Source organism: Phyllobates terribilis, unplaced genomic scaffold (assembly GCF_046119375.1).
Source record: "Phyllobates terribilis strain yellow unplaced genomic scaffold, ASM4611937v1 Scaffold_1__5_contigs__length_1240528914, whole genome shotgun sequence".
Lineage (NCBI taxonomy): Eukaryota > Metazoa > Chordata > Amphibia > Anura > Dendrobatidae > Phyllobates > Phyllobates terribilis.
The window spans coordinates 1,111,817,825-1,111,962,003 of NW_027362761.1; positions in this window are offsets into that span (position 1 = coordinate 1,111,817,825).

Below are 144,179 nucleotides of genomic sequence, written 5' to 3' on the forward strand. Positions count from 1 at the left end.
GGCGAACCGCACACAAATATATGGACTGTGCTACAGTTTATCTTTTGTTTTGTTGTTTTGCCAACTAAGGCTGTGTTTATTTTGCTGGAGTACAGAGCTTTATGCTGTTTAATAAAGCCTGCAAAGAAAACCCAGGTTCTTGAGTCTACTTTCGGAAGTGGCCGAGCGAGTCGTCCTACCACAGTTGGTGTGAGAGTGCCTGCAAAATTCCAGGAACACGTGTACCTGCCACAGAGACAGGTGGATGTCCTGAGTAACGGCCGCCCGCCAGACCGAGAAATCCGATAGCATGGAGGACCTGCTTAAACATCTGTTGCAGGCACAGCAGCTGCAACAAACGCAGGCACAGCAGGCGCAGTACCAGCAGCAGCACCTGCAGAGGCAGCAGATCATGCAACAGATGACCAAATTGTTGCTGCAACAGATTCAGTTGCATCAAAAGGTGCAGGAGCAGCATCAGCAGATTCAGTTTCTGTCAGATGCCATCCAGGGCAAGGCAGCCACCCCACCCCCATGGCTGGCTGATGACTTTCACGTCAGGAAGGCGGTAAGGTGGGCCTAAAAGAAGATGACCCCCGGGGATGATGTAGAAGCCATTCTGACAGTCTTTGAGAGGGTAGCCATGGGAAGTCGGGAGAGACTTCCACCTGAACAGTGGGCAGAGGTTCTGGCCCCATATTTGTCAGGTGAACCCGAAAAGGCATATTACAACTTGTCACTGCAGGATGCCAAGGAATATGCCAAGCTAAAGACAGAGATCTTAGCACATCTGAGAATGAATATGGCGGTGAAAGCCCAACAAGTCCACCACTGGGCGTATGCCAGAAACAAACCCCCTCGCTCGCAGATGTTTGACCTACTGCATCTCGTTCAGAAGTGGTTTCAAACAGAGTCCTTCACTCCAGCACAGGTGGTCAAGCGGGTGGTGATTGATAGATTTGTGCACTTCTTTCCCAAGTCGGTACAGACTTGGGTTGCCCAGGGCGATCTCCAGAATGCAGATTACTTCATCGGCCTGGTACAGAGGTATCAGGTGGTTGAGAAATCTCTCGGGAAACTGAATATACTCACTTCTCCGTACTGGGATACCCAAAAGGGGGCGTTTTCACCATTAAAGGGGTCTAGAGCCACCACTGGGGGCGTACCACTCCCACTGAAGGTGCCACAAGGACTGTTGTTAAAGATATAGTCTGTTGGCAGTGTCACAACCCTGGACACGTAGCTGCCCAGTGTCATATGTCCCTTGAGCCCATGGACTGCAGCCTAGGAAGACGGGGATCCTATTATGCTTATCCAGCCTGCTGTGCGGACTGTAGACCTGGCGAGGTGCCACCAGGCATGTGCCGTATCCATTAATGGAGTAAAGGTGCTTGGACTGTTGGACTCTGGGAGTCTGGTGACCTTAATTAGCGCTACTCTTCCCCACCAGTTGATCCCTTCCAAAACTGTGGGCGTTCGTGGCATCCATGGTGACGAAAAGGACTATACCGTGGCCACAGTGACAGTGGGAGCAGACTGTGGTGCCTAGTTCCATGAGATCGGGGTGGTTAAGGACCTGATAGATCCCGTCATACTGGGCCGTGATTTTTCTTTACTTTGGGACTTGTGGCTGGAAGGGAACAGGACTAAGTAGAATGGGAAAAAGCCAGGTCCCTGAAGAAGAACCCCAGACAAAGTCTCAAGTAGATTCTTACCAGCTATGAGGGCATGATGGTGACCGAGGAGGCCAACCTCTCTGAGTTAGATGTGTTTGTAGAGAACTTTGGGACTGCTCAAGTTCTGGACCTGACCTTAAAGGGGGCGTTTGACCAGGTTACTGTATGTAATGGGGTTGCCCAAGAGCCGGGGGCCGATACCAGGTTCACCCACTTTGCAGTTCAGGGGGAGTTGCTATATTGGGTGGCTAAACTAAGGAGCGGTGAGACAGTGGAACGGCTGTTAGTGCAGGGACCATACCAATGCAGGATACTGGATGTGGCCCACTTACATATTCTGGGGGGACAAGTAGGGGGGGATTTCATGAGAGAATAGTGAGGAGGTTTAATTGGCCAGGATGTTACCGGGAGATCTTAAACTATTGTAGGTCCTGCCCAACCTGCCAGATAACCGCAATCACCTCCCACTTCCATAGCAACTTAGTTCCACTACCTGTGATAGGAGTTCCCTTTGAGAGAATTGCCATGGATCTCATGGGCCCCTTAGTTAAATCGGCCAGGGGCCACCAATACATCTTGGTCATCATGGATAAAGATGAGCGGTGTTCGACTGGAACTGTTCGCCAATCTCAAATTCGAACTGTTTTGGGCGGTGTTTAAGCCGTTCGGCGAACACGAACAATTTGAAAAAAATTCAGCTGTTCGAGGTTATGTTCAATAACTGTTCGTGCACCAAAATCATAACTGGATTTTTTCTCAGTAATGCTGAAAATTAATGTTAATACGCAGTTTGAGTGTACAGCGGGGCGGGGGGAGGGGCAGGTGATGGATCTCTGCAGAAATAATGAAGATCTTCATTTTTTTTTCTCTTTCCCGCATTTACAGTGGGAAGGTGCAATATGTCAGCCTATCAGCAGTACACACACGGAGCAAACTGCTTTTTTTCACACAAGCAAGGGTATGTGTCATTGGCAGTGTATGTCACATGTCCTTGTCCTATAAGACCCAGCCATTTTACCCGTCGCCACCATTTTCTCACTGCTGAGCTGAGTGTTAGACGGCACCGCTGTTGCTGTGTGCGCTATATTGAGTGTTAATTTCAAGCCAATTTTCGCACAAATCTACAGATAGCTTGGGAGTAGGGAATAGTTGTGATTGCAGTCTTTTTGAGGACTAGGTTACATCATTTCCTATGACTTTTATCAGGCAGGTCTGTGCTCTTAAATAGATAGGTTGGGAGCAAAGACTAATTGTAATTGCAGTCCTTTTGAGGGCTAGGTTACATCAGTTCCTATCACTTTTATCAGGCAGATCTGTGCTCTTAAATAGATAGGTTGGGAGTAAAGACTAATTGTAATTGCAGTCTTTTTGAGGGCTAGGTTTCATCAGTTCCTATCACTTTTTGCCAGGCAAGTCTGTGCCAGTGCTGTGCAAGTTTTTTTTTACAGCATTTGGCTAAATCTAGCAAAGTAAATCCTTTTTGGCCTCTTGCAGTGTGTGTTAGTCAGTGTTGCAAGCTACACCACCTGTGTATAGAATACTATTTTTTTACTGCACCTAGTGAAGTAAAACCTTTTGGGCATAGCATCATTCTATTAGTCCATCTATACTAACCTCCACCAGGTTGCAAATTCAAAATAATTTTTATCTGCATGTAGTTCTGAAAAAATATTTTGGCTTCGGCTTGTAGCAGTGTGTGGGACTTGGTCTATTAGTCCATCTATACTAACCTCCACCAGGTTGCAAATTCAATATAATTTTTATCTGCATCTAGCTCTGAAAAAATATTTTGGCTTGTAGCAGTGTGTGGGACTTGTTCTATTAGTCCATCTATACTAACCTCCACCAGGTTGCAAATTCACAATAATTTTTATCTGCATCTAGCTCTGAAAAAATATTTTGGCTTGTAGCAGTGTGTGGGACTTGTTCTATTAGTCCACCTATACTAACCTTCACCAGGTTGCAAATTCAATCTAATTTTTATCTGCATCTAGCTCTGAAAAAATATTTCGGCTTCTAGTAGTGTGTGGGACTTGTTCTATTCGTCCATCTATACTAACCTCCACCAGGTTGCAAATTTAATATAATTTTTATCTGCATCTAGCTCTGAAAAAATATTTCGGCTTGTAGCAGTGTATGGGACTTGTTCTATTAGTCCGTCTATACTAACCTTCACCAGGTTGCAAATTCAATCTAATTTTTATCTGCATCTAGCTCTGAAAAAATATTTTGGCTTGTAGCAGTGTGGGACTTGTTCTATTAGTCCATATATACTAACCTCCACCAGGTTGCAAATTCAATTTCATTTTTATCTTCATCTAGCTCTGAAAAAATATTTTGGCTTGTAGCAGTGTGTGAGACTTGTTCTGTTAGTCCATCTATACTAACCTCCACCAGGTTGCAAATTCAATATAATTTTTATCTGCATCTAACCCAGCCAATACTTTTGGGCTAATACCACAATTTGGCCACACAGCTCTGCTCGGTTCCCATCCATTGTTTTTTGTGCAAACAACTCCAGAGTTGTCAATTAGTTAACCACCAAAATGAGTGGAAAAAGGCCTGCTGCTGGTGGAAAGGGGAATAGGCGTGTTGGGAAGGGGAAAAAGGTTGTGTCCGTGGGGTAGGTGTTAAAGCAACAGTAACATCTGCAGAAGAAAGACCATCTTCCAGCCAAACTAAGAAGTCCACTTCTTTTAGCGGACAATGTGATAAGGTTCCTTTCTTACGGCCACGCCAATCGCTACAAATTACAGATGAGGCACAAAAACAGCTGGTGCTTCAACGGATATCAAGTACTCCTTTAAGTGGGCTCTCCTCCACCTCAACTTCAACATCACAAATACTCCAGTCCTCAGAGGTGTCACCCCAATCTCACTTGCTTCCTCACAGCTCCCAAGTCTCCAGCTGCCTGTCTGAGTATGGGGTAGAACAGATGGTTGAGTCTGCAGAGCTGTTTATTCATACTATAGCCTGGGAATCAGAGGTCGGCTCCAGAGCTTCTGTGAATCCAGACGAGGAAATGATCTGCACTGATGCCCAAATCTTTATGAGTCGGATCCAGGACCAGACGCAGAAGGTTCTCACCATAATGTAGACCCTCGTTCCCAAACTGTAACTCCTGTTGGTGGAGACAATGAGGAAGACAATGATGAGACTCAAATACCTGATTGAAGAGAAAACTTTAGTTTTTTGTCAGGGCAGGAAGAGGTTGGCTCTAAGGACGACGGGTGTGATAACACACAGGGTGATGATGGCGAGGTTGGAGATCCCACTTTCTGTCAACCCACAGGCAGCCAGTCGATGAGGTCAGCAGAAGAGTTGGAGGAGGATGCTAATGACGACGAGGTCAGGTTGCGCCTTCCTGGACAGAGACGTAGTACTGGAAGCACGTCAACAACTGCATCCTCAACACAACTCTGCCTCTGACCACATGTCGTGGTGGCTCTTCAGGTCGCATGGGTGCTAAGCCTTGCATAGCCTGTGCATTTTTTCAGATCGATAAGGATGACCCAACTCGTGTTATCTGTAACATTTGTCAGCAAAAGCTAAGTAGAGGCAAAAAAATACATAGTTTGAGTACTTCATGCATGTACCGGCACATGGATATGAAGCATAAGTTGCAGTGGGAAGCTAACTGTTCTACAATGTGGCCTAGCCGGTCGGGCCAACCACCGTCTGCCACATCTTGTGCATCCACAGCCTCTTCATCCTCTGTGACTGGGGGGACAGCAGTCACACCTGTTTTGGGATGCAGACCTGCCTCCTATATACCCGCAACAGCCAGTGTGATTGGCAGGTCATCATTTTCTTTGGAGGTGGAAACACCAGCTGGTGTTCAGCACTGTCCGACATCGATAGCACCACCTTTGGATCAAGGCAACCTAACATGTCTGCCTGCATCTTCCTCACAGACTGGCAGTTTGCCGGGGACACCCTTCTCAACCCCGTCTAAGCACAACAGGCAGCCCTCGGTCCCTCAGATGTGGACAAGTAAAAGACTATTTCCTCCTAGCCATGAGAAAGCTAAGAAGTTGAATTTCACCATCTGCAAGTAGTGTTGAGCCACCCCTGTAGTGTTCGAGTTCGGTTCGGTTCGTCGAACACCCTTGTGTTCGCTGAACTGTTCGTCGAACTGTTCGTCGAACACCTTAGAACTCCGTTAAAACCAATGGCAGGCAAACAAAAACACATAGAAACACATAGAAAACACCTTCAAAGGTGCCCAAAAGCTGACAAACTGCTCAGAAGACATAACTAACACATGGAAAAGTGACAAGTACATATAGTCATGCGAAAAGAAAAGCGGTGGAGGAGTAAAAGGAGGGGGAGACACAGATATAGGCATGTCATGCCCTTCTAAAATCCAAAAAGTGAGAAGCCGACACGGCCAGTCCGTTCCTGCCCGTGCCACCTCCGTGTCGCCGGGTTTGTGCCAGAGCCGTGGTGGACCCTGACGGCCAGCCCCCCTCTCCCAATACTGGTGTCTATCCGTTGGTGGGTTGAGCCCCCCCGCGGTGGGGGGGGAGTGACATCTGCAGAAGAGAGACCATCTTCCAGCCAAACTAACATGTCGACTTCTTTTCGTGGACAATGTGATACGATCCCTTTGTTACGGACACGCCCATCGCTACAAATTCCAGATGAGGCACAAAAACAGCAGGTGCTTCAGCGGATATCAAATGCTCCTTCAAGTGGGCTCTCCTCCACCTCAATTTCAACATCACAAATACTCCAGTCCTCAGAGGTGTCACCCCAATCGCACTTGCTTCCTCACAGCTCCCAAGTCTCCAGCTGCCCGTCTGAGTATGGGGTAACACAGATGGTTGAGTCTGCAGAGCTGTTTACTCATACTATAGCCTGGGAAACGGAGGTCTGCTCCAGATCTTCTGTTAATCCAGATGAGGAAATGATCTGCACTGATGCCCAGAATCTTTATAAGTCGGATCCAGGACCAGATGAAGAAGGTTCTGAGCATAATGTAGACCCTCGTTCCAAAACTGTTGGTGGAGACAATGATGAAGACGATGATGAGACTCAAATACCTGATTGGAGCGACCACTTGACTTTTCGGTCAGGGCAGGAAGAGGTTGGCTTTGAGGATGACGGGTGTGATAACACACAGGGTGATGATGACAAGGTTGGAGATCCCACTTACTGTCAACCCACAGTCAGCCAGTCGATGAGGTCACCCGGGCCTTTGCCTGGCCTTGGGGATGTCGCGGTGGTCGGCTCCCTGGCCCGTACCCTGGGGTGACTCTTTAAAAGGAGGGGATAATTGTTAATTTTATAAGAGTTCGTGACGCCACCTGTGGTATCTGGTGAGAAGCACCAGCGCTGCAGCTGTCCACTGAGGCCCGTGATAAGGCAGCTCGATGGTATAGCTCCCCACAGGTGGAGCTAGGTCTCAGGGCAGCGTATGCAGGGGGAATGCAGGACAGGCGAGACCCAGCTGGGTCAGAGCAAGAACGGGAACGGACACGGTAGTCACTTCAGTACCTTTTACTGGAGGAAATTCAGGCACATCCTGGAGTACTGTAGGGTGAAGGGTGCATATCAGGATCCTCCCCAATGAGCGGGTGTAGGGCCTCCTGTTTCTTGCCTCTGCGTAGTAAGTTTCTGACCTGCCTGGAGCTAGGCTTAACTTTGACTCTGTCCTGCGCTGGCTGACCTTGTGGTAGGGCCTTCTCTTGGAGTTCACGCTCCCAGTATGCGGGCCCTAAGCGTCTCCGGGCTCTGTTACGTATCAGCACCTTAGCGATCCTGGGACTTGTAGTTCTCCAGGGATTCCGGTTATGCCTTACTGGGTCATAGAGATCCCGGTAAGCTTGGATCCGGTGTCCGGTAAATGCTTCGGGGTGAGCTGGTTAAGCTCCTCTGCCCCTTATGTACTAACTCGCCACTCGCCTTCGGCCTACTCGGGCCCTCACTAGGCTATACACACTAACGGCAGCTTGCCGCGCTTCACCGATCTTATGGTGCCGGCACACCTTAAGCTCTATCTGGGCTCCCTGAATCTAGCTAGCAGGAGCCTTGTGCTCCACTGCTGAACTATTAACTTAGTTCTCTAGACTAGACTGAGCTCCACTGCAGACTGACCTCTCTTAGGCTTCTCTACGGCAGGAACTCTTTAGAGGAACTTAACTGCCTAGCTCCACCTTCCCTATTTATATCCCTAACGGGCTCCCTCTGCTGGTCTGAGGTGGAAGGTGGAGATGTGTGAATGTTTATGGGGGCCTCTTGTGGAGGATTCCATCAATACTCTCTTCTAGGATCTGTGATACCAAGCGCAGTGGGGCGTCACAGATGCTATTGACGACGAGGTTAGGTTGCGCCTTCCTGGACAGAGACAGAGTTCTGGAAGCACGTCAACAACTGCATCCTCAAACACAACTCTGCCTCTGACCACAAGTCGTAGTGGCTCTTCAGGTCGCATGGGCTCTAAGCCTTGCATAGCCTGGGCATTTATTCAGATCGATAAGGATGACCCAACTCGTGTTATCTGTAATATTTGTCACCAAAAGCTAAGTAGAGGCAAAAACATCCATAGATTGAGTACTTCATGCATGTACCGTCACATGGATATGAAGCATAAGTTGCAGTGGGAAGCTCACTGTGCTACAATGCGGCCTAGCAGGCTGGGCCAACCACCGTCTGCCCCATCTTGTGCATCCACGGCCTTTTCATCCTCTGTGACTGGGGGGACAGCAGTCACACATGTTTTTGGACACAGACCTGCCACCTCTTTACCTCCAACAGCCAGTGTGATTGGCAGGTCGTCAGTTCATTGGGAAGTGGAAACACCTGCTGGTGTTGAGCGCTCTCTGACATCGAGAGCACCAACTTTGTATCAAGGCAACCTAACATGTCCGCCTGCATCTTCCTCACAGACCGGCAGTTTGCCGGGGACACCCTACTCAACCCCGTCAAAGCACAACAGGCAGCCCTCGGTCCCTCAGATGTGGAAAAGTAAAAGACCATTTCCTCCTAGCCATGAGAAAGCTAAGAGGTTGAATTTCACCATCTGCAAGCTGTTGGCTACAGAAATGCTGCCTTTCCGCCTGGAGGACACAGTGGATTTTCGAGACCTTATGTCCGTTGCAGTGCCCCAGTACCAGATGCCCAGTCGGCACTACTTCTCAAAGAAAGGTGTGCCTGCGCTCCAACAGCATGTCGCACACAACATCACCGCTTCTTTAAGAAACTCTGTGTGTGACAGGGTGCATTTCACCACAGACACTTGGACGAGTAGGCATGGACAGGGGCGTTACATGTCGCTGACTGGGCACTGGGTAACTATGGTGACAGCAGGACAAGGGGCTGCTGTCCAAGTCTTACCGTCCCCACAAGTTTTGCGTCAATCCTCTTTATCTCGAAGTTCCTCCACTGCTTCTGCCTCCTCAACCTCCTCTCCGTCCTCCACCTGCACCCAAAGCCTGTCTGGTAATGCCACCTGCTTTCTAACAGCGCAGAAGGAATCCTGCACACCTCCTTACTATGCTGGCAGCAGGGCTCAACGGCATCAGTGTTTACTTTGAAATGTCTGGGAAATGTGAGTCACACAGCTGAGGACTTGTGGTCAGCTCTGGAGACCCAGTTTCATGAATGGTTGTCTCCACTGGACCTGCAACCAGGGAAGGCCATGTGCGACAATGCTGCAAACCTAGGTGCGGCCCTTTGCCGGGGCAATGTCACACACGTGCCTTGTATGGCTCACGTGTTGAACCTGGTTGTCCATAAATTTTTAGCCCACTATCCCGGACTAGATGGCCTTCTGCAGAGGGCACGGTCACTGTGTGCTCACTTCCGTCGTTCGCATCCCGCAGCTCAACGACTTACATCTCTACAGAAGTAGTTGGGCCTGCCAGTTCACTTGCTGAAATGTGATGTGCCGACACGGTGGAATTCAACTCTGCACATTTTGCAGCGACTGTGGCAGCACTGACAAGCCCTGGTGCAATACGTTCTGACGTATAGCCTGGGCCAACGAGATCCAGAGGTGGGGCAAATCATGCTGCAGGAGTGGTCTCAGATCAGGGACCTATAAAGTTGACACGCCCCCTGGGCCGTGGGGTACCCTAAGCCGGGCCAGTAGACGCTGGGGTTTGTAGTCACTGTGGCGGTGACCCGGTCCATGACCCAGGGCGGTCAATCCAACGGTAATTTGTATATATGCATTTTATAATGTCCGACTACGCCACCTGTGGAGTGCGGCCAAAGGGGCCGTCGCTGCGGAACAGTCCTCTGAAGCTGGTGGTTTTGCAGCAATGGTATTATTACTCACCACAGGAAGAGTGTAGCTTCAGGGCAGTGTGGGTGGATGATGGTGGTTGTAGTGCAGGGAGTCAGTAATGAACACAGAGTCAGTGTGATGCAGTCCCAAGATCTTTACTCACAGTTGTTGCAGTCCAGATTACAGGTACCAGAGCAATCTCACCCGTCGTGCTGTGCGTACTCAGTGAGGGGCTCAGTCCACCCCCAGATAGCTCCAGAGTACTTAGCAGGTCCCCCTTCTGTGTGTCCTTTCTCTGGCCTTCTCCCTGCACCTCACACCCAGTGACACTTCTATCCGGTATCCTCGGGCCTTGGCGGGCGACTTGTGTTCCATCCCCTGGGTCCTATGTGGCTACCTTCTTAGTGAGACTGGTGTGGACTTTTGCCTGCAGTACATGAAATGCTGCAGCCTCCGGTTTCTAGTTGAGCCTTGCTGTTTCTCCTCTAGTTGAGGGACCACTTCACCTTATCTGGCCTGGCCCCTCTACCTCCTGGTAGCAGCGGGAGTACGGGTGGCCTTCTGCACGGCCAGTAGCCCTAGGGTCCCTTCGGTTCCTGGAGCCTTCCTGCTCCCACTCCTCTCTTCTCTCCTTCAGTCCTGGGCCTCCCAGGCTAGGCCCGCCTCCGGAGCAGAGCTCATGCCGAGCCTCTGCTCCTGTCACTTTTCCTCCTCTGACTGGCTTGCTCTTTCTAAGATGGCTTCCTATTTATACTCTCCCTGTCATGTGCTCCCCTAAGCTGCTCCCCTAAGCACCCACTACATAGGACCCTCCCACCAGCTAGGGACCTGGGACTGTGCTCTCCCTTAGGAGCAATCTCGCCCTACCCCCACTACGGGTATGTGTTGGATGCAGGTGTTAGGGTCCCGAGCCATACGCCTTCCTTACCTGAGGGTGAGATACCACACCTCTGGGTGAGATGCAGTAACTCTGTGGCGACTGAATCCTCAGGGGTGCCACACACCCTTCTGCACAGTTTTGAAATGGCGATGAAGATGTTTAGTGCTGACGACGATGCCATTATCAGCATGACTATTCCGGTGATTTACATGCTGGAGCACACATTAAACAGAATTCAGAGTCAGGTGGTGGGACAAGAGGAGGTGGAGGAAGTAGAGGAGGAGTCGTATGCGGAAGGGATAACATCTCCAAGGTCCAGAGGGTTGGCAGCACCAAGGCGGCAGGCATGGGAGGGTGGGGGAGAGGGATTAACCAGGTCGCATGGTAGCAGCCAAACTGTTGAGGAAGGTGCAGAGGCCGTGGAAGAAGTGGAGGATGAACTGGCGATGGGCATGGAAGACTCATCAGATGAGGGAGACCTTGATCACATTTCTGTTGTGCGAGGTTGGGGGGAGAGGGCAGAGGAAGGAAGCATGATTCTTACCTCGCTACCAACACAACAAGGACTTGGTCCTCCTGGATGCGCAAGACACATGAGTGCCTTCTTGCTGCACTACCTGCAACATGACCCTCAGATTGCAGAATTCGAAGTAATCCCGACTACTGGGTTGCCACACTCTTAGATCCCCGGTGCAAAAGTAAATTTGCCAAAATAATTCCTGCCATAAAAAGGGATTGACGCATGCAGGAGTAACTGCAGACGCTGTTGCAGAATCTTACATGTGCTTTTCCACAAAACAGCAGTGGTGCACGAAGTGAATCTCACAGTTCTAACTTGCCAACCGTGGGACTGTCGAGTTTTCATCACTCAAACCCGTAACAGTAACACAGTATCTGCTGGTAACAGCAATTTTGTGGAATCATTTCACCACTTTTTAGACCATCCTTTGCAAGGCCACAGGAGACAAGAAGTCTGACACATAGTCAATGCCTAGAGAGGATGGTGCAGGAGTATCTCCAAGTGAACATCGAAGCCATGACTGTGTCACTGGACCCTTGCTCATTTTGGTTTTCCAATCTGGAAAAATAGCCGGAGATCGCAACTTACGCCTTGGAGATCTTGTCATGCCCTGCAGCCAGTGTTCTCTCTGAACATGTGTTCAGCGCTGCTGATGGTGTGCTGACAGATAAGCGCACGCGGCTGTCCACTGAGAATGTAGACAGACTCACGTTCATAAAGATGAACAAATCATGGATTCGCAAGGACTTTTCTAACCCTGTGTTATCCTTGGGAGACTAAAAGCTTGAGGATTTGGTAATATCACCTCACCAACCGTTTTAAGCAACTGTGGGGCAATTGATGCCACTTAACCCTAGAACGCATGACCATAAAAATCTACACTTTCATATACCTGGGGCCTTTTAGGCCCGTGTGCAAGTAACATGGAATAGCTCAAACTCAAATGACAAACAACTATATACATGAAGAATACCTAGAGTTTCAAAATTCTAACTAAAGTAATCTTGCAGAAAATAGAAAACAATTAACAGGGCGGGACTGCGAGGCCCCAGGTATGCGTTCTAGGGTTAAGTGGTGTCTGTGGCACAATTTTGGGAAAAAATGGAGACTCTTTTTGGAGTCCCCTTGCTGTGTCTTACGTGACGTTGGCATCGTCAATTCCAGGTGGGTTGGGTCGCTCCCCCCGCCCTTTTAACTGTAAGAAACTACATACACTATGGCTTGGGGTAACACAGATGGTTGAGTCTGAAGAGCTGTTTACTCAGAGGTCTGCTCCAAATCTTCAGTGTCTGCTAGTCAGCATAGAATATTTAACTGCATCTAGCCTAGGCATTACTTTGGGCGTAGTAGCCCAGCTGCGAAGCAAGCTGCACCGCCTGTGTATCTAATAAGAATTTTTAAATGCATCTAGCCTAGGCAGACTGTGGGGACCCCCAACCAAACCCAGACGCTCAGCCCCCCAACCGCCCCCCTTTCCTTGACAATACAATAATGTAACTCTTACAACTGGATGGGTGAGTATCGGTCACAGCTTTATTAACTCTTTATACTCATTCCATTAGAAAGGCATTTTATTTCTAAAATAATTCAGCTTGTTGCAGCATGCCCTGGGTCTCCACTCCGGCAACTTGGTCAACAAGTGTAACTCTCCAAAATGTCCTTTCTATTTCCAGGCCACGGAGGATCCTGCGTACTCGTATGCAGGACTCTGACCCCCACCCATCACTCTTAACGCTTGTTCCACTCCGTCCTGGAGTCCTGACAGGAATATGTCCGGTCCAACATCCATTAAGTGAACACCGTCGGGCCGTATGAGGCCTGCTTTATCTCCTTCCAGTTGACGGTGTCGTACCACTACACCGCCTCTGTCTCTTCTAAATTTTGCCATCCGAATATTTATTACCCGTCTTGTCCGTTCGATGGCCGTGATGTCTCGCGCAATTTGCCATACCGCTATCGGCACAATCTCTGACCATACTATAGCTAGTTTTGTGAAAAATTCTCTGAAGCGCTCAGTGTCTAGTTTCATTATTGCCATTAGTTATGCACTCTTGTGATGACCTAGGTTGTTTCCCCCGGCCTGTATAACTAAGATGACCGGACATCTTGCCTCTCTCCCTACCTTGATTACCTCCATTAGTACCTGTGGCCATAGCAGGCCTCTAATGCCTCTCCAGTTGAAATATGTGTTATGAAACTCTAATTTCCTCCCGCCTGGGTGGACTTTCGCCCTTTTTTCTGCCCAATATATATACGAGAGGCCTATCACCCACACTGTTGGCTTAGCGTCACCTGTAAAAGAAAAAAACCACGTTAGGATAACAAATCCGGTCTTATGTATCTTGCCAAACACATGGATCGCCATCTCCCTATCCTCTGAACTTCCGTTTCTGACAGTCCTGCTCTTGCTGCTTCCGTGGCCGCGCCTATGTGGAACGAGTGTGTCCCGTAATCTTTGGGGTGGTTCCCTGCCGATGTTATGCATTTATAAAATATAGCTTGGAACTGGTATCTTGATAATGGCGTTCCATCAATGTGTGATAGGAAGAAATTACTTTGTGATCTGATGGTTAGATATGTTTTTACTATTGTTACCCGACTCAGTGTACCGTTTGTGGGTTTTAGAAGTACCCAAGTGCCCCTGCCCACTGGAACCGTTTTCGATTTGTGTATGCGTAGACGTATTGCCTTATTGGCTATGACTATGTCCTGGTATAATAAGCCTCCACTGGTGGTAATTTTGGATTGAGGGACTAATTCACTTATGCATAGCGCCCCGAAGAAGGCGATCACAAATGCAGTAGACAGTAGTGTTGCTTCAAATTGTGAGTGTCATGTTAATGGTGTTAGGGATATGATGTGAGAAATCAGTTTTAGTGACACGGGACGGGACGTCTACACTCCTGACTTGGCGGACCCCTTTTCCACCCTTTTATGGATTGTCTGATGATTAGTGTTGAGCCACCCCCGTAGTGTTCGAGTTCGGTTCGGTTCGTCGAACACCCGTGTGTTCGCCGAACTGTTCGTCGAACTGTTCGTCGAACACCTTCGAACACCGTTAAAACCAATGGCAGGCAAACAAAAACACATAGAAACACATAGAAAACACCTTCAAAGGTGTCCAAAAGCTGACAGACTGCTCAGAAGACACAACTAACACATGGAAAAGTGACAAGTACATATAGTCATGCGAAAAGAAAAGAGGTGGAGGAGTAAAAGGAGGGGGAGACACAGATATAGGCATGTCATGCCCTTCTAAAATCCAAAAAGTGAGAAGCCGAGACGGCCAGTCCGCTCCTGCCCGTGCCACCTCCGTGTCGCCGGGTTTGTGCTAGAGCCGCGGTGAACCCTGACGGCCAGCCCCCCTCTCCCAATACTGGTGCCTGTCCGCTGGTGGGTCGAGAGAGCCCCCCTGTGGTGGAGGCAGCTCTAAGCTTTTTAATTTAAATTGTCCCTCTAATTTGAATGAATACACTTTAAATCCATTTACAAGGATCTATTGGAGGGCAAGTCTCATGCCAGCAGCCGCGTAATTCCAGCTCCAGTAGCGTCCACTAAAGCTGCTGCAGTTAAAAAGCTTTTATAAGGATCGAGCTCGGCTGTCCACCGCAAGGCATCCTAGTGCCAGTCCCAGCCCCTATGCCTTGGGGTGCCTCCTGATGCCCTTCACTGAGTATCCCGTGGTCCCGAAGCATTTCCTTTGAAAAAATTAAGTGTCCAAACTACAGGTGGTGTAGCTTGCTTAACAGCCGGGATAATCCGCTGACTAGCAGACACTGCTACTAGGCACAAAGTATTTCCTGGGCTAGATGCAGTTAAAAATTTGTAAGTAGATACTCTCGTTGGATGCTGAGAAAGCATTCCATAGAGTCTCCTGGCACGCCATATATGATTCTCTTAAAAAGCTTGGGGTAGGGGTCTAGGGGACCCTTTTATAGCCAAAATCACGGCCCTGTATCACAATACGTCACCTAGGCTGAAGATAAATGGAACTGTAGCACCGAGGGCTCGGTTGCTACAGACGTATTGCACCTCACCCAGAGGTGTGATATCTCACTCTCAGATAAGGATGGAGTGTGGATCAGGACCCGACACCTGCATGCATTACACCACATTGCCGTGGGGCAGGGCGACCAATATGCCCCTGAGATGGGCACGACAGTCCCTGTCCCTGGCTGGAGTGGGGGGAGGGAACACTGAGGAAGGGGAACCCTGCAGTGCAGGAGCAGGGAGGAAGCAGTTCCTGGGTGCATTGAGAAGGGAGTATAAAAGGTGGGCACCATCTTAGTTCAGTGCAGAGAAGTCTGAGCAGAAGTGGCAGGCAGCAGGGGCTCTGCATGAGCTCTGCTCCGGAGGCGGGCCTAGTAACAGAGGCCCAGGCCTGCAAGAGGGAGAAGGAAGGAAGAGGAGCGGAGAAGGCTCCAGGAACGAGGAATGAAGGGATCCCAGGGGTGCGGACGGGCGAGTCGCCACCGCACGCCCGAATCCACCTGCGTGGAGGGGTCAGGCCAAAGGGGGAGACCGGTCCCCAAACTAGTGGAGGCAGGAAACGACCCTCAGCTAGAAACCGGAGGCTCTGACATTTTATGTGGCGCAGCCCCTTGCTCCACCCGCTAGGAAGGCACCTCATAGGGTCAGGGAAACTGGCGCCAAGTTTACCAAGAGGAGGCCCGAGGCAGCCGGACAGAAGTGTTGGTAAGAAAGGCCAGACAAAGGACACACAAAGGGGGTCCTGTAAAGCGCTCCAAAGTTATCTGGGAGTTGTCTGAGCCCCTCACCTGGAGAGCACAGTACGACGTGGGCAGCCGTTACATGCAGACGTGGTCTGGATAATAAGAACTGTGAGTAAAGGCCCTGAACTGCATCACTGACTCCGTGTCGTTACTGCTGCTGCCCTGCACCATCACCCCCATCCTCCGCATACACTGCCCTGAGGCTATACTCCTCCCGTGGGGAGTTATGCTACGCTCTGCTGCACCCACAACACCAGCCTTAGCGGTCTGCCCTGTAGCGGCGGTTCACTCTGACCGCAATCCACGGGTGGCGTAGTCGGACATTTAAACATCAAAACCACATAAATAGTTCCGCCACTGGTTTGACCGACCTGAGCCACGGAACCGGATCGCCGCCACGAAGACTACAACCACCAGCATCCACCAAAAAGGGTCCGGCTCCGGGTGTCCCAAGGCCCAGGGGGTGCGTCAGAACATTTTCATCACCTTTCACAATCACCAATGGGACAAGGCAGGGATGTCCTCTGTCCCCTCTCTTATACATCCTAGTGACGGAGCACCTGCTCTCATCAATTCGCCATAACCCCAATATTAGGTGGATTGAGGTGGGAGGCACCGAGTACAAGTGCTCTCTATTTGCTGATGATGTCCTAGTATATATCACTCAATCACATATATCCATCCCTGCTGTTATGGCTGAAATAGATCACTTTGTTACATGGTAAAATTTTAAAATCAATGCAGCGAAGTCTGAGGCCCTCGATGTCTCCCTCCCTAAATCCATATAGGATTCCATCCAGTCCAACTTTCCCTTTGCCTGGCCCTCACAGGGTATCAAATACTTAGGAATTCCTATTCATAGAGACCTCTCCCATCTATGTTATCTTAATTTTGGGCCCTTTATTGAACAATTCCATACAGACCACGGTTGGCAAGTTAGAACTGTAAGATTCACTATGTGAACCACTGGTGTTTTGTGGAAAAGCACATGTACACAGCGTTCCAAATTATTATGCAAAAAGTGTTTAGGAGTGATAAGGGAAGAATTTGTTTGTTTGTCAGTTAAACTCATTGATGGTGATGTGTGTCAGGGCTCTTTATATCACTGTAAGCAATTGCAGACACCTGTGCTAATTAGTTTGGCAGGTGTGTCCAATGAAAGGCAAGACTACTTAAGAAGGCTCTCTCACATTATTAAGCAGCCTACATTTTCTGCCAAAATGGGAAAGAAAAAGGATGTGTCGGCTGCTGAGAAGTAACAAATTGTGGAGTGTTTAGGTCAAGGCATGACTACAATTAACATTGTGCGATGATCAGGATGAAGTGTCTTGGCAATCAAGAAGTATGTAGCTGATTCACAGTACACACGTGTGCGTGCTGATAAGGGCAAATTGAGGACTCTTTCCTACAGGCAATTACGTCAGGTTGAAAGAGCAGCGGCAAAAAAGCCTTGTCATAGCAGCAGACAAGTTTTTGAAGCTGCTTGTGCCTCCAACGTCCCCCGAACAACAAGATGCAGGGTCCTTCAGAGGTTTGCAGCTGTGCATACGCCATCCTGTCGACCTCCTCTATCCACTTCACACAAGCAGAAACGGCTCCAGTGGGCCAAACATTACATGAAGACTGATTTCAAAACTGTTTTGTTCACGGATGAGTGCCGTGCAGCGCTCGATGGTCCAGATGAATGGAGTGGAGGATGGCTGGTTGATGGACACCCCACGCAAACACAGCTACAGCGCCAACAAGGAGGAGGTGGAGTAATGTTTTGGGCTGGAATCATGGGGAGAGAGATTGTCGGCCCCTTTAGGATCCCTGAAGGCGCTAAAGATGAACTCCATAATGTATGTGGATTTTCTCAAACAGCACTTCCTGCCATGGTTCAAGAAGAAGAACCGTGTATTTCACAGCAAGATCATTTTTCTGCATGATAATGCACCATCTCATGCTGCACATAAAACATCTGCATCTCTGGCTGATATGGGCATAAAAGGGGACAAACTTATGGTGTGACCCCCATGCTCCCCTGACCTCTACCCCATTCAGAACCTTTGGAGCATCATTAAAAGGAGTGTCTATGATGGCGGGAGGCAGTTCACATCTAAGCAACAGCTCTGGGAGGGTATTCTGTCCTCATGCAAAACAATTGAAGCAGAAACCATCCAAAACCTGACAAATTCAATGGACGAGAGAGTTCAGAAGCTCCTTTTGAACAAGGGGTCCTATGTGAAAATGTAACATCACCTAGAATAAAGTTTTGAGTTGAAAACTGTTTGATTTCAGTTTCTAACAACCTGCTAATGCTTATAATTTCAAAAATGACCATTTTTTTGGTCTTTATTAAAATGAAAAGGTTGATCGAAAAGTTTGGGGGATCTAAGAGTGTGGCAACCCAGTAGTCATGATTACTTCGAATTCTGACAATATGAGGGTCATGCTGCAGGTAGTGCAGCAAGAAGGCACTTATGTGTCTTGCGCATCTCGGAGCCCCAAAATTATTTTCCGGGCTAGATGCAGCTAAAAATTATTTTTAATTTTAAATCTGGTGAAGCTTATTATAGATGGCCTAATAGGATCAGTGCTGCACACTGCTACAAAGCCCAAATTATTTTCCAGTCAAGATACAGATAAACATGATAAGTAATTTGAAAGCTTAAAACGGTTGGTAGGGTGATTTTAACCAATCATCAAGCTTTTACTCTCCCCAGGATGACACAGGGGTAGAAAAGTCGTTTCGGATCCATGATTTGTTCATCTTTATGAACGTGAGTCTGTCTACATTATCAGTGGAGAGCCGCGTGCGCTTATCTGTCAGCACACCACCAGCAGCGCTGAACACACGTTCAGACAGAACGCTGGCTGCAGGGCATGACAAGATCTCCAAGGCGTAAGTGGCTAGCTCCGGCCATTTATCCAGATTGGAAGCCCAAAAAGAGCAAGGGTCCAGTGACACAGTCGTGGCTTCAATGTTTACTTGGAGATACTCCTGTACCATCGTCTCTAGGCGTTGACTATGTGTCAGACTTCTTGTCTCCTGTGGCCTTGCAAAGGATGGGCTAAAAAAGTGGTGAAATGATTCCGCAAAATTGATGTTACCAGGAGATACTGTGGTTCTGTTACGGTTTGAGTGCTGAACACTTGACGGTCCCACGGTTGGCAAGTTGGAACTGTGAGATTCACTACGTGCACCACTGGTATTTTGTGGAAAAGCACATGTAAGATTCTGCAACAGTCTCTGCTGATACTCCTGCATGCGTGCATCCCTTTCTTTGGCAGGAATAATTTCTGCAAATTTACTTTTGTACCGGGGATCTAACAGTGTGGCAACCCAGTAGTCAGGATTATTTCTAATTCTCACAATTCGAGGGTCATGTTGCAGGTAGTGCAGCAAGAAGGCACTCATGTGTGTTGCGCATCCAGGAGCACCAAGTCCCTGTTGTGTTGGTGGCGAGGTAACAATCATGCTTCCTTCCTCTGTCCTCTCCCCCCAACCTCGCACAACAGAAATGTGATCAAGGTCTCCCTCATCTGATGAGTCTTCCATCAGTTCGTCCTCCACTTCTTCCTGGGCTCCTGCACCTTCCTCACTAGTTTGGCTGCTACCATGCGCCCTGGTAAAATCATCTCCCCCACCCTCACATGCCTGCCGCCTTGGTGCTGCCGACCGTCTGGACCTTGCAGATGTTAGCCCTTCCGCATACAACTCCTCCTCCTCTACTTCCTCCACCTCCTCTTGTGCCACCACCTGACTCCGAATTCTGTTTAACATGTGCTCCAGCATGTAAATCACCGGAATAGTCATGCTGATAATGGCATCGTCAGCACTAAACATCTTCGTCGCCATTTCAAAACTGTGCAGAAGGGTGCATAGGTCCCTGATCTGAGACCACTCCTCCAGCGTGATTTGCCCCACCTCTGAATCTCGTTGGCCCAGGCTATACGTCAGAACGTATTGCACCAGGGCTTGTCGGTGCTGCCACAGTCGCTGCAACATGTGCAGAGTTGAATTCCACCGGGTAGGCACATCGCATTTTAGCCGGTGAAGTGGCAGGCCCAACGACTTCTGTAGAGATGTAAGTCGCTGAGCTGCGGGATGCGAACGGCGGAAGTGAGGACACAGCGACCGTGCCCTCTGCAGAAGGCCATCTAGTCTGGGATAGTGGGCTAAAAATTGCTGGACAACCAGGTTCAACACGTGAGCCATACAAGGCACGTGTGTGACATTGCCCCGGCGAAGGGCCACACCCAGGTTTGCAGCATTGTCGCACACGGCCTTCCCTGGTTTCAGGTCCAGTGGAGACAACCATTCATGAAATTGGTTCTCCAGAGCTGACCACAACTCCTCAGCTGTGTGACTCACATTTCCCAGACATTTCAATGTAAAAACCGCCTGATGACGTTGAGCCCTACTGCCAGCATAGTAAGGAGGTGTGCAGGATCCCTTCTGCGCATTTAGAAAGCTTGTGGCATGACCAGACAGGCTTTGGGTGCAGGTGGAAGACCGAGAGGAGGTTGAGGAGGCAGAAGCAGTGGAGGAACTTTGACATAAAGAGGATTGACGCACAACTCGTGGGGACGGCAAGACTTGGACAGCAGCCCCTTGTCCTGCTGTCACCATAGTTACCCAGTGCCCAGTCAGCGACATGTAACGCCCCTGTCCATGCCTACTCGTCCAAGTGTCTGTGGTGAAATGCACCCTGTCACACACAGAGTTTCTCAAAGAAGCGGTGATGTTGTGTGCGACATGCTGGTGGAGCGCAGGCACACCTTTCTTTGAGAAGTAGTGCCGACTGGGCATCTGGTACTGGGGCACTGCGACGGACATAAGGTCTCGAAAATCCTCTGTGTCCACCAGGCGGAAAGGCAGCATTTCTGTAGCCAAGAGCTTGCAGATGGTGAAATTCAACCTCTTAGCTTTCTCATGGCTAGGAGGAAATGGTCTTTTACTTGTCCACATCTGAGGGACCGAGGGCTGGCTATTGTGCTTAGACGGGGTTGATAAGGGTGTCCCCGGCAAACTGCCGGTCTGTGAGGAAGATGCAGGCGGACATGTTAGGTTGCCTTGATCCAAAGGTGGTGCTATCGATGTCGGACAGCGCTCAAGACCAGCTGGTGTTACCACCTCCAAAGAAAATGATGACCTGCCAATCACGCTGGCTGTTGCGGGTAAAGAGGTGGCAGGTCTGCGCCCCAAAACAGGTGTGACTGCTGTCCCCCCAGTCACAGAGGATGAAGAGGCCGCGGATGCACAAGATATGGCAGACGGTGGTTGGCCCGGCCGGCTAGGCCGCATTGTAGCACACTGAGCTTCCCACTGCAACTTATGCTTCATGTCCATGTGCCGGTTCATGCATGAAGTACTCAAACTATGTATTTTTTGGCCTCTACTTAGCTTTTGCTGACAAATGTTACAGATAACACGAGTTGGGTCATCTTTATCGATCTGAAAAAATGCCCAGGCTATGCAAGGCTTAGCACCCATGCGACCTGAAGAGCCACCACGACTTGTGGTGAGAGGCAGAGTTGTGTTTGAGGATGCAGTTGTTGACGTGCTTCCAGTACTACGTCTCTGTCCAGGAAGGCGCAACCTGACCTCGTCGTCACTAGCATCTTCCTCCACCTCCTCTGCTGACCTCATCTCTTGGCTGACTGTGGGTTGACAGTAAGTGGGATCTCCAACCTCATCATCATCACCCTGTGCGTTATCACACCCGTCGTCCTCAGAGCCAACCTGTTCCTGCCCTGACAAAAAACTAAAGTTGTCGCTCCAATCAGGTATTTGAGTCTTATCATCGTCTTCCTCATTGTCTCCACCAACAGGAGTTACAGTTTGGGAATGAGGGTCTACATTATGGTCAGAACCTTCTGCGTCTGGTCCTGGATCCGACTCATAAAGATTCTGGGCATCAGTGCACATCATTTCCTCGTCTGGATTCACAGAAGCGCTGGAGTCGACCTCTGATTCCCAGGCTATAGTATGAGTAAACAGCTCTGCAGACTCAACCATCTGTTCTACCTCATACTCAGACGGGCAGCTGGAGATTTGGGAGCTGTGAGGAAGCAAGTGCGATTTGGGTGACACCTTTGAGGACTGGAGTATTTGTGATGTTGAAGTTGATGTGGAGGAGAGCCCACTTAAAGGAGCACTTGATATCCGTTGAAGCACCTGCTGTTTTTGTGCCTCATCTGGAATTTGTAGCGATTGGCGTGGCCGTAAGAAAGGGATCTTATCACATTGTCCGCTAAAAGAAGTAGACATTTTAGTTTGGCTGGAAGATGGTCTTTCTTCTTCACCTACCCCACGGACACAACCTTTTTTCCCCTTCCCAACACGCCTATTCCCCTTTCCACCAGCAGCAGGCCTTTTCCCACTCATTTTGGTGGTTAACTAATTCACAACTCTGGAGTTGTTTGCACAAAAAAACAATGGATGGTAACCGAGCAGAGCTGAGTGGCCAAACTGTGGTATTAGGCCAAAACTATTGGCTGGGTTAGATGCAGAAAAAAATTATTTTTAATTTGCAACCTGATGGAGGTCAGTATAGATGGACTAATAGACCAAGTCCCACACACCGCTAGAAGCCCAAATATTTTTTCAGAGCTAGATGCAGAAAATTTTTTTATTCAATTTGCAACCTGATGGAGGTCAGTATAGATGGACTAATAGACCAAGTCCCACACACTGCTAGAAGCCCAAATATTTTTTCAGAGCTAGATGCAGAAAAAAATTATTATTAATTTGCAACCTGATGGAGGTCAGTATAGATGGACTAATAGACCAAGTCCCACACACCGCTAGAAGCCCAAATATTTTTTCAGAGCTAGATGCAGAAAAAAATTATATTCAATTTGCAACCTGCTGGAGGTCAGTATAGAAGGACTAATAGAACAAGTCCCACACACTGCTAGAAGCCCAAATATTTTTTCAGAGCTAAATAAAGAAAAAAATTATTTTTAATTTGCAACCTGATGGAGGTCAGTATAGATGGACTAATAGACCAAGTCCCACACACTGCTAGAAGCCCAAATATTTTTTCAGAGCTAGATGCAGAAAAAAATTATTTTTAATTTGCAACCTGATGGAGGTCAGTATAGATGGACTAATAGAACAAGTCCCACACGCTACTAGAAGCTCAAATATTTTTTCAGAGATAAATGAAGAAAAAAATTATTTTTAATTTGCAACCTGATGGAGGTCAGTATAGATGGACTAATAGACCAAGTCCCACACACTGCTAGAAGCCCAAATATTTTTTCAGAGCTAGATGCAGAAAAAAATTATTTTTAATTTGCAACCTGATGGAGGTCAGTATAGATGGACTAATAGAATGATGCTATGCCCAAAAGATTTTACTTCACTAGGTGCAGTAAAAAAATTGGTATTCTATACACAGGTGGTATATCTTGCAACACAGATAGGCTACTCCACTGACTAACACACTCTGCAATAGGCCAAAAAGGATTAGCTTTGCTAGATTCAGCCAAATGCTGTGAAAAAAACTTGCACAGCACTGGCACAGACCTGCCTGGCAAAAACTGATAGGAACTGATGTAACCTAGTCCTGAAAAGGACTCCAATTACAATTAGTCTTTACTCCCACAATCTATCTATTTAAGAGCACAGACCTGCTTGATAAAAGTCGTAGGAAATGCTGTAACCTAGTCCTTAAAAGGACTGCAATCACAACTATTCCCTACTCCCAAGCTATCTGTATATTTGTGCGAAAATTGGCTTGAAATTAACAAGGTATAGCGCACACAGCAACAGCGGTGCCGTCTAACACGCAGCTGCAGCAGTGAGAAAATGGTGGCGACGGGGAAAATGGCTTGGTCTTATAGGGCAAGGACATGTGACATACACTGCCAATCACACATGCCCTTGCTTGTGTGAAAAAAAGCACTTCGCTCCGTGTGTGCGCTGCTGATAGGCTGACAGATTGCACCTCCCCACTGCAAATGCGGGAAAGAGATAAAAAAATGGAGATCTTCTTTGTTCCTGCAGAGATCCATCCCCTGCCCCTCCCCCCGCCCCGCTGTACACTCAAACTGCGTATTAACATTAATTTTCATCATTACTGAGAAAAAATCCAGTTATGATTTTGGTGCACGAACAGTTATCGAACATAACCTCGAACAGCCGAATTTTTCTCAAATTGTTCGTGTTCGCCGACCGGCTCGAACACCGCCCAAAACAGCTCGAATTTGAGATTGGCGAACAGTTCGAGTAGAACAACGCTCATCTCTACTGATGATGAATCTTTGTCACATCTCCCAAATTCAGTAGTTGGAAGTGAAATGCTACTCCGGTCAGACACCGCTGCGCTGACGCCTCTGATATGCCCCTCATCATTAGCTGGTGGAGAAATTCTATGGTGACTTGTGATCTGGCTTGTTCACATTGGGCAACCCGTCTGCCTGCTACTAGTCGTGTCCACTCTTCCCATGCCTTACCGTATGCTTGCCATGTCGACGGGGCAACTGACGCTCTGATTAATGGCATCAACTATTCGCCACTAGATCCCATAGGGAAGGTGGGCAACTGTTGCCCAATGGGTGGGCGTTGTGGAAGATCTCTGTGAAAATCTGCCAATTAAATTGTTATAAAGCGTTAGCAGCAGCTTTAGACCCCTCAGCATAGTGGCTAGCGCGGACCCATACATTGTGTTTTAGGCACAGGAATGCTAGCCTGTGTAGTAGGCCTAGCACTGGGACAGACGATGATGCCATCTTATTAATGCAGTGCGCTAGGCTGGTGTTTTTTGTTATGAAGCGTATATTTTTGAAAGTCAGGAGCGCGCCCCATATTTCTATTGCTACCTCTATTGGGAAGAAAAATTATTTTCAGGGCTAGATGCAGCTAAAAATTATTATTAATTTAAAAGCTAGAGGAGCTTGGTATAGATGGCCTAATAAAATGAGTCCCACACACTGCTAGAAGGCCAAATATTTTTTCAGAAGTAGATGCAGAAAACAATTATATTCAGTTTGCAACCTGATGGAGGTCAGTATAGATGGACTAATAGAACAAGTCCCACACACTGCTAGAAGGCCAAATATTTTTTCAGAGCTAGATGCAGACAAAAAATTATTTTGAATTTGCAACCTGATGGAGGTCAGTATAGATGGAATAATAGAACAAGTCCCACACACTGCTAGAAGGCCAAATATTTTTTCAGAGCTAGATGCAGAAAAAAATTATATTCAATTTGCAACCTGATGGAGGTCAGTATAGATGGACTAATAGAACAAGTCCCAACACAGCTAGAAGCCCAAATATTTTTTCAGAGCTAGATGCAGAAAAATATTATATTCAATTTGCAACCTGATGGAGGTCAGTATAGATGGACTAATAGAACAAGTCCCACACACTGCTAGAAGGCCAAATATTTTTTCAGAGCAAGATGCAGAAAAAAATTATATTCAATTTGCAACCTGATGGAGGTCAGTATAGATGGACTAATAGAACAAGTCCCACACACAGCTAGAAGCCCAAATATTTTTTCAGAGGTAGATGCAGAAAAAAATTATATTCAGTTTGCAACCTGATGGAGGTCAGTATAGATGGACTAATAGAACAAGTGCCACACACTGCTAGAAGGCCAAATATTTTTTCAGAGCTAGATGCAGATAAAACTTATTATTAATTTGCAACCTGATGGAGGTCAGTATAGATATACTAATAGAACAAGTCCCACACACAGCTAGAAGCCCAAATATTTTTTCAGAGGTAGATGCAGAAAAAAATTATATTCAGCTTGCAACCTGATGGAGGTCAGTATAGATGGATTAATAGAACAAGTCCCACACACTGCTAGAAGGCCAAATATTTTTTCAGAGCTAGATGCAGAAAAATATTATATTCAATTTGCAAGCTGATGGAGGTCAGTATAGATGGACTAATAGAACAAGTCCCACACACAGCTAGAAGCCCAAATATTTTTTCAGAGGTAGATGCAGAAAAAAATTATATTCAGTTTGCAACCTGATGAAGGTCAGTATAGATGGACTAATAGAACAAGTCCCACACACTGCTAGAAGGCCAAATATTTTTTCAGAGCTAGATGCAAATTAAAATTATTTTTAATTTGCAGCCTGATGGAGGTCAGTATAGATGGACTAATAGAACAAGTCCCACACACAGCTAGAAGCCCAAATATTTTTTCAGAGGTAGATGCAGAAAAAAATTATATTCAGTTTGCAACCTGATGGAGGTCAGTATAGATGGACTAATAGAACAAGTTCCACACACTGCTAGAAGGCCAAATATTTTTTCAGAGCTAGATGCAGATAAAAATTATTTTTAATTTGCAACCTGATGGAGGTCAGCATAGATGGACTAATAGAACAAGTCCCACACACTGCTAGAAGGCCAACTATTTTTTCAGAGCTAGATGCAGATAAAAATTATTTTGAATTTGCAACCTGATGGAGGTCAGTATAGAAGGACTAATAGAAAAAGTCCAACACACAGCAAGAAGGCCAAATATTTTTTCAGAGCTAGATGCAGAAAAATATTATATTCAATTTGCAACCTGATGGAGGTCAGTATAGAAGGACTAATAGAAAAAGTCCCACACACAGCTAGAAGCCCAAATATTTTTTCAGAGGTAGATGCAGAAAAAAATTATATTCAGTTTGCAACCTGATGGAGGTCAGTATAGATGGACTAATAGAGCAAGTCCCACACACAGCTAGAAGGCCAAATATTTTTTCAGAGCTAGATGCAGACAAAAAATTATTTTGAATTTGCAACCTGATGAAGGTCAGTATAGATGGAATAATAGAAAAAGTCCCACACACTGCTAGAAGGCCAAATATTTTTTCAGAGCTAGATGCAGAAAAAAATTATATTCAATTTGCAAACTGATGGAGGTCAGTATAGATGGACTAATAGAACAAGTCCCACACACAGCTAGAAGCCCAAATATTTTTTCAGAGCTAGATGCAGAAAAATATTATATTCAATTTGCAACCTGATGGAGGTCAGTATAGATGGACTAATAGAACAAGTCCCACACACTGCTAGAAGGCCAAATATTTTTTCAGAGCAAGATGCAGAAAAAATTATATTCAATTTGCAACCTGATGGAGGTCAGTATAGATGGACTAATAGAACAAGTCCCACACACAGCTAGAAGCCCAAATATTTTTTCAGAGGTAGATGCAGAAAAAAATTATATTCAGTTTGCAACCTGATGGAGGTCAGTATAGATGGACTAATAGAACAAGTGCCACACACTGCTAGAAGGCCAAATATTTTTTCAGAGCTAGATGCAGATAAAACTTATTATTAATTTGCAACCTGATGGAGGTCAGTATAGATGGACTAATAGAACAAGTCCCACACACAGCTAGAAGCCCAAATATTTTTTCAGAGGTAGATGCAGAAAAAAATTATATTCAGCTTGCAACCTGATGGAGGTCAGTATAGATGGATTAATAGAACAAGTCCCACACACTGCTAGAAGGCCAAATATTTTTTCAGAGCTAGATGCAGATTTAAATTATTTTTAATATGCAGCCTGATGGAGGTCAGTATAGATGGACTAATAGAACAAGTCCCACACACAGCTAGAAGCCCAAATATTTTTTCAGAGGTAGATGCAGAAAAAAATTATATTCAGTTTGCAACCTGATGGAGGTCAGTATAGATGGACTAATAGAACAAGTTCCACACACTGCTAGAAGGCCAAATATTTTTTCAGAGCTAGATGCAGATAAAAATTATTTTTAATTTGCAACCTGATGGAGGTCAGCATAGATGGACTAATAGAACAAGTCCCACACACTGCTAGAAGGCCAACTATTTTTTCAGAGCTAGATGCAGATAAAAATTATTTTGAATTTGCAACCTGATGGAGGTCAGTATAGATGGACTAATAGAAAAAGTCCAACACACAGCAAGAAGGCCAAATATTTTTTCAGAGCTAGATGCAGAAAAATATTATATTCAATTTGCAACCTGATGGAGGTCAGTATAGAAGGACTAATAGAACAAGTCCCACACACAGCTAGAGGCCCAAATATTTTTTCAGAGGTAGATGCAGAAAAAAATTATATTCAGTTTGCAACCTGATGGAGGTCAGTATAGATGGACTAATAGAACAAGTCCCACACACTGTTAGAAGGCCAAATATTTTTTCAGAGCTAGATGTAGATAAAAAATATTTTTAATTTGCAACCTGATGGAGGTCAGTATAGATGGACTAATAGAAAAAGTCCCACACACAGTTAGAAGCAAAAATATTTTTTCAGAGGTAGATGCAGAAAAAAATTATATTCAGTTTGCAACCTGATGGAGGTCAATATAGATGGACTAATAGAACAAGTTCCACACACTGCTAGAAGGCCAAATATTTTTTCAGAGCTAGATGCAGATAAAAATTATTTTTAATTTGCAACCTGATGGAGGTCAGCATAGATGGACTAATAGAACAAGTCCCACACACTGCTAGAAGGCCCACTATTTTTTCAGAGCTAGATGCAGATAAAAATTATTTTGAATTTGCAACCTGATGGAGGTCAGTATAGATGGACTAATAGAAAAAGTCCAACACAGAGCAAGAAGGCGAAATATTTTTTCAGAGCTAGATGCAGAAAAATATTATATTCAATTTGCAACCTGATGGAGGTCAGTATAGAAGGACTAATAGAACAAGTCCCACACACAGCTAGAGGCCCAAATATTTTTTCAGAGGTAGATGCAGAAAAAAATTATATTCAGTTTGCAACATGATGGAGGTCAGTATAGATGAACTAATAGAACAAGTCCCACACACTGTTAGAAGGCCAAATATTTTTACAGAGCTAGATGTAGATAAAAAATATTTTTAATTTGCAACCTGATGGAGGTCAGTATAGATGGACTAATAGAACAAGTCCCACACACAGCTAGAAACCCAAATATTTCTTCAGAGGTAGATGCAGAAAAAAATTATATTCAGTTTGCAACCTGATGGAGGTCAGTATAGATGGGCTAATAGAACAAGTCCCACACACTGCTAGAAGGCCAAATATTTTTTCAGAGCTAGATGCAGATAAAAATTATTTTGAATTTGCAACCTGATGGAGGTCAGTATAGATGGACTAATAGAACAAGTCCCACACACAGCTAGAAGGCCAAGTATTTATTCAGAGGTAGATGCAGAAAAAAATTATATTCAGTTTGCAACCTGATGAAGGTCAGTATAGATGGACTAATAGAACAAGTTCCACACACAGTTGAAGGCCAAATATTTTTTCAGAGCTAGATGCAGACAAAAAATTATTTTGAATTTGCAACCTGATGGAGGTCAGTATATATGGACTAATAGAACAAGTCCCACACACTGCTAGAAGGCCAAATATTTTTTCAGAGCTAGATGCAGATAAAAATTATTTTTAATTTGCAACGTGATGGAGGTCAGTAAAGATGGACTAATAGAACAAGTCCCACACACTGCTAGAAGACCAAATATTTTTTCAGAGCTAGATGCAGACAAAAATTTAATTTGAATTTGCAACCTAATGGAGGTCAGTATAGATGGACTAATAGAACAAGTCCCACACACTGCTAGAAGGCCAAATATTTTTTCAGCGCTAGATGCAGAAAAAAATTATATTCAATTTGCAATCTGATGGAGGTCAGTATAGATGGATTAATAGAACAAGTCCCACACACTGCTAGAAGGCCAAATATTTTTTCAGCGCTAGATGCAGAAAAAAATTATATTCAATTTGCAATCTGATGGAGGTCAGTATAGATGGATTAATAGAACAAGTCCCACACACAGCTAGAAACCCAAATATTTTTTCAGAGGTAGATGCAGAAAAAAATTATATTCAGTTTGCAACCTGATGGAGGTCAGTATAGATGGACTAATAGAACAAGTCCCACACACTGCTTGAAGGCCAAATATTTTTTCAGAGCTAGATGCAGATAAAAATTATTTTTAATTTGCAACCTGATGGAGGTCAGTATAGATGGACTAATAGAACAAGTCCCACACACAGCTAGAAGCCCAAACATTTTTTCAGAGGTAGATGCAGAAAAAAATTATATTCAGTTTGCAACCTGATGGAGGTCAGTATAGATGGATTAATAGAACAAGTCCCACACACTGCTAGAAGGCCAAATATTTTTTCAGAGCTAGATGCAGAAAAATATTATATTCAATTTGCAACCTGATGGAGGTCAGTATAGATGGACTAATAGAACAAGTCCCACACACAGCTAGAAGCCCAAATATTTTTTCAGAGGTAGATGCAGAAAAAAATTATATTCAGTTTGCAACCTGATGGAGGTCAGTATAGATGGACTAATAGAACAAGTCCCGTACACTGCTAGAAGGCCAAATATTTTTTGCAGAGCTAGATGCAGATAAAAATTATTTTGAATTTGCAACCTGATGGAGGTCAGTATAGATGGACTAATAGAACAAGTCCCACACACAGCTAGAAGCCCAAATATTTTTTCAGAGGTAGATGCAGAAAAAAATTATATTCAGTTTGCAACCTGATGGAGGTCAGTATAGATGGACTAATAGAACAAGTCCCACACACTGCTAAAAGGCCAAATATTTTTTCAGAGCTAGATGCAGATAAAAATTATTTTTAATTTGCAACCTGATGGAGGCCAGTATAGATGGACTAATAGAACAAGTTCCACACACTGCTAGAAGCCCAAATATTTTTTCAGAGCTAGATGCAGATAAAAATTATTTTGAATTTGCAACCTGATGGAGGTCAGTATAGATGGAATAATAGAACAAGTCCCACACACAGCTAGAAGCCCAAATATTTTTTCAGAGGTAGATGCAGAAAAAAATTATATTCAGTTGGCAACCTGATGGAGGTCAGTATAGATGGACTAATAGAACAAGTCCCACACACTGCTAGAAGCCCAAATATTTTTTCAGAGCTAGATGCAGAAAAAAATTATATTCAATTTGCAACCTTATGGAGGTCAGTATAGATGGACTAATAGAATGATGCTATGCCCAAAAGGTTTTACTTCACTAGGTGCAGTAAAAAAATTGGTATTCTATACACAGGTGGTGTAGCTTGCAACACAGATAGGCTACTCCACTGACTAACACACTTTGCATTAGGCCAAAAAGGATTAGCTTTGCTAGATTTAGCCAAATGCTGTGAAAAAAACTTGCACAGCACTGGCACAGACCTACCAAAAACTGATAGGAACTGATGTAACTTAGTCCTGAAAAGGACTGCAATTACAATTAGTCTTTACTCCCACAACCTATCTATTTAAGAGCACAGACCTGCCTGATAAAAGTCGTAGGAAATGCTGTAACCTAGTCCTTAAAAGGACTGCAATCACAACTATTCCAAACTCCAAAGCTATCTGTAGATTTGTGCGAAAATTGGCTTGAAATTAACAAGGTATAGCGCACACAGCAACAGCGGTGCCGTCTAACATGCAGCTGCACCAGTGAGAAAATGGTGGCGACGGGGAAAATGGCTGGGTCTGATAGGGCAAGGACATGTGACATACACTGCCAATGACACATGCCCTTGCTTGTGTTAAAAAAAGCAGTTTGCTGCGTGTGTGCGCTGCTGATAGGCTGACAGATTGCACCTCCCCACTGTAAATGCGGGAAAGAGAAAAAAAAAATGGAGATCTTCTTTATTCCTGCAGAGATCCACCCCTGCCCCTCCCCCCGCCCCGCTGTACACTCAAACTGCGTATTAACATTAATTTTCATCATTACTGAGAAAAAATCCAGTTATGATTTTGGTGCTCGAACAGTTATCGAACATAACCTCGAACAGCCGAAATTTTTTCAAATCGTTCGTGTTCGCCGAACGGCTCGAACACCGCCCAAAACAGCTCGAATTTGAGATTGGCGAACAGTTCGAGTCGAACAACGCTCATCTCTATCTGCAAGCTCTTGGCTACAGAAATGCTGCATTTCCACCTGGTGAACACAGGGGATATTCGAGACCTTGTGTCCGTCGCAGTGCCCCAGTTCCAGATTCCCAGTCGGCACTACTTCTCAAAGAAAGGTGTGCCTGCGCTCCACCAGCATGTCGCAAACAACATCACCGCTTCATTGAGAAACTCTGTGTGTGACATGGTGCATTTCACACAGACACTTGGACGAGTAGGCATGGACAGGGGCATTACGTGTCGCTGACTGGGCACTGGGTAACTATGGTGACAGCAGGACAAGGGGCTGAAAACCTGTGAAGGCCGTGTGCGACAATGCTGCAAACCTGGGTGCGGCCCTTCGCCGGGGCAATGTCACACATGTGCCTTGCATGGCTCACGTGTTGAACCTGGTTGTCCAGCAATTTTTAGCCCACTATCCTGGACTAGATGGCCTTCTGCAGAGGGCACGGTCGCTGTGTGCTCACTTCCGCCGTTCGCATCCCGCAGCTCAGCGAATTACATCTCTACAGAAGTCGTTGGGCCTGCCACTTCACCGGCTAAAATGCGACGTGCCTACCCGGTGGAATTCAACTCTGCACATGTTTCAGCGACTGTGGCTGCACCGACAAGCCCTGGTTCAATACGTTCTGACGTATAGCCTGGGCCAACGAGATCCAGAGGTGGGGAAAATCACGCTGGAGGAGTGGTCTCAGATCAGGGACCTATGCACCCTTCTGCACAGTTTTGAAATGGCGACGAAGAAGTTTAATGCTGACGATGCCATTATCAGCATGACTATTCCGGTGATTTACATGCTGGAGCACATGTTAAACGGAATTTGGAGTCAGGTGGTGGCACAAGAGGAGGTGGAGGAAGTAGAGGAGGAGGAGTTGTATGCGGAAGGGCTAACATCTGCAAGGTCCAGACGGTCAGCAGCACCAAGGCGGCAGGCATGCGAGGGTGGGGGAGATGGTTTTACCAGGGAGCATGGTAGCAGCCAAACTAGTGAGGAAGGTGCAGGAGCCCAGGAAGAAGTGGAGGATGAACTGATGGAAGACTCATCAGATGAAGGAGATCTTGATCACATTTCTGTTGTGCGAGGTTGGGGGGAGAGGGCAGAGGAAGGAAGCATGATAGTTACCTCGCCACCAACACAACAGGGACTTGTTGCTCCTGGATGCGCAAGACACATGAGTGGCTTCTTGCTGCACTACCTGCAACATGACCCTCGAATTGTGAGAATTAGAAATAATCCTAACTACTGTGTTGCCACACTGTTAGATCCCCGGTACAAAAGTAAATTTGCAGAAATTATTCCTGCCATAGAAAGAGATGCATGCATGCAGGAGTATCAGCAGAGACTGTTGCAGAATCTTACATGTGCTTTTCCACAAAACACTAGTGGTGCACCTAGTGAATCTCACAGTTCCAACTTGCCAACCTTGGGACCGTCGAGTGTTCAGCACTCAAAACGTAACAGAAACACAGTACCTGCTGGTAACATCAATTTTGCGGAATCATGTCACCACTTTTTTAGCCCATCCTTTGCAAGGCCACAGGAGACAAGAAGTCTGACACATAGTCAACGCCTAGAGACGATGGTACAGGAGTATCTCCAAGTGAACATTGAAGCCATGACTGTGTCACTGGACCCTTGCTCTTTTTGGGTTTCTAATCTGGATAAATGGCCGGAGCTTGCCACTTACGCCTTGGAGATCTTGTCATGCTCCGCAGCCAGCGTTCTGTCTGAACATGTGTTCAGCGCTGCTGGTGGTGTGCTGACAGATATGCACAAGCGGCTCTCCACTGATAATGTAGACAGACTCACGTTCATAAAGATGAACAAATCATGGATCCGTAACGACTTTTCTACCCCTGTGTCATCCTGGGGAGAGTAAAAGCTTGATGATTTGTGAAAATCACCTCACCAACCATTTTAAGCTTTCAAATTACTAATCATGTTTATCTGTATCTTGGCTGGAATATAATTTGGGCCTTGTAGCAGTGTGAAGTACTGATTCTATTAGGCCATCTATACTAAACTCCACCAGATTTAAAATTACTAATCATGTTTATCTGTATCTTGGGTGGAAAATAATTTGGGCCTTGTAGCAGTTTGCAGTACTGATTCTATTAGGCCATCTATACTAAACTCCACCAGATTTAAAATTACTAATCATGTTTATCTGTATCTTGGCTGGAAAATAATTTGGGCCTTGTAGCAGTTTGCAGTACTGATTCTATTTGGCCATTTATACTAAACTCCACCAGATTTAAAATTACTAATCATGTTTATCTGTATCTTGGCTGGAAAATAATTTGGGCCTTGTAACAGTTTGCAGTACTGATTATATTAGGCCATCTATACTAAACTCCACCAGATTTAAAATTACTAATCATGCTTATCTGTATCTTGGCTGGAAAATAATTTGTGCCTTGTAGCAGTTTGCAGTACTGATTCTATTAGGCCATCTATACTAAGCTCCACCAGCTTTCAAATTAATAATAATTTTTAGCTGCATCTAGCCCGGAAAATAATTTTAGGGCTCCTAGATGCGCTAGACACATGAGTGCCTTCTTGCTGCACTACCTGCAACATGACTCTCAGATTGTCAGAATTCAAAATAATCCTGACTACTGGGTTGCCACACTCTTAGATCCCCCACACTCTTCGATCAACCTTTTCATTTTAATAAAGAACAAAAAAATGGTCATTTTTGAAATTATAAGCATTAGCAGGTTATTAGAAACTGAAATCAAACAGTTTTCAACTTAAAACTTTATTCTAGGTGATGTTACATTTGCACATAGGACCCCAAGTTCGAAAGGAGCTTCTGAACTCTCTCGTCCATTGAATTTGTCAGGTTTTGGATGGTTTCTGCTTCAATTGTTTTGCATGAGGACAGAATACCCTCCCAGAGCTGTTGCTTAGATGTGAACTGCCTCCCGCCATCATAGACACTCCTTTAGATGATGCTCCAGAGGTTCTCAATGGGGTTGAGGTCAGGGGAGCAATGGGGGTTACACCATAAGTTTGTCCCCTTTTATGCCCATATCAGCCAGAGATGCAGATGTGTTATGTGCAGCATGAGACGGTGCATTATCATGCATGAAAATGATCTTGCTGCAGAATACACGGTTCTTCTTCTTGAACCATGGCAGGAAGTGCTGTTTGAGAAACTCCACATACATTATGGAGTTCATCTTTACCCCTTCAGGGATCCTAAAGGGGCCGACAATCTCTCTCCCCATGATTCCAGCCCAAAACATTACTCCACCTCCTCCTTGTTGGCGCCGTAGCCGTGTTTGCGTGGGGTGTCCATCAACCAGCCATCCTCCGCTCCATCCATCTGGACCATCGAGCGTTGTACAGCACTCATCGGTGACCAAAACAGTTTTGATGTAAGTCTTCATGTATTGTTTGGCCCACTGGAGCCGTTTCTGCTTGTGTACAGTGGATAGAGGAGGTCGACAGGATGGCTTACGCACAGCTGCAAACCTCTGAAGGACCCTGCATCTTGTTGTTCGGGGGACGTTGGAGGCACCAGCAGCTTCAAAACCTTGTCTGCTGCTATGACAAGGCTTTTTTGCCACTGCTCCTTTAACCTGACGTAATTGCCTGTAGGAAATAGTCCTCAATTTTCCCTTATCAGCATGCACACGTGTGTACTGTGAATCAGCTACATACTTATTGATTGTGCGATGATCAGGATGAAGTGTCTTGGCAATGCTGATTGTAGTCATGCCTTGACCTAAACACTCCACAATTTCTTGCTTCTCAGCAGCCAATGTAGCACCCCGAGGGCTCGGCTGCTACAGGGGTATTGCACCTCGAACCAGAGGTGTGGTATTCCACTCCCGGGTAAGGATGGAGAATGGAACAGAGCTCAGTTAGCTGCATGCACTACACGCACCCCATTTCCGGGGGACAGAACAACGGTACTCCCACCAGATAGTTGTGCAGGTACGACAGCGTCTGTCCCTGGCTGGAGTGGGGGGGGGAAGGAACATCCCAGTGGTGTAGGAGCAGACAGGGGAGGGACTCTGGGCATAGGTAGGAGCCCATTGGTTGCATTGTCACCAGGGCTCGGGTGTCAGAGGGAGTATAAAGGTGGGCACCATCTAGGAACAAGAGAGTTCAGTCTGAGGAGAAGCTGAGAGAGAGTTCAGCCAGAGAGGGCTGACAGGGAGCTGTGGCTCCGTCTGGGCCCAGCTCCAGAGCCAGGCCTGAAGCAGAGAGACGCAGAGAAAGGCCCAGAGACGAAAGCATAGAGGGAACCCTGAGATCCCACGAGAGAACCAAAACGGGTGAAGGGTTGGCAGAGAAGGGTACCGGATCCCAAACTGGTGGAGGTCAATCATCCTTAGCCAGGAACCGGAGGTCGTGGTCAAGCTTTGGCACGACCCCTCGCCACATCCACCAGGAAGGCACGCCACATAGGGTCAGGAAAGCCGGAGAGAGGTTTTACCCCATAAGGCCCGAGGAAGCCGGACATAGGTGGGTCCCTGGTGAGGACGGCCAGTAGGAAGGAAGAGAGGGGAGCTCTGGACCACGCTCTGGAATCGCCTGGGAGTTGGCCGAGTCCCTGACCTGGTGGACGCAGTACGGCTCGGGTGGTCCTACTGTGCACAAGGATCTGATAAAGAACTGTGAGTAAAGCTTTTGAAACTGCACTTCCCGCCTCTGTGTTCCTGTCGTCACACCTGCACCCTCAGTACTGGGACACCCGCACCATCACTCCCATCATCATCTCTAACAGATCTGCCCTGAGGCCATACTCCTCCCGTGGGGAGTCATCTCATTCTCAGCTGCACAAACAACACCGGCCTCAGCGGACTGCCGTGCAGCGGCGGTCCCGTGACCGCAATCCACGGGTGGCGTAGTCGAACATTCTAACATCTACTGCTAAAGACTGCCGCTCAGTTTGACTCCCTGGGCACGGACCGGGTCACCGCCACGAGACTACTACCCCCATCTAATCCGGCTCCGGGTAAGCCCCCGTGCGCGCGATGCCGCGCGACACAGCAGGCCCAGGGGCGCGTCAACTTTGGCGTAGTCGGCAGGATTACGTGCCCGCAACCGACGGGTACTTCGTGCCTGAAGAAAAGTTGACATGTACCGTAAGAAGAAGTCTCCTGCCAATTCCAGAGGGTCCCCGCCATCGGAAGCCATTTCGGGTCGTTTCCCGCCGTTTGCCCGCCATCTGCAGCCTTTTCCCGCCATCCACGGAGTTTCCCGCCATAAGGAGACAATTCCCGCCATCTGAGACGATTTCCCGCCCTGGCAGAGCGGACGCCATTATGGGCGTGCCAGAGGATGGCAAGAGGCCACCTCCCATCGTGGGCCAGGTCCAAGAATGGCGCCAAAAGCGGAAACCGCCCCCACCAGCAGAGACTGCAATGATAGAAATGTCCATCAGCGTGAGGGGGCTGCCCCTGGAACTGACAGTCACCAAGTTGCCCCGGGACCACCCTCAATGGGGGCGGATAGGGAACAAAACAGAGAGGATGGGTGCGGCCTGGAGGAGTCTGGACAGATCGCACCCGGAGATGGAGGGAGAGTCGAGCAGCACCGACCCTGTGGTCCGGAACCTGTTGCAGGCCGCCACCCCAGAAGGCCTGGTGGAGATCCTGGCACAACTCCCCAGAGATCGGGAGCGTGCACAGACCGCGCTGGAGTCCTTGGCCCGGAAGATGGCCCGAGTACAGCAAGAAGCACTGGCCGAATGGAGAAGGGAGATGGCCCAGCAGGCTGGAACCCGCCAGCAGAGGACGCCACCCGCAACGTGGAGCATGTCTGCCCCTGAGGATGGTGCAGGAGGGACGAAGGCCGGAGACGACGCCGCGGAGGGAGCCGCAGGGATGGAAGCAGGTAATGGGGACGTCATCACCCCGAGCCCAGTAGCCGAAAGCCTGCCCCAGCTCCCCGTCGCAGAGCCCGAAGTCCCACTCACCGCGCTCGTTGCCGCACCGCCACCACTCCTAACTAGGCCTCAAGCGGCAGGAGCCGCGGTCACGCCCTCTGTTATGCCATGCCCCTTGACCCTGAGCGCGGCAAAGCAGGAAGTACCACCGGCCTGGTCTCAGGGCCGAGTACCCCCGGGCGCCGCCGTCTCCACAGCGCCCTCTACCTCCACAGCGCCACCGGCCTGGTCGCAAGGCCTGGTGAATCCGGGCGCCGCTGCCCCTCCAGCGCCCTCTTCCCCAAAGGTGCCATACCTGGATCCACAGAGGATGCCTCCGGCCTGGACGCAAGGCCGAGTACCTCCGGGCGCCGCTGCCCCCACAACACCATTAACCTCCACAGTGCTGCCCCTGGGCGAAGATCTCTTCGCGCAGCATACTAGCCCGGACGGGCTGCCCTTCGTGTGGCCACCGGAGTACATCAACCCCCGACTCCGGAGGGAACGGCCCCTGTGTGAGCCTCTAATCCCGGCTCCGGCGCCCGCCAAAATTGTCCCGCTCCCATTGGAGGAGGCCCAATTTGCATGAGACCCCACCGGTGAAAACCTCATGGGGTTCACCCAAGAGACCCGGGCGGCCGCAGCCCAGCGTGAGGAGTGCTGCCGTCAACAGCTGGAGGTCTTTGGGAGAGAACGGCGAGAGAGGCGGATCCGCGAGGAACGGCTGCAGGTCCAAAGCGTGGAGCAGAAACGCCGGGCCCGACGAAACCCCCGTACGGCCCATGGTCCCCGCGCCACCGGGACCGTAATAAAGTTCCAGCTGAAGCATGGCTGGGGCTTTATCCGGGATCACCGAACCCCCGGCGACGTCTATGTCACCCGCAGGGATGTCGAGAGCCACCTGCCGGAGGGACACCGCGGACGTGACCTCCACCCGGGTGATGTGGTCACCTTCACCCGGCATCAGTGTGCTAAAGGACCATACGCCCTTCACGTGCACCGGTTGACGGAGGAGGAGATGCAGGATGAGGAAGACCAAGAGGACCCGGACGGGTCTGAAGACTACCCTCAGGAGGAAACGAGGAGAGGACACCGCTACTGAAGGGAAGTAGCATAAACAAAGTACTGTATATAGTTACCCGTAAGGGTACTTGACATGCTGCTAATTGAAGTGTGGTCCCCGTTGGGACTAGTGTGGAACTGTTTAAAGGAACTGTTTCCTGTGTGCCCCTATCCCTAACCAGGCTGAGGACTGTGAGCAGCCACTCCCTTATCCCCACTGGCCGAGGACTGAGAGCGGCCACCCTGTAAATAGTTGCGCTTCCTAAGGCGCCCCCTACTGGTTTTATAGAAGAACTGCGTTTCTACTTTAGAACTAGAGACTGTTGCACTTTACCTGGTCACAAGTTGCACGGTGACCAGAGATCAAGAATGTGTTGATCAAGAATGTTTTATATGAAAAAGTTTTTGCTAAAAAAAAAAGTTGATGGTATTTTATAAGTGTGTGCAGAAAGTCTAATAATGTTTCCGTAATGTTTCATACCTGTAACGTTAAAAGAAGAAAAGTACCTCCCATAAAGGGATGATTGAAAGTTAATATATCTTACATGCAAGTGTACACTTTAAAATTTTTGTATGTCTAAATTGTTTTACTCTTTTCCAGCCCGAGGACGTGCTGTGATTTACCAGGGGGGAATGTAGCACCCCGAGGGCTCGGCTGCTACAGGGGTATTGCACCTCGAACCAGAGGTGTGGTATTCCACTCCCGGGTAAGGATGGAGAATGGAACAGAGCTGAGTTAGCTGCATGCACTACAGGCACCCCATTTCCGGGGGACAGAACAACGGTACTCCCACCAGATAGTTGTGCAGGTACGACAGCGTCTGTCCCTGGCTGGAGTGGGGGGGGGGAGGAACATCCCAGTGGTGTAGGAGCAGACAGGGGAGGGACTCTGGGCATAGGTAGGAGCCCATTGGTTGCATTGTCACCAGGGCTCGGGTGTCAGAGGGAGTATAAAGGTGGGCACCATCTAGGAACAAGAGAGTTCAGTCTGAGGAGAAGCTGAGAGAGAGTTCAGCCAGAGAGGGCTGACAGGGAGCTGTGGCTCCGTCTGGGCCCAGCTCCAGAGCCAGGCCTGAAGCAGAGAGACGCAGAGAAAGGCCCAGAGACGAAAGCATAGAGGGAACCCTGAGATCCCACGAGAGAACCAAAACGGGTGAAGGGTTGGCAGAGAAGGGTACCGGATCCCAAACTGGTGGAGGTCAATCATCCTTAGCCAGGAACCGGAGGTCGTGGTCAAGCTTTGGCACGACCCCTCGCCACATCCACCAGGAAGGCACGCCACATAGGGTCAGGAAAGCCGGAGAGAGGTTTTGCCCCATAAGGCCCGAGGAAGCCGGACATAGGTGGGTCCCTGGTGAGGACGGCCAGTAGGAAGGAAGAGAGGGGAGCTCTGGACCACGCTCTGGAATCGCCTGGGAGTTGGCCGAGTCCCTGACCTGGTGGACGCAGCACGGCTCGGGTGGTCCTACTGTGCACAAGGATCTGATAAAGAACTGTGAGTAAAGCTTTTGAAACTGCACTTCCCGCCTCTGTGTTCCTGCCGTCACACCTGCACCCTCAGTACTGGGACACCCGCACCATCACTCCCATCATCATCTCTAACAGATCTGCCCTGAGGCCATACTCCTCCCGTGGGGAGTCATCTCATTCTCAGCTGCACAAACAACACCGGCCTCAGCGGACTGCCGTGCAGCGGCGGTCCCGTGACCGCAATCCACGGGTGGCGTAGTCGAACATTCTAACATCTACTGCTAAAGACTGCCGCTCAGTTTGACTCCCTGGGCACGAACCGGGTCACCGCCACGAGACTACTACCCCCATCTGATCCGGCTCCGGGTAAGCCCCCGTGCGCGCGATGCCGCGCGACACAGCAGGCCCAGGGGCGCGTCACCGACGCATCCTTTTTCTTTCCCATTTTGGCAGAAAATATAGGCTGCTTAATAATGTGGGACAGCCTTCTTAAGTAGTCTTGCCTTTGATTGGACACACCTGCCAAACTAATTAGCATAGGTGTCTGCAATTGCTTACAGTGATATAAAGAGCCCTGACGCACATCACCATCAATGAGTTTAACTGACAAACAAAAAAATTCTTACCTTATCACTCCTAAACACTCTTTGCATAATAATTTGGAACACAGTGTACATGTGCTTGTCCACAAAACACCAGTGGTTCACGTAGTGAATCTTACAGCTCTAACTTGCCAACCGTGGTCTGTATGGAGTTGTTCAATAAAGGGCCTAAAATTAAGATAACATAGTCGGGAGAGGTCTCTATGAATAGGAATTCCTAAGTATTTGATACCCTGTGAGGGCCAGGCAAAGGGAAAGTTGGACTGGATGGAATCCTGTATGGATTTGGGGAGGGAGACATCGAGGGCCTCAGACTTCGCTGCATTGATTTTAAAATTTGACCATGTAACAAAGTGATCTATTTCAGCCATAACAGCAGGGATGGATATATGTGATTGAGTGATATATACTAGGACATCATCAGCAAATGCAGAGCACTTGTACTCGGAGCCTCCCACCTCAATCCACCTAATATTGGGGTTATGGCGAATTGATGAGAGCAGGTGCTCCATCACTAGGATGTATAAGAGAGGGGACAGAGGACATCCCTGCCTTGTCCCGTTGGTGATTATGAAAGGTGATGAAAATGTTCCATTTATCTTCAGCCTAGGTGACGTATTGCGATACAGGGCCGTGATTTTGGCTATAAAAGGGTCCTCTAGACCCCTACCCCAAGCTTTTTAAGAGAATAATATATGGCGTGCCAGGAGACTCTATGGAATGCTTTCTCAGCATCCAACGAGAGTATCTAATACAAATTTTTAACTGCATCTAGCCCAGGAAATACTTTGTGCCTAGTAGCAGTGTCTGCTAGTCAGCGGATTATCCCTGCTGTTAAGCAAGCTACACCACCTGTAGTTTGGACACTTAATTTTTTCAAAGGAAATGCTTCGGGCCCCCGGGACACTCAGTGAAGAGCATCGGGGAGGCACCCCAAGGCAGAGGGGCTGGGACAGGCGGTAGAACGCCTCGCTCGACCCACCAGCGGACAGGCACCAGTATTGGGAGAGGGGGGCTGGCCGTCATGGTCCACCGCGGCTCTGGCACAAACCCGGCGACACGAGGTCGCACAGGCAGGAAAGGACTGGCCATGTCGGCTTCGCACTTTTTTGGTTTTAGAAGGGCATGACATGCCTATATCTGTGTCTCCCCCTCCTTTTACTCCTCCACCTCTTTTCTTTTCGCATGACTATATGTACTTGTCACTTTTCCATGTGTTAGTTGTGTCTTCTGAGCAGTTTTTCAGCTTTTGGACACCTTTGAAGGTGTTTTCTATGTGTTTCTATGTGTTTTTGTTTGCCTGCCATTGGTTTTAACGGTGTTCGAAGGTGTTCGACGAACAGTTCGACGAACAGTTTGTCGAACATACGGGTGTTCGACGAACCGAACCGAACTCGAACACTACGGGGGTGGCTCAACACTAATCATGGACTATGCGACCCGATAACCTGAAGCGGTACTCTTAAGCAATTCATCCAGTAGGATCATAGCTCGGGAACTTGTCCACATCTTTGCCAGGACCGGCCTGCTGAAGGAAACCATGATGGACCAAGAAACCCCATTCATGAGCAAGGTGATGACAGAGCTGTGTAAAGTGCTTTGAATTACCCAGCTGCAAACCTCAATTTAGCATCCACAGACCAATGCCCTGGTGGAGCTCTTTAATTAGACTCTGAAAGCAATGCTCAAAAAGCTCATCAAGAATGATGGTCAAGATTAGGACTACCTGCTTCCATTTCTACTGTTTTCTGTCAGGGAAGTTCCCCAAGCCTCCACTGGCTTCTCTCAGTTTGAGCTTCTATATGACCGTCATCCAAGGGGTCTCCTAGATATTGCCAAGGAAACCTGGGAGGCCGAGGTCACACCCCACGGAGCATCATCGAACATGTTGCCCAGTTACAGCAGAGAATGGCGAAAGTCATGCCCATCATGAAGGAACATCTCCTCCGGGCGCAGACTGAGACTGTTCCTGCCTGGGGATCGCATTTTGGTTATCATTCCCACTGTTAAAAGTAAATTCCTGGCCAAGTGGCAAGGCCCGTTTGAGGTGGTTGAGAAACTCAGTGAAGTGAACTACCGAGTCCACCAGCCTGGCCAACGAAAGCCACACCTTGTATACCATGTGAACTTGCTCAAGCTGTGGTGGGACCGGGAATCTGTGGAAACTCCTTGCCTGTGAGCTGCTCCTGAAGGCAAGGTGGAAGAGGTCACTATAGCAGAAACGTTATCGCCGGCCCAGAGCCAATAGTTTCGAGAACTATTACAGCAAAATCGGTTGTTGTTCTCAGAGTTGCCGGGGCATACTCAAGTGGTAGAGCATGACGTACTGACAGAGCCACATGTAAGAGTGAATCCAAAGCCATACCAGATTCCGGAAACACGTCGGAAAATGATCTCCTATGAGGTAAAGAGAATGTTAGACCTCGGGGTGATAGAGGAGTCAAAGAGTAGGTGGTCGAGCCCAATCATCCTGGTGCCAAAACCCAACAGAGAGTGGGGGTTTTGTAATGACTACCGCCGGCTGAATGAGGTGTGATGTGTACCCGATGCCCCACGTCGACGAACTGATCGAGAGGCTTGGGCCAGTGAGGTACATCACCTCTCTTGACCTGACGAAGGGCTACTGGCAGATCCCTATGTCCCAGACGGCCAAGGAAAAGACGGCTTTCTCGACACCTGATGGGTGCTTTAAGTATACATGGATGCCTTTCGGACTACAGGGGGCCCCATCCACCTTCCAGAGGGCTATGGATCGGATCCTAGCCCCACATAAGAAGTATGCCGCAGACTATCCTGACGACATTGTAGTTTTTAGTCCAGACTGGGCTAGTCATCTGCCTAAGCTACTGGCCATTCTGGATGCTCTAAGGAAGACGAGATTTATTATAAATCTGAAAAAATGTGTTGTCGGAAAAGAGGAGGCCAAGAACTTGGGCTATGTCATCGAAAGAGGTGAAATAAAGCCGCAAGTAAATAAAGTGCAGGCAATCCAGACCTGTCCAAAACCTCTCTCCAAGAAGCAAGTGAGAGCGTTCCAGGCAATAGTGGGTTATTGCCGGCGGTGTATCCCAAATTTTGCCATGATGGCCGTGCCACTGACGGATCTCCTAAAAGGCACCAGATCAACCATGGTGAAGTGGACTGAGGAAACGGAGACCGAGTTTCAACTGTTGAAGTCTGCACTGTATAAACAGCCGGTCCTGATTGCACCAGATTTCAAGAAAGAGTTTGTGGTCCAGACAGATGCTTCAGATGTTGGTCTAGAAGCCGTACTCTCTCAAGAGATAAAAGGGGAAGAGCATTCCTTTCTCTATCTGAGCCGGAAGCTTTCGTTCTGTGAGAAAAACTGCGCAATAGTAGAAAAAGAGTGTTTAACCATAAATTGGGCAGTAGATACACTAAGATACTACCTACTAGCCTGGAAGTTTAAGTTGGTGTCAGACCATGCCCCGTTGAGAAAGTTGAGGGAAAAGAGAGGTAAAAATGCAAGGGTAATTAGATGGTTCTTAGCTGTTCAGGACTTCAACTTTCACATAGACCATAGGCCCGGGAAGTTACCCGGGAATGCTGATGCCCTTTCTAGAGTTCCCTGTCTGGTATCGGAAGGTGCCCAAACCCCCAGCTTTGGGCAGAGGGGGGGAATATGTGACAGAGTCACTGGTATGATTTATGAGGGGAGATATGTGTCACACAGGTTGCTAGCCTGTTTGAACTGAAACCAATAAACTTTCTGCCAGCACTCACTTAAAGGGTGTATTTTTATGGGAATGAAGTAGAGATGGGAGGGAAGTCATTCCCATACCTCCACTTCAGGGTGTGGCTGAGCAAGATTTAAATGCTCAGTCACAATTTTTTTTCTGTTGTGTTTGTAGAGGCAAGGTCTCCTGACTGGACAGCTCAGGAGGGAGCTGAAGGCTGGACATAACCTGTATGGGCGAACCGCACACAAATATATGGACTGTGCTACAGTTTATCTTTTGTTTTGTTATTTTGCCAAGTAAGGCTGTGTTTATTTTGCTGGAGTGCAGAGCTTTATGCTGTTTAATAAAGCCTGCAAAGAAAACCCGGGTTCCTGAATCTACTTCCAGAAGTGGCCGAGCGAGTCGTCGTACCACAGGTGCTTTTGCAATGCTTTTTAAAGCAGCTTCTAAGAGAAAACAATCTGAAAAAAGAAGCTGTGTGTACATAAACTTTGGGTTGTCAACTTACTGAAAAATTCACAGTTAATTCATTCTTCAGTCTGCTATCTACACAAGAACATCAAAGATGTAGAGTTAAAATTGTAAAGAATTTTTTTAATGAAATTTAATTGCAAAAAAATTATTTTAGTCTAAAATAATCATTTAGGTAAAAATGTATCTTCTAAGTAGTATAGAACTAGGAATAACTGAGTAAAAGATAGAAGACTAATATGGTGGTTACTAGTAAACTACAGAAGATGTACTCCACACTGAGCAACAGAACTAAGCACAAGAAAGTAATCGCACCATCTTTATACACCATAAAAATTCTGCTCTGAACTTTTGTATACCATAATGGCTGGCATTCTTCCATTCAAATCCCTCTAGTTTCTAATTGCCAACTATCTCTGGAATAAGTGTATAAATAACATGCTATTTTGTGCAATTCACTGTTATTTTTTTGAAAATGATTTTCTTTGCTGGTTCAATTTGACATTTCATTATAGAGAAGTATCATAACTTTGTGTGACCTCTAAAAAGTTGTGTCCTAAAGCAGCATCAAAAAGCTTTTTTTGTGATGCTGTTGACTGGAATAGCATTTTCTCAGAAGACATTGTGCTCTGTAGTGTTTTTGTTATATATATTTATTTATTTCAGCAGCCTTACTTCAAAAAAGCAGTCTCCTAGTTTCTGAGGGTAAAATATTCACATTATTTTATAAATTATACTTTCTAGTATTTTTTGCGTTATTTTCTAAATTATTTTTTTCTTTAATAACAACAACATATTATAAATTATCACCCATAACAAAAGTACAAACTATTGAGGTAGACAAAGATTAGGTTGACAATATAAAAGGTACATTTGAAAATAATCCCAGAACCTAAGCTAAATGGGGTCACCATTTTTAATTTCATCTTCTTTACAGAGGACCTTTCATTTTCACAAAAAAATTATGTTAAATACCTTTTAGTTTCTGCCACTTGTTTCACTATAAGATCACTTTATTCAGTACGAGCATAGATGTAATTTTGGTATTCTAGTATTGCATTTTTTTAACAACACTTTGGAATCATTGATCAGTTATACTGTGGTGGTGTTATTTAGTCACTGTATGATGGTGTTATTGAGTCACTCTATGGTGCTGTTATTTGTCACTGTACGGTAATTTTGTTTAGTCACTTTAGGGTGGTGTTATTTAGTCACTGTATGGTGGTGTTATTTAGTCACTGTATATTTGTGTTATTTAGATACTCTAGGGTCCTGTTATTTAGTCACCATATGGTGGTGTTATTAAGTCACTGTGGTTCTGTTATTTAGTTACAGTACCGTTCTATTATTTAGTCACTGTATAATGGTGTTATTTAGTCACTGTGGTGGTGTTATATAGTCACTATATGGTGGTGTTTTTCAGTCACTATAGGGTCGCGTTATTTGTTCTCTGTATGATGGTATTATCTAGCTACTGTACAGTGGTTTTATTTAGTCACTGTACAGTGGTATTATTTAGTCACAGTATGGTGGTATAATTAAGTGACTGTATGGTGATGTTATTTTGTCACTGTAAGGTCATGTTATTTAGTCGTTGTGTGGTGGTGTTATTTAGTCTTGTATGGCCATGTTATTTAGTCCCTGTATTGTGGTATGTAATCATTGTATGGCGGTGTTATGCAGTCATGCTATAGTGGTTATAATGCAGTCACTGTATGACGGTGTTATTTAGCTATGATATGGTGATATTTTATTACATAATTGAGATGTTATCCAATCACAGTATGATGATGTTATCTAGTCAGTCATTCTATGGCAGATTTTATTTGTTCTTGTTTTTTTCTATTATTTGGAAGTAGGGCTAGTCTGTGTATAATAGATATGAGCAAATTTATTTAGGTGGAATTTAATTCATTCCAAATTTTTCAAAAAATCATATTCTCTGCACAAATTGTTTCACTATAAGATCACTTTATTCAGTACGAGCATAGATGTAATTTTGGTATTCTAGTATTGTATTTTCAAAAAAACAGCCAGGTGCATACGTCATTTTGCAAAACTGTAGAGAGAAAACCAATTGCTTAAAAATAATAATAATAATACTCCCCTATCCACTCCCCTGTCATGAAGTCCCCTTAGCCCATCATCTGGTCCTCGATGTTGCTTCTTTTCCCTTTTTCCCTGTTGCACGTATTCTTTTTTTGTTTTTTCACTCCAGGCCAGATGTCCTGGCTCAAATAAATCTTGGATGTTTCAGGGGAAAGAAGAAACACTAAGGACAAGATGGCAAGAAGGGGGGCAGCTGAGTGATGAGGTATTTATTTTCTCATTTTTATATTCTACGGTTATTATGCTCTGAGATTTGAAGAGACCCAATAGCAAAATAAGGAGCATTCAGTTCGGTGAGAATAACTTTTTTGTAAATTTTATTTTCTGCAAAATCCATTTGATTTTGCGAATTTGAATCTTGCCATCATTTCTAGTGATTATATATTCTAGGTAATCGTATAGCATAATTTGTGTTTTCCAAAGCAAGACTTGAGGTTTGGAGAGACCATTCCATACCACTGATCAGGACATGGCTGTGTGTAGTGCAGCATCACTGATGACATTGATTTTTACAGCATCACAATTAATCAATAATTAGCAATAAAGATGCGGCAAGTCATTAGTCATGGAAACTCTTATTTATCGTAATTGGTAGGAATAAATTGGGCTTTAATGGGGGTGTATTCAGTTTTTGTGCTTCTGACAATATGAGCTGTAATTACAGCTGTGAGCTGGAGCACATGCTCAATCACTATTCAAACTGTTGTATCATGAGAAGTAATATGACTTACTTTAGTGGTGGGGTGCCAAGGTATCATATATTTATCTTGCATTTCTGTTAATAGCTAATAAATGTATTTTGAGCAGAAATAATTTTCACAAATTATTGTCTATCTAGTTAAAAAAACTGCAAGCTCCCAAATTGGATGTTACTCCTAGATCAGATTTTTCTCATGAGGTTACTATTTTCCTCTTATTGTGATTTTCTCCTAACCAATAGGCTGTTTTCTCTTCCCTCTCTGGAAATGGAAATGCTCTCCTAACTCTCCAAAATCTGATCTACTTCTTGCACAACCCCTTCCTTTTTCTGTGTCTATATCAAATCAAATGGGCTTTATTGGCAGGATTAAGTACATGTTAGCATTGCCAAAGCAAGTGGTAAAATAATGGGGGAATGGGTATAGGGATTACAGTGTCCATTTTAGGACATGATCAGATATCAAAGTCAAACATCAGAACAATGTCAGTTTGAGGCTAAATACCCTGTCTGAGAACTGATTTTGACAAGTGACTTTGACGAGTGACTTTTACAACTGTAATAATAAAAAAATCAGTGTTCACTGATGATATATGAACCCCAAACTCTATATATATATATATATAGAAGGCAGTGCACAAACCACTGAACTATGAACTCAGTTGAAGAAATCTAGGCGTTCTATTTGGTTAGGTGATTTTCAGTGCAAACCTGTCTGTAACTCATTGGGACTTTTACAAATACCTCCTCTAAGCCAAATTCAAATGATTTGTGATTTTGATGTGAGTCTGATGTGTGATTTTCTTCAAACATCAGAATCACAATTACTTTTAGTCACCCTGAGTATTTTCTTTATTGATCTCATAAGACAAGATAAGCTACCAGTCACTATTGCTTGACCTGATGGCTGAATGGTAAAGCATCAGCCTCTGTAGCTACAGTTTCTGGGTTTAAATCCTAATAGAAGTAGAAATATATATATATATTTTTTCATTTTGCTTAGTTAGCGCACAAACTACAAGGATGTTTTACTTCTAATATATGACATTTTGATTGTCATCCTGCCATGTTAAGACTGAGTTTCAGACATGCTGTCTATTTGCACATAGCCAAAGTAAATTAGGAGGTACTAATTTACTACATATTTATTTCCAAGTGACTGTACATTTCCATAATTTCTTAAAGGGGTCTAATGATAAAATGTCTTTATTGTAAATTTTTCTTTCCATCCACCCAGTGTCTGAAAACTCACAATTTACTTTGGCTATGTGATTTACCATGCAAATAGACAGCATGCCTGAAACTCTTAACACATCAGGATGATGATAAGAATGTCAGATATTAAAAGTAAAACACCCCTGAAATTTGTGTGCTAGCTAGGCATAATTAAAAAATATATATATATATATTTCTACTTCTATTGTGCTTTGAACCCATCACTGTAGGCTCAAAGGCTGATGCTTTACCATTTAGCCATCAGGCCAAGTAATAGCAACTGGTAGCTTTTCTTTTCTTATGAAATCAACCATGAAAATACTCAGGATGACTAAAAGTCATTGTGATTCTGATGTTTGAAGAAAGTCACACATCAGACTCACATATCAAAATCACACATCATTTGAATTTGGCTTGGAGGAGGTATTTGTGAAACTCCTAATGAGTTTCAGACAGGTTTGCACTGAAAATCACATAACCAAATAGAACGCCTAGATTTCTTCCACTGAGTTTATAGCTTAATGGTTAGTTATCTGGCTTCCAGACATAAAATGTAGGGTTCAAGTCCCATCAGCGAGCAGTGACTCTTTTATTATTTTTATTACAGTTGTAAAAGTCACTTATTAAAGTCACTTATCAAAGTCAGTTCTCAGACAGGGAAGCCTTAAACTGACATCATTCTGATGTTTGACTTTGATATCTGATCGTGTCCTAAAATGGTCATTGTAAGGGATAGGGACAATTCAGATTGGGGTATCGGGTCCATGACATATTAGGCTTCTCGTAGTCTGTGGCAGGCACTGACATATTGCGCTGATATGGCTACTGCACTTTCTTCTTCCTCCAGTAGTATAGGCAGTTTGTCTTCCTCCTCCATGAAAGTGAAGTCTGGGAGGAGATCAGACAGTCTCATGAAGTGAGTGTCCCTCATTATGGAGTATTTGGAGCACCTCAGCAAGAAAATGGCCTCATCCTCCACGGCCTCCTGGGGACACTGCTGGCAGAGTCTGCGCTCTCGGGGCATGTAGTTCTCTTTGTGCCGCTCGCATTCGATGAGTAGGATGTGAGCGCTTAGTCTGTACTGGCTCAGGGTTTATCACTCTTTGGGGTTTGCGAGTTTCTCTAGATATGGGGCCAGTTTGTATTCCCTCTGTAGGTTCTGGTATATCGTCAGTTTCTGTGATTTGTTAATGTTGTTCCTTCAGATGCTGAGATATTCCTCTCTGCCTTTGTGTGTCATCTTCTGGATCTCGTCTTTTGTAAGGCCATGCAGGTTGGTGGCTTGGTCAGGCTTGTTTGGGGTGATTTGTGTTGGGGGGGCTTAATTCTCGTAGGGCAAGCATAGCAAGGTTTTGTGATGGTAGGAGCTGGGACTACTACTTTGTAGATGATCCTTGAATGATAGCGCCTTCTTCTGGATTGCAAGGTGTAGTAGTAATCTGCCCAGCTCTGCTTGGCAGGCGCTATTTGATGTGCTCCGATGAACTTGGAGGAGGTGTTTACAGAACTCTTGGTGGAATATTTCTGTTGGTCCAGCATCCCACTTTGACCAGTTTGGGTATGAGACTGGACTCCAGACTTCGCTGCCGTACAGAAGGATTGGAGCAATGATGGTATCAATGATTTCTAGCCAAACTGTTACAGGTGATTTGAGATGTACAGACGTCTTCTGATGGCATGCATGCCTTGTCTACAAAACACTAGCAGAAAATCTAACAGCAGAGCTTTAATGCATTTGTGACACAATTTGCAGAGCAGCCATTTACACAAACTCTGAAGCAGCATAATTGTACAATAATTTTCAATGTAGACTATTTGGAAAAATGTTTAATTTTGAATTTAGGAAAGCAAAGGGACATTAAATAAATTGGATGATGCCCTTAGGAACCCGTCAACTTTCTAATGTGTAGGGAGGCTCCAGTCTTTCCTGCATGATAGCTAATGACATGGAAAATAAGAATTGGACAGTTGGATTTTAACATGACCCATCCATTTGCTTTTGACCTGGAGAAACCAGTGCTAGTTGAGATTGGTGGCAATATACTCCCCTCTTTGCATATAGAATATACATACATATTTGTACAGTTGCATGTAAAAGTTTGGGCACCCCTGGTAAAAATTACTGCTATTGTGAACAGTTAAGCAAGTTGAAGATGAAATGATCTCTAGAAGGGCTAAAGTTAAAGAAGACACATTTCCTTTGTATTCTAGGCAAAAAAATGATATTGCTATTTTTTACATTTTAAAAATTACAAAAAGGAAATTAAGACAATGCAAAAGTTAGTTTGAGAACCCTTTGAGATTTGTGTGCTCAGATAACTTTGACCAAGGTTTCAGATCTTAATTAGCCCGTTAGGGTTATGGCTTGTTCACTATCATCATTAGGAAAGGTCAGATGATGCAAATTTCCAAGCTTTAAAAAAACTCAGCTTTACCTAACCTTGTGCCTAAAAACAGCAGCCATGAGTTCTTCTAAACAGATGCTTAGCACTCTGAAAATTTAAAATGGTGGAGGCCCACAAAGAAGGAGAAGGCTATAAGAAAATAGCAAAGCGTTTTCAAGTTCCCCTTTCCTCTGTTTGAAATGTAATTAAGAAATGGCAGTTAACAGGATCAGAGGAGGTCAAGATAAGGTCTGAAGACTAAGTAAAATTTCAGTGAGAGCTGCTTGAAGAATTGCTAGAGACGCAAATCAGAAATCCCCCCCCCCCCCACTTGACTGCAAAAGACCTTCAGAAAGATTTAGCAGCTTCTGGAGTTGTGGTACATTGCTCTACTGTTCAGAGACACCTGCACAAATATGGCCTTCATGGAAGATTCCATGACATTTTAACAAATTCTTGATGCAAACATAACACCATCTGTAAGAAAGGCTGAAGTTGAAAAGAGGATTGCTTTTACTAATAAATAATGATCTTACACACATGTCGAAATCCACAATAGACCACCTTAAAAGGCCCAAGCTAAAGGTTTGAAAATGGCCCTCACAGTCCCCTGATCTGAATATCATTGAAAAGCTGTGGCTAGACCTCAAAAGAGCAGTGTATGCAAGATGATCCAGGAATCTCTCAGAACTGGAAGAATTTTGCAAGGAAGAATGGATGAAAATCCCTCAAATAAAAATTGAAAGACACTTGGCTGGCTACAAAAAGCGTTAACAAGCTGTGATGCTTGTAAAAGGGGGTGCTACTAGGTACTAACCATGCAGGGTCCTTAAAATTTTGCATCATCTCATTTTCCTTTTTGTAATTTTTAAAATGTAAGAGATGAAAATATATTTCAGAGGCCTGTTGAAGAGATAACGAAACTCGCGTCGGGGCAGCGGTGACACTTCAGAAAGCAGTAATCTTACCTGTAAGGGTACTTTAAAATCTGTGCCCTCCTTATGGTTACTATTTGGGAAGTTTTACCCATACATATTTCATTATATTAGGGCTAGATCCTCATTCTTTTTTTTTCTAAATATCTAATAAAACATGTATGTGCTATCACTGCTTGTATAAATGTAAGTCCCTACATTGGTGCTTAGCAGCTTCTGTATTTGTCTAATTGTGTAATGTTACTATTTTAAGTGCTTAAATAAATTTTGCTTTATGGGTTCATATACTCTATGGATTTTTCGTGCTTTTTGCTGTGGTATTATACTTAAATTTATGTATTGAGTTGCTTTCAAATATCAAAAAACTTTGTTAACAGCATTCCAGCCCTTTTGGCGTAGTTTCTCCACATATATGCAGAGAATTCCATTTGTAAACTGTGTTATCTTTGTTCCTGAAAAAACATATATTCACTGTTGAATGGCTGTACAGTACAGAGATTAATCAGCTGCCAACAGTTACTTGTATCCATTAATACCTTTTGAATTCTGGTATGAACTTTATTTGCCTAGATATCGATATCAATCATTCCATTTTGAACAGGGATGTATACCAGGAATAGTATAGTGGTGATTATTTTTTTTGTAAAAAATGGTTTCATAATTTACATTTCAAAGAGCTTTTCCACGTTTTGTCTTTTGGGACTCATTTTCATATAATATTTCTATGGTTTTGATCTTTCTTTAATTCAGTGCCAGAAGAAATGAAAAAGTCAAAGGTCATTTTGAAAAAAAAAATATTTAGCATAAAAAGTTTATATACTGTCCATTTCTAAGAGCATATTTCCTTTAAAACTGAAAATGTGGCCCTTGTCAAAAAAAATAGTAGGAGACTTTGTTCTGGAATATGAGAGAAAAAACTATTTATTATACATCTTCTCTACTGTATTTACAGAGCAAAATGAAATGTCAGATAAAATACTCAGAAATAAAGTAAACTCGACATTAAATGTCACCTGCCTGACCCAGAAAGAAGTGCAGAGCTGCATTAAGCACAGTGAAAAAGAGACTAAGTGGCATACTCCTCATATTATGTGCGAATTACATAACTTAATTGATCATTTCTTACTTCTAATATATATGGATTCTATGTTGACAGAGATGATACCACGGAGCTGACAAATGGCAATTGTGGAAACAAAATTTAAGCAGATCTCAAAGGCTGAGTCAGCAAGCTATAGGTCAGGGTAAACTATTTAACATTTTGCTATGAAATGCTCTCCTGGAGTACCTCAGTGGAAAAAAAACTCAAAACACAGTATTAACATGGGTATTTAAGTGACTAGACCTGTAAAATTGATTTGATACGTTTTTTTGTATCTCTTGAATTTGCCTGGAATATACTATAAAACATTGATGTACAGCTATGTCCATTGTGTTGCAATGGCCTCTACTGTGTATAGTCATTGCTATTGCAATGAGGGAGACATTACTGTTAGAAATGAGCAGTGTTGAACTCGAACTGTTCGCCAGTCTCAAATTCGAGCTGTTTTGGACGGTGTTTGAGACGTTCGGCGAACACGAACAATTTGAAAAAAATTCGGCTGTTCGAGGTTATGTTCGATAACTGTTCGTGCACCAAAATCATAACTGGATTTTTTCTCAGTAATGCTGAAAATTAATGTTAATACGCAGTTTGAGTGTACAGCGGGGCGGGGGAAGGGGCAGGGGTTGGATCTCTGCAGAAATAATTAAGATCTCCATTTTTTTTTCTCTTTCCCGCATTTACAGTGGGGAGGTGCAATCTGTCAGCCTATCAGCAGCGCACACACGGAGGAAACTGCTTTTTTTCACACAAGCAAGGGCATGTGTCATTGGGTGTGTATGTCACATGTCCTTGCCCTATAAGACCCAGCCATTTTTCCCATCGCCACTATTTTCTCACTGCTGCAGCTGCGTGTTAGACGGCACCTCTGTTGCTGTGTGCGCTATACTTTGTTAATTTCAATCCAATTTTCGCACAAATCTACAGATAGCTTGGGAGGAGGGAATAGTTGTGATTGCAGTCCTTTTAAGGACTAGGTTACATCATTTCCTATGACTTTTATCAGGCAGGTCTGTGCTCTTAAATAGATAGCTTGGGAGTAAAGACTAATTGTAATTGCAGTCCTTTTGAGGGCTAGGTTACATCAGTTCCTATCACTTTTTGACAGGCAGGTCTGTTTTAGTGCTGTGCAAGTTTTTTTCACAGCATTTGGCTAAATCCAGCAAAGCAAATCCTTTTTGGCCTCTTGGAGTGTGTGTAAGTCAGTGGAGTAGCCTATCTGTGTTGCAAGCTACATCACCTGTGTATAGAATACAAATTTTTTTACTACACCTAGTGAAGTAAAACCTTTTGGGCATAGCATCATTCTATTAGTCCATCTATACTAACCTCCACCAGGTTGCAAATTCAAAATAATTTTTATCTGCATCTAGCTCTGAAAAAATATTTCGGCTTGTAGCAGTGTGTGGGACTTGTTCTTTTAGTCCATCTATACTAACCTCAACCAGGTTGCAAATGCAATATAATTTTTTTCTGCATCTAGCTCTGAAAAAATATTTTGGCTTGTAGCAGTGTGTGGGACTTGTTCTATTAGTCCATCTACACTAACCTCCACCAGGTTGCAAATTCAATATAATTTTTATCTGCATCTAGCTCTGAAAAAATATTTCGGCTTGTAGCAGTGTGTGGGACTTGTTCTATTAGTCCATCTATACTAACCTCCACCAGGTTGCAAATTCAATATAATTTTTATCTGCATCTAGCTCTGAAAAAATATTTCGGCTTGTAGCAGTGTATGGGACTTGTTCTATTAGTCCATCTATACTAACCTCCACCAGTTTGCAAATTCAATATAATATTTATCTGCATCTAGCTCTGAAAAAATATTTCAGCTTGTAGCAGTGTGTGGGACTTGTTCTATTAGTCCATCTATACTAACCTCCACCAGAATGCAAATTCAATATCATTTTTTTCTGCATCTTGCTTTGAGAAAATATTTCGGCTTGAAGCAGTGTGTGGGACTTGTTCTATTAGTCCATCTATACTAACCTCTACCAGGTTGCAAATTCAAAATAATTTTTATCTGCATCTAAACCAGCCAATACTTTTGGGCTAATACCACAGTTTGGCCACTCAGCTCTGCTTGGTTCCCATCCATTGTTTTTGTGCAAACAACTCCAGAGTTGTCAATTAGTTAACCACCAAAATGAGTGGAAAAAGGCCTGCTGCTGGTGGAAAGGGGAATAGGCGTGTTGGGAAGGGAAAAAAAGGTTGTGTCCGTGGGGTAGGTGTTAAAGCAACAGTAACATCTGCAGAAGAAAGACCATCTTCCAGCCAAGCTAAGATGTCTACTTCTTTTAGCGGACAATGTGATAAGATCCCTTTCTTACGGCCACGCAATCGCTACAAATTCCAGATGAGGCACAAAAACAGCAGGTGCTTCAACGGATATCAAGTGCCCCTTTAAGTGGGCTCTCCTCCACCTCAACTTCAACATCACAAATACTCCAGTCCTCAGAGGTGTCACCCCAATCACACTTGCTTCCTCACAGCTCCCAAATCTCCAGCTGCCCTGTCTGAGTATGGTGTAGAACAGATGGTTGAGTCTGCAGATCTGTTTACTCATACTATAGCCTGGGAATCAGAGGTCGGCTCCAGAGCTTCTGTGAATCCAGATGAGGAAATAATCTGCACTGATGCCCAGAATCTTTATGAGTTGGATCCAGGACCAGACGCAGAAGGTTCTGACCATAATGTAGACCCTCGTTCCCAAACTGTAACTCCTGTTGGTGGAGACAATGAGGAAGACGATGATGAGACTCAAATACCTGATTGGAGCGACAACTTGAGTTTTTTGTCAGGGCAGGAAGAGGTTGGCTCTGAGGACGACGGGTGTGATAACACACAGGGTGATGATGACGAGGTTGGAGATCCCACTTACTGTCAACCCACAGTCAGCCAGTCGATGAGGTCAGAAGAGGAGGTGGAGGAGGATGCTAGTGACGATGAGGTGAGGTTGCGCCTTCCTGGACAGAGACGTAGTACTGGAAGCACGTCAACAACTGCAATCTCAAACACAACTCTGCCTCTGACCACAAGTCGTGGTGGCTCTTCAGGTCGCATGGGTGCTAAGCCTTGCATAGCCTGGGCAATTTTTCAGATCAATAAAGATGACCCAACTCGTGTTATCTGTAACATTTGTCAGAAAAAGCTAAGTAGAGGCCAAAAAATTCATAGTTTGAGTACTTCATGGATGAACCGGCACATGGATATGAAGCATAAGTTGAAGTGGGAAGCTCACTGTGCTACAATGCGGCCTAGCCAGGTGGGCCAACCACCGTCTGGCACATCTTGTGCATCCGCAGCCTCTTCATCCTCTGTGACTGGGGGGACAGCAGTCACACCTGTTTTGGGACGCAGACCTGCCACCTCTTTACCCGCAACAGCCAGCGAGATTGGCAGGTCACCATTTTCTTTGGAGGTGGAAACACCAGCTGGTGTTCAGCGCTGTCCGACATTGATACCACCACCTTTGGATCAAGGCAACCTAACATGTCCGCCTGCATCTTCCTCGCAGACCGGAAGTTTGCCGGGGACACCCTTCTCAACCCCATCTAAGCACAACAGCCAGCCCTCGGTCCCTCAGATGTGGACAAGTAAAAGACCATTTCCTTCTAGCCATGAGAAAGCTAAGAGGTTGAATTTCACCATCTGCAAGCTCTTGGCTACAGAAATGCTGCCATTCCGCCTGGTGGACACAGAGGATTTTCAAGACCTTATGTCCGTCGCAGTGCCCCAGTACCAGATGCCCAGTCGGCACTACTTCTCAAAGAAAGGTGTGCCTGCGCTCCACCAGCATGTCGCACACAACATCACCGCTTCTTAGAGAAACTCTGTGTGTGACAGGGTGCATTTCACCACAAACAGTTGGATGAGTAGGCATGGACAGGGGCGTTACATGTCGCTGACTGTGCACTGGGTAACTATGGTGACAGCAGGACAAGGGGCTGCTGTCCAAGTCTTGCCGTCCCCACGAGTTGTGAGTCAATCCTCTTTATCTCGAAGTTCCTCCACTGCTTCTGCCTTCTTATCCTTCTCTCGGTCCTCCACCTGCACCCAAAGCCTGTCTGGTCATGCCACAAGCTTTCTAACTGCGCTGAAGGGATCCTGCGCACCTCCTTACTATGCTGGCAGCAGGGCTCAAGGTCATCAGGTGGTTTTTACTTTGAAATGTCTGGGAAATGTGAGTCACACAGCTGAGGAGTTGTGGTCAGCTCTGGAGAACCAGTTTCATGAATTGTTGTCTCCACTGGACCTGATACCAGGGAAGGCCGTGTGCGATAATGCTGCAAACCTGGGTGCGGCCCTTCGCCGGGGCAATGTCACACACGTGCCTTGTATGGCTCACGTGTTGAACCTGGTTTTCCAGCAATTTTTAGCCAACTATTCCGGAGGAGATGGCCTTCTGCAGAGGGCACGGTCGCTGTGTGCTCACTTCCGCCGTTCGCATCCCGCAGCTCAGCGACTTATATCTCTACAGAAGTCGTTGTCCCTGCCACTTCACCGGCTAAAATGCGATGTGCCTACCCGGTGGAATTCAACTCTGCACATGTTGCAGTGACTGTGGCAGCACCGACAAGCCCTGTTGCAATACCTTCTGACGTATAGCCTGGGCCAACGAGATCCAGAGGTGGGGCAAATCACGCTGGAGGAGTGGTCTCAGATCAGGGACCTATGCACCCTTCTGCACAGTTTTGAAATGGCAACGAAGATGTTTAGTGCTGACGATGCCTTTATCAGCATGACTATTCCGGTGATTTACATGCTGGAGCAAATGTTAAACAGAATTCGGAGTCAGGTGGTGGCACAAGAGGAGGTGGAGGAAGTAGAGGAGGAGGAGTTGTATGCAGAAGGGCTAACATCTGCAAGGTCCAGACGGTCGGCAGCACCAAGGCGGCAGGCATTTGAGGGTGGGGGAGATGGTTTTACCAGGGCGCATAGTAGCAGCCAAACTAGTGAGGAAGGTGCAGGAGCCCAGGAAGAAGTGGAGGACGAACTGATGGAAGACTCATCAGATGAGGGAGACCTTGATCACATTTCTGTTGTGCGAGGTTGGGGGGAGAGGGCAGAGGAAGGAAGCATGATTGTTACCTCGCCACCAACACAACAGTAACTTGGTGCTCCTGGATGCGCAATACACATGAGTGCCTTCTTGCTGCACTACCTGCAACATGACCCTCGAATTGTGAGAATTAGAAATAATCCTGACTACTGGGTTGCCACACTGTTAGATCCCCGGTACAAAAGTAAATATGCAGAAATTATTCCTGCCATAGAAAGAGATACATGCATGCAGGAGTATCAGCAGAGACTATTGCAGAATCTTACATGTGCTTTTCTCCAATACACTAGTGGTGCACGTAGTGAATCTCACAGTTCCAACTTCCAACCGTGGGACCGTCGAGTGTTCAGCACTCAAAACGTAACAGAAACACAGTATCTGCTGGTAACATCAATTTGGCGGAATCATTTCACCACTTTTTTAGCCCATTCTTTGCAAGGCCACAGGAGACAAGAAGTCTGAGACATAGTCAACGCCTAGAGACGATGGTACAGGAGTATCTCCAAGTAAACATTGAAGCCATGACTGTGTCACTGGACCCTTTCTCTTTTTGGGCTTCCAATCAGGATAAATGGCCAGAGCTCGCCACTTACGCCTTGGAGATCTTGTCATGCCCCGCAGCCAGCGTTCTGTCTGAACATGTGTTCAGCGCTGCTGGTTGTGTGCTGACAGATAAGCGCACGCGGCTCTCCACTGATAATGTAGACCGACTCACGTTCATAAAGATGAACAAATCATGGATCCGAAACGACTTTTCTACCCCTGTGTCATCCTGGGGAGAGTAAAAGCTTGATGATTTGTAAGAATCACATCACCAACCGTTTTAAGCTTTCAAATTACTAATCATGTTCATCTGTATCTTGGCTGGAAAATAATTTGAGCCTTGGAGCAGTGTGCAGTACTGATTCTATTAGGCCATCTATACTAAACTCCACCAGATTTAAAATTACTAATCATGTTTATCTGTATCTTGGCTGGAAAATAATTTGGGCCTTGTAGCAGTGTGCAGTACTGATTTTATTAGGCCATCTATACTAAACTCCACCAGATTTAAAATTACTAATCATGTTTATCTGTATCTTGGCTGGAAAATAATTTGGCCTTGTAGCAGTGTGCAGTACTGATTCTATTAGGTCATCTATACTAAACTGCACCAGATTTAAAATTACTAATCATGTTTATCTGTATCTTGGCTGGAAAATAATTTGGGCCTTGTATCAGTGTGCAGTACTGATTCTATTAGGCCATCTATACTAAACTCCTCCAGATTTAAAATTACTAATCATGTTTATCTGTATCTTGGCTGGAAAATAATTTTGGCCTTGTAGCAGTGTGCAGTACTGATTCTATTAGGCCATCTATACTAAACTCAACCAGATTTGAAATTACTAATCATGTTTATCTGTATCTTGGCTGGAAAATAACTTGGGACTTGTAGCAGTTTGCAGTACTGATTCTATTAGGCCATCTATAATAAGCTCCACCAGCTTTCAAATTAATAATAATTTTTAGCTGCATCTAGCCCGGAAAATAATTTTGGGGCTTCTAGATGCGCATGACACATGAGTGCCTTCTTGCTGCACAATCTGCACCATGACCCTCAGATTGTCAGAATTCAAAATAATCCTGACTACTGGGTTGCCACACTCTTAGATCCCCCACACTCTTCGATCAACCTTTTCATTTTAATAAAGAACAAAAAAATGGTCATTTTTTAAATTATAAGCATTAGCAGGTTATTAGAAACTGAAATCAAACAGTTTTCAAATCAAAACTTTATTCTAGGTGATGTTACATTTGCACATAGGACCCCTTGTTCGAAAGGAGCTTCTGAACTCTCTCGTCCATTGAATTTGTCAGGTTTTGGATGGTTTCTGCTTTAATTGCTTTGCATGAGGACAGAATACCCTCCCAAAGCTGTTGCTTAGATGTGAACTGCCTCCTGCCATCATAGACACTCCTTTTGATGATGCTCCAGAGGTTCTGAATGGGGTTGAGGTCAGGGGAGCATGGGGGTCACACCAAACATAAGTTTGTCCCCTTTTATGCCCATATCAGCCAGAAATGCAGATGTGTTATGTGCAGCATGAGACGGTGCATTATCATGCATGAAAATGATCTTGCTGCGGAATACACGGTTCTTCTTCTTGAACCATGGCAGGAAGTGCTGTTTGAGAAACTCCACATACATTATGGAGTTCATCTTTACCCCTTCAGGGATCCTATAGGGGCCGACAATCTCTCTCCCCATGATTCCAGCCCAAAACATTACTCCACCTCCTCCTTATTGGCGCCGTATCCGTGTTTGCATGGGGTGTCCATCAACCAGCCATCATCCACTCCATCCATGGAATCCTGTATGGATTTGGGGAGGGAGACATCGAGGGCCTCAGAATTCGCTGCATTGATTTTAAAATTTGACCATGTAACAAAGTGATCTATTTCAGCCATAACAGCAGGGATGGATATATGTGATTGAGTGATATATACTAGGACATCATCAGCAAATGCAGAGCACTTGTACTCAGTGCCTCCCACCTCAATCCAACTAATATTGGGGTTATGGCGAATAAATGAGAGCAGGTGCTCCATCACTAGGATGTATAAGAGAGGGGACAGAGGACATCCCTGCCTTGTCCCACAGGTGAATATGAAAGGTAATGAAAATGTTCAATTTATCTTCAGCCTAGGTGACGTATTGCGATACGGGGCCGTGATTTTGCCTATAAAAGGGTCCCCTAGGCCCCTACCCCAAGCTTTTTAAGTGAATATTATATAGCGTGCCTGGAGACTCTATGGAATGCTTTCTCAGCATCCAATGAGAGTATCTAATTCCAAATTTTTAACTGCATCTAGCCCAGGAAATACTTTGTGCCTAGTAGCAGTGCCTGCTAGTCAGCTGATTATCCCAGCTGTTAAGCAAGCTACACCACCTGTAGTTTGGACACTTAATTTTTTCAAAGGAAATGGTTCGGGCCCCCGGGACACTCAGTGAAGAGCATCGGGGAGGCACCCCAAGGCACAGGGGCTGGGACTGGCGGTATGACGCCTTGCGGTGGGCCGCCAAGCTCGATCCTTATAAAAGCTTTTTAACTGCAGCAGCTTTAGTGGACGCTACTGGAGCTGGAATTACCGCGGCTGCTGGCATGAGACTTGCCCTTCAATAGATCCTTGTAAAAGGATTTAAAGTGTACTCATTCAAATTAGAGAGACAATTTAAATTAAAAAGATTAGACCTGCCTCCACCGCAGGGGGGCTCACTCGTCCCACCAGCGGACAGGCACCTGTAATGGGAGAGGGGGGCTGGCCATCAGGGTCCACCGCGGCTCTGGCACAAACCCGGCGACACGGAGGTCGCACGGTCAGGAACGGACTGGCCGTGTCGGTTTTGCACTTTTTTGGTTTTAGAAGGGCATGACATGCCTATATCTGTGTCTCCCCCTCCTTTTACTCCTCCAACTCTTTTCTTTTCGCATGACTATATGTACTTGTCACTTTTCCATGTGTTAGTTGTGTCTTCTGAGCAGTTTGTGAGCTTTTGGACACCTTTGAAGGTGTTTTCTATGTGTTTCTATGTGTTTTTGTTTGCCTGCCATTCGTTTTAACGGTGTTCGACGGTGTTCGACGAACAGTTCGACGAAAAGTTCGGCGAACATATGGGTGTTCGACGAACTGAACCGAACTCGAACACTACGGGGGTGGCTCAACACTAGTTACTGTAGAAACTGTGTGATTTGTACTTTATATTAATTATCTACATATTAAATACTCAAATATGACTTGTTGCAAAACTGCAAACTACAGCGCAGGCATCAAACGAGTATGACAGATTCACATAGATGTATTAGTCCTAAATAATACATTGAATCACTGTACATAAGAAATGATGTGAAAAATGTCAGCACACTCTTAAATATAAAGATAATGGGCCCAGTGCATCAAGATTGGTATTGCTCATGTTGGTCTTGATGAGGGTTCCTGCTAGAATCAGACACTCCTGATTCATGAAGAGGTGTTCAACTCTTCATGAATTAGGAGCGTCAGATGAGTGGCGTGCACCTCTGTGTGTGCCCTGCAACTAATCCCACTTCAGACCCTGCTGGAGTAAGGCTTGTAATGTACCGAACGCTGCCACTAATCATGAACTTGATGAGCGGCAGTCACATTACATTTACTCCACCCAAGTTTCGCCTATTTGGTGGAGCTGGGAGAAACTGGTGTGAAGACTCCAGATTAGAGATGAGCGGTGTTCAACTCGAACTGTTCGCCAATCTCAAATTCGAACTGTTTTGGGCGGTGTTCGAGCCGTTCGGCGAACACGAACAATTTGAAAAAAATTCGGCTGTTCGAGGTTATGTTCGATAACTGTTCGTGCACCAAAATCATAACTGGATTTTTTCTCAGTAATGCTGAAAATTAATGTTAATACGCAGTTTGAGTGAACAGCGGGGCGGGGGGAGGGGCAGGGGATGGATCTCTGCAGTAATAATGAAGATCTCTTTTTTTTTTCTCTTTCCCGCGTTTACAGTGGGGAGGTGCAATCTGTCAGCCTATCAGCAGCGCACACACGGAGCAAACTGCTTTTTTTCACACAAGCAAGGGCATGTGTCATTTGCAGTGTATGTCACATATCCTTGCCCTATAAGACCCAGCCATTTTCCCCGTCGCCACCATTTTCTCACTGCTGCAGCTGCGTGTTAGACGGCACCGCTGTTGCTGTGTGTGCTATACTTTCTTAATTTCAAGCCAATTTTTGCACAAATCTACAGATAGCTGGGGAGTAGGGAATAGTTGTGATTGCAGTCCTTTTGAGGACTAAGTTACATCGTTTCCTACGACTTTTATCAGGCAGGTCTGTTCTCTTAAATAGATAGGTTGGGAGTAAAGACTAATTGTAATTGTATTTCATTTGAGGGCTAGGTTACATCAGTTCCTATCACTTTTATCAGGCAGGTCTGTGTTCTTAAATAGATAGGTTGGGAGTAGAGATGAGCGTTGTTCAACTCGAACTGTTCGCCAATCTCAAATTCGAGCTGTTTTGGGCGGTGTTCGAGCCGTTCGGCGAACACGAACGATTTGAGAAAAATTCGGCTGTTCGAGGTTATGTTCGATAACTGTTCGTGCACCAAAATCATAAGTGGATTTTTTCTCAGTAATGATGAAAATTAATGTTAATACGCAGTTTGAGTGTACAGCGGGGCGGGGGGAGGGGCAGGGGATGGATCTCTGCAGGAATAATGAAGATCTCCATTTTTTTTTCTCTTTCCCGCATTTACAGTGGGGAGGTGCAATCTGTCAGCCTATCAGCAGCGCACACACGGAGCGAAGTGCTTTTTTTCACACAAGCAAGGGCCTGTGTCATTGGCAGTGTATGTCACATGTCCTTGCCCTATAAGACCAAGCCATTTTCCCCGTCGCCACCATTTTCTCACTGCTGCAGCTGCGTGTTAGACGGCACCGCTGTTGCTGTGTGCGCTATACCTTGTTAATTTCAAGCCAATTTTCGCACAAATCTACAGATAGCTTGGGAGTAGGGAATAGTTGTGATTGCAGTCCTTTTAAGGACTAGGTTACAGCATTTCCTACGACTTTTATCAGGCAGGTCTGTGCTCTTAAATAGATAGATTGTGGGAGTAAAGACTAATTGTAATTGCAGTCCTTTTCAGAACTAGGTTGCATCAGTTCCTATCAGTTTTTGCCAGGCAGGTCTGTGCCAGTGCTGTGCAAGTTTTTTTCACAGCATTTGGCTGAATCTAGCAAAGCTAATCCTTTTTGGCCTATTGCAGAGTGTGTTAGTCAGTGGAGTAGCCTATCTGTGTTGCAAGATATACCACCTGTGTATAGAATACCAATTTTTTTACTGCACCTAGTGAAGTAAAATCTTTTGGGCATAGCATCATTCTATTAGTCCATCTATACTGACCTCCATCAGGTTGCAAATTGAATATAATTTTTTTCTGCATCTAGCTCTGAAAAAATATTTGGGCTTCTAGCAGTGTGTGGGACTTTTTCTATTAGTCCATCTATACTGACCTCAATCAGGTTGCAAACTGAATATAATTTTTTTCTGCATCTAGCTCTGAAAAAATATTTGGCCTTCTAGCAGTGTGTGGGACTTTCTCTATTAGTCCATCTATACTGACCTCCATCAGGTTGCAAATTAAAAATAATTTATATCTGCATCTAGCTCTGAAAAAATATTTGGCCTTCTAGCAGTGTGTGGGACTTTCTCTATTAGTCCATCTATACTGACCTCCATCAGGTTGCAAATTAAAAATAATTTTTTGTCTGCATCTAGCTCTGAAAAAATATTTGGCCTTCTAGCAGTATGTGGGACTTGTTCTATTAGTCCATCTATACTGACCTCCATCAGGTTGCAAATTAAAAATAATTTTTATCTGCATCTACCTCTGAAAAAATATTTGGGCTTCTAGCTGTGTGTGGGACTTGTTCTATTATTCCATCTATACTGACCTCCATCAGGTTGCAAACTGAATATAATTTTTTTCTGCATCTAGCTCTGAAAACATATTTGGCCTTCTAGCAGTGTGTGGGACTTTCTCTATTAGTCCATCTATACTGACCTCCATCAGGTTGCAAATTAAAAATAATTTTTATCTGCATCTAGCTCTGAAAAAAATATTTGGCCTTCTAGCAGTGTGTGGGACTTTCTCTATTAGTCCATCTATACTGACCTCCATCAGGTTGCAAATTCAAAATAATTTTTTGTCTGCATGTAGCTCTGAAAAAATATTTGGCCTTCTAGCAGTGTGTGGAACTTTCTCTATTAGTCCATCTATACCGACCTCCATCAGGTTGCAAACTGAATATATTTTTTTTCTGCATCTACCTCTGAAAAAATATTTGGGCTTCTAGCTGTGTGTAGGACTTGTTCTATTAGTCCATCTATACTGACCTCCATCAGGTTGCAAACTGAATACAATTTTTTTCTGCATGTACCTCTGAAAAAATATTTGGGCTTCTAGCTGTGTGTGGGACTTGTTCTATTAGTCCATCTATACTGACCTCCATCAGGTTGCAAATTGAATATAATTTTTTTCTGCATCTAACCCAGCCAATAGTTTTGGCCTAATACCACAGTTTGGCCACTCAGCTCTGCTCGGTTCCCATCCATTGTTTTTTTGTGCAAACAACTCCAGAGTTGTGAATTAGTTAACCACCAAAATGAGTGGAAAAAGGCCTGCTGCTGGTGGAAAGGGGAATAGGCGTGTTGGGAACGGGAAAAAAGGTTGTGTCCGTGGGGTAGGTGTTAAATCAACAGTAACATCTGCAGAAGAAAGACCATCTTCCAGCCAAACTAAAATGTCTACTTCTTTTAGCGGACAATGTGATAAGATCCCTTTCTTACGGCCACGCCAATCGCTACAAATTCCAGATGAGGCACAAAAACAGCAGGTGCTTCAACGGATATCATGTGCTCCTTTAAGTGGGCTCTCCTCCACATCAACTTCAACATCACAAATACTCCAGTCCTCAAAGGTGTCACCCTAATCGCACTTGCTTCCTCACAGCTCCCAAATCTCCAGCTGCCCGTCTGAGTATGAGGTAGAACAGATGGTTGAGTCTGCAGAGCTGCTTATTCATACTATAGCCTGGGAATCAGAGGTCGACTCCAGCGCTTCTGTGAATCCAGACGAGGAAATGATCTGCACTGATGGCCAGAATCTTTATGAGTCGGATCCAGGACCAAACGCAGAAGGTTCTGACCATAATGTAGACCCTCATTCCCAATCTGTAACTCCTGTTGGTGGAGACAATGAGGAAGACGATGATGAGACTCAAATACCTGATTGGAGCGACAACTTTAGTTTTTTGTCAGGGCAGGAACAGGTTGGCTCTGAGGACGACGGGTGTGATAACGCACAGGGTGATGATGATGAGTTTGGAGATCCCACTTACTGTCAACCCACAGTCAGCGAAGAGATGAGGTCAGCAGAGGAGGTGGAGGAAGATGCTAGTGACGACGAGGTCAGGTTGCGCCTTCCTGGACAGAGACGTAGTACTGGAAGCACGTCAACAACTGCATCCTGCATCCTGCATCCTCAAACACAACTCTGCCTCTCACCATAAGTTGTGGTGGCTCTTCAGGTCGCATGGGTGCTAAGCCTTGCATAGCCTGGGCATTTTTTCAGATCGATAAAGATGACCCAACTCGTGTTATCTGTAACATTTGTCAGCAAAAGCTAAGTAGAGGCCAAAAAATACATAGATTGAGTACTTCATGCATGAACCGGCACATGGACAAGAAGCATAAGTTGCAGTGGGAAGCTCAGTGTGCTACAATGCGGCCTAGCCGGCCGGGCCAACCACCGTCTGCCATGTCTTGTGCATCCACGGCCTCTTCATCCTCTGTGACTGGGGGGACAGCAGTCACACCTGTTTTGGAGCGCAGACCTGACACCTCTTTACCCGCAACAGCCAGCGTGATTGGCAGGTCATCATTTTCTTTGGAGGTGGTAACACCAGCTGGTGTTGAGCGCTGTCCGACATCGATAGCACCACCTTTGGATCAAGGCAACCTAACATGTCCGCCTGCATCTTCCTCACAGACCGGCAGTTTGCCGGGGACACCCTTATCAACCCCGTCTAAGCACAATAGCCAGCCCTCGGTCCCTCAGATGTGGACAAGTAAAAGACCCTTTCCTCCTAGCCATGAGAAAGCTAAGAGGTTGAATTTCACCATCTGCAAGCTCTTGGCTACAGAAATGCTGCCTTTCCGCCTGGTGGACACAGAGGATTTTCGAGACCTTATGTCCGTCGCAGTGCCCCAGTACCAGATGCCCAGTCAGCACTACTTCTCAAAGAAAGGTGTGCCTGCGCTCGCACACAACATCACCGCTTCTTTGAGAAACTCTGTGTGTGACAGGTTGCATTTCACCACAGACACTTGGACGAGTAGGCATGGACAGGGGCGTTACATGTCGCTGACTGGGCACTGGGTAACTATGGTGACAGCAGGACAAGGGGCTGCTGTCCAAGTCTTGCCGTCCCCAAGAGTTGTGCGTCAATCCTCTTTATGTCAAAGTTCCTCCAATGCTTCTGCCTCCTCAACCTCCTTTCGGTCTTCCACCTGCACCCAAAGCCTGTCTGGTCATGCAACAAGCTTTCTAACTGCGCAGAAGGGATCCTGCACACCTCCTTACTATGCTGGCAGCAGGGCTCAACGTCATCAGGCGGTTTTTACTTTGAAATGTCTGGGAAATGTGAGTCACACAGCTGAGGAGATGTGGTCAGCTCTGGAGAACCAATTTCATGAATGGTTGTCTCCACTGGACCTGAAACCAGGGAAGGCCATGTGCGACAATGCTGCAAACCTGGGTGCGGCCCTTCACCGGGGCAATGTCACACACGTGCCTTGTATGGCTCACGTGTTGAACCTGGTTGTCCAGCAATTTTTAGCCCACTATCCCAGAATAGATGGCCTTCTGCAGAGGGCACGGTCGCTGTGTGCTCACTTCCGCCGTTCGCATCCCGCAGCTCAGCGACTTACATCTCTACAGAAGTCGTTGGGCCTGCCACTTCACCGGCTAAAATTCGATGTGCCTACCCGGTGGAATTCAACTCTGCACATGTTGCAGCGACTGTGGCAGCACCGACAAGCCCTGGTTCAATGCGTTCTGACGTATAGCCTGGGCCAACGAGATCCAGAGGTGGGGCAAATCACGCTGGAGGAGTGGTCTCAGATCAGGGACCTATGCACCCTTCTGCACAGTTTTGAAATGGCGACGAAGATGTTTAGTGCTGACGATGCCATTATCAGCATGACTATTCCGGTGATTTACATGCTGGAGCACATGTTAAACAGAATTCGGAGTCAGGTGGTGGCACAAGAGGAGGTGGAGGAAGTAGAGGAGGAGGAGTTGTATGCGGAAGGGCTAACATCTGCAAGGTCCAGATGGTCGGCAGCACCAAGGCGGCAGGCATGTGAGGGTGGGGGGAGATGGTTTTACCAGGGCGCATGGTAGCAGCCAAACTAGTGAGGAAGGTGCAGGAGCCCAGGAAGAAGTGGAGGACGAACTGATGGAAGACTCATCAGATGAGGGAGACCTTGATCACATTTCTGTTGTGCGAGGTTGGGGGGAGAGGACAGAGGAAGAAAGCATGATTGTTACCTCGTCACCAACACAATAGGGACTTGGTGCTCCTGGATGCGCAACACACATGAGTGCCTTCTTGCTGCAACATGACCCTCGAATTGTGAGAATTAGAAATAATTCTGACTACTGGGTTGCCACACTGTTAGATCCCCGGTACAAAAGTAAATTTGCAGAAATTATTCCTGCCATAGAAAGGGATGCATGCATGCAGGAGTATCAGCAGAGACTGTTGCAGAATCTTACATGTGCTTTTCCACAAAACACCAGTGGTGCACGTAGTGAATCTCACAGTTCCAACTTGCCAACCGTGGGACCGTCAAGTGTTCAGCACTCAAACCGTAACAGAACCACAGTGTCTGCTGGTAACATCAATTTTGCGGAATCATTTCACCACTTTTTTAGCCCATCCTTTGCAAGGCCACAGGAGTCAAGAAGTCTGACACATAGTCAACGCCTAGAGACGATGGTACAGGAGTATCTCCAAGTAAACATTGAAGCCATGACTGTGTCACTGGACCCTTGCTCTTTTTGGGCTTCCAATCTGGATAAATGGCCGGAGCTAGCCACTTACGCCTTGGAGATCTTGTCATGCCCCGCAGCCAGCGTTCTGTCTGAACGTGTGTTCAGCGCTGCTGGTGGTGTGCTGATAGATAAGCGCACGCGTCTCTCCACTGATAATGTGGACAGACTCACGCTCATAAAGATGAACAAATCATGGATCCGAAACGACTTTTCTACCCCTGTGTCATCCTGGGGAGAGTAAAAGCTTGATGATTGGTTAAAATCACCCTACCAACCGTTTTAAGCTTTCAAATTACTAATCATGTTTATCTGTATCTTGGCTGGAAAATAATTTGGGCTTTGTAGCAGTGTGCAGCACTGATTCTATTAGGCCATCTATAATAAGCTCCACCAGATATAAAATTACTAATCATGTTTATCTGTATCTTGACTGGAAAATAATTTGGGCTTTGTAGCAGTGTGCAGCACTGATCCTATTAGGCCATCTATACTAAGCTCCACCAGATTTAAAATTAATAATAATTTTTAGCTGCATCTAGCCCGGAAAATAATTTTGGGGCTCCGAGATGCGCAAGACACATAAGTGCCTTCTTGCTGCACTACCTGCAACATGACCCTCATATTGTCAGAATTCGAAGTAATCTTGACTACTGGGATGCCACACTCTTAGATCCCCCAAACTTTTTGATCAACCTTTTCATTTTAATAAAGACAAAAAAAATGGTCATTTTTGAAATTATAAGCATTAGCAGGTTATTAGAAACTGAAATCAAACAGTTTTCAACTCAAAACTTTATTCTAGGTGATGTTACATTTTCACATAGGACCCCTTGTTCGAAAGGAGCTTCTGAACTCTCTCATCCATTGAATTTGTCAGGTTTTGGATGGTTTCAGCTTCAATTGTTTTGCATTAAGACAGAATACCCTCCCAGAGCTGTTGCTTAGATGTGAACTGCCTCCCGCCATCATAGACACTCCTTTTGATGATGCTCCAGAGGTTCTGAATGGGGTAGAGGTCAGGGGAGCATGGGGGTCAAACCATAAGTTTGTCCCCTTTTATGCCCATATCAGCCAGAGATGCAGATGTTTTATGTGCAGCATGAGATGGTGCATTATCATGCAAAAAAATGATCTTGCTGTGAAATACACGGTTCTTCTTCTTGAACCATGGCAGGAAGTGCTGTTTGAGAAAATCCACATACATTATGGAGTTCATCTTTAGCGCCTTCAGGGATCCTAAAGAGGCCGACAATCTCTCTCCCCATGATTCCAGCCCAAAACATTACTCCACCTCCTCCTTGTTGGCGCTGTAGCCGTGTTTGCGTGGGGTGTCCATCAACCAGCCATCCTCCACTCCATCCATCTGGACCATCGAGCGCTGCACGGCACTCATCCGTGAACAAAACAGTTTTGAAATCAGTCTTCATGTAATGTTTGGCCCACTGGAGCCGTTTCTGCTTGTGTGAAGTGGATAGAGGAGGTCGACAGGATGGCGTGTGCACAGCTGCAAACCTCTGAAGGACCCTGCATCTTGTTGTTCGGGGGACGTTGGAGGCACCAGCAGCTTCAAAAACTTGTCTGCTGCTATGATAAGGCTTTTTTGACGCTGCTCTTTTAACCTGACGTAATTGCCTGTAGGAAAGTGTCCTCAATTTGCCCTTATCAACACGCATACGTGTGTACTGTGAATCAGCTACATACCTCTTGATTGCCAAGACACTTCATCCTGATCATCGCACAATGTTGATTGTAGTCATGCCTTGACCTAAACACTCCACAATTTGTTGCTTCTCAGCAGCCGACACATCCTTTTTCTTTCCCATTTTGGCAGAAAATGTAGGCTGCTTAATAATGTGAGACAGCCTTCTTAAGTAGTCTTGCCTTTCATTGGACACACCTGCCAAACTAATTAGCACAGGTGTCTGCAATTGCTTACAGTGATATAAAGAGCCCTGACACACATCACCATCAATGAGTTTAACTGACAAACAAACAAATTCTTCCCTAATCACTCCTAAACACTTTTTGCATAATAATTTGGAACACAGTGTACATGTGCTTTTCCACAAAACACCAGTGGTTCACGTAGTGAATCTTACAGTTCTAACTTGCCAACCGTGGTCTGTATGGAGTTGTTCAATAATGGGCCCAAAATTAAGATAACATAGATGGGAGAGGTCTCTATGAATAGGAATTCCTAAGTATTTGATACCCTGTGAGGGCCAGGCAAAGGGAAAGTTGGACTGGATGGAATCCTATATGGATTTGGGGAGGGAGACATCGAGGGCCTCAGACTTCGCTGCATTGATTTTAAAATTTGACCATGTAACAAAGTGATCTATTTCAGCCATAACAGCATGGATGGATATATGTGATTGAGTGATATATACTAGGACATCATCAGCAAATAGAGAGCACTTGTACTCGGTGCCTCCCACCTCAATCCACCTAATATTGGGGTTATGGCGAATTGATGAGAGCAGGTGCTCTGTCACTAGGATGTATAAGAGAGGGGACAGAGGACATCCCTGCCTTGTCCCATTGGTGATTGTGAAAGGTGATGAAAATGTTCTGATGCACCCCCTGGGCCTTGGGACACCCGGAGCCGGACCCTTTTTGGTGGATTCTGGTGGTTGTAGTCTTCGTGGCGGCGACCCGGTTCCGTGGCTCAGGGTGGTCAAACCAGTGGCGGAACTATTTATGTGGTTTTGATGTTTAAATGTCCGACTACGCCACCCGTGGATTGCGGTCAGAGTGAACCGCCGCTGCAGGGCAGACCGCTGAGGCTGGTGTTGTGGGTGCAGCAGAGCGTAGCATAACTCCCCACGGGAGGAGAATAGCCTCAGGGCAGTGTATGCGGAGGATGGGGGTGATGGTGCAGGGCAGCAGCAGTAACGACACGGAGTCAGTGATGCAGTCCAGGGCCTTTACTCACAGTTCTTATTATCCAGACCACGTCTGCAGGTAACGGCTGCCCACGTCGTACTGTGCTCACCAGGTGAGGGGCTCAGACAACTCCCAGATAACTTTGGAGCGCTTCACAGGACCCCCTTTGTGTGTCCTTTGTCTGGCCTTTCTTACCAACCCTTCTGTCCGGCTGCCTCGGGCCTCCTCTTGGTAAACTTGGCGCCAGTTTCCCTGACCCTATGTGGTGCCTTCCTAGCGGGTGTAGCGAGGGGCTGCGCCACATAAAATGTCACAGCCTCCGGTTTCTAGATGAGGGTCATTTCCTGCCTCCACTAGTTTCGGGGACCGGTCTCCCCCATTGGCCTGACCCCTCCACGCAGGTGGCTTCGGGTGTGCGGTGGCGACTCGCCCGTCCGCACCCCTGGGATCCCTTCATTCCTCGTTCCTGGAGCCTTCTCCGCTCCTCTTCCTTCCTTCTCCCTCTTCCAGGCCTGGGCCTCTGTTACTAGGCCCGCCTCCGGAGCAGAGCTCATGCAGAGCCCCTGCTCCCTGCCACTTTTGCTCAGACTTCTCTGCACTGAACTAAGATGGTGCCCACCTTTTATACTCCCTTCTCAATGCACCCAGGAACTGCTTCCTCCCTGCTCCTGCACTACAGGGTTCCCCTTCCTCAGTGTTCCCTCCCCCCACTCCAGCCAGGGACAGGGACTGTCGTGCCCATCTCAGAGGCATATTGGTCGCCCTGCTGCACGGCAATGTGGTGTAATGCATGCAGGTGTTGGGTCCTGATCCACACTCCATCCTTACCTGAGAGTGAGATATCACACCTCTGGGTGAGGTGCAATACCTCTGTAGCAACCGAGCCCTCAGGGTGCTACAGTTCCATTTATCTTCAGCCTAGGTGACATACTGTGATACAGGGCCGTGATTTTGTCTATAAAAGGGTCCCCTAGACCCCTACCCCAAGCTTTTTAAGAGAGTCATATATGGCGTGCCAGGATACTCTATGGAATGCTTTCTCAGCATCCAACGAGAGTATCTAATTACAAATTTTTAACTGCATCTAGCCCAGGAAATACTTTGTGCCTAGTAGCAGTGTCTGCTAGTCAGCGGATTATCCCGGCTGTTAAGCAAGCTACACCACCTGTAGTTTGGACACTTAATTTTTTCAAAGGAAATGCTTCGGGACCACGGGATACTCAGTGAAGAGCATCAGGAGGCACCCCAAGGCATAGGGGCTGGGACTGGCAGTAGGATGCCTTGCGGTGGACAGCCGAGCTCGATCCTTATAAAAGCTTTTTAACTGCAGCAGCTTTAGTGGACGCTACTGGAGCTGGAATTACGCGGCTCCTGGCATGAGACTTGCCCTCCAATAGATCCTGGTAAATGGATTTAAAGTGTATTCATTCAAATTAGAGAGACAATTTAAATTAAAAAGCTTAGAGCTGCCTCCACCACAGGGGGGCTTGCTCGACCCACCAGCGGACAGGCACCAGTATTGGGAGAGGGGGGCTGGCCGTCAGGGTTCACCGCGGATCTGGCACAAACCCGGCGACACGGAGGTGGCACGGGCAGGAGCGGACTGAACGTGTCGGCTTCTCACTTTTTGGATTTAAGAAGGGCATGACATGCCTATATCTGTGTCTCCCCCTCCTTTTACTCCTCCACCTCTTTTCTTTTCGCATGACTATATGTGCTTGTCACTTTTCCATGTGTTAGTTGTGTCTTCTGAGCAGTTTGTCAGCTTTTGGACACATTTGAAGGTGTTTTCCATGTGTTTCTATGTGTTTTTGTTTGCCTGCCATTGGTTTTAACAGTGTTCGAAGGTGTTCGACGAACAGTTCGACGAACAGTTCGGCGAACACACGGGTGTTCGACGAACCGAACCGAACTCGAACACTACGGGGGTGGCTCAACACTAGTTGGGAGTAAAGACTAATTGTAATTGCAGTCCTTTTGAGGGCTAGGTTATATCAGTTCCTATCACTTTTTGCCAGGCAGGTTTGTGCCAGTGCTGTGCAAGTTTTTTTCACAGCATTTGGCTAAATCTAGCAAAGCAAATCCTTTTTGGCCTCTTGCAGTGTGTGTTAGTCAGTGGAGTAGCCTATCTGTGTTGCAAGCTACACCACCTGTGTATAGAATACAAATTTTTTACTGCACCTAGTGAAGTTAAACCTTTTGGGCATAGCATCATTCTATTAGTCCATCTATACTAACCTCCACCAGGTTGCGAATTCAAAATAATTTTTATCTGCATCTAGCTCTGAAAAAATATTTTGGCTTAGGCTTGTAGCCGTGTGTGGGACTTGTTCTATTAGTCCATCTATACTAACCTCCACCAGGTTGCAAATTCAAAATAATTTTTATCTGCATCTAGCTCTGAAAAAATATTTTGGCTTGGGCTTCTAGCAGTGTGTGGGACTTGTTCTATTAGTCCATCTATACTAACCTCTACCAGGTTGCAAATTCAAAATAATTTTTATCTGTATCTAGCTCTGAAAAAATATTTTGGCTTGGGCTTGTAGCAGTGTGTGGGACTTGTTCTATTAGTCCATCTATACTAACCTCCACCAGGTTGCAAATTCAAAATAATTTTTATCTGCATCTAGCTCTGAAAAAATATTTGGGCTTCGGCTTGTAGCAATGTGTGGAACTTGTTTTATTAGTCAATCTATACTAACCTCCACCAGGTTGCAAATTCAAAATAATTTTTATCTGCATCTAGCTCTGAAAAAATATTTGGGCTTGGGCTTGTAGCAGTGTGTGGGACTTGTTCTATTAGTCCATCTATACTATCCTCCACCAGGTTGCAAATTCAAAATAATTTTTATCTGCATCTAGCTCTGAAAAAATATTTGGGCTTGGGCTTGCAGCATTGTGTGGGACTTGTTCTTTTAGTCCATCTATACTAACCTCCACCAGGTTGCAAATTCAAAAGAATTTTTATCTGCATCTAGCTCTGAAAAAACTAATTGGGCTTCAGTTTGTAGCAGTGCGTGGGACTTGTTCTATTAGTCCATCTATACTAACCTCCACCAGGTTGCAAATTCAAAATAATTTTTATCTGCATCTAGCTCTGAAAAAATATTTTGGCTTGGGCTTCTAGCAGTGTGTGGGACTTGTTCTATTAGTCCATCTATACTAACCTCTACCAGGTTGCAAATTCAAAATAATTTTTATCTGTATCTAGCTCTGAAAAAATATTTTGGCTTGGGCTTCTAGCAGTGTGTGGGACTTGTTCTATTAGTCCATCTATACTAACCTCTACCAGGTTGCAAATTCAAAATAATTTTTATCTGTATCTAGCTCTGAAAAAATATTTTGGCTTGGGCTTGTAGCAGTGTGTGGGACTTGTTCTATTAGTCCATCTATACTAACCTCCACCAGGTTGCAAATTCAAAATAATTTTTATCTGCATCTAGCTCTGAAAAAATATTTGGGCTTCGGCTTGTAGCAATGTGTGGAACTTGTTTTATTAGTCAATCTATACTAACCTCCACCAGGTTGCAAATTCAAAATTATTTTTATCTGCATCTAGGTCTGAAAAAATATTTGGGCTTGGGCTTGTAGCAGTGTGTGGGACTTGTTCTATTAGTCCATCTATACTATCCTCCACCAGGTTGCAAATTCAAAATAATTTTTATCTGCATCTAGCTCTGAAAAAATATTTGGGCTTGGGCTTGCAGCATTGTGTGGGACTTGTTCTTTTAGTCCATCTATACTAACCTCCACCAGGTTGCAAATTCAAAAGAATTTTTATCTGCATCAAGCTCTGAAAAAACTATTTGGGCTTCAGTTTGTAGCAGTGCGTGGGACTTGTTCTATTAGTCCATCTATACTAACCTCCACCAAGTTGCAAATTCAAAATAATTTTTATCTGCATCTAGTTCTGAAAAAATATTTGGCCTTGGGCTGTAGCAGTGTGTGGGACCTGTTCTATTAGTCCATCTATACTAACCTCCACCAGGTTACAAATTCAAAATAATTTTTATCTGCATCTAGCTCTGAAAAAATATTTGGGCTTCGGCTTGTAGCAGTGTGTGGGACTTGCTTTATTAGTCCATCTATACTAACCTCCACCAGGTTGCAAATTCAAAATTATTTTTATCTGCATCTAGCTCTGAAAAAATATTTGGGCTTGGGCTTGTAGCAGTGTGTGGGACTTCTTCTATTAGTCCATCTATACTAACCTCCACCTGGTTGCAAATTCAAAATAATTTTTATCTGCATCTAGCTCTGAAAAAATATCTTGGCTTGGGCTTGTAGCAGTGTGTGGGACTTGTTCTATTAGTCAATCTATACTAACCTCCACCAGGTTGCAAATTCAAAATTATTTTTATCTGCATCTAGCTCTGAAAAAATATCTTGGCTTGGGCTTGTAGCATTGTGTGGAACTTGTTCTATTAGTCCATCTATACTAACCTCCACCAGGTTGCAAATTCAAAATAATTTTTTTCTGCATCTAGCTCTGAAAAAATATTTGGACTTCGGCTTGTAGCAGTGTGGGGGACTTGCTCTATTAGTCCATCTATACTAACCTCCACCAGGTTGCAAATTCAAAATTATTTTTATCTGCATCTAGCTCTGAAAAAATATTTGGGCTTGTGCTTGTAGCAGTGTGTCGGACTTGTTCTATTAGTCCATCTATACTAACCTCCACCAGGTTGCAAATTCAAAATAATTTTTATCTGCATCTAGCTCTGAAAAAATATTTTGGCTTGGGCTTGTAGCAGTGTGTGGGACTTGCTCTATTAGTCCATCTATACTAACCTCCACCAGGTTGCAAATTCAAAATAATTTTTATCTGCATCTAGCTCTGAAAAAATAATTGGGCTTCGGCTTTTTGCAGTGTGTGGGACTTGTTCTATTAGTCCATATATACTAACCTCCACCAGGTTGCAAATTCAAAATAATTTTTATCTGCATTTATCCCAGCCAATACTTTTGGGCTAATACCACAGTTTGGCCCCTCTCCTCTGCTCGGTTCCCATCCATTGTTTTTTGTGCAAACAACTCAAGAGTAGTGTTGAGCCACCCCCGTAGTGTTCGGGTTCGGTTCGGTTCGTCGAACACCGGGATGTTCGAGGAACTATTCGTCGAACTGTTCGTCGAACACCTTAGAACACCGTCGAACACCGTTAAAACCAATGGCAGGCAAACAAAAACACATAGAAACACATAGAAAACACCTGCAAAGGTGTCCAAAAGCTGACAAACTGCTCAGAAGACACTCTCTTTAAAAAAGCCGGCCGGCAAATTCAGCAGTGGCATACACCGGTACCCGACAATTTAGACAAGAAGGAATAGAGCATCACACATAGATTAGATAGATAGAAACATGTCAGTCACACATATAAGAAGCACAGTGACAGTGTTGGTTACTGCACTTGTCATTTAGTGTAAAGGATTTATTAAAAAAAATATTAGTGTTTTCATGCACCGTCTCTTTAAAAAACCGGCCGGCAATTCAGCATCTGTACCCGACAATTTAGAACAGAAAGAATAGAGCTTCACACATAGATTAGATAGATAAAAACATGTCAGTCACATATATAATAAGTACAGTGATAGTGTTGCTTACTGTACTTGTCATTTAGTGTAAAGGATTTATTTAAAAAAATAATAGTGTTTTCATGCACTGTCTCTTTAAAAAAGCCGGCCGGCAATTCAGCAGCGGTACCCGACAATTTAGAACAGAAAGATAGAGCATCACACATAGATTAGATAGATAGAAACATGTCAGTCACATATATATGAAGTACAGAGATAGTGTTGGTTACTGTACTTGTCATTTAGTATTAAAATAAAGGATTTATTATTAAAAAAATTGGCGTGGGGTTCCCCTTAATTTTAGGCTCTAGCGGAGGTTAAGCAGACGGCTGGGGCAGATGTTTGAAGCCTGGGAAGGGGGTAATACCCACGGAGCTTCCCAGGCTACTAATATGAGCCCCCAGCTGAATACATAGCCTTTACTAGCTATTAAAATGGGGGACCCCCCAAAAAAAATGACGTGGGGTCCCCCCTAATTTAATAGCTAGCAAAGGCTAGGCAGACAGCTGGGGGCTGATATTAATAGCCCAGGAAGGGAGCCATGAATATTGGCCCCCTCCCAGGCTAGAAACACCAGCCGTCAGCCGCCCCAGAAATGGCGCATTCATAGGATGCGCCAATTCTGGCACTTAGCCTCGCTCTTCCACGCTGCCCTGGTGCGGTGGCAGGGGGTAATAGGGTTGGGGTTGATGTCAGCTTATAATGCCAGCTGACATCAAGCCCAGGTTAGTAATGGAGAGGCGTCTATAAGACACCCCCATTACTAACCCCATAGTCAAAGTTAAAAAAAACACAAACACCCAGAATAAAGTCCTTTAATTGAAATAAAGACACAATTCTTTATTGTTCTAAATTAAACCATACTTACCATCACGCCCATTCCAGCTGAAGCCAACGATCTCCTGCAATAAAAGAAAAATAATAAAGCAACCTCATCCTTACCTTTCCATGGTTCCCACGACAGCTTCAGCTCTGCTACATCGAGATAACAGGCTGGACCGCAGCAGAACGCTGCCATCCAGCCTGTCATCCCGCAGACACTGAGAAGCGCAGGCTTGCTTGCGCTGCTCAGCGTCTCTCTGTGACGACATCCAGATGAGCCGAGTTCATGTCCAATGAACTCGGCTCACCTCATGCACGTCAGTGACAGCGTGGGAAAATTCTCACGCTGAAGCACTGATTGCAGGAGAATTTTCCCACGCTGTCAGTGACGTGCAGGAGGTGAGCTGAGTTCATTGGACATGAGCTCACCTCATGCACATCACTGACAGCGTGGGAGAATTCTCCTGCACTCAGCACTTCAGCGTGAGAATTTTCCCACGCTGTCAGTGACGTGCATGAGGTGAGCCGAGTTCATTGGACATGACCTCGGCTCATCTGGATGCCGTCACAGCGAGACAGTGAGGAGCGCAAGCATGCCTGCGCTTCTCAGTGTCTGCGGGATGACAGACTGGATGGCAGCGTTCTGCTGCGGTCCAGCCAGTCATCTCGATGTAGCAGAGCTGAAGCTGTCGTGGGAACCATGGAAAGGTAAGGATGAGGTTGGTTTATTATTTTTCTTTTATTGCAGGAGATCGTTGGCTTCAGCTGGAATGGGTGTGATGGTAAGTAGAGTTTAATTTAGAACAATAAAGAATTGTGTCTTTATTTCAATTAAAGGACTTTATTCTGGGTGTTGTGTTTTTTTTAAATACTTTACTAGAAATTCATGGCGGTCATGTCTAATACTGGCGTGACCCCATGAATTTTGGGCTTGGGGCCAGCTGATAATACCAAGCTGGCCCTAACCCCTTTATTACCCAGTGAGCCACCGCACCAGGGCCCTGGATGAGTTGGGTACAGCGCCAGAAGATGGCGTTTCTATGAACGCGCCATTTTCCGGGGTGGCTGCGGACTGCAATTTGTAGCGGGGGGGGGCCCAGAAAGCTTGGGCCTCCCTGCGCTGCAGATTCCAGCCCCCAGCTGCCTAGTTGTACCTGGCTGGACACAAAAATAGGGCGAAGCCCCACGTACTTTTTTTTTAATTATTTCATGAAATTCATGAAATAATTAAGAAAAAAAGGCCTTCCCTATATTGTTGTGTCCGGCCAGGTACAAATAGGCAGCTGGTGGTTGGGGGCAGCCCGTTCCTGCCTGCTGTAACTGGCTGGACACAAATATAGTGCGAAGCCCCACTTCAATTTTTTTTAATTATTTCATGAAATTCATGAAATAATTAAGAAAAAAAGGGCTTCCCTATATTGTTGTGTCCGGCCAGTTACAAATAGGCAGCTGGTGGATGGGGGCAGCCCGTTCCTGCCTGCTGTACCTGGCTGGACACAAATATAGTGCGAAGCCCCACTTCAATTTTTTTTAATTATTTCATGAAATTCATGAAATAATTAAGAAAAAAAGGTCTTCCCTATATTGTTGTGTCCGGCCAGGTACAAATAGGCAGCTGGTGGATGGGGGCAGCCCGTTCCTGCCTGCTGTACCTGGCTGGACACAAATATAGTGCGAAGCCCCACTTCAATTTTTTTAAATTATTTCAGGAAATTCATGAAATAATTTAAAAAAAATTGACGTGGGGCTTTGCACTATATTTGTGTCCAGTCAGGTACAGCAGGCAGGAACGGGCTGCCCCCAACCACCAGCTGCCTATTTGTACCTGGCCGGACACAACAATATAGGGAAGCCCTTTTTTTCTTAATTATTTCAGGAAATTCATGAAATAATTTAAAAAAAATTGACGTGGGGCTTCGCACTATATTTGTGTCCAGCCAGGTACAGCAGGCAGGAACGGGCTGCCCCCAACCACCAGCTGCCTATTTGTACCTGGCCGGACACAACAATATAGGGAAGCCCTTTTTTTCTTAATTATTTCAGGAAATTCATGAAATAATTTAAAAAAAATTGACGTGGGGCTTCGCACTATATTTGTGTCTAGCCAGGTACAGCAGGCAGGAACGGGCTGCCCCCAACCACCAGCTGCCTATTTGTACCTGGCCGGACACAACAATATAGGGAAGCCCTTTTTTTCTTAATTATTTCATGAAATAATTTAAAGAAAATTGACGTGGGGCTTCGCCCTGTTTTTGTGTCCAGCCAGGTACAACTAGGCAGCTGGGGGCTGGAATCCGCAGCGCAGGGAGGCCCAAGCTTTCTGGGCCACCCCCGCTGCAAATTGCAGTCTGCAGCCACCCCGGAAAATGGCGCGTTCATAGAAGCGCCATCTTCTGGCGCTGTACCCAACTCATCCAGGGCCCTGATGCGGTGGCTCACTGGGTAATAAAGGGGTTAGGGCCAGCTTGGCACTATCAGCTGGCCCTAAGCCCGAAATTCATGGGGTCACGCCAATATTAGACATGACCACCATGAATTTCTAGTAAAGTATTTAAAAAAAACACAACACCCAGAAAAAAGTCCTTTAATTGAAATAAACACACAATTCTTTATTGTTCTAAATTAAACCATACTTACCATCACGCCCATTCCAGCTGAAGCCAACGATCTCCTGAAATAAAAGAAAAATAATAAAGCAACATCATCCTTACCTTTCCTTGGTTCCCATGACAGCTTCAGCTCTGCTACATCGAGAAGACAGGCTGGACCGCAGCAGAACGCTGCCATCCAGCCTGTCATCCCGCAGACACTGAGAAGCGCAGGCTTGCTTGCGCTCCATAGTGTCTCTCTGTGAGGGCATCCAGATGAGCCGAGTTAATGTCCAATGAACTCGTCTCACCTCATGCACGTCACTGACAGCGTGGGAGAATTCTCACACTGAAGCGCTGAGTGCAGGAGAGTTCTCCCACGCTGTCAGTGACGTGCAGGAGGTGAGCTGAGTTCATTGGACATGAGCTCACCTTATGCACGTCACTGACAGCGTGGGAAAATTCTCCTGCACTCAGCGCTTCAGCGTGGGAGAATTCTCACGCTGAAGCGCTGAGTGCAGGAGAATTCTCCCACGCTGTCAGTGACGTGCAGGAGGTGAGCTGAGTTCATTGGACATGAGCTCACCTTATGCACGTCACTGACAGCGTGGGAGAATTCTCCTGCACTCACCGCTTCAGCGTGAGACTTTTCCCACGCTGTCAGTGACGTGCATGAGGTGAGCCGAGTTCATTGGACATGAACTCGGCTCATCTGGATGTCGTCACAGAGAGACGCTGAGCAGCGCAAGCAAGCCTGCGCTTCTCAGTGTCTGCGGGATGAGAGGCTGGATGGCAGCATTCTGCTGCGGTCCAGCCTGTCATCTCGATGTAGCAGAGCTGAAGCTGTCGTGGGAACCATGGAAAGGTAAGGATGAGGTTGCTTTATTATTTTTCTTTTATTGCAGGAGATCGTTGGCTTCAGCTGGAATGGGCGTGACGGTAAGTATGGTTTAATTTAGAACAATAAAGGATTGTGTCTTTATTTCAATTAAAGGACTTTATTCTGGGTGTTTGTGTTTTTTTTAACTTTGACTATGGGGTTAGTAATGGGGGTGTCTTATAGACGCCTCTCCATTACTAACCTGGGCTTGATGTCAGCTGGCATTATAAGCTGACATCAACCCCAACCCTATTACCCCCTGCCACCGCACCAGGGCAGCGTGGAAGAGCGAGGCTAAGTGCCAGAATTGGCGCATCCTATGAATGCGCCATTTCTGGGGCGGCTGACGGCTGGTGTTTCTAGCCTGGGAGGGGGCCAATATTCATGGCTCCCTTCCTGGGCTATTAATATCAGCCCCCAGCTGTCTGCCTAACCTTTGCTAGCTATTAAATTAGGGGGGACCCCACGTCATTTTTTTGGGGGGGTCCCCCATTTTAATAGCTAGTAAAGGCTATGTATTCAGCTGGGGGCTCATATTAGTAGCCTGGGAAGCTCCGTGGGTATTACCCCCTTCCCAGGCTTCAAACATCTGCCCCAGCCGTCTGCTTAACCTCCGCTAGAGCCTAAAATTAAGGGGAACCCCACGCCAATTTTTTTAATAATAAATCCTTTATTTTAATACTAAATGACAAGTACAGTAACCAACACTATCACTGTACTTCATATATATGTGACTGACATGTTTCTATCTATCTAATCTATGTGTGAAGCTCTATTCTGTCTGTTATAAATTGTCGGGTACCGCTGCTGAATTGCCGGCCGGCTTTTTTAAAGAGACGGTGCATGAAAACACTATTATTTTTTTTGATAAATCCTTTACGCTAAATGACAAGTACAGTAAGCAGCACTTTCACTGTACTTCGTATATATGTGGCTGACATGTTTATATCTATCTAATCTATGTGTGAAGCTCTATTCTTTCGGTTCTAAATTGTCGGGTACAGGTGTATGCCGCTGCTGAATTGCCGGCTTTTCATGTTTCACTGTTGGCACTGTTCCCATCGATTTGGGCAATCACTGTAATGCCACAACCACCATGGCTGTGGCATTACAGTGAGTGGCAGACAATCCCTGCATGATTGGTGCTCTAAATAGCGCCAGACATGCAGGACACGCTTTTGGTGCATGAACAGTTATCGAACATAACCTCGAACAGCCGAATTTTTTGCAAATCGTTCGGGTTCGTCGAACAACTCGAACACCGCCCAAAACAGCTCGAATTTGAGATTGGCGAACAGTTCTAGTCGAACACCGCTCATCTCTACTCAAGAGTTGTCAATTAGTTAACCACCAAAATGAGTGGAAAAAGGCCTGCTGCTGGTGGAAAGGGGAATAGGCGTGTTGGGAAGGGAAAAAAAGGTTGTGTCCATGGGGTAGGTGTTAAAGCAACAGTAACATCTGCAGAAGAAAGACCATCTTCCAGCCAAACTAAGATGTCTTCTTCTTTTGCCGACAATGTGATAAGATCCCTTTCTTACGGCCACGTCAATTGCTACAAATTCCAGATGAGGCACAAAAACAGCAGGTGCTTCAAGGGATATCAAGTGCTCCTTTAAGTGGGCTCTCCTCCACCTCAACTTCAACATCACAAATACTCCAGTCCTCAGAGGTGTCACCCCAATCGCACTTGCTTCCTCACAGCTCCCAAGTCTCCAGCTGCCCGTCTGAGTATGGGGTAGAACTGATCGTTGAGTCTGCAGAGCTGTTTACTCATACTATAGCCTGGGAATCAGAGGTCGGCTCCAGAGCTTCTGTGAATCCAGACGAGGAAATGTTCTTCACCTATGCCCAGAATCTTTATGAGTCGGATCCAGGACCAGACGCAGAAGGTACTGACCATAATGTAGACCCTCGTTCCCGAACTGTAACTCCTGTTGGTGGAGACAATGAGGAAGACGATGATGAGACTCAAATACCTGATTGGAGCGACAACTTTAGTTTTTTGTCAGGGCAGGAAGAGGTTGGCTCTGAGGACGACGGGTGTGATAACACACAGGGTGATGATGACGAGGTTGGAGATCCCACTTACTGTTAATCCACAGCCAGTCGATGAGGTCAGCAGAGGAGGTGGAGGAGGATGCTAGTGAAGACGCGGTCAGGTTGCGCCTTCCTGGACAGAGACGTAGTACTGGAATCACGTCAACAACTGCATCCTTAAAAACAACTTTGCCTCTGACCACAAGTCGTGGTGGCTCTTCAGGTCGCATGGGTGCTAAGCCTTGCATAGCCTGGGAATTTTTTCAGATCGATAAAGATGACCCAACTCATGTTATCTGTAACATTTGTCTGCAAAAGCTAAGTAGAGACCAAAAAATTGATAGCTTGAGTACTTCATGCATGAACCGGCACATGGAAATGAAGCATAAGTTGCAGTGGGACGCTCACTGTGCTACAATGCGGCCTAGCCGGCCGGGCCAACCACTGTCTGCCACATCTTGTGCATCCGCGTCCTTTTCATCCTCTGTGACTGGGGGGACAGCAGTCACACCTGTTTTGGGATGCAGACCTGCCACCTCTTTACCCGCAACAGACAGCGTGATTGGCAGGTCATCATTTTCTTTGGAGGTGGAAACACCAGCTGGGGTTCAGCGCTGTCCGACATCGATAGCACCACCTTTGGATCAAGGCAACCTAACATGTCCACCTGCATCTTCCTCACAGACCGGCAGTTTGCCGGGGACACCCTTCTCAACCCCGTCTAAGCACAACAGCCTGCCCTCGGTCCCTCAGATGTGAACAAGTAAAAGACCATTTCCTTCTAGCCATGAGAAAGCTAAGAGGTTGAATTTCACCATCTGCAAGCTCTTGGCTACAGAAATGCTGCCTTTCCGCCTGGTGGACACAGATTATTTTTGAGACCTTATGTCCGTTGCAGTGCCCCAGTACCAGATGCCCAGTCGGCACTGCATCTCAAAGAAACGTGTGCCTGCGCTCCATCAGCATGTCGCACACAACATCACCGCTTCTTTGAGAAACTCTGTGTGTGACAGGGTGCATTTCACCACAGACACATGGCGAGTAGGCATGGACAGGGGCGTTACATGTCGCTGACTGGGCACTGGGTAACTATGGTGACAGCAGGACAAGGGGCTGCTGTCCAAGTCTTGCAGTCCCCATGAGTTGTGCGTCAATCCTCTTTATCTTGAAGTTCCTCCACTGCTTCTGCCTCCTCAACCTCCTCTCGGTCCTCCACCTGCACCCAAAGCCTGTCTGGTCATGCCACAAGCTTTCTAACTGCGCAGAACGGATCCTGCACACCTCCTTACTATGCTGGCAGCAGGGCTCAACGTCATCAGGCGGTTTTTACTTTGAAATGTCTGGGAAATGTGAGCCACACAGCTGAGGAGTTGTGGTCAGCTCTGGAGAACCAGTTTCATGAATGGTTGTCTCCACTGGACATGAAACCAGGGAAGGCCGTGTGCGACAATGCTGCAAACCTGGGTGCGGCCCTTCGTCGGGGCAATGTCACACACTTGCCTTGTATGGCTCACGTGTTGAACCTGGTTGTCCCGCAATTTTTAGCCCACTATCCCGGACTAGATGGCCTTCTGCAGAGGGCACGGTCGCTGTGTGCTCACTTCCGCCGTTCGCATCCCGCAGCTCAGCGACTTACATCTCTACAGAAGTCGTTGGGCCTGCCACTTCACCGGCTAAAATGCGATGTGCCTACCCAGTGGAATTCAACTCTGCACATGTTGCAGTGACTGTGGCAGCACCGACAAGCCCTGGTGCAATACCTTCTGACGTATAGCCTGGGCCAACGAGATCCAGAGGTGGGGCAAATTACGCTGGAGGAGTGTTCTCAGATCAGGGACCTATGCACCCTTCTGCACAGTTTTGAAATGGCGACTAAGATGTTTAGTGCTGACGATGCCATTATCAGCATGACTATTCCGGTGATTTACATGCTGGAGCACTTGTTAAACAGAATTCGGAGTCAGGTGGTGGCACAAGAGGAGGTGGAGGAAGTAGTGGATGAGGAGTTGTATGCGGAAGGGCTAACATCTGCAAGGTCCAGACGGTCGGCAGCACCAAGGCGGCAGGCATGTGAGGGTGGGGGAGATGGTTTTACCAGGGCGCATGGTAGCAGCCAAACTAGTGAGGAAGGTGCAGGAGCCCAGGAAGAAGTGGAGGACGAACTGATGGAAGACTCATCAGATGAGGGAGACCTTGATCACATTTCTGTTGTGCGAGGTTGGGGGGAGAGGGCAAAGGAAGGAAGCAAGATTGTTACCTCGCCACCAACACAACAGGGACTTGGTGCTCCTGGATGCGCAAGACACATGAGTGCCTTCTTGCTACACCACCTGCAACATGACCCTCGAATTGTGAGAATTAGAAATAATCCTGACTACTGGGTTGCCACACTCTTACCTCCCCGGTATAAAAGTAAATTTGCAGAAATTATTCCTGCCATAGAAAGAGATGCACGCATGCAGGAGTATCAGCAGAGACCGTTGCAGAATCTTACATGTGCTTTTCCACAAAACACTAGTGGTGCACATAGTGAATCTCACAGTTCCAACTTGCCAACCGTGGGACCGTCGAGTGTTCAGCACTCAAAACGTAACAGAAACACAGTATCTGCTGGTAATATCAATTTGGCGGAATAATTTCACCACTTTTTTAGCCCATCCTTTGCAAGGCCACAGGAGACAAGAAGTCTGAGACATAGTCAACGCCTAGAGACGATGGTACAGGAGTATCTCCAAGTAAACATTGAAGCCATGACTGTGTCACTGGACCCTTGCTCTTTTTGGGCTTCCAATCTGGATGAATGGCCGGAGCTAGCTACTTACGCCTTGGAGATCTTGTCATGCCCCGCAGCCAGCGTTCTGTCTGAACGTGTGTTCAGCGCTGCTGGTGGTGTGCTGACAGATAAGCGCACGCGGCTCTCCACTGATAATGTAGACAGACTCACGTTCATAAAGATGAACAAATCACGGATCCGAAACGACTTTTCTACCCCTGTGTCCTCCTGGGGAGAGTAAAAGCTTGATAATTTGTTAAAATCACCTCAACAACCGTTTTAAGCATTCAAATTACTAATCGTGTTTATCTGTATCTTGGCTGGAAAATAATTTTGGCCTTGTAGCAGTGTGCAGTACTGATTCTATTAGGCCATCTATACTAAACTCCACCAGATTTAAAATTACTAATCATGTTTATCTGTATCTTGGCTGGAAAATAATTTGTGCCTTGTAGCAGTGTGCAGTGCTGATTCTATTAGGCCATCTAAACTAAACTCCACCAGATTTAAAATTACTAATCATGTTTATCTGTATCTTGGTTGGAAAATAATTTGGGCCTTGTAGCAGTTTGCAGTACTGATTCTATTAGGCCATCTATACTAAGCTCCACCAGCTTTCAAATTAATACTAATTTTTAGCTGCATCTAGCCCGGAAAATAATTTTGGGGCTCCTAGATGCGCAAGACACATGAGTGCCTTCTTGCTGCACTACCTGCAACATGACCCTCATTCGAAATAATCCTTACTACTGGGTTGCCACACTCTTAGATCTCCCACACTCTTCGATCAACATTTTCATTTTAATAAAGAACAAAAACATGGTCATTTTTGAAATTATAAGCATTAGCAGGTTATTAGAAACTAAAATCAAACAGTTTTCTACTCAAAACTTTGTTCTAGGTGATGTTACATTTGCACATAGGACCCCTTGTTCGAAAGGAGCTTCTGAACTCTCTCGTCCATTGAATTTGTCAGGTTTTGGACGGTTTCTGCTTCAATTATTTTGCTTGAGGACAGAATACCCTCCCAGAGCTGTTGCTTAGATGTGAACTGCCTCCCGCCATCATAGACACTCCTTTTGATGATGCTCCAGAGGTTCTCAATGGGGTTGAGGTCAGGGGAGCATGGGGGTCACACCATAAGTTTGTCCCCTTTTATGCCCATATCAGCCAGAGATGCAGATGTGTTATGTGCAGCATGAGACGGTGCATTATCATGCATGAAAATTATCTTGCTGTGGAATAGACGGTTCTTCTTCTTGAACCATGGCAGGAAGTGCTGTTTGAGAAACTCCACATACATTAAGGAGTTCATCTTTACCCCTTCAGGGATCCTAAAGGGGCCGACAATCTCTCTCCCCATGATATCAGCCCAAAACATTACTCCACCTCCTCCTTGTTGGCGCCGTAGCCATGTTTGCATGGGGTGTCCATCAACCAGCCATCCTCCACTCCATCCATCTGGATCATCGAGCGTTGCACGGCACTCATCGGTGAACAATACAGTTTTGAAGTCAGTCTTCATGTATTGTTTGGCCCACTGGAGCCGTTTCTGCTTGTGCACAGTGGATAGAAGAGGTCGACAGGATGGCTTACGCACAGCTGCAAACCTCTAAAGGACCCTGCATCTTGTTGTTCGGGGAACGTTGGAGGCACCAGCAGCTTCAAAAACTTGTCTGCTGCTATGACAAGGCTTTTTTGCCACTGCTCTTTTAACCTGACATAATTGCCTGTAGGAAAGAGTCCTCAATTTTCCCTTTTCAGCACGCACACGTATGTACTGTGAATCAGATGCATACTTCTTGATTGTGCGATGATCAGGATGAAGTGTCTTGGCAATGTGTATTGTAGTCATGCCTTGACCTAAACACTCCACAATTTGTTGCTTCTCAGCAGCCGACACATCCTTTTTCTTTCCCATTTTGACAGAAAAGGTAGGCTGCTTAATAATGTGGGACAGCCTTCTTAAGCAGTCTTGACTTTCAATTGACACACCTGCCAAACTAATTAGCACAGGTGTTTGCAATTGCTTACAGTGATATAAAGAGCCCTGACACACATCACCATCAATGAGATTAACTGACAAACAAAAAAATTCTTACCTTATCACTCCTAAACACTTTTTGCATAATAATTTGGAACACAGTGTACATGTGCTTTTCCACAAAACACCAGTGGTTCACGTACTGAATCTTACAGTTCTAACTTGCCAACTGTGGTCTGTATGGAGTTGTTCAATAAAGGGCCCAAAATTAAGATAACATAGATGGGAGAGTTCTCTATGAATACGAATTCCTAAGTATTTGATACCCTGTGAGGGCCAGGCAAAGGGAAAGTTGGACTGGATGGAACCCTGTATGGATTTGGGGAGGGAGACATCGAGGGCCTTAGACTTCGCTGCATTGATTTTAAAATTTGACCATGTAACAAAGTGATCTATTTCAGCCATAACAGCAGGGATGGATATATGTGATTGAGTGATATATACTAGGACATCATCAGCAAATGCAGAGCACTTGTACTCGGTGCCTCCCACCTCAATCCACCTAATATTGGGGTTATGGCGAATTGATGAGAGCAGGTGCTCCATCACTAGGATGTATAAGAGGGGGGACAGAGGACATCCCTGCCTTGTCCCATTGGTGATTATGAAAGGTGATGAAAATGTTCCATTTATCTTCAGCCTAGGTGACGTGTTGCGATACAGGGCCGTGATTATGACTATAAAAGGGTCCCCTAGACCCCTACCCCAAGCTTTTTAAGAGAATAATATATGGCGTGCCAGTAGACTCTATGGAATGCTTTCTCAGCATCCAACGAGAGTATCTAATTACAAATATTTAACTGCATCTAGCCCAGGAAATACTTTGTGCCTAGTAGCAGTGTCTGCTAGTCAGCTGATTATCCCAGCTGTTAAGCAAGCTACACCACCTGTAGTTAGGGCACTAAATTTTTTCAAAGGAAATGGTTCGGGCCCCCGGGATATTCAGTGAAGAGCATTGGGGAGGCACCCCAAGGCACAGGGGCTGGGACTGGCAGTAGGACGCCTTGCGATGGACTGCCAAGCTCGATCCTTATAAAAGCTTTTTAACTGCAGCAGCTTTAGTGGACGCTACTGGAGCTGGAATTACCACGGCTGCTGGCATGAGACTTGCCCTTCAATAGATCCTTGTAAAAGGATATAAAGTGTACTCATTCAAATTAGAGAGACAATTTAAATTAAAAAGATTAGACCTGCCTCCACCGCAGGGGGGCTCGCTCGACCCACCAGCGGACAGGCACCAGTATTGGGAGAGGGGGGCTGGCCGTCAGGGTCCACCGCAGCTCTGGCACAAACCCGGCGACACGGAGGTCGAACGGTCAGGAACCGACTGGCCGTGTCTGCTTCACACTTTTTTGGTTTTAGAAGGGCAAGACATGCCTATATCTGTGTCTCCCCCTCCTTTTACTCCTCCACCTCTTTTCTTTTCGCATGACTATATGTACTTGTCACTTTTCCATGTGTTAGTTGTGTCTTCTGAGCAGTTTGTCAGCTTTTGGACACCTTTGAAGGTGTTTTCTATGTGTTGCTATGTGTTTTTGTTTGCCTGCCATTGGTTTTAACGGTGTTCGAAGGTGTTCGACGAACAGTTCGACGAACAGTTCGGTGAACATACTGGTGTTCGACGAACCGAACCGAATTCGAACACTACGAGGGTGGCTCAACACTACTCCAGATGTCTCAAAATTTAAAGTGGCTTGCGAAAGTATTTGCTCACCTTGGAATTTTTTTGTGTTTTGCTACTTTACAACCTAAAATTTCACTGTTTTTTCAGGGTTCATGTAAAGAGTATGCCTGCAACTGTGAACATTAGTTTTCTTTTTATTGTGAAGCAAACAACAAATAGGACAAAATAGCTGAAAACTTCAGTGTGCATAACTATTCACCCTCCTAAAAAAAGTACTTTGTAGAGCCTCATTTTGCAGCAATTACAGCTGCAAGTCGCTTTGGATAAGTCTCTATGAGCTTTCCACATCTTGAGACTGGAATTTTTGTCTATTCCTCAAGGCAAAACTATTCCAGCTCCTTTAAGATAGATGGCTTCCACTGGTGAATAGCAGTCTACAAGTCTGACCACAGATTTTCAATTGAATTAAAGACTGGGCTTTGACTAGGCCACTCCAAAACATTTACACGTTTCCCCTTAAACCACTTGACTGTTGCTTTAGCAGTATGCTTTGGGTCATTGTCTTTTTGGAAGGTGAACCTCCATCCCAGTCTCAAATCACTGACAGACTGAAACAGGTTTTGCTCAAGAATATTCCTGTATTTCACACCATCCAACTTCCTATTAACTCGGACCATTTACTCTGTCCCTGCTGCCAAAAAACATCCCCACGGCATGTGGCTGACACCCCCATGTTTCACTGTGGGGATAGTGTTCTTGGGGTGATAAGCTGTGTTGGTTTGGTGCCAGAAATAGTGTTTACCTTGGTGGCAACAAAGTTAAATTTCGGTCTTATCTTATCGCACCTTCCGCTTTACATTTAGGGAGTCTCTCACATGTTTTTTAACAATCTCAAAACAAGCCTATTTTGTGTGTAAGCAAAGGCTCTTTTTCTGCCACTCTTCCAGAAACGCCACCTCTATACAGTGTACGGCTTATTTTGGTCATATGGACAGCTACTCATGTCTCTGCTTGGACGCCAGCAGCTTCTTCAGGGTTATTTTGGTCTCTGTGCTGCCTCTATGATTAATTCCCTCCTTGCTCAGGCTTATATTTTTGGCAGGGCGGCCCTCTCTTTCCATGTTTTTTCCATTTGATGATAATGGATTTGATGGTGCTCCAGGGGATTATCCGAGATTGGGGTATTTTTTATAACCCAAACATGACTTGTACTTCTCAACAATTTTGTCTGTGACTTGTTTGGAGATCTTCTTGGTCTTCATGGTGTTGTTTGGTTAGTGGTGCCTCCTGCTTATTGATGTTGCAGCCTCTGTGGCCTTTTAGAAAAGGTGTGTATATACTGACAGACCATGTGACACTTAGGTTACACAAAGATGGACTTCCTTTCAGTAAGCATTTAATTCATGAATGTAATTGCTTTCACCAGAAATTTTCAGGAACTTCGTCACAAAAAGGGTGAATACATATACAGTACAGACCAAAAGTTTGGACACACCTTCTCATTTAAAGATTTTTCTGTATTTTCATGACTATGAAAATTGTACATTCACACTGAAGGCATCAAAACTATGAATTAACACATGTGGAATTATATACTTAACAAAAAAGTGTGAAACAACTGAAAATATATCTTATATTCTAGGTTCTTCAAAGTAGCCACCTTTTGCTGTGATGACTGCTTTGCACACTCTTGGCATTCTCTTGATGAGCTTCAGGAGGTAGTCACCGGAAATGGTCTTTCAGCAATCTTGAAGGAGTTCCCAGAGATGCTTAGCACTTGTTGGCCCTTTTGCCTTCACTTTGCGGTCCAGCTCACCCCAAACCATCTCGATTGGATTCAGGTCTGGTGACTCTGGAGGCCAGGTCATCTGACGTAGCACCCCATCACTCTCCTTCTTGGTCAAATAGCCCTTACACAGCCTGGAGGTGTGTTTTGGGTCATTGTCCTGTTGAAAAATAAATGATAGTCCAACTAAACGCAAACCGGATGGAATAGCATGCCTTTTCAAGATGCTGTGGTAGCCATGCTGGTTCAGTATGCCTTCAATTTTGAATAAATCCCAACCATTGTCACCAGCAAAGCACCGCCACACCATCACACCTCCTACTCCATGCTTCACGGTGGGAACCAGGCATGAAAAATTCCATCCGTTCACCTTTTCTGCGTCGCACAAAGACACGGTGGTAAGAACCAAAGATCTCAAATTTGGACTCATCAGACCAAAGCACAGATTTACACTGGTCTATTGTCCATTCCTTGTGTTCTTTAGCCCAAACAAGTCTATTCTGCTTATTGCCTGTCCTTAGCAGTGGTTTCCTAGCAGCTATTTTACCATGAAGGCCTGCTGCACAAAGTCTCCTCTTAACAGTTGTTGTAGAGATGTGTCCGCTGCTAGAACTCTGTGTGGCATTGACCAGGTCTCTAATCTGAGCTGCTGTTAACCTGCGATTTCTGAGGCAGGTGACTCGGATAAACTTATACTCAGAAGCAGAGGTGACTCTTTGTCTTCCTTTCCTGGGGCGGTCCTCATGTGAGCCAGTTTCTTTGTAGCGCTTGATGGTTTTTGCAACTGCACTTGGGGACACTTTCAAAGTTTGCCCAATTTTTCGGACTGACTGACCTTCATTTCTTAAAGTAATGATGGCCACTCGTTTTTCTTTACTTAGCTGCTTTTTTCTTGCCATAATACAAATTCTAACAGTCCATTCAGTAGGACTATCAGCTGTGTATACACCTGACTTCTGCACAACACAACTGATGGTCCCAACCCCATTGATAAGGCAAGAAATCCCACTTATTAAACCTGACAGGGCACAACTGTGAAGTGAAAACCATTTCCGGTGACTACCTCTTGAAGCTCATCAAGAGAATGCCTAGAGTGTGCAAAGCAGTCATCAAAGCAAAAGGTGGCTACTTTGAAGAACCTAGAATATAAGACATATTTTCAGTTGTTTCACACTTTTTTGTTAAGTATATAATTCCACATGTGTTAATTCGATCGCGTGTACCCACTATTAAAGGGCATGAATATTCACCCTCTCTCCACGCCCTCTCCATGCCCTTTAAAAGCGGGAACAGGCGATTCCGGCAGCAGCAGGAACAGCGCTGCGGTTACACCATGGGCGTGGGCAGTGGTGAATATTCATTTTATTTTGCAACGGGGACAGTGTAGGTTGCAGCATGGTGTTGCAGCATTCTTGGTCTTCATGGTGTTGTTTGGTTAGTGGTGCCTCCTGCTTATTGGTGTTGCAGCCTCTGTGGCTTTTTAGAAAAGGTGTGTATATAATGACAGACCATGTGACACTTAGATTACACACAGATGGACTTCCTTTCACTAAGCATGGTTCTCATGAAGGTAATTGCGTTCACCAGAAATTTTTAGGAACTTTGTCACAGAAAGGGTGAATACTAGTGTTGAGCGAGCATACTCGACACTGCTCGTTACTCACCCGAGCATCTCACTACTCGGGATGTTCTGCGAGCACCGAGCATTTCCGGGTTACTCGGGCGGGAGCTTGGGTCTCCGCCCTGTATGTTTGGCACTCTTTACAGAGCCAATGAACATGCAGGGATTGCCAGCCAGTCACTGTAATGCCGCAGCCATGTTGTTTGTGGGCATTACAGTGATTGGCAGGCCGCACAACGTCACCTTGAGTATTTAAAACCGGGCGCCGCCATCTTGGACACAGTCGCTCCGGATCAGACAGTGTAGGGAGAGTGCTGCTGACCTAGGGAGAGATTTATACTGCGAAATAGGTAGTGTAGGGTCTCTAAAGCCTGCCAAATCAAACAAACAGTCCTTCTCAGGACTAATATCCATCCCAGATATCAGGCAGGCAGGCTGTATAGGAGACACAGTGGTTATACCAGCAAACGTTGCATTACAGTCCTGTGTGCTCCTGCTGGTTAAATTGCTAGACTTATTCCCCGGTCTCGGGGGCGAGGAAAAATCCTTTTTTTTTTCATCTAAATCCTTTTTCTTTTTTCCTCAGTCAGACTGTCCAAATACGCATTTTATTAACCTTTTGGTATTTCCCCAACCCCCCCCAAAAAAAATATTGAGTGAGTCTGTGACTGTTCAGATACCAATATATCTGTTTAAAAGAGTCCGGTGTAGGCCAGAAAAATATAATTGTGGTTTTTCAGTTCCACTGGTCAAATCTCTGTATTATCCTGTTTTTGGCATTTTTTGTCAGAAAAAAAACAGTAATTGTGTCTCCCTGATTGTTCAGACACAAATATATCTGTTTGAAAGATTCTGGTGTAGGCCAGAAAAATATAACTGTGGTTTTGCAGTTCCACGGGTCAAATCTCTGTATTATCCTTTTTTTTGGCATTTTTTGCCGTAAAAAAAGCAGTAATAGTGTCTCCCTGATTGTTCAGACACAAATATATCTGTTTGAAAGATTCTGGTGTAGGCCAGAAAAGTATAACTGTGGTTTTGCAGTTCCACAGGTCAAATCTCTGTATTATCCATTTTTTGGCATTTTTTTCAGTAAAAAAAACCCAGTAATAGTGTCTCCCTGATTGTTCAGACACAAATATATCTGTTTAAAAGAGTCTGGTGTAGGCCAGAAAAATATAACTGTGGTTTTGCAGTTCCACAGGTCAAATCTCTGTATTATCCTTTTTTGGCATTTTTTTCGTAAAAAAAAACTGTAATAGTGTCTCCCTCATTGTTAAGACACAAATATATCTGCTTGAAAGATTCTGGTGTAGGCCAGAAAAATATAACTGTGGTTTTGCAGTTCCACAGATCAAATCTCTGTATTATCCAGCTTTTGGTATTTTTTCCGTAAAGAAAAACAGTAATAGTGTCTCCCTGATTGTTCAGACACAAATATATCTGTTTGAAAGATTCTGGTGTAGGCCAGAAAAATATAACTGTGGTTTTACTCTTCCACGGTTCTAATCTCCTTTTTATTACCCTTTTGTCATTGATAGTGCGAGTGTAAGCTATTTTACTTCATTTACAATGGGCAAGGCGCGTGGCCAACGCCCCACAGTCCACAGTCCTAAATTCGCACATTTCACGACTGCTTGCGTTGGAAATGCTGACTTTTAGGCTGGTGGAGATGGAATCCTTCCACAACCTTATGGCGGTGGCCGTCCCTCGGTACTCAGTCCCCAGCCGAAAGTATTTTGCCCGGTGTGCCATCCCCGCACTACACAAGCACGTGTCCCAAAACATCTGCCGTACCCTCAACAACGCAGTTACTGGGAGAGTCCACCTGAAGACGGACACGAGGACAAGTGTTTGTGGCCAGGAACGGTACATCTCCCTGACGGCACACTGGGTAAACATAGTGGAATCCGGGACCCAGTCGAACCTTGGGACGGAACACATCCTCCCCACACCGAGGATTGCGGGCACTATGTTAGTCATAGTTGCCCCCACAGTGTACAGCTCCTGCGCATCATCCTCCTCCTCCTCCTCATGTTCAGCCTCCATCTCAGAAATCACCACATCAGTTACAAGCTGGAAGCACTGCAGTACTGCCTCCGCCAAGTGGCAACAGGCTGTGCTGAAACTCATAAGCTTAGGTGATAAACCTCACACTGCTTGTGAGTTGTGGACAGCTGTGAAAGAGCAGGCAGATCTGTGGCTGAGACCGCTGAACCTACATCCAGGCATGGTCGTGTGTGACAATGGCCGTAACCTGGTGGCGGCTCTGAGGTGAGGCGAGATCACACACATACCATGCCTGGCTCATGTGCTTAACCTCGTGTTTCAGCGGTTACTTAAATCATACCACGAGTTGCCAGATCTACTCGTCAAAGTATGCCACCTGTCAGCTCATTTTCAAAAGTCGGCTACAGCTTCCGCTGCCCTTGCTGTGTTGCAGCAGCGTTTGCAGCTTCCAGCACACCGACTGGTGTGTGATGTCCCCACACGTTGGAACTCTACCCTCCACATGTTGCAAAGGATTTGTGAGCAGAAGAGAGCAGTTGTGGAGTATCAGCTGCAACAAGGCCATCGATATTCCGGTCAGACTCCACACATAAGCCCTCAGGAGTGGACCTGGATGTCTGACATATGTACCATCCTGATAAACTTTGAGGAGTCCACCAAGATGGTGAGTGGCGATGACGCCATCTTTATCATCAGCATGCCACTTGTCTGTGTTTTGCAACGCTCTCTGCAGAGAATTAAAGAGGAGGCTTTGCAGCCAGAGTATGATGAGATGGATCAAGAAGCTGTAGCGGGTGATTACACACAGCCCAGCCTCATCTCATCCCAACGTGCATTGGGGGACAATGAGGGAGAGGAAGAGGAGGAGGAAGAACAGGAGCTGGTATCATGCGCTGTAGACGGTAGTACCTGTACAACTGTCATACAGTCGGTTCAGCGTGGATGGCCTGAGGACAGGGGGAAGGAGGAGGAGAGCATGGTCAGTCATCATCTTGGTGAGGACACGGAAGTCTTGCCCATTACCAGTCTGGCATGCATGGCTGACTTTATGTTACGCTTCTTTAACCATGACCCTCGTGTTGTCAAAATGTTGTTTGACAGTCATTACTGGTTGGAGACACTTTTAGACCCCCGCTACAAGGACAAATTTAACTCTCTTATTCCTGAGGTGGAGAGGTCTACAAAAATGTGGAAGTACCAGAAGACCCTTGCTGCAGAACTGTTAAAAAAAATCCCATCTGAACACGCTAGCAGCAGAGGTCACAGTTTGTTGACCAACCAAGGCTTACAGGCGAAAGAGACGCAACTCCAATCCAGCAGAGGCAGGGGAAAACTGTCAACATTCTGGGACAGTTTTCTGAGACCCGCCCAGCTTACAGGCCTTGAGGCACGGGGTACTCTCACAAGGAGTGGAAAGTTTAAAAAAATGGTGAGGGAGTACCTTGCCGACCATACCAGAGTCCTCCGTGATTCCTCTGTGTCTTTTAATTATTGGGTATCCAAGCTGGACACGTTGAATGAACTCGCTCTGTACGCCTTGGAGGTCCTGGCCTGCCCTGCCGCTAGCGTTTTATCGGATCGTGTTTTTAGTGCCACTGGGGGAATTATAACTGATAAGCGCACTCGCCTGTCAACTGACAATGCTGACAAGCTGACCCTTATCAAAATGAACAAGGGCTGGATTGGGCCAGAATTCTCATCACCACCAAATGACAGCAGAGTAACATAATGCTAAATCCACTGTGTTATTTCGGTAGGTGTATTCCCATGCACCGCTTCACACCCACACATGGGTATACGCTTCCTCATTTCGGCTGTATTTTGCTCTTCTCCTTATCCTCAGCCTCCACCATCACTATACCACCAGGGTGAGCATGGTCCATGTTGCCAGCATTGCAAGTTCCTCCGTCCTAATTTTTGCCAGCTTTTGCTTGGAAGGCATAGGCAAAGACTATTCGAGACCAACTCCCCAATAATGGGAATAATATTTTTAATATGCTGCACTGCATGGCTCTTGTAATGGGCATTAAAATCACCTTGTTAAGCTACTGTGACCTCCACCATTCTTCCAAGGGGCATTTAAACCATCTTGTTAAGCTACTGCAACCTCCAGCATTCTTCCAAGGGGCATTTAAACCTCTTGTTAAGCTACTGCAACCTCCACGTCTCTTCCAAGAGGCATTTAAACCATCTTGTTAAGCTACTGCGACCTCCACCATACTTCCAAGGGGCATTTAAACCATGTTGTTAAGCTACTGCAACCTCCAGGTCTCTTCCAAGTGGCATTTAAACCGTGTTGTTAAGCTGCTGCGACCTCCACCATTCTTCCAAGGGGCATTTAAACCGACTTGTTAAGCTACTGCGTCCTCCACTATTCTTCCAGGAGCATTTAAATCGTCTGGTTAAGCTACTGCAACCTCCACGTCTCTTCCAAGGGGCATTTAAACCACCTTGTTAAGCTACTGCGATCTCCACCATTCTTCCAAGGGGCATTTAAAACATCTTGTTAAGCTACTGCGACCTCCAACATTCTTCCAAGGGACATTTAAACCGTCTTGTTAAGCTACTGCGACCTCCACTATTCTTCCAAGGGGCATTTAAATCGTCTGGTTAAGCTACTGCAACCTCCAAGTCTCTTCCAAGGGGCATTTAAACCACCTTGTTAAGCTACTGCGACCTCCACCATTCTTCCAAGGGGCATTTAAACCATCTTGTTAAGCTACTGCGACCTCCACCAGTCTTCCAAGGGACATTTAAACCATCTTATTAAGCTACTGCAACCTCCACATCTCTTCCAAGGGGCATTAAAACCATCTTGTTAAGCTATTGCAACCTACACGTCTCTTCCAAGGGGCATTTAAACCATCTTGTTAAGCTACTGTGACGTCCACCTTTCTCCCAAGGGGCATTTAAACCATCTTGTTAAGCTACTGCGACCTCCATGTCTCTTCCAAGGGGAATTTAAACCATCTTGTTAAGCTACTGTGACGTCCACCTTTCTCCCAAGGGGCATTTAAACTATCTTGTTAAGCTACTGCGACCTCTACGTCTTTTCCAAGGGGCATTAGAACCGCCTTGTTAAGCTACTGGGACCTCCACGTCTCTTCCAAGGGGCATTTATACCGTCTTGTTAAGCTACTGCCACCTCCAACATTCTTCTAAAGGGCATTTAAACCATCTTGTTAAGCTACTGCAACCTCCACGTCTCTTCCAAGGGGCATTTAAACCGTCTTGTTAAGCTACTGCGACCTCCACCATTCTTCATAGGGGCATTTAAACCATCTTGTTAAGCTACTGCGACCTCCACCAGTCTTCCAAGGGACATTTAAACCGTCTTATTAAGCTACTGCAACCTCCACATCTCTTCCAAGGGGCATTAGAACCATCTTGTTAAGCTATTGCAACCTACACGTCTCTTCCAAGGGGCATTTAAACCATCTTGTTAAGCTACTGCGACCTCCACCAGTCTTACAAGGAACATTTAAACCGTCTTATTAAGCTACTGCAACCTCCACATCTCTTCCAAGGGGCATTAGAACCATCTTGTTAAGCTATTGCAACCTACACGTCTCTTCCAAGGGGCATTTAAACCATCTTGTTAAGCTACTGCGACCTCCACAATTCTTCCAAGGGGCATTTAAACCATCTTGTTAAGCTACTGCGACCTCCACGTCTCTTCCAAGGGGCATTTAAACCATCTTGTTAAGCTACTTTGACGTCCACCTTTCTCCCAAGGGGCATTTAAACCATCTTGTTAAGCTACTGCGACCTCTACGTCTTTTCCAAGGGGCATTAGAACCGCCTTGTTAAGCTACTGGGACCTCCACGTCTCTTCCAAGGGGCATTTATACCGTCTTGTTAAGCTACTGCCACCTCCACCATTCTTCCAAAGGGCATTTAAACCATCTTGTTAAGCTACTGCAACCTCCACGTCTCTTCCAAGGGGCATTTAAACCGTCTTGTTAAGCTACTGCGACCTCCACCATTCTTCATAGGGGCATTCAAATCGTCTTGTTAAGCTACTGCAACCTCCACGTCTCATCCAAGGGGCATTAAAACCGTCTTGTTAAGCTACTGCAACCACCACGTCTCTTCCAAGGGGCATTTAAATCGTCTTGTTAAGCTACTGCGACCTCCACAATTCTTCCAAGGGTCATTTAAACCGTCTTGTTAAGATACTGCGACCTCCACGTCTCTTCCACGGGGCATATAAACCATCTTGTTAAGCTACTGCGACCTCCACCATTTTCCCAAGGGGCATTTAAACAATCTTGTTAAGCTACTGCGACCTCCACGTCTTTTCCAAGGGGCATTAAAACCGCCTTGTTAAGCTACTTCGACCTCCACGTCTCTTCCAAGGGGCATTTAAACCGTCTTGTTAAGCTACTGCAACATCCACGTCTCTTCCAAGGGGCATTTAAACCATCTTGTTAAGCTACTGCGACCTCCACCATTCTTCCAAGGGGCATTTAAACGTCTTGTTAAGCTGCTTTGACCTCCACCATTCTTCCAAGCGGGATTTAAAACATCTTGTTAAGCTACTGCGACCTCTACGTCTCATCCAAGGGGCATTAAAATCGTCTTGTTAACCTACTGCAACCTCCACGTCTCACTCATCCAAGGGGCATTAAAACCGTCTTGTTAAGCTACTGCGACCTCCACCATTCTTACAAGGGGCATTTAAACCGTCTTGTTAAGCTACTGCAACCTCCACGTCTCTTCCAAGGGGCATTTAAACCACCTTGTTAAGCTATTGCGACCTCCACCATTCTTCCAAGGGGCATTTAAACCATCTTGTTAAGAAGCTACTGCAACCTCCACCATTTTTCCAAGGGGCTTTTAAACCGTCTTATTAAGCTACTGCGACCTCCACATCTCTTCCAGGGGCATTAAAACCGTCTTTTTAAGCTACTGCGACCTCCACCTCTCTTCCAAGGGGCATTAAAACCGTCTTGCTAAGTTACTGCAACCTACACGTCTTTTCCAAGGGGCATTTAAACCGTCTTATTAAGCTACTGCAACCTCCACATCTCTTCCAAGGGGCATTAAAACCATCTTGTTAAGCTATTGCAACCTACACGTCTCTTCCAAGGGGCATTTAAGCCATCTTGTTAAGCTACTGCGACCTCCACAATTCTTCCAAAGGGGCATTTAAACCATAAACCATCTTGTTAAGCTACTGCGACCTCCACGTCTCTTCCAAGGGGCATTTAAATAATCTTGTTAAGCTACTGTGACGTCCACCTTTCTCCCAATGGGCATTTAAACCATCTTGTTAAGCTACTGCGACCTCTACGTCTTTTCCAAGGGGCATTAGAACCGCCTTGTTAAGCTACTGGGACCTCCACGTCTCTTCCAAGGGGCATTTATACCGTCTTGTTAAGCTACTGCCACCTCCACCATTCTTCCAAAGGGCATTTAAACCATCTTGTTAAGCTACTGCAACCTCCACGTCTCTTCCAAGGGACATTTAAACTGTCTTGTTAAGCTACTGCGACCTCCACCATTCTTGATAGGGGCATTTAAACGTCTTGTTAAGCTACTTTGACCTCCACCACTCTTCCAAGGGGGATTTAAACCATCTTGTTAAGCTACTGCGACCTCCACGTCTCTTCCAAGGGGCATTCAAATCGTCTTGTTAAGCTACTGCAACCTCCACGTCTCATCCAAGGGGCATTAAAACCATCTTGTTAAGCTACTGCAACCACCACGTCTCTTCCAAGGGGCATTTAAACCGTCTTGTTAAGCTACTGCGACCTCCACAATTCTTCCAAGGGTCATTTAAACCGTCTTGTTAAGATACTGCGACCTCCACGTCTCTTCCAAGGGGCATATAAACCATCTTGTTAAGCTACTGCGACCTCCACCATTCTCCCAAGGGGCATTTAAACAATCTTGTTAAGCTACTGCGACCTCCACGTCTTTTCCAAGGGGCATTAAAACCGCCTTGTTAAGCTACTGCGACCTCCACGTCTCTTCCAAGGGGCATTTAAACCGTCTTGTTAAGCTACTGCAACATCCACGTCTCTTCCAAGGGGCATTTAAACCATCTTGTTAAGCTACTGCGACCTCCACCATTCTTCCAAGGGGCATTTAAACGTCTTGTTAAGCTGCTTTGACCTCCACCATTCTTCCAAGCGGGATTTAAAACATCTTGTTAAGCTACCTCGACCTCCACGTCTCATCCAAGGGGCATTAAAATCGTCTTGTTAAGCTACTGCAACCTCCACGTCTCATCCAAGGGGCATTAAAACCGTCTTGTTAAGCTACTGCAACCTCCACGTCTCTTCCAATGGGCATTAAAACCGTCTTGTTAAGCTACTGCGACCTCCACCATTCTTACAAGGGGCATTTAAACCGTCTTGTTAAGCTACTGCAACCTCCACGTCTCTTCCAAGGGGCATTTAAACCACCTTTTTAAGCTATTGCGACCTCCACCATTCTTTCAAGGGGCATTTAAACCATCTTGTTAAGAAGCTACTGCAACTTCCAACATTTTTCCAAGGGGCTTTTAAACCGTCTTATTAAGCTACTGCGACCTCCACATCTCTTCCAGGGGCATTAAAACCGTCTTGTTAAGCTACTGCGACCTCCACCTCTCTTGCAAGGGGCATTAAAACCGTCTTGCTAAGCTACTGCAACCTACACATCTTTTCCAAGGGGCATTTAAACCGTCTTGTTAAGCTACTGCGACCTCCACAAGTCTTCCACGGGGCTTTTAAACCATCTTGTTAAGCTACTGCAACCTCCACGTCTCTTTCACGGGGCATTTAAACCATCTTGTTAAGCTACTGTGACCTCCACTATTCTCCCAAGGGGCATTTAAACCATCTTGTTAAGCTACTGCGACCTCCACGTCTTTCCAAGGGGCATTAAAACCGCCTTGTTAAGCTACTGCGACTTCCACGTCTCTTCCAAGGGGCATTTAAACCGTCTTGTTAAGCTACTGCGACCTCCACCATTCTTCCAAGGGGCATTTAAACCGTCTTGTTAAGCTACTGCGACCTCCACAAGTTTTCCACGGGGCATTTAAGCTGTCTTTTTCAGCTACTGAAACCTCCACGTCTCTTCCACAGGGCATTTAAACCATCTTGCTAAGCTACTGCGACCTCCACCATTCTCCCAAGGGGCATTTAAACCATCTTGTTAAGCTGCTGCGACCTCCACGTCTTTTCCAAGGGGCATTAAAACCGCCTTGTTAAGCTACTGCGACCTCCACGTCTCTTCCAAGGGGCATTTAAACCGTCTTCTTAAGCTACTGTGACCTCCACCATTCTTCCAAGGGGCATTTAAACCATCTTGTTAAGCTACTGCAACCTCCACGTCTCTTCCAAGGGGCATTTAAGCCATCTTGTTAAGCTACTGCAACCTCCACCATTCTTCCAAGGGGCATTTAATTGTCTTGTTAAGCTACTTTGACCTCCACCATTCTTCCAAGGGGAATTTAAACCATCTTGTTAAGATACTGCGACCTCCACCATTTTTCCAAGGGGCATTTAAACCATCTTTTAAGCTTCTGCGACCTCCACGTCTCTTCCAAGGGGCATTTAAACCGTCTCGTTAAGCTACTGCAACCTCCACGTCTCTTCCAAGGGGCATTTAAACCGTCTTGTTAAGCTGCTGCGACCTCCACCATTCTTCCAAAGGGCATTTAAACCGTCTTGTTAAGCTACTGCAACCTCCATGTCTCTTCCAAGGGGCATTTAAATCATCTTGTTAAGCTACTGCGTCCTCCACGTCTCTTCCAAGGGGCATTAAAACCATCTTGTTAAGCTATTGCGACCTCTACGTCTATTCCAAGGTGCATTAAAACCGTCTTGTTAAGCTACTGCGACCTCCACGTCTCTTCCAAGGGGCATTTAAACTGTCTTGTTAAGCTACTGTGACCTCCACCATTCTTCCAAGGGGCATTTAAACCGTCTTGCTAAGCTACTGCAACCTCCACGTCTCTTCCAAGGGGCATTTAAGCCATCTTGTTAAGCTACTGCAACCTCCACCATTCTTCCAAGGGGCATTTAATTGTCTTGTTAAGCTACTTTAACCTCCACCATTCTTCCAAGGGGAATTTAAACCATCTTGTTAAGATACTGCGACCTCCACCATTTTTCCAAGGGGCATTTAAACCATCTTTTAAGCTTCTGCGACCTCCATGTCTCTTCCAAGGGGCATTTAAACTGTCTCGTTAAGCTACTGCAACCTCCACGTCTCTTCCAAGGGGCATTTATACCGTCTTGTTAAGCTGCTGCGACCCCCACCATTCTTCCAAAGGGCATTTAAATCGTCTTGTTAAGCTACTGCAACCTCCATGTCTCTTCCAAGGGGCATTTAAATCATCTTGTTAAGCTACTGCATCCTCCACGTCTCTTCCAAGGGGCATTAAAACCATCTTGTTAAGCTATTGCGACCTCTACGTCTATTCCAAGGTGCATTAAAACCGTCTTGTTAAGCTACTGCGACCTCCACGTCTCTTCCAAGGGGCATTTAAACTGTCTTGTTAAGCTACTGTGACCTCCACCATTCTTCCAAGGGGCATTAGACCTCTTGTTAAGCTACTGCGAACTCCACATTCTTCCAAGGGGCATTGAAACCGTCTTGTTAAGCTACTGCGACCTCCACGTCTCTTCCAAAGGGAATTAAAACCGTCTTGTTAAGCTACTGCGACCTCCACGTCTCTTCCAAGGGACATTAAAACCATCTTGTTAAGCTACTGCGACCTCCACGTCTCTTCCAAGGGGCATTTAATCCGTCTTGTTAAGCTACTGCGAACTCCACCATTCTTCCAAGGGGCATTTAAACCATGTTTTTAAGCTACTCTTACCTCCACGTCTCTTCCAAGGGGCATTAAAACCATCTTGTTAAGCTACTGCCACCTCCACGTCTTTTCCAAGGGGCATTTAAACCGTCTTGTTAAGCTACTGCGAATTCCACCATTCTTCCAAGGGGCATTTAAACCGTCTTCTTAAGCTACTGTGACCTCCACGTCTCTTCCAAGGGGCATTAAAACCGTCTTGTTAAGCTACTGCGACCTCCACGTCTCTTCCAAGGGGCATTTAAACCATCTTTTTAAGCTACTGCGACCTCCACGTCTCTTCCAAGGGGCATTAAAACCGTCTTGTTAAGCTACTGCGACCTCCACGTCAGTCCCAAAGGGCCTTTTTAACTGTCTTGTTAAGCAACTGAGACCTCCACCACTTTTCCAAGGGGCATTAAAACCATCTTGTTAAGCTACTGCGACCTCCACCACTTTTTCAAGGGGCATTGATATTGTCTTTTTATATCACTGCGAACTTCACCATTCTTTCAACGTGCATTGCATTTCCTCCTAATTTTAGTCAGCTTTTGCTTTTCAATGCATAGGCGAACATTAAGGGAGACCCACTCCCCAATAATGGGTAGAAGGTTTTTAGTACGCTGTAATCCACATCTGTTTCAAGGGGCATTGCAGTTCCTCATAATTTTTGGAAAGCCTTCCGTTCACTGATTAGGCCAACAGTGCACAGGAGACCCAGTTGCTATAAATGGAAAAAGCGGTTTAGTTAAGGCCCTCTGACCTCCATGTAACTTCCAAGGGGCATTGGAGTGCCTCAAAATTTTTGGTAGGCATTGCACTCAGTGCATGCCCTATAACTGTGTAGCCGAACCTCTCCTTTTGGTACAGAAACATATCCTACTAGACATGTGTGGTTGACTGGCCTGATATTGATGTGAATGGTCCCTGTTCCTCCTGCTCTTTCTCCTTTGCCACCACCTCATCCATCATTCATCATCTGAAGCTTTGTTTTAACGGGAGTCATAGAACTGTGATAGTAGAAGGAAAACATCCAGCAATCCAGAGGAGATAGGATATGCGCCAAAACGCTGACCACCTCAGGCCTAGCCACTACAACATACATGCGCTTGCATTTCAAGAAAACAAAGCAGATGCTAACTGCTATCATCATCATCATGCTCCTCACCATGGCACTCTCAACTCACCTAATGGAGAAGCCAGTTCCTACCGGAGGAGTCTGGTTCTCTTGTGGGCTCGTCCAATGCTGCCTTAAAGCAGGCCGGGCAAAGTAAAGTGTTTGGGGGATGTTCCAAGGAGAAATAGGGGCGGCTGGGGACCGTTTATGGACACCCGGCCGTCCCCAGGCGGCTGGGGACCGTGTGTGGACACCCGGCCGCGGGGCGGCTGGGGACCGAGCATGGATACCCGGCCGCCCCCTGGCGGCTGGGGACCAAGCGTGGACTCCCGGCCTCCGGGCGGCTGGGGACTGAGTATGGATACCAGGCCGCCGACGCAGCCATGATATGGTGGCCGGCTCCTGCCTCCACATGCCTAAAAGGACAAATTTCAAGTGCAAGCAAGCTAGCAGTATGGTATTACAGCCTCGGGGTGGGTGGGTGGCAGGTTGCACACTTACACTTGCATTCCAAGAAAACAAAGCAGATGCTAACTTCTATCATCATCATCATGCTCCTCACCTTGGCACTCTCAACTCCCCTGATGGAGAAGCCAGGGCCCACCGGAGGAGTCTGGTTGTCTGGTGGGCTCGTCCAATGCTGCCCTAAAGCAGGCTGGGCTAAGAAAAGTGTGTGGGAGGATGTTCTGTGGTGAAATAGGAGCGGCTGGGGACCGTTTATGGACACCCGGCAGCCCCCAGGCGGATGGGGATCGTGTGTGGACACCCGGTCGCCAGGCGGCTGGGGACTGAGTATGGATACCTCGCTGCCGAAGCAGCCATAATGTAGTGGCCAGCTTCGGCCTCCTTCAAACTAAAAGGCCCCATTTCAAGTGCAAGCAAGCTAGCAGTATGGTATTGCAGCCTGGGGGTTGAACGTTTTCTTGTGAGCCCGTTAAAGTGGCTTAATACCTCTGACCACGTTGTTGACAGCAGAGACCTGGGGGTCAGAAATGCTTCCTGGGGCGATGCCCATGCTGTCCCCATGTCATTTGAGCACTGTCACTATCATTTTTCGCACTTTTTAGGCTTTCTACAGACTGCTGGGGGTGCCGTCGCAAAAATGCTCGGGTCTCCCATGAATAACATTGGGCTCATTGCTCAGGTCGAGCACCCGAGTATCACGGCGATCTCGGCCCGAGCTTCGAGCACCCGAGCATTTTAGTGCTCGATCAACACTAGTGAATACATATACACATGCCAATTTTTAGTTATTTGATCACATAAATTTAGTTGATGCCTATATTTTTCTGACTTCACTTCACCAACTTAGACTATTTAGTGCTGACGCATCACACACAAATCGTATTACAAAACTATTTAAATGCAGGTTTTAATGTAACAAAATAGGTTAAAATCCAAGGGGGGGGTGAATACTTTTGCAAGCCACTGTAAGCACAGGTCCAAGCCAAAATTTTGCAACTTTTCAAAGCTGTTACTTCAGAATTCTGGAGTGAAAGCTTTGATGCATTGGGCACACTGTATAAAGTGCATGATGGTGCTAAAGTGAATAATGTATTATAGTTAGTGTTGAGCGAGCATGCTCGACACTGCTCAGTATTCGCCCGAGCATCACGCTACTCGGGATGTTCGGCGAGCGCCGAGCATTTCCGGGTTACTCAGGCGGGAGCTCGGGTCTCTGCCCTGCATGTTTGGCGCTCTTTACAGAGCCAATGAACATGCAGGGATTGCCAGCCAGTCACTGTAATGCCACAGCCATGTTGCTTATGGGCATTACAGTGATTGGCTGGCCTCGAGTATTTAATACCGGGCGCCGCCATCTTGGACACAGTCGCTCCGGATTAGACAGTGTAGAGACAGCGCTGCTGAGCTAGGGAGAGATTTATCCTGCGAAATAGTTAGTGTAGGGTCTGTAAAGGCTGCCAGATCAAACAAACAGTACTACTCAGGACTAATATCCATCCCAGATATCAGGCAGACAGGCAGGCTGTATAGGAGACGCAGTGGGGTTATACCAGCAAGCGCTGCATTACAGTCCTGTGTGCTCCTGTTTCTGAAATTGCTGGACTTAGCTCCAGGTCTTGGGGGCCAGGAAAAATCCTTTTTTTTTATCTAAATCCTCTTTTTTATTTCCTCCTTCACACTGTACAAATACCCGTCTTATTAACCTATTGGTGTCCCCCCCCCCAAAAAAAATGTGTGTGATTTTTCAGACACAAATATATCTGTTGAAAAGAGTCTGGTATAGGCCACAGAAACAGAGGTGTGGTTTTGCAGTTCCAAGGGTGAAATCTCTGTATTATCCAGTTTTGTGCCTTTTGTATCTAAAAAAAAACAGTTTGAGTGTGTTGCTCACTGTTCAGATGCAAATATATATATATATTTAAAAAAGTCTGGTATACACCAGTAAATTATAACTGTGGTTTTGCTGTTCCACGGTAAAAAATCTCTATTATCCTGCTTTTGGCATTTTTTGCTGTAAAAAATAAATAATAGTGTCTCCTGATTGTTCAGACACAAATATATCTGTTGAAAATAGTCTGGTATACACCAGTAAATTATAACTGTGGCTTTGCTGTTCCACGGTAAAAATCTCTATTATCCTGCTTTCGGCATTTTTTGCCGTAAAAAATAAATAATAGTGTCTCCTGATTGTTCAGACACAAATAAATCTGTTGAAAATATTCTGGTGTAGGCCCGAGAAATACAAGTGTGGTTTTGCAGTTCCACTGGTCAAATCTCTGTATTATCCTGCTTTTCGCAATTTTTGGCAGTAAAAAATAAATAATAGTGTCTCCTGATTGTTCAGACACAAATATATCTGTTGAAAATAGTCTGGTATACACCAGTAAATTATAACTGTGGTTTTGCTGTTCCACGGTAAAAAATCTCTTATAATTCTGCTTTTGGCATTTTTTGCCGTAAAATATAAATAATAGTGTCTCCTGATTGTTCAGACACAAATATATCTGCTGAAAATAGTCTGGCATACACCCGTAAATTATAACTGTGGTTTTGCTGTTCCACGGTGAAAAATCTCTTATTATCCTGCTTTTGGTATTTTTTGCTGTAAAAAATAAATAATAGTGTCTCCTGATTGTTCAGACACAAATATATCTGTTGAAAATAGTCTGGTTTACACCAGTAAATTATAACAGTGTATTTACATTTCCACGGTAAAAAAATCTCTATTATCCTGCTTTTGGCATTTTTTGCCATAAAAAATAAATAATAGTGTCTCCTGATTGTTCAGACACAAATATATCTGTTGAAAATAGTCTGGTGTAGGCCCGAGAAATACAAGTGTGGTTTTGCAGTTCCACGGGTCAAATCTCTGTATTATCCTGCTTTTCGCTATTTTTGGCAGTAAAAAATAAATAATAATGTCTCCTGATTGTTCAGACACAAATATATCTGTTGAAAATAGCCTAGTATACACCAGTAAATTATAACTGTGGTTTTGCTGTTCCACAGTAAAAAATCTCTATTATTCTGCTTTGGCATTTTTTGCCGTAAAAAATAAATAATAGTGTCTCCTGATTGTTCAGACACAAATATATCTGTTGAAAATAGTCTGGTATACACCAGTAAATTATAACAGTGGTTTTGCAGTTCCACGGTAAAAAAATCTCTATTATCCTGCTTTTGGCATTTTTTGCCGTAAAAAATAAATAATGGTGTCTCCTGATTGTTCAGACACAAATATATCTGTTGAAAATAGTCTGGTGTAGGCCCAAGAAATACAAGAGTGGTTTTGCAGTTCCACGGTTCAAACCTCTGTATTATCCACTTTTGGGCCATTTGTATCTAAAAAAAACAGTTTGAGTGTGTCGCTCACTGTTCAGCCACAAATATATATATATTTAGAAAAGTCTGGTATACATACACCAGTAAATTATAACTGTGGTTTTGCTGTTCCACGGTAAAAAAACTCTACTATTCAGCTTTTGGTATTTTTTCCGTTAAGAAAAACAGTAATATTTTCTCCCTGATTGTTCAGATTGTTTAAAAGAGTTGGATGTAGGCCAGAGAAATAGAACTGTGGTTTTCTTCTTCCACGGTTCTAATCAACTTTTTATTACCCTTTTTCCATTGACAGTGCGAGTGTAAGCTATTTTACTTCCTTTACAATGGGCAAGACGCGTGGCAAGGGACGTGGGAGTGGATGTTCTGGTGATGGTGTGTGCAGAGGACGGGGCCGTGGCAACGGTGAAAATGTGCCACAGCCAACAGCCACATCTTCTCGCTCCCATTTCTTGACCGAATTACTAGGGAAGCACAGAACAACACCAGTATTGCAAACTGATCAGTGTGAACAAGTTAATAATTGGATAGCAGATAATACTTCCAGTTACCTGGGCACCACCACCTCCGGCCTGTCTTCCACACGGTCGACTCTAAGTAGCCGTGAGTCTCGACCGCATACTCCTCCTCACCCTGATGCTCCTTCCTCCCACCGTGCCGAGTGTCATCAGACAGCAACTGATCCCACACTTGGACACTCTGAAGAGCTGTCCACTGGTCCATTTCCAGATTTGTGCCCCTCGCCTGCTCCGCTTGAAGTGGTGGAAGAGGAGATCCCATGTAGCGATGCACAAATATTTGAACAGCCACGGCCCAGTAAGTCGACGCTGGCAATTTGTCACAAGAGGTGGACGATGACGAGACACAATTGCCAGGAAGTGAGGAGGATTGTGGTGCGCAAGTGGAAGAAGAGGAGGTGGTGGATGATCTAGTAACTGACCCAACGTGGTAGGAGGACATGCAGAGTGAGGCCAGCAGCACACAGGGGGAGGGAGGCAGAGTACCCCAACAGGCAGGAAGAAGCAGTGTGGTGGCCATAGACAGAAGGTGGGCAACCATTCCCCGTAACACCAACACGAGGGACGTTGCCAGTATAACCTGTAGGTCTTCCAGAGTCTGGAATTTTTTTAAAGACTCTGCTGATAACCCCAAAAAGGCTATTTGTACCACTTGCCATGCCAGCATCAGCAGGGGTGACAAAACTACCAGCCTGACTACCACCAGCATGATCAGGCACATGGGAGCAAGGCACCCGACTTTGTGGGGCGAATGCCAGGGTCCACGACCAGTGTCAGCAGGTGTCACCACTGCTTCTTCCGCTGTTGTGCGTGCAATAGAACCCCCTGTTGTGTGTGCAGGGCAATTTCCTGTCCATACTGCATGCAAAGATGCCCCCTCCTCTCAGTCTTCACTTGTTATGGCAGTTTCTCAAGAAACAGCATCAACGTCCACGTCCCATCTCAGCGTTCAATTGTCCATATCCCAGACCTTTGAACGAAACCAGAAATTCGCAGCTAACGCCACACAGGCCACAGTCCTAAATTCGCACATTTCACGACTGCTTGCATTGGAAATGCTGCCTTTTTGGCTGGTGGAGACGGAATCCTTCCGCAACCTTATGGCGGTGGCCGTCCCTCGGTACTCAGTCCCCAGCCGACACTATTTTTCCCGGTGTGCCATCCCCGCACTACACAAGCACTTGTCCCAAAACATCTGCCGTGCCCTCAACAACACAGTTACTGGGAGAGTCCACCTGACAACGGACACGTGGACAAGTGCTTGTGGCCAGGGATGGTACATCTCCCTGACGGCACACTGGGTAAACATAGTGAAAGCCGGGACCCAGTCGGACCTTGGGACGGAACACATCCTCCCCACACCGAGGATTGCGGGCCCTATGTCAGTCAGAGTTGCCCCCACAGTGTACAGCTCCTGCGCATCATCCTCCTCCTCCTCATGTTCAGCCTCCATCTCAGATATCACCACATCAGTTACAAGCTGGAAGCACTGCAGTACTGCCTCCGCCAAGCGCCAACAGGCTGTGCTGAAACTCATAAGCTTAGGTGATAAACCTCACACTGCTTGTGAGTTGTGGACAGCTGTGAAAGAGCAGGCAGATCTGTGGCTGAGACCGCTGAACCTACATCCAGGCATGGTCATGTGTGACAATGGCCGTAACCTGGTGGCGGCTCTGAGGCGAGGCGAGATCACACACGTACCATGCCTGGCTCATATGCTTAACCTCGTGGATCAGCGGTTTCTTAAATCGTACCCCGAGTTGCCAGATCTGCTCATCAAAGTACGCCGCCTGTCAGCTCATTTTCGCAAGTCGGCAACAGCTTCCACCGCCCTTGCTGTGTTGCAGCTTCCGTCACACCGACTGGTGTGTGATGTCCCCACACGTTGGAACTCTTCCCTCCACATGTTGCAAAGGATTTGTGAGCATAATAGAGCAGTTGTGGAGTACCAGCTGCAACAAGGCCGTCGATATTCAGGTCAGACTCCACACATAAGACCTCATGAGTGGACCTGGATGTCTGACATCTGTACCATCTTGACAAACTTTGAGGAGTCCACCCAGATGGTGTGTGCCGATGATGCCATCATTAGCGTCAGCATTCCACTTGTCTGTCTTTTGCAACGCTCTCTGCAGAGAATTAAAGAGGAGGCGTTGCAGCCAGAGTATGATGAGATGGATCAAGAAGCCGTAGCAGTCGATTACACACAGCCCAGCCTCATCTCTTCCCAATGTGCATTGGGGAACAATGAGGGAGAGGAGGAGGAGGAGGAGGAATAAGAACAGGAGCTTGTGTCATGCTCTGTCCTTATTTTTGTCAGCTTTTGCTTGGAAGGCATAAGCAAAGACTGTGGGAGACCCACTCCCCAATAATGGGAATAATATTTTTAAGATGCTGTACTGTATGGCTCTTGTTAAGGGCATTGCAAGTTCCTCCATCCTAATTTTTGGCAGCTTTTGCTTGGAAGGTATAAGCAAAGACTATGGGAGACACACTCCCCAATAATGGGAATAATGTTTTAAGATGCTGTAAGGGGCATTAAAAGCATCTTGTTAAGCTACTGTGACCTCCACCACTTTTCCGAGGGGCATTAAAAGCGTCTTGTTAAGCTAATGGGACCTCCACGTCTCTTCTGAGGGGCATTAAAAGCGTCTTGTTAAGCTACTGGGACCTCCACCACTTTTCCGAGGGGCATTAAAAGCATCTTGATAAGCTACTGGGACCTCCACGTCTCTTCTGAGGGGCAGTAAAAGCATGTTGTTATACCACTCTGACCTCCATGTCTCTTCCAAGGGGCCTTAAAAGCGTGTTGTTATACCACTCTGACCTCCACATCTCTTCTAAGGGGCACTAAAAGCGTGTTGTTATACCACTTTGACCTCCACGTCTCTTCTGAGGGGCATTAAAAGCATGTTGTTATACCACTCTGACCCCCACGTCTCTTCTGAGGGGCATTAAAAGTGTCTTGTTAAGCTACTGCGACCTCCACGTATCTTCTAAGGGGCATTAAAAGGGTGTTGTTATACCACTCTGACCTCCATGTCTCTACTGAGGGGCATTAAAAGCATGTTGTTATACCACTCTGACCTCCACGTCTCTTCTGAGGGGCATTAAAAGTGTCTTGTTAAGCTACTGCGACCTCCATGTATCTTCTGAGGGGCATTAAAAGCGTGTTGTTATACCTCTCTGACCTCCACGTCTCTTCTTAGGGGCATTAAAAGCATCTTGTTAAGCTACTGTGACCTCCATGTCTCTTCCGAGGGACATTAAAACCGTCTTTATAAACTACTGCGACCTCCACCACTTTTCCAAGGGGAATTAAAAGCGTGTTGTTATACCACTCCGACCTCCACGTCTCTTCTGAGGACCATTAAAATGGTCTTGCTAAGCTACTGGGACCTCCACGACTCTTCGAACGGGCATTGCATTTCTTCATAATTTTTGGCAGCTTTTGCTTGGAAGGCATAAGCAAATACTATGGGAGACCCACTCCCCCATAATGGGAATAATTTTTTTAAGATGCTGTACTGTATGGCTCTTGTAAGGGGCATTGCAAGTTGCTGGGTCCTAATTTTTGGAAGCTTTTGCTTGGAAGGCATACGCAAATACTATGGGAGACCCACTCCCCAATAATGGGACTAATGTTTGTAATATGCTGTACTGCATGGCTCTTGTAAGAGGCATTGCAAGTTGCTCCGTCCTAATTTTTGGAAGCTTTTGCTTGGAAAGCATAAGTAAATACTATGGGAGACCCACTCCCCAATAATGGGAATAGTGTTTTTAAGATGCTGTACTGTATGGCTCTTATAAGGGGCATTAAAACTGTCTTGTTAAGCTACTGTGACCTCCATGTCTCTTCTAAGGGGCATTAAAACCGCCTTCTTAAACCACTCTGAACTCCACAGCTCTTCCAAGGGGCATTAAAACCGTCTTGTTAAGCTACTGTGACCTCTACGTCTCTTCCAAGGGGCATTGATATTGTCTTTTTATTCCACTGCAACCTCCACCACTTCTCCAAGGGGCATTAAAACCGTCTTCTTAAGCTACTGTGACCTCCACGTCTCTTCAAAGGAGCATTAAAAGCATCTTCTTAAACCACTCTGAACTCCACAGCTCTTCCAAGGGGCATTGAAATGTTGTTTTTAATTACCTTACCTCTAATCTCCACGACTCTTCCAACGGGCATTGCATTTCCTCCTAATTTTAGTCAGCTTTTGCTTTTCAATGCAAAGGCGAAAACTAAGGGAGATACACTCCCCAATAATGGGTAGAAGGTTTTTAGTACGCTGTAATCCACGTCTGTTTCAAGTTTCATTGCAGTTCCTCATAATTTTTGGAAAGCCTTCCATTCACTGCTTAGGCCAACAGTGCACAGGAGACCCAGTTGCTATAAATGGAAAAAAAAGGTTTAGTTAAGGCCCTCTGACCTCCATGTCATTTCCAAGGGGCATTGGAGTGCCTCAAAATTTTTGGTAGGCATTGCACTCACTGTATGCCCTATAACTGTGTAGCCAAACGCTCCTTTTGTTAGAGAAACATATCTTACAAGACATATGTGGTTGACTGGCCTGATATTGATCTTTCTCCTTTGCCACAACCTCATCCATCATTTATCACCTGAAGCTTTGTTTTAACGGGAGTCATAGAACTTGGATAGTAGCAGGAAAACATCCAGCAATCCTCGGAGGAGGTAGGATATGCGCCAAAACGCTGACCACCTCAGGCCTAGCCGCTACTACATACATGCACTTGCATTCCTTGAAAACAAAGCAGATGCTAACTTCTATCATCCTCATCATGCTCCTCACCTAGACACTCTCAACTCCCCTGATGAAGAAGCCAGGGACCACCGGAGGAGTCTGGTTCTCTGGTGGGCTCGTCCTATGCTGCTCTAAAGCAGGCCAGTCTAAGAAAAGAGTGTGTGTCAGTAACAGGAGAAATAGGGACGGCTGGGGACCGTGTGTGAACACCCGGCCGCGGGGCGGCTGGGGACCGAGTGTGGACACCCGGCCGCCCCCTGGCGGCTGGGGACCGGGCGTGGACACCCGGCCGCCGGTCAGCTGGTGACTGAGTATGGATAAAAGGGCTGCCGACGCAGCCATGACATGGTTGCCGGCGTCTGCCTCCACATGCCTAAAAGGCCCAATTTCAAGTGCAAGCAAGCTAGCAGAATCTTATTGCAGCCTGGGAGTGGGTGGGTGGCAGGTTGCACACTTAAGCTTGCATTCCAACAAAACAAAGCAGATGCTAACTTCTATCATCATTAACATGCTCCTCACCTTGGCACTCTCAACTCCCCTGATGGAGAAGCCGGGGCCCACTGGAGGAGTCTGGTTCTCTGGTGGGTTCGTCCAATGCTGCCCTAAATTAGGACAGGCTAAGAAAAGTCTGTGGGGATGTTCCGCGGAGAAATCGGGGCAGCTGGGGACCGAGTATGGACACCCGGCCGCCCCCTGGTGGCTGGGGACCAAGCGTGGACACCCGGCCGCCGGGCGGCTGGGGACTGAGTATGGATAAAAGGGCCGCCGACGCAGCCATGACATGGTGGCCGGCGTCTGCCTCCACATGCCTAAAAGTCCCAATTTCAAGTGCAAGCAAGCTAGCAGTATGGTATTGCAGCCTGGGGGTGGGTGGGTGGCAGGTTGCACACTTACGCTTGCATTCCAAGAAAACAAATCAGATGCTAACTTCTATCATCCTCATCATGCTCCTCACTTTGGCACTCTCAACTCCCCTGATGGAGAAGCCAGGGCCCACCGGAGGAGTCAGGTTCTATGGTGGGCTCGTCCAATGCTTCCTAAAGCAGGCCAGTCTAAGAAAAGTGTGTGGGTCAGTAACAGGAGAAATAGGGGCGGCTGGGGACCGTTTATGGACACCCGGCCACCCCCTGGCGGCTGGGGACCGAGCGTGGACACCCAGCCGCCGGGCGGCTGAAGACTGAGTGTGGACACCCGGCCATCCCCTGGCGGCTGGAGACCGAGCGTGGACAGCCGGCCGCCGGGCGGCTGGGGACTGAGTATGGATAAAAGGGCCGCCGCTGCAGCCATGACATGGTGGCCAGCGTCTACCTCCACATGCCTAAAAGGCCCAATTTCAAGTGCAAGCAAGCTAGCAGTATGGTATTGCAGCCTGGGGGTGGGTGGGTTGCAGGTTGCACACTTACGCTTGCAATCCAACAAAACATAGCAGATGCTAACTTCTATCATCATCATCATGCTCCTCACCTTGCCACTCTCAACTCCCCTGATGGAGAAGCCAGGGCCCACCGGAGGAGTCTGGTTCTCTGGTGGGCTCGTCCAATGCTGCCCTAAAGTAGGCCGGGCTAAGAAAAGTCTGTGGGGATGTTCTGCAACGAAATCGGGGCGGCTGGGGACCGTGTGTGGACACCCGGCCGCGGGGCGGCTGGGGACCGAGCGTGGACACCCGGCCTCCGGGCGGCTGGGGACTGAGTTTGGATACCTCACTGCCGAAGCAGCCATGAGGTAGTGGCCAGCTTCGGCCTGCTCAAAACTAAATGGCCCCATTTCAAGTGCAAGCTAGCAGTATGGTATTGCAGCCTGGGATGGGTGGGTGGTTGGCTGCATATTTGCGCTTGCATTGCAAGGAATACGGGAGGTACAATTGAACACTGCCCTGGGACAAGGACTTGCACGGGGATAGTTGCAAGTCTGCATCTTCTGATGCGGTAAGGATCACTTCTGATGGGTACACTTTTAGGCAGTGACCTGGGAGTCAGAGATGCTTCCAAGGGTCTTCCCCATGCTGTCCGCATGTATTTTCAGCACTGTATGCATGTGTCACACATCACATGGCCAGATAAATGTAAAATGTTAAAATGACATTTCCCGGTGAATGCATTTGTCACAGTTGAAAGCAATACAAAAGTGCAAAAACGCATAAAAAATGCTACTTGTGAACATAGCCCAAGGTGTGGAGGAGTATTTTTGTTTTTGGTTATTTATTTTACCTTATACACAAGTCTTTACCCTGGAAAAGAAATTCCTTAACATATTTCACAGGAAAAAAAGTTTCCCTTTTGTTTTTGAACATTTTATTATGAGCCTGTAAAAGTGGCTTAATACCTCTGAACACGTTGTTGACAACAGTGACCTGGGGGTCAGAAATGCTTCCTGGGGCGATCCCCATGCTGTCCTCATGTCATTTGAGAACTGTCACTATCGTTTTGGGCCCTTTTTAGGCTTTCTACAGACTGCCGGGGGTGCCGCAGCAAAAATGCTCGGGTCTCCCATAGACTAACATTGGGCTCGTTGCTCGGGTCGAGCACCCGAGTATCACGGTGAGCTCGGGCCGAGCTTCGAGCACGCGAGCATTTTAGTGCTCGCTCAACACTAGTTATTACCTCATAAAGTGACAGTGATCAGAATTGTAAAATTTGGCCTGGTCATGAAGGTGAAAACAGGTTTGGGAGCTGAAGGGGTTAATACAGATCATGATCCAAAAAAAATGATAGAAAAAAAAACATTTAACACAAAAACTTGATTTAAATAATTGGTCATATTCTGATGACACATTCCCATTAAGCCAAATTTTCAGCTCTTACCCTAAATACTTTTATAAAGAAGACATCGGTGCATAACGGTCCAATCTTAGGCTGCAATGCAAGGACTGCCTGCGGCTCTTCCGACCAGGGTATCGTAGCCTCATAGAAATAAATGTAGCTGTCAAGCTTCGATCGGCAAACTTGTGACCAGTTCTTGCATTGCGGTCCGAGATTGGAGCGATCTGTATGGATGTCTGCATGAGCACCTGGACTGTTTTCACACACCCATGAAACATGGACCATTCTGAAATCGGAAGACTTAGCCTGACCTCTGGGTCTACCCAACCAAGTTAAATGCATTGCAGTTGGTCCATGATTCATGAAAGTATGAAAGCAGCCTTAGCATTTTAATTTGACTATACTTGTCCCCAATTAGAAGGGTATCACGTGTACAGCATTTTTATCAGAAAATTAAAATTACTCTGACTCAGAAACAGATTTCTAAAGTTAGACACCAACTGGTATGTAAGGAAATGTTAAAAACTTTGTTTTTTAGAAAAATATTTGTAATGTTATTACGTTATAACATAAGAATCTATTGGGGAGATGATTTTAGGTTTAGAAATTTGATCCAGTTAATCTTGTGTGATTATGCAAGATGTTTCTTGGAGGCTTGTCGAAGAGATGGTCAATACTGTTCTGATGTTTCAGAATTATTGTACTTGTGGACTTAGCTGTGATGGTACTGAAATGTATGCTGCATTTTCATAAAATATGTAATTTCTACACTGTGAAGAGTGGTCTCATATACAAAGGCATGTAATGGTTAGGTTATAGGACCTTGATCATTCTCTCTGGCCTAAAGCTTCATGTTTTGCCATTAATTTCTGAAGAGATCCTTTGTCAAGGCATACTTTAAATAGAGAAACGTTTAATTCAGGTACAATTACGTTTTCATTTACAATCTGGCCTCTGATGTATTGTTACTATAAATGTGTTGTATTATTAGCAACATTTTACATTATGTAGTAGCATATGAAAAGCATCGGCAAGTGCATAGATGAATTACGTAAATACAAATTATCTTGGGAAATGAAATAATAATAATAATAATAATGCCAAAATCCAAATATAGTAACACTGTAATTTTGAAAAATAGAAAACTATAGAGAAATACTTAAATATATTTTTTTTAAAAAAAAGTACTCTTTTTTTTTCAATTTCAAGCTAATGTATCTCAAAAGCAATATATTACTCATATAATTATCAAACACTCTATTCGGCAAATAATGAATGAGACAAAAGATGCATTTTACACAAAAATGCAATCCACTGGAAATAAACATTATATTACCATAGAAACCATGCTTTTTTTTACAGAAAAACACAGGGCTGGGAAGGATGTTATGCCGAACACATCAATTACTTCATTGCTTTGGACTTCACGATCAATTAACGGCCTATAGGTAAACAAATATTGTGCTGCTATTGGTATTATATGACATGATTAAAGAGAAGCTTAAGAAGGGAAAAGTCAAGACTGCAGGGTTAAGGGGCTCGAGTATTGTAAATTCACATACTTGTTTCAAAAGGAAGCATGCGGTATATTTGTATGTAGATTATGCTTAAACATTTTGCCTTAATATGTATTTTGCAGCTAGAATGAGCAGCTTGTAAGTGTATAGTTTCCTAGGTATCTGGAGGACTGCATTACATTAGGAAGTGGTAAAATGTAATATTGTTCTGCAAATCTAATTGTACATATCTTATATAAAATAAATGCCGGTGGGGGCACCGCATTTTTTTGTAAGGTAATGTGCACATGGAGTTTTTTTGAGGAGCCCCTTCCAGCTTTTTGCACCAAAAGACACTTGCAGAACTGCTCAAAATCTCTTGAAAGAGTCATCCTATACATTTATATTGTAAAATGACTTGATGTTCACATTTTCCGTCACAATTTTCCAATGTTTGAGATTTTGAAAAATGGCTGTTAATTCTTTGAAGTGTCTTAAGGAAAAATTCTACTAAACTAGACATTGTCCAATCAAAAGACTGCAAAAAAATCTTAAAAAAAAAAAACAGAAAATAACTCCACAATTGAAAAACTTTTCACAACTGCTTCAGGAAATGGAAAAGCTTCTCCATTATCTCCAGAAAGAAGGAGAGTTTCTGGGAACGGTTTTCACTAGAAAATTTGTTAATTTTGACACCCTTAGAAAAACAACAACTCTATGTGCACATACCCTCAGTCGTAATACAATATACTGTATATATATAGATATATATATAACTATATATATATATATTTATATATATGTATATATATATATATATATATATATATATATATATATATACCTACAGTACAGACCAAAAGTTTGGACACACCTTCTCATTTAAAGATTTTTCTGTATTTTCATGACTATGAAAATTGTACATTCACACTGAAGGCATCAAAACTATGAGTTAACACATGTGGAATTATATACGTAACAAAAAAGTGTGAAACAATTGAAAATATGTCTTATATTCGAGGTTCTTCAAAGTAGCCACCTTTTGCTTTGATGACTACTTTGCACACTCTTGGCATTCTCTTGATGAGCTTCAAGAGGTAGTCACCGGAAATGATTTTCACTTCACAGGTGTGCCCTGTCAGGTTTAATAAGGGGGATTTCTTGCCTTATAAATGGGGTTGGGACCATTAGTTGTGTTGTGCAGAAGTCTGGTGGATACATAGCTGATAGTCCTACTGAATAGACTGTTAAAATTTGTATTATGGCAAGAAAAAAGCAGCTAAGTAAAGAAAAATGAGTGGCCATCATTACTTTAAGAAATGAAGGTCAGTCAGTCCGAAAAATTGGGCAAACTTTGAAAGTGTCCCCAAGTGCAGTTGCAAAAACCATCAAGCGCTACAAAGAAACTGGCTCACATGAGGACCGCTCCAGGAAAGGAAGACCAAGAGTCACCTCTGCTTCTGAGGATAAGTTTATCCGAGTCACCAGCCTCAGAAATCACAGGATAACAGCAGCTCAGATTAGAGACCAGGTCAATGCCATACAGAGTTCTAGTAGCAGACACATCTCTTCAACAACTGTTAAGAGAAGACTTTGTGCAGCAGGCCTTCATGGTAAAATAGCGGCTAGGAAATCACTGCTAAGGACAGGCAACAAGCAGAAGAGACTTGTTTGGGCTAAAGAACACAAGGAATGGACATTAGACCAGTGGAAATCTGTGCTTTGGTCTGATGAGTCCAAATTTGAGATCTTTGGTTCTAACCACCGTGTCTTTGTGCGACGCAGAAAAGGTGAACGGATAGACTCTACATGCCTGGTTCCCACCGTGAAGCATGGAGGAGGAGGTGTGATGGTGTGGGGGTGCTTTGCTGGTGACACTGTTGGGGATTTATTCAAAATTAAAGGCATACTGAACCAGCATGGCTACCACAGCATCTTGCAGCGGCATGCTATTCCATCCGGTTTGCGTTTAGTTGGACCATCATTTACTTTTCAACAGGACAATTACCTCAAACATACCTCAAGGCTGTGTAAGGGCTATTTGACCAAGAAGGAGAGTGATGGGGTGGTACGCCAAATGACCTGGCCTCCACAGTCACCAGACCTGAACCCAATCGAGATGGTTTGAGGTGAGCTGGACCGCAGAGTGAAGGCAAAAGGGCCAATAAGTGCTAAGTATCTCTGGGAACTCCTTCATGATTGTTGGAAGACCATTTCCGGTGACTACCTCTTGAAGCTGATCAAGAGAATGCCAAGAGTGCGCAAAGCAGTCATCAAAGCAAAACCTAGCTACTTTGAATAACCTAGAATATAAGATATATTTTCAGTTGCTTCACACTTTTTTGTTAAGTATATAATTCCACATGTGTTAATTCATAGTTTTGATGCCTTCAGTGTGAATGTACAATTTTCATAGTCATGAAAATACAGAAAAATCTTTAAATAAGAAGGTGTGTCCAAACTTTTGGTCTGTACTGTATATATATAGAAATCAAAAGATCAAAAGATCCTAAATAAAAGTAAGATTAAATAATATCTATATGAAAAAAGTAAAGTTAATTGGCACATATAAAAAAATAGATAAAATCTTAAAATTTTATTACATAAATATCAAACAATTAAAATCCACATGCTGGTGTATTAAAAAACACTCTGACGCATTTCTGGCTCTGTGTGTGCCCTTATTCACTATGAGTAGGTGCCAGAAACACATCATTTTCTATCACTAGCATGTGTATTTTATTTGTTTGATACTTATGGAATAAAATTTGAAGATTTTATCTAATTTTTGGAGGTGCCGATCAACTTTACTTTTTTTTGACTAATTTCCTGAAGGCACCCATTGCATACAAAGGACAGATTTGGTCATTCACTGCACGTTGAGCGGATTATTCACTCCTTTTTTAAATATCAGTATACAGTACTATCATTATATAGAGACCAGATAATGACTGAGCAAGAGCTATGGTCACCCATCATGGAATTACTTCCATTAACAGCTAAGACCACCGGAGTTGCAACATTGGAGAAGCAAGAGATTCAAGGGAAAATATTACTCATTACTTTTTTCTATTATAATTGGTAAGTACTCCTGGCCAAACTTTTAGAATTTCACATTATCTCTATTTCAACATTTTCCTCTTTGTTACAGCACAAATATTCCCAAACTGCTAAATAATTTGCCTATTTAAGGCTGTTCTAACTCTTAACATGTCTGTGTGAAAAAGAAAACAGGGTGTAAAAAGCTCACCTATTTTTCAATCTAAAATGGCTTCCTATAGCTTCTGATTTAAAAGGAATCTGTTGCCAAGTTTTTGCTACTATATCTGAGAGCAGCATGATGTAGGGGCAGAGACCTTGATTCCAGTGATTCTCTTTTTTTGCAGTTTTGATAAAATCAGTGTTTTATCTGCTGAAGATCTACCAGTTCTATGAATGCTGAGCCCTGTCTAACCCCGCCCACATCACTGATTGGATGATTTCTGTCTATGCAGAGTGTACACAAAAAGCTGTCAATCCGTGGTGGGGGCGGGGTTGGACTACATGGCAGCATGTTTACTGGTCCTCTAGTGATAATCACCTGCTGATAAAACTGTGATTTTATCAAAACTATAGAAAGCAGCCCAGTAAGTGATACAAAGATGAAATCAGGGTATCTGTCTTTACATCTTGTTACTGTCAGATTAGGTGGTAAAATCCTGGTGACAGATTCCCTATAAACAGCATAGTTGAATTTTAGCAAATAAATTGTAGCAATTTTATTGTTATTTTTTTCCAAGCTTAGTACACAATTAACATGCCTGAGAGAACAGGAATTAGACCTTCATAGGTCTCCAGTCAACAGCATAAAGAACAGTTAAGTAAAATTATTCCTTCAGCAAGCTATCTCCCAGCCAGAAAATCAAAATACTGCATATCTCACTCATTTTCCAATCATATTGTTCATGTACCCTGATCATTTAAAAAGGAAAAAAAGGGAAAGATAAATTAAATATTTGTTCCTTGTGTCTTTTTATTATTCATTTGTTATGGCATCTAGCATTAGAGGAGTAGATACAGACCTAAGGACAAACCTACTGAGGAAGACATATAGGCCATCGAAGAGCAGTTGTTGGTAATTACCCTATAAACATTTCCACATTTTTTCACATTACACCCACAAACGTAAATGTATTTTATTGAGATTTTATGTGATATGCCAACATTAAGTAGCAAGTATTTGTGATGTGTAAAATAAATGATACATGGTTTTCTAATTATTTTAAAAATATAAATCTGAAAATTGTGACATGCATTTGTATTCAGCCCCCATGAGTCAAAGTAAAAAATGTGGAAAAGTTTTCAGGGTATGAATACTTTTTCACAACACTGTATGCTGGTATTTAATGCTGTTTTTAAAATAACCCACAAGTTTGCATATTATTCGGCTCTGTGTATGTGTGTACAGTGAACAAAAATATAAACACAACACTTTTCTTTTTGCTCCAATTTTTCATGTGCTGAACTCAAAGATCTAAGACTGTCTCTATGTTCACAAAAGGCATTTTTCTCTCAAATATTGTTAACAGCTCTTCTCCTTTGCCGAGATAACCTGATCAACTCTATGCGAAGGAGATGTGTTGCACTGCGCGAGGCAAATGGTGTTCATACCAGATACTGACTGGTTTTCTGATCCCCCAAGACTTCCCCAATACTGTAAAAATGCACATTTTAGAGTGGTCTTTTTTTGGCCACCCTAAGGCACACCTGTGCAATAATTATGTGTCTAATCAGCATCTGGATATGCCACACCTGTGAGGTAGATGGATTTTTTCGGCAAAGGATAAGTGCTCACTAACACAGATTTAGACAAATTTGTGAACAATATTGGAGAGAAAATGGCCTTTTGTGTATATAGAAAAAGTCTTAGATCTTTGAGTTCAACTCATGAAAGATGGGAGAAAAAACATGTGTTAGGTTTATATTTTTGTTCAGTGTAGTTTGTTCCATTCATTTTATTCATTTATAATACTTGCTCATTTTTTTGCAAATACTTCATTTGATTTACCTACCATATACAATAAAATTCAGAAAACAAAATAGAAAGAACATTTGAAGATTTGGGAGTAATTTATCATATTTTATAAGGTATAAAAATGGATGTTCTAAGCTAAAAGTCAATAACTTTTACCAATTCCCCATTGAATTTTTTATTTTTTATTTTTCCAGCTAAATACTGAATTTTTGGCACCAGATAATGTAACATAAATTCAGCTGCTAAGCATACTTCTTAGTACAAGCGCTCCTTTACATCTTAAGGTGAATGCACGCAGGGAAGGGAATAGACAGCTGTGGCAAATGATGAAGCCATCGCCTTGATAGAATATATAATCTGAAATTAACTTAAAAGTATTATATTTGATGTGCGTGTTCTATCACAGTCTATGAAGAACCTTTTTACTTTAACCCAGAATGAAGTTTTTATGGTATATATCCTTTAATGACAATGAATTCGCTGTGTTTTAGTATTAGTGATACGGAAATGTATAGTATTTGCACACTGTTACAAGTGGATTATAATTTTTTGATAATTCGCCTGTTTCAAATCACAGTGACATATGGTCGGATACTCTTAGTGTATTCCCTAAACTTAACACAATAAAAAGAAGCTGGCACTGATACAGTAAAAAGCATGGCATATTGCTAAGCTCTGAAATGTGCCCTGGCATGACATCTGCCTCAGACAATGCATATGACAGCTGCCAGAACTTTATAATTCACATGGTACAAAACCTTCTCTCTTTCTGTATTTCATTGTACAAATTTACAAGAAGAGTTTGATTACTATACTTTGTAGAGGCTTATTTAGAGTAAAGCAATTTAAACCATATCAGAATATTGAGCTATATATTGTTGGTATCAGCTCTTTTTTATGGTTGAAAATATTATCACATTTTTCGAATCTGGTTTTAATTAGTGGTGATCTTCCCCGTGTTCTATTAGAGTTTATATGTTCTAGAAGTCATATTTGATGAGCAAATGTTGCCAAGGTGCAAAGCCAAATTCTCTTTGGTGATTTCCTGAGTCTGTTTTCATACAAGCTTATAGAAAGATGAGCAACATGTGTGGATTAGAAGTAAAAAAAAGAGCCAAAATGAGTATTCTGCATATCTACCTTTGAAATCCTTGGGCGTAGCGGGAGAAGGGAGGATGTTTCCTGGATTTTTTAAACATGGTGATTGCGTTAAGAAGTACTATAAAATAAAGATATAGCCATTAATGATGTAAGACCAGTGATTAGCTGCAGCAATCACATGAATGATTCATGGCATGTAACCACTGCAGGACCAGTAGGATTGATACAGCTACGACACTGTAGTGGGGGTTTCAAATGTAAGTAACTTGAATTTTTTTTATTTCAAAACATTACCTTCTCCACCAAACCTTTTGGAAAATCCATGAAATCCCCTTTAGGAATGTGTATCATGACGCGCCCCCTGGGCCTGTGCTGTGCAGGGGAACCCGGAACCGGGCCTGTTGTAGGATGCTGGGGGGTGTAGTCTCCGTGTGGCAATGACCCGGTCCGTGCCCAGGGTGGTCAAACCAGTGGCAGTCTATTTGTATTGTAATAAGTGTCCGACTACGCCACCCGTGGATTGCGGTCAGTGGGGACCGCCGCTGCGCTGCAGACCGCTGAGGCTGATGTTGTTTGCGCAGCTGAGTATGGGATGAATCCCCACGGGAGAAGTATTGCCTCAGGGCAGCTAATGTGGATGATGGTGGTGATGGTGTGAGTGTCCCAGTACTGATGGTGCTGGTGCGGCGAGGAACCACAGAGACGTGCAGTTGCAGTTTTCAATGCTTTACTCACAGTTCTTTATCAGATCACTTGTGCGCAGTTAGGACCACCCGAGTCATGCTGCGTCCACCAGGTGAGGGACTCGGTCAACTCCCAGTCAATTCCGGAGTGTGGTGCAGAGCTCCCTTCTCTTTCCTTTCTCTGGCCGTCCCCACCAGTGACCCACCTTTGTCCAGCTTCCTCGGGCCTTCTGTTGGCGAAACCTCTCTCCGGTTTCCCTGACCCTATACGGTATGCCTTTCTGGTGGATGTAGTGAGGGGTCGCACCAAGATGTGGTAACAACCTCCGGTCTTTGGCTGAGGAATCTGTTGCCTCCACCAATTTGGGTTCCGGTACCCTGTTCTGCCAACCCTTCACCCTGTATCTCCTCTGGGCATATGGGGTTCCTTCTGTCCTCGTGTCTCTGGGCCTTTCTCTGTGTTCCTTGCTTCCTTTCTCCTCTGTTCCAGTTCCTTTCCTACTTTCCTTTCTGTTCCTTCTTCTCTCTCTCTCTCTCAGGCTCCAGCCTCCTGACAAGGCCTGCCTGCAGAGCAGAGCCCATGCAGGGGCTCTGCTTCCTGTCTTCTCCTCAGACTGTCTCCACTGAACTGAACCCTGATCTAAGATGGTGCCCACCTTATATACCTCCCTCTATGTGTGAGCCCAGGTGACTAGCAACCAATGGGCTCCTACCTATGCCCAAAGACCCACCCCTATCTACTCCTACACCACTGGGTTTTCCTTTCCCCGCCCCACTCCAGCCATGGACAGAAGCTGTCGTGCCTGCACTTCTGTGGGAGCACCGTTGAGCTGTCCCTCGGAAATGGGGTGTGTGTGGTGCATGCAGCCTACCGAGTCCTGGTCCACCCTCCATCCATACCTGGGAGTGGAATACCACACCTCTGGTCTGAGGTGCAATACCCCTGTAGCAGCCGAGCCCTCGGGGTGCTACATTCCCCCCTGGTAAATCACAGCACGTCCTCGGGCTGGAAAAGAGCAAAGGCAATTCAAAAACATGCAAGACTTTTTCAAAACTTTTCACATTAGAAACCGGCCGGCATTATTCAACTTCCCTTTATGGGAAACACTTTCTCTTTACTAGACATTATACTGCACTTTTAATATTACTGGAACTCTTTTGTCATATAACATTTTCTAGCAGCATATAAAACTATTCAGCATATCAAACTTTTTCTGGTAAAACATTTTAGTAAATTCTCTTCTTCACTGGCCACTGTGCAACTTGCGACCAGGTAAAGGTGCAACAGTCCATTTAATTCCGAGGTAGGCGTTGCAGTTTTTGTATAAAACCAGTAGGGGCGCTTTAAGAAGCGCAACTATTTACAAGGGTGGCCGCTCTCAGTCCTCGGCCAGTAGGGATAGGGGAATGGCTGCTCACAGTCCTCAGCTTGGTTAGGGATTAGGGGCACACAGGTAACAGTTCTTTAACAGTTCCATACTAGTCCCAACGGGGACCACACTTCAATCAGCAACAGTTCTTGTACCCTGACGGGTAACTATATACAGTTCCACTTTACCGTTCACTGGTAACGGTGTCCTCCTCACTCTTCCGGGTAATCTTCTGGTCCGTCCGGACCCTCAGGGTAGTCCATGTCTGGGCGGTACCGCAGTTCCTCCTCTGTTAGATGGTGGACATGGAGGGCATACAGTCCCTTTGCGCCCTTGTGTAGCAGGCCTCGCGACCGGGCCTGGAGAAGGTCGCTGTTAATGACGCCCAGGGTCAGAGGGTGCGACTTTGGGCCTGGGCGCGGGCTGGTGGCGGCAGTGACCAGGGCTTGAGGGCTCGGCAGCAGGGCTTGTTGCGGGGTCTGAAGCTGGTCGGTGTTTGCAGCGCCCGGGATCGGCGGCTCCTCCAGGGGGCCCGGGAGCAGGCTGACGCTGGCAGCGTCCGGGACAGGGAGACTCCTCTTACCTGCTCCCGCGACCGCTCCTACATCACGCGTCTTCTCCTGGCGCTGGTCGGGGCCCGCGACGGCTGGGGCACTGCCGATGCTGGGCAGCTTAGTCTGCTGCTGGTCCGCAATCTTGCTCTCCGTTCCTGGTGTCCTCCTCCCCCCTGGTGGACCGTGGCCTACCTTGCGATGCTCTTCTTCCGTAGGCCGCGGCTCCGCAGTCAATCGTCGGGGTAGAGGACCTGGCGTCGCGCTCCGATGACGTCAGCGTCGCTCTTCCTCCCTTCCAGGACCTTGCGCAGCGTCAGTGCGTGGGGCGGAGCTTCAGATCTCGCGCGCTTTCGGCGTCCACGCCCCTCTTCTTCCCGCGCGGCATCCCGAAGATGGCGCCCGATGGCGGGAAAACGACTGCGGATGGCGGGAAGACGGCGGGAAACGACCCAAGATGGCATCCGATGGCGGGAAATGGTCCAAGATGGCGTCTGATGGCGGGAATCGGCTACGGATGGCCGGAAACTACTCCGGACGGCGGGAAACTTCGGGAAATGGCGGGAGACTTCTTTTCCAGGTACATGAACAATTTTCTTCAGGCACGCAATACCCACTTGTGGCGGGTTGGTAATGATCCTGCCGACTACGCCAAAGTTGACGCGCCCCCTGGGCCTGTGCTGTGCAGGGGAACCCGGAACCGGGCCTGTTGTAGGATGCTGGGGGGTGTAGTCTCTGTGTGGCGGTGACCCGGTCCGTGCCCAGGGTGGTCAAACCAGTGGCAGTCTATTTGTATTGTAATAAGTGTCCGACTACGCTACCCGTGGATTGCGGTCAGTGGGGACCGCCGCTGCGCTGCAGACCGCTGAGGCTGATGTTGTTTGCGCAGCTGAGTATGGGATGAATCCCCACGGGAGAAGTATTGCCTCAGGGCAGCTAATGTGGATGATGGTGGTGATGGTGTGAGTGTCCCAGTACTGATGGTGCTGGTGCGGCGAGGAACCACAGAGACGTGCAGTTGCAGTTTTCAATGCTTTACTCACAGTTCTTTATCAGGTCACTTGTGCGCAGTTAGGACCACCCGAGTCATGCTGCGTCCACCAGGTGAGGGACTCGGTCAACTCCCAGGCAATTCCGGAGTGTGGTGCAGAGCTCCCTTCTCTTTCCTTTCTCTGGCCGTCCCCACCAGTGACCCACCTTTGTCCAGCTTCCTCGGGCCTTCTGTTGGCGAAACCTCTCTCCGGTTTCCCTGACCCTATACGGTATGCCTTTCTGGTGGATGTAGTGAGGGGTCGCACCAAGATGTGGTAACAACCTCCGGTCTTTGGCTGAGGAATCTGTTGCCTCCACCAATTTGGGTTCCGGTACCCTGTTCTGCCAACCCTTCACCCTGTATCTCCTCTGGGCATATGGGGTTCCTTCTGTCCTCGTGTCTCTGGGCCTTTCTCTGTGTTCCTTGCTTCCTTTCTCCTCTGTTCCAGTTCCTTTCCTACTTTCCTTTCTGTTCCTTCTTCTCTCTCTCTCTCTCAGGCTCCAGCCTCCTGACAAGGCCTGCCTGCAGAGCAGAGCCCATGCAGGGGCTCTGCTTCCTGTCTTCTCCTCAGACTGTCTCCACTGAACTGAACCCTGATCTAAGATGGTGCCCACCTTATATACCTCCCTCTATGTGTGAGCCCAGGTGACTAGCAACCAATGGGCTCCTACCTATGCCCAAAGACCCATCCCTATCTGCTCCTACACCACTGGGTTTTCCTTTCCCCGCCCCACTCCAGCCAAGGACAGAAGCTGTCGTGCCTGCACTTCTGTGGGAGCACCGTTGAGCTGTCCCTCGGAAATGGGGTGTGTGTGGTGCATGCAGCCTACCGAGTCCTGGTCCACCCTCCATCCTTACCCGGGAGTGGAATACCACACCTCTGGTCTGAGGTGCAATACCCCTGTAGCAGCCGAGCCCTCGGGGTGCTACAATCACATATCAACATACTGCTGTATTCCGTGCCCTGATCACTAGGCAGAGCCTCACTAATTCTATGGTTACTGCTGGACGCAGGCAGTCTGTGGGTGTTTAGGTTTCAGACTGTTGAGAGTTGAGACTAGTTCCCCATTTGTTTTACACTGTGTTTATCTGCAGTAAGCTGGTAGGTAATTAGCTTTCTGCTGGGAGCAATGGGTAGAGCTCCCTTCTTTATATACCCCAGCAGACAGTCTGTAGCTACCAGTTATTAGTTTGTTCAGCTAGTACTAGAATCTCTGACTTAGCGCCTGAATAATGATATGTATTTACCATGTTCTGACTCTGGCTTGAATATTGACTACCCTCTTGTCTCCTGATTTTTTACTTGATGTCACTTCTCTGCTATAACCCTGCTTTAAGACCATTCTAGCTTCTGGTTCACTCTTCCAGATGGCAGCCCTTCCATAGAAGGAATCCAGTGTACTCCATTGCAAGACCAGATCTCTATAGATGGGGTTAAAGGGTTTTTCTCTAGAATCTGCCAGACAGAGTGGCTTGTGTCAAGTCTGTCCAAGGTAACAATTTTGAGCCTATGGCCTCTGACAGTCGAAAAAGCATGCTAATTTTATGCTTATGGGCTAAATTAATATTGTGTTTGTTTGTTTTTTTGGTCTTGTGCACTTTCTTTCCAAAATAAAAATAAATACTAAATAGTTGCTTAACATTTTAAAGTCATGATTTTTATAGGCTAAGTTGCAGGTTTTAGGTGACATTTAGTGGTACAGTACAATTTTTTGTAAAGGTAAAATCAAATCATCTGTCATGAGTAGTGTTGAGCCACCCCCGTAGTGTTAGAGTTCGGTTCGGTTCGTCGAACACCCGTGTGTTCGCCGAACTGTTCGTTGAACTGTTCGTCGAACACCTTCGAACACCGTTAAAACCAATGGCAGGCAAACAAAAACACATAGAAACACATAGAAAACACCTTCAAAGGTGTCCAAAAGCTGACAAACTGCTCAGAAGACACAACTAACACATGGAAAAGTGACAAGTACATATAGTCATGCGAAAAGAAAAGAGGTGGAGGAGTAAAAGGAGGGGGAGACACAGATATAGGCATGTCATGCCCTTCTAAAATCCAAAAAGTGAGAAGCCGACAAGTTCAGTCCGCTCCTGCCCGTGCCACCTCCGTGTCGCCGGGTTTGTGCCAGAGCCGCGGTGAACCCTGACGGCCAGCCCCCCTCTCCCAATACTGGTGCCTGTCCGCTGGTGGGTCGAGCGAGCCCCCCTGTGGTGGAGGCAGCTCTAAGCTTTTTAATTTAAATTGTCTCTCTAATTTGAATGAATACACTTTAAATCCATTTACAAGGATCTATTGGAGGGCAAGTCTCATGCCAGCAGCCGCGTAATTCCAGCTCCAGTAGCGTCCACTAAAGCTGCTGCAGTTAAAAAGCTTTTATAAGGATCGAGCTCGGCTGTCCACCGCAAGGCATCCTACTGCCAGTCCCAGCCCCTATGCCTTGGGGTGCCTCCTGATGCTCTTCACTGAGTATCCCGTGGTCCCGAAGCATTTCCTTTGAAAAAATTAAGTGTCCAAACTACAGATGGTGTAGCTTGCTTAACAGCCGGGATAATCCGCTGACTAGCAGACACTGCTACTAGGCACAAAGTATTTCCTGGGCTAGATGCAGTTAAAAATTTGTAATTAGATACTCTCGTTGGATGCTGAGAAAGCATTCCATAGAGTCTCCTGGCACGCCATATATGATTCTCTTAAAAAGCTTGGGGTAGGGGTCTAGGGGACCCTTTTATAGCCAAAATCACGGCCCTGTATCACAATATGTCACCTAGGCTGAAGATAAATGGAACTGTAGCACCCTGAGGGCTCGGTTGATACAGAGGTATTGCACCTCACCCAGAGGTGTGATATCTCACTCTCAGGTAAGGATGGAGTGTGGATCAGGACCCGACACCTGCATGCATTACACCACATTGCCGTGGGGCAGGGCGACCAATATGCCTCTGAGATGGGCACGACAGTCCCTTTCCCTGGCTGGAGTGGGGGGAGGGAACACTGAGGAAGGGGAACCCTGTAGTGCAGGAGCAGGGAGGAAGCAGTTCCTGGGTGCATTGAGAAGGGAGTATAAAAGGTGGGCACCATCTTAGTTCAGTGCAGAGAAGTCTGAGCAGAAGTGGCAGGGAGCAGGGGCTCTGCATGAGCTCTGCTCCGGAGGCGTGCCTAGTAACAGAGGCCCAGGCCTGGAAGAGGGAGAAGGAAGGAAGAGGAGCGGAGAAGGCTCCAGGAACAAGGAATGAAGGGATCCCAGGGGTGCGGACGGGCGAGTCGCCACCGCACGCCCGAATCCATCTGCGTGGAGGGGTCAGGCCAAAGGGGGAGACCGGTCTAGTGGAGGCAGGAAACGACCCTCAGCTAGAAACCGGAGGCTGTGACATTTTATGTGGCGCAGCCCCAAGCTACACCCGCTAGGAAGGCACCACATAGGGTCAGGGAAACTGGCGCCAAGTTTACCAAGAGGAGGCCCGAGGCAGCCGGACAGAAGGGTTGGTAAGAAAGGCCAGACAAAGGACACACAAAGGGGGTCCTGTGAAGCGCTCCAAAGTTATCTGGGAGTTGTCTGAGCCCCTCACCTGGTGAGCACAGTACGACGTGGGCAGCCCTTACCTGCAGACGTGGTCTGGATAATAAGAACTGTGAGTAAAGGCCCTGGACTGCATTACTGACTCCGTGTCGTTACTGCTGCTGCCCTGCACCATCACCCCCATCCTCCGCATACACTGCCCTGAGGCTATACTCCTCCCGTGGGGAGTTATGCTACGCTGTGCTGCACCCACAACACCAGCCTCAGCGGTCTGCCCTGCAGCGGCGGTTCACTCTGACCGCAATCCACGGGTGGCGTAGTCGGACATTTAAACATCAAAACCACATAAATAGTTCCGCCACTGGTTTGACCACCCTGAGCCACGGAACCGGGTCGCCGCCACGAGGACTACAACCACCAGCATCCACCAAAAAGGGTACGGCTCCGGGTGTCCCAAGGCCCAGGGGGTGCATCAGAACATTTTCATCACCTTTCACAATCACCAATGGGACAAGGCAGGGATGTCCTCTGTCCCCTCTCTTATACATCCTAGTGACGGAGCACCTGCTCTCATCAATTCGCCATAACCCCAATATTAGGTGGATTGAGGTGGGAGGCACCGAGTACAAGTGCTCTCTATTTGCTGATGATGTCCTAGTATATATCACTCAATCACATATATCCATCCATGCTGTTATGGCTGAAATAGATCACTTTGTTACATGGTCAAATTTTAAAATCAATGCAGCGAAGTCTGAGGCCCTCGATGTCTCCCTCCCCAAATCCATATAGGATTCCATCCAGTCCAACTTTCCCTTTGCCTGGCCCTCACAGGGTATCAAATACTTAGGAATTCCTATTCATAGAGACCTCTCCCATCTATGTTATCTTAATTTTGGGCCCTTTATTGAACAACTCCATACAGACCACGGTTGGCAAGTTAGAACTGTAAGATTCACTACGTGAACCACTGGTGTTTTGTGGAAAAGCACATGTACACTGTGTTCCAAATTATTATGCAAAAAGTGTTTAGGAGTGATAAGGGAAGAATTTGTTTATTTGTCAGTTAAACTCATTGATGGTGATGTGTGTCAGGGCTCTTTATATCACTGTAAGCAATTGCAGACACCTGTGCTAATTAGTTTGGCAGGTGTGTCCAATGAAAGGCAAGACTACTTAAGAAGGCTGTCTCACATTATTAAGCAGCCTACATTTTCTGCCAAAATGGGAAAGAAAAAGGATGTGTCGGCTGCTGAGAAGCAACAAATTGTGGAGTGTTTAGGTCAAGGCATGACTACAATCATCATTGTGCGATGATCAGGATGAAGTGTCTTGGCAATCAAGAAGTATGTAGCTGATTCACAGTACACACGTGTGCGTGCTGATAAGGGCAAATTGAGGACTCTTTCCTACAGGCAATTACGTCAGGTTAAAAGAGCAGCGGCAAAAAAGCCTTGTCATAGCAGCAGACAAGTTTTTGAAGCTGCTGGTGCCTCCAACGTCCCCCGTACAACAAGATGCAGGGTCCTTCAGAGGTTTGCAGCTGTGCATACGCCATCCTGTCGACCTCCTCTATCCATTTCACACAAGCAGAAACGGCTCCAGTGGGCCAAACATTACATGAAGACTGATTTCAAAACTGTTTTGTTCACGGATGAGTGCCGTGCAGCGCTCGATGGTCCAGATGGATGGAGTGGAGGATGGCTGGTTGATGGACACCCCACGCAAACACGGCTACAGCGCCAACAAGGAGGAGGTGGAGTAATGTTTTGGGCTGGAATCATGGGGAGAGAGATTGTCGGCCCCTTTAGGATCCCTGAAGGCGCTAAAGATGAACTCCATAATGTATGTGGATTTTCTCAAACAGCACTTCCTGCCATGGTTCAAGAAGAAAAACCGTGTATTTCACAGCAAGATCATTTTTTTGCATGATAATGCACCATCTCATGCTGCACATAAAACATCTGCATCTCTGGCTGATATGGGCATAAAAGGGGACAAACTTATGGTGTGACCCCCATGCTCCCCTGACCTCTACCCCATTCAGAACCTCTGGAGCATCATCAAAAGGAGTGTCTATGATGGCGGGAGGCAGTTCACATCTAAGCAACAGCTCTGGGAGGGTATTCTGTCCTCATGCAAAACAATTGAAGCAGAAACCATCCAAAACCTGAAAAAATTCAATGGACGAGTGAGTTCAGAAGCTCCTTTCGAACAAGGGGTCCTATGTGAAAATGTAACATCACCTAGAATAAAGTTTTGAGTTGAAAACTGTTTGATTTCAGTTTCTAATAACCTGCTAATGCTTATAATTACAAAAATGACCATTTTTTTGGTCTTTATTAAAATGAAAAGGTGGATCGAAAAGTTTGGGGTATCTAAGAATGTGGCAACCCAGTAGTCATGATTACTTCGAATTCTGACAATATGAGGGTCATGTTGCAGGTAGTGCAGGAAGAAGGCACTTATGTGTCTTGCGCATCTCGGAGCCCCAAAATTATTTTCCGGGCTAGATGCAGCTAAAAATTATTATTAATTTTAAATCTGGTGGAGCTTAGTATAGATGGCCTAATAGGATCAGTGCTGCACACTGCTACAAAGCCCAAATTATTTTCCAGTCAAGATACAGATAAACATGATTAGTAATTTTAAATCTGGTGGAGCTTATTATAGATGGCCTAATAGAATCAGTGCTGCACACTGCTACAAAGCACAAATTATTTTCCAGCCAAGATACAGATAAACATGATTAGTAATTTGAAAGCTTAAAACGGTTGGTAGGGTGATTTTAACCAATCATCAAGCTTTTACTCTCCCCAGGATGACACAGGGGTAGAAAAGTCGTTTCGGATCCATGATTTGTTCATCTTTATGAACGTGAGACTGTCTACATTATCAATGGAGAGCCGTGTGCGCTTATCTGTCAGCACACCACCAGCAGCGCTGAACACACGTTCAGACAGAACGCTGGCTGCGGGGCATGACAAGATCTCCAAGGCGTAAGTGGCTAGCTCCAGCCATTTATCCAGATTGGAAGCCCAAAAAGAGCAAGGGTCCAGTGACACAGTCATGGCTTCAATGTTTACTTGGAGATACTCCTGTACCATCGTCTCTAGGCGTTGACTATGTGTCAGACTTCTTGTCTCCTGTGGCCTTGCAAAGGATGGGCTAAAAAAGTGGTGAAATGATTCCGCAAAATTGATGTTACCAGCAGATACTGTGGTTCTGTTACGGTTTGAGTGCTGAACACTTGACGGTCCCACGGTTGGCAAGTTGGAACTGTGAGATTCACTACGTGCACCACTGGTGTTTTGTGGAAAAGCACATGTAAGATTCTGCAACAGTCTCTGCTGATACTCCTGCATGCGTGCATCCCTTTCTATGGCAGGAATAATTTCTGCAAATTTACTTTTGTACTGGGGATCTAACAGTGTGGCAATCCAGTATTCAGGATTATTTCTAATGCTCACAATTCGAGGGTCATATTGCAGGTAGTGCAGCAAGAAGGCACTCATGTGTGTTGCGCATCCAGGAGCACCAAGTCCCTGTTGTGTTGGTGGCGAGGTAACAATCATGCTTCCTTCCTCTGTCCTCTCCCCCCAACCTTGCACAACAGAAATGTGATCAAGGTCTCCCTCATCTGATGAGTCTTCCATCAGTTCGTCCTCCACTTATTCCTGGGCTCCTGCACCTTCCTCACTAGTTTGGCTGCTACCATGCGCCCTGGTAAAACCATCTCCCCCACATTCACATGCCTGCCGCCTTGGTGCTGCCGACCGTCTGGACCTTGCAGATGTTAGCCCTTCCGCATACAACTCCTCCTCCTCTACTTCCTCCACCTCCTCTTGTGCCACCACCTGACTCCGAATTCTGTTTAACATGTGCTCCAGCATGTAAATCACCGGAATAGTCATGCTGATAATGGCATTGTCAGCACTAAACATCTTCGTCGCCATTTCAAAACTGTGCAGAAGGGTGCATAGGTCCCTGATCTGAGACCACTCCTTCAGCGTGATTTGCCCCACCTCTGGATCTCGTTGGCCCAGGCTATACATCAGAACGTATTGCACCAGGGCTTGTCGGTGCTGCCACAGTCGCTGCAACATGTGCAGAGTTGAATTCCACCGGGTAGGCACATCGCATTTTAGCCGGTGAAGTGGCAGGCCCAACGACTTCTGTAGAGATGTAAGTCGCTGAGCTGCGGGATGCGAACGGCGGAAGTGAGCACACAGCGACCGTGCCCTCTGAAGAAGGCCATCTAGTCTGGGATAGTGGGCTAAAAATTGCTGGACAACCAGGTTCAACACGTAAGCCATACAAGGCACGTGTGTGACATTGCCCCGGCGAAGAGCCGCACCCAGGTTTGCAGCATTGTCGCACACGGCCTTCCCTGGTTTCAGGTCCAGTGGAGACAACCATTCATGAAATTGGTTCTCCAGAGCTTACCACAACTCCTCAGCTGTGTGACTCACATTTCCCAGACATTTCAAAGTAAAAACCGCCTGATGACGTTGAGCCCTACTGCCAGCATAGTAATGAGGTGTGCAGGATCCCTTCTGTGCAGTTAGAAAGCTTGTGGCATGACCAGACAGGCTTTGGGTGCAGGTGGAAGACCGAGAGGAGGTTGAGGAGGCTGAAGCAGTGGAGGAACTTTGACATAAAGAGGATTGACGCACAACTCATGGGGACGGCAAGACTTGGACAGCAGCCCCTTGTCCTGCTGTCACCATAGTTACCCAGTGCCCAGTCAGCGACATGTAACGCCCCTGTCCATGCCTACTCGTCCAAGTGTCTGTGGTGAAATGCACCCTGTCACACACAGAGTTTCTCAAAGAAGCGGTGATGTTGTGTGCGACATGCTGGTGGAGCGCAGGCACACCTTTCTTTGAGAAGTAGTGCCGACTGGGCATCTGGTACTGGGGCACTGCGACGTACATAAGGTCTCGAAAATCCCCTGTGTCCACCAGGCGGAAAGGCAGCATTTCTGTAGCCAAGAGCTTGCAGATGGTGAAATTCAACCTCTTAGCTTTCTCATGGCTAGGAGGAAATGGTCTTTTACTTGTCCACATCTGAGGGACCGAGGGCTGGCTATTGTGCTTAGACGGGGTTGATAAGGGTGTCCCCGGCAAACTGCTGGTCTGTGAGGAAGATGCAGGCGGACATGTTAGGTTGCCTTGATCCAAAGGTGGTGCTATCGATGTCGGACAGCGCTCAACACCAGCTGGTGTTACCACCTCCAAAGAAAATGATGACCTGCCAATCACGCTGGCTGTTGCGGGTAAAGAGGTGGCAGGTCTGTGCCCCAAAACAGGTGTGACTGCTGTCCCCCCAGTCACAGAGGATGAAGAGGCCGCGGATGCACAAGATATGGCAGACGGTGGTTGGCCCGGCCGGCTAGGCCGCATTGTAGCACACTGAGCTTCCCACTGCAACTTATGCTTCATGTCCATGTGCCGGTTCATGCATGAAGTACTCAAACTATGTATTTTTTGGCCTCTACTTAGCTTTTGCTGACAAATGTTACAGATAACACGAGTTGGGTCATCTTTATCGATCTGAAAAAATGCCCAGGCTATGCAAGGCTTAGCACCAATGCGACCTGAAGAGCCACCACGACTTGTGGTGAGAGGCAGAGTTGTGTTTGAGGATGCAGTTGTTGACGTGCTTCCAGTACTACATCTCTGTCCAGGAAGGCGCAACCTGACCTCGTTGTCACTAGCATCTTCCTCCACCTCCTCTGCTGACCTCATCTCTTGGCTGACTGTGGGTTGACAGTAAGTGGGATCTCCAACCTCATCATCATCACCCTGTGCGTTATCACACCCGTCGTCCTCAGAGCCAACCTGTTCCTGCCCTGACAAAAAACTAAAGTTGTCGCTCCAATCAGGTATTTGAGTCTCATCATCGTCTTCCTCATTGTCTCCACCAAGAGGAGTTATAGTTTGGGAATGAGGGTCTACATTATGGTCAGAACCTTCTGCGTCTGGTCCTGGATCCGACTCATAAAGATTCTGGCCATCATTGCAGATCATTTCCTCATCTGGATTCACAGAAGCGCTGGAGTTGACCTCTGATTCCCAGGCTATAGTATGAGTAAACAGCTCTGCAGACTCAACCATCTGTTCTACCTCATACTCAGACGGGCAGCTGGAGGTTTGGGAGCTGTGAGGAAGCAAGTGCGATTGGGGTGACACCTTTGAGGACTGGAGTATTTGTGATGTTGAAGTTGATGTGAAGGAGAGCCCACTTAAAGGAGCACTTGATATCCGTTGAAGCACCTGCTGTTTTTGTGCCTCATCTGGAATTTGTAGCGATTGGCGTGGCATTAAGAAAGGGATCTTATCACATTGTCTGCTAAAAGAAGTAGACATTTTAGTTTGGCTGGAAGATGGTCTTTCTTCTGCAGATGTTACTGTTGCTCTAACACCTACCCCACGGACACAACCTTTTTTCCCCTTCCCAACACGCCTATTCCCCTTTCCACCAGCAGCAGGCCTTTTTCCACTCATTTTGGTGGTTAACTAATTCACAACTCTGGAGTTGTTTGCACAAAAAAACAATGGATGGGAACCGAGCAGAGCTGAGTGGCCAAACAGTGGTATTAGGCCAAAACTATTGGCTGGGTTAGATGCAGAAAAAAATTATATTCAATTTGCAACCTGATGGAGGTCAGTATAGATGGACTAATAGAACAAGTCCCACACACAGCTAGAAGCCCAAATATTTTTTCAGAGATAGATGCAGAAAAAAAATATATTCAGTTTGCAACCTGATTTAGGTCAGTATAGATGGACTAATAGAGAAAGTCCCACACACTGCTAGAAGGCCAAATATTTTTTCAGAGCCAGAAGCAGACAAAAAATTATTTTTAATTTGCAACCTGATGGAGGTCAGTATAGATGGACTAATAGAGAAAGTCCCACACACTGCTAGAAGGCCAAATATTTTTTCAGAGCTAGATGCAGAAAAAAATTATATTCGGTTTGCAACCTGATGGAGGTCAGTATAGATGGACTAATAGAACAAGTCACACACACAGCTAGAAGGCCAAATATTTTTTCAGAGGTAGATGCAGATAAAAATTATTTTTAATTTGCAGCCTGATGGAGGTCAGTATAGATGGACTAATAGAGAAAGTCCTACACACTGCTAGAAGGCCAAATATTTTTGCAGAGCTAGATGCAGACAAAAAATTATTTTGAATTTGCAACCTGATGGAGGTCAGTATAGATGGACTAATAGAGAAAGTCCCACACACTGCTAGAAGGCCAAATATTTTTTCAGAGCTAGATGCAGACAAAAAATTATTTTTAATTTGCAACCTGATGGAGGTCAGTATAGATGGACTAATAGAGAAAGTCCCACACACTGCTAGAAGGCTAAATATTTTTTCAGAGCTAGATGCAGATAAAAATTATTTTTAATTTGCAACCTGATGGAGGTCAGTATAGATGGACTAATAGAGAAAGTCCCACACACTGCTAGAAGGCCAAATATTTTTTCAGAGCTAGATGCAGAAAAAAATTATATTCAGTTTGCAACCTGATGGAGGTCAGTATAGATGGACTAATAGAACAAGTCCCACACACAGCTAGAAGCCCAAATATTTTTTCAGAGGTAGATGCAGAAAAAAATTATATTCAGTTTGCAACCTGATGGAGGTCTGTATAGATGGATTAATAGAACAAGTCCCACACACAGCTAGAAGCCCAAATATTTTTTCAGAGGTAGATGCAGAAAAAAATTATATTCAGTTTGCAACCTGATGGAGGTCAGTATAGATGGATTAATAGAACAAGTCCCACACACAGCTAGAAGCCCAATATTTTTTCAGAGGTAGATGCAGAAAAAAATTATTTTTAATTTGCAACCTGATGGAGGTCAGTATAGATGGACTAATAGAGAAAGTCCCACACACTGCTAGAAGGCCAAATATTTTTTCAGAGCTAGATGCAGGCAAAAAATTATTTTGAATTTGCAGCGTGATGGAGGTCAGTATAGATGGACTAATAGAACAAGTCCCACACACTGCTAGAAGGCCAAATATTTTTTCAGAGCTAGATGCAGAAAAAAATTATATTCAGTTTGCAACCTGTTGGAGGTCAGTATAGATGGACTAATAGAACAAGTCCCACACACTGCTAGAAGCCCAAATATTTTTTCAGAGCTAGATGCAGAAAAAAATTATATTCAATTTGCAACCTGAAGGAGGTCAGTATAGATAGACTAATAGAATGATGCTATGCCCAAAAGATTTTACTTTACTAGGTGCAGTAAAAAAATTGGTATTCTATACACAGGTGGTATATCTTGCAACACAGATAGGCTACTCCACTGACTAACACACTCTGCAATAGGCCAAAAAGGATTAGCTTTGCTAGATTCAGCCAAATGCTGTGAAAAAAACTTGCACAGCACTGGCACAGACCTGCCTGGCAAAAACTGATAGGAACTGATGTAACCTAGTCCTGAAAAGGACTCCAATTACAATTAGTCTTTACTCTCACAATCTATCTATTTAAGAGCACAGACCCGCCTGATAAAAGTCGTAGGAAATGCTGTAACCTAGTCCTTAAAAGGACTGCAATCACAACTATTCCCTACTCCCAAGCTATCTGTAGATTTGTGCGAAAATTGGCTTGAAATTAACAAGGTATAGCGCACACAGCAACAGCGGTGCCGTCTAACACGCAGCTGCAGCAGTGAGAAAATGGTGGCGACGGGGAAAATGGCTTGGTCTTATAGGGCAAGGACATGTGACATACACTGCCAATGACACATGCCCTTGCTTGTGTGAAAAAAAGCACTTCGCTCCGTGTGTGCGCTGCTGATAGGCTGACAGATTGCACCTCCCCACTGTAAATGCGGGAAAGAGAAAAAAAAATGGAGATCTTCATTGTTCCTGCAGAGATCCATCCCCTGCCCCTCCCCCCACCCCGCTGTACACTCAAACTGCGTATTAACATTAATTTTCATCATTACTGAGAAAAAATCCAGTTATGATTTTGGTGCACGAACAGTTATCGAACATAACCTCGAGCAGCCGAATTTTTCTCAAATCGTTCGTGTTCGCCGAACGGCTCGGACACCGCCCAAAACAGCTCGAATTTGAGATTGGCGAACAGTTCGAGTCGAACAACGCTCATCTCTAGTCATGAGCCGGGAAAGATGTGGGCTCTGGTGCTGAGGGAGACGACCTTGGACATACCTATACGTTCAAGGTCATAAAGGAGTTAAAGTATACCTACCATTTTAAAAAACATTTCATACGTTTTTAACGGTGGGTGTCCATAACCTGAAACAGAAAAATCCAACTGAGCAGTGATTGTCCTATTAGCTTCTGTCCAGCTCTTCTTGCTTCTCCTCAGATTTCTATTACTGATAAGCAAATATATTCCAGTGGTACTGAATTCTACTAAATGTTACAAAAATTTGTATTGGCCAAAATGCAGATTTTTTTGTAATTCGCTTTCACATGCAATCAGAAAAATGGCACTGGCCGCCATTTTTCTCAATTGTAAAGGCCATCAAAAGATTTAAAAAATCCTTATAATCAGCTTATCACTAACTGTTCTGGCCTTTCTGCTCCTCAACATCGCCTGACTTGTCCTTGTCACATCTTCTGATCACTTCTGCGAGCACTGAAACCCTCAGGCCTCTCACACTGAGCTAGGTCTTCCAACTCTGATGAGGTCCAGTAGGTCTCTGCATATGCACTCACATTGTAAGGTCATGATGTCATGATCTCACGTGTGCTCACGTAGAACCCTCCTGGGCTTCACTAAGTCTGGAAGTCCTGGCTGTATGTGAGTTGTCTGGGGATTTCAGTTCTCGTGGCAGAGATCAGAAGATGCAATGAGGGTCAGATGAGTGATGGTGAGGAGCAGAGGGGCTGGAGAGGTGAATGGCATGGTGATTATACGGATTTTCTTTATTCTTTTACATTTACTTTTATTATGCTCTAGGTTCTGAAGAAACCCTAGAGTATAGGTGACGTTAAATTCATGGAGAATTTGTGAACATGTGAATTTGAGTTAAGCCTAATCCATTCATCTCTACTTTCTGTTGCTCCACATATTGTTTTTGAGCAGAGTCAAACATAAATTAAACACCATGTGTTCTTGTTCTTCTTTCTCTTACTACGGAGTAACAATAAAAAGGCATTGCCAGGGCTCGTTCACATGACGGTATTTTTGTTCTGAGTGTGATCCAACAAATCATCAGATCCCACTCGGACCGATGTTATTCCTTGGAATCAGTGCACATGTCTGATTTTTTCCTTGGACATAGACTGTCTGGGGAAAAAAACAGCAGCCTGCCTAAGTTTGATCATATATTCAGATTTCACTCAGCCATGCAAGTTAATGAGTCAATGGAAAACATCGGACTGCATTCTGATGACATCTGCAATCCCATTTCCGCGGACTCACAGAATTGGAGAAGATGGAGAATTTTTTCTCAAACTCAAGCTAACTCTGATTAACCTCTGATTAAACTTTGATCAAACTCTGATTAAACTTTGATCAAACTCTGATCAAACTCTGATCAGATGAGATTCTCTTGAATGAGGGATATATGCTCATTTGACCCTAGCCTTACACTGAAGTAAAAGCATCAGTGTTAATAGCCTGAAAAAAAATAATGGTTCGGACTTTAGGTGTTAATATAGCATTAATTTATATGCACTTCTGGTTACCCAAAGTTGCACACTGTGAACTTCAGGCAACATACCCATGGTACAGTTTATACACAGTGTAAGCTATAAGTAACACTGTGATTTTCTTATACTACTATCTGGGGAAAATAAATGACAATTGTAAATGCATAGCAACATTTATATAACTACCTTCTTACCGACTACAAAGCCAAGCATTTTTATAAAACTGATGCTTGCAAAGTGTGCCAGAAAGGGTGTAAAGGTGGTAAGACAAATCATTTTCAAAGTCTAACCGTAAATTCACAATATGCAAATAAAATGGGATAAAATATATTTTTGTTGACTTTATTATAAAGCAATTTTTTATTCTTTCCACCATGTTCACTTTGGTCATTTTCATATATGTATATTTGTCAATGACAAGATTTCAGAAAATTGAGAGTGCTACAAAGTGATCTGTTCCCTTTTCCTGACAGCTGTCGAACAAAAAAATGCATAAACAAGCCGAAAGATTCCACAGCTGCTGACTGTTTGATTAATTGTATATTAAGGTCATGTAACAGGTATGTAACAATTTGTAGTGTTAACTAAAGAAAGGTGAGGAAGTCCAACAGTTCTGATTTTATCAAATTTTGTATAAAGAATTTTAGCAGAATTTAAGGTAATAAAGGGTAATGTAGCCCGAATCAGAAGTTGATTATCAATGGATTAGAGCAAACTTAGTGAATTATATGATTTATGTAAAAGCAGCTTTATCTTAAAAAAATGATTTCTTGATTTCAGGGAGATAGTTAAGCATAATTGCACAACAATTATGCCCTTAAAATACTCATGTAGTTTGCATTTTTAAAAGAAGACAAGGCAATAATGACCCCAGGCATGGGTAAAATTATAGTAGGTGGAGGGATTGCAGTCGCACTTTGGGCAAGGAGCTTAGGGGGACCCAAAAAGACTCCTGACCCATGTAAGAAGACCAGTACCATTAAAGAGCAGTGATAATTGGGAGGCCCTGTTGAACATTTTGCTTTGGAGCTCATGAGCTTGAAGTTATAATACTGGGCTCAGGTCCAGCTTTTCTGTCCACTGACAATCATTTTCTTTCTTCTGGGAAAAAAACGTATTTATTTTT